The 133,532-nt window shown below is 34.9% G+C and overlaps 6 protein-coding genes across 12 annotated transcripts; 4 read left to right on the top strand and 2 right to left on the bottom strand.

Annotated features, from left to right (window-relative positions):
- The first annotated feature begins 545 nt into the window (after positions 1–545).
- LOC125679105 (sorting nexin-25-like) lies at positions 546–30,936 on the top strand. 4 transcript variants are annotated; one of them, XM_056153919.1, is made up of 24 exons: positions 546–638; positions 1,743–1,800; positions 1,913–2,162; positions 2,823–2,983; positions 3,385–3,516; positions 3,982–4,157; positions 4,909–5,095; positions 6,575–6,645; positions 7,403–7,479; positions 7,661–7,774; positions 9,694–9,785; positions 10,046–10,085; positions 11,202–11,324; positions 12,019–12,169; positions 13,837–14,027; positions 18,410–18,550; positions 21,255–21,410; positions 23,865–23,972; positions 25,888–26,018; positions 27,197–27,265; positions 28,037–28,180; positions 29,195–29,376; positions 29,742–29,842; positions 30,643–30,936. In XM_056153919.1, the coding sequence occupies exons 3-24, from the start codon at positions 1,938–1,940 to the stop codon at positions 30,709–30,711; spliced, it is 2,841 nt and encodes a 946-aa protein (XP_056009894.1). In that variant the 5' UTR covers positions 546–638; positions 1,743–1,800; positions 1,913–1,937; the 3' UTR covers positions 30,712–30,936. The 4 variants fall into 4 exon arrangements, with proteins under 4 accessions (XP_056009894.1, XP_056009895.1, XP_048774014.1 ...); XM_056153920.1 differs by having other exon boundaries at positions 546–596; XM_048918057.2 differs by having other exon boundaries at positions 560–717; positions 1,731–1,800.
- Positions 30,937–33,930: 2,994 nt separating this feature from the next.
- LOC125679115 (uncharacterized) lies at positions 33,931–44,754 on the top strand. Of its 2 annotated transcripts, none has more exons than XM_056153921.1 (5): positions 33,931–35,992; positions 38,470–38,524; positions 41,420–41,811; positions 41,995–42,189; positions 44,056–44,754. In XM_056153921.1, exons 2-5 carry the CDS (start codon positions 38,506–38,508, stop codon positions 44,383–44,385), a joined length of 936 nt encoding a protein of 311 aa, XP_056009896.1. In that variant the 5' UTR covers positions 33,931–35,992; positions 38,470–38,505; the 3' UTR covers positions 44,386–44,754. The 2 variants fall into 2 exon arrangements, with proteins under 2 accessions (XP_056009896.1, XP_048774034.2); XM_048918077.2 differs by having other exon boundaries at positions 33,931–35,830.
- Positions 44,755–46,986: 2,232 nt separating this feature from the next.
- On the bottom strand, positions 46,987–52,618 carry LOC125679117 (60S ribosomal protein L5-like). Of its 2 annotated transcripts, XM_048918081.2 has the most exons (9): positions 52,496–52,618; positions 51,656–51,725; positions 50,906–51,021; positions 49,661–49,795; positions 49,283–49,424; positions 47,948–48,008; positions 47,612–47,789; positions 47,257–47,348; positions 46,987–47,123 (listed from the first exon to the last, which is right to left on the bottom strand). In XM_048918081.2, the coding sequence occupies exons 1-9, from the start codon at positions 52,496–52,498 to the stop codon at positions 47,024–47,026; spliced, it is 897 nt and encodes a 298-aa protein (XP_048774038.1). In that variant the 5' UTR covers positions 52,499–52,618; the 3' UTR covers positions 46,987–47,023. The 2 variants fall into 2 exon arrangements, with proteins under 2 accessions (XP_048774038.1, XP_048774036.1); XM_048918079.2 differs by lacking the exon at positions 52,496–52,618 and having other exon boundaries at positions 51,656–52,134.
- Positions 52,619–53,018: 400 nt separating this feature from the next.
- LOC125679103 (coiled-coil domain-containing protein 18-like) lies at positions 53,019–79,787 on the top strand. 2 transcript variants are annotated; one of them, XM_056153922.1, is made up of 30 exons: positions 53,019–53,495; positions 54,588–54,798; positions 56,131–56,307; positions 57,516–57,754; positions 58,732–58,828; positions 59,088–59,209; positions 60,681–60,784; positions 62,793–62,980; positions 63,363–63,550; positions 64,976–65,112; positions 65,756–65,976; positions 66,739–66,990; positions 67,736–67,870; positions 68,393–68,587; positions 69,015–69,071; positions 69,692–69,859; positions 70,109–70,251; positions 70,484–70,647; positions 71,393–71,490; positions 72,381–72,496; positions 73,034–73,133; positions 73,312–73,428; positions 74,597–74,740; positions 75,304–75,383; positions 75,892–76,009; positions 76,206–76,349; positions 76,662–76,874; positions 77,107–77,686; positions 78,970–79,048; positions 79,213–79,787. In XM_056153922.1, exons 1-30 carry the CDS (start codon positions 53,371–53,373, stop codon positions 79,310–79,312), a joined length of 4,812 nt encoding a protein of 1,603 aa, XP_056009897.1. In that variant the 5' UTR covers positions 53,019–53,370; the 3' UTR covers positions 79,313–79,787. The 2 variants fall into 2 exon arrangements, with proteins under 2 accessions (XP_056009897.1, XP_048774009.2); XM_048918052.2 differs by lacking the exon at positions 69,015–69,071 and having other exon boundaries at positions 53,029–53,495.
- An 18,950-nt stretch (positions 79,788–98,737) lies between these two features.
- Positions 98,738–100,373, bottom strand: LOC125679124 (uncharacterized). Its single transcript, XM_048918090.2, has 5 exons — positions 100,239–100,373; positions 99,486–99,637; positions 99,157–99,321; positions 98,996–99,042; positions 98,738–98,833 (listed from the first exon to the last, which is right to left on the bottom strand). The coding sequence occupies exons 1-5, from the start codon at positions 100,301–100,303 to the stop codon at positions 98,780–98,782; spliced, it is 483 nt and encodes a 160-aa protein (XP_048774047.2). The 5' UTR covers positions 100,304–100,373; the 3' UTR covers positions 98,738–98,779.
- An 11,464-nt stretch (positions 100,374–111,837) lies between these two features.
- LOC125679125 (uncharacterized) lies at positions 111,838–117,749 on the top strand. Its single transcript, XM_048918091.2, has 5 exons — positions 111,838–112,138; positions 114,040–114,161; positions 116,653–116,817; positions 117,185–117,231; positions 117,657–117,749. The coding sequence occupies exons 1-5, from the start codon at positions 112,092–112,094 to the stop codon at positions 117,708–117,710; spliced, it is 435 nt and encodes a 144-aa protein (XP_048774048.1). The 5' UTR covers positions 111,838–112,091; the 3' UTR covers positions 117,711–117,749.
- The last annotated feature ends 15,783 nt before the right edge of the window (positions 117,750–133,532 follow it).

Genomic DNA, 133,532 nt, shown 5'->3' on the forward strand with positions numbered 1-133,532 from the left:
CCACCCCAATTCCATTTCCACTCTTTTCTCACCGATAGACTTTCCTCCTACATTTTTGACAGAAGACATCGCCTAAATGTACATCTTTCATCAGCTATGAAATACACCGATTCTTCAGTACTTCACCAACAACCCCCAGGACGTTCTAGACAGGCAAATAATTCTTGTATGACATGATTTTTTTTTTTCGTCGCACACCTGCTTCCGTTGAGTAACGCAGAATGAATTATTATTGTTCTTGGAGTAAAATCAACCACGGCGAGGATAGTTCCACTTGACTGGGTTTGTTATAATTGCATATTCACAGGGATAAAATTTTAACCCCTTTGGCTTTCCATACACCCCCCCCCCCCCCCCCCCCAAAAAAAACCCGCGCCTGATCGTGCCATAGCATCGGTGACATAGCATGCTAAATAGCATAATAACATAAAAATCAGGGGATGTAAATAATGTTTTCTGATATCCCTCGCGTTTTCACACCAAAGCCAAATAGCGAATATGGAATTATGACTGCAATGGAATACCATACTTCAGTTATAACCATCGGGTTTGGAATCCTGGCTCGTATTGAACTACTGTCAACTGAAAATGAATAGGTCTACCGTCTAGATAATTTCAAGCTTAAACGTAGTTAAAATGTAAATTTAGTTTTCTAATTTTGTTCTAAATTAATTTTTTTTAAATAACAATAATGTTTTGGTTTGGACTGACTGTTACATATTGTGCCGTTACCTATTTTCGATAGTATCCTAATTTCGATAGATTATTATTTTTAACGATCATTCGATATTGTAATGTCATTTTTCGGAACGTTTTTTCCCAAAATCAGCGTCAGTAACAAGAAGTGTCAGATAGCCAAAAAGATCGAGAATTACGCTTTTCAAAGAGGTAAGACTACAATTCTGTATGCATCTTTTCTGAAAACGCCATTTTTCCCAATGCCAAAAAAACCACAATAAAAATCTGATTATTTCCCGTCGAAAACAGCGTCCTATTCACCTATGCTGTCGTCTGATAATAAAACTCAATGTTGTGTTCTAAAAATAGATAAGCCTCTCTTTGGGTGAACTATCGGTTCAAGAGAACAGTATGGAAACGCATTATAGTTATAATACCATACGTTTTTAAAATAAATCTCTGTTTTAAAATTTGTTTTTATTGATTTTTTGTTTATTTCTTTGCAGATATTTTCCATCCAGAGAGGAAATTATAAGAATGATGATCCAGACGCCTTGGCCAATACTTTCCAGTCGGTAAAATGTGGAATGAGTGTCCATGCTGAATTGTTACTGCCAAATGTTTCCAAGTCCCCTAGACAACTTTAAAATATGATAAATGGGCGTAATAACATTGGGGCGTGTGTCTTCAGGACCTTCACCACTTTTTAAAAATTGTTTGAAGTTGCTTTATTTGTTCATTATTAAATGTAATCAATTTGGTCGAAAAAATAAAAATAAAAGAATCATTCTATTTAATGTTGTTTTAACACTAACAGCGCGCCATACTTACTATCGAAAATAGGTGACGTCAGTCAAAACAAATTTGATTATGGCGGATCTAACGAAAGTTGAAATGCTACCTGGATTTTGATAGTTTTAAACAAAAAACAGCATATATTATTTAGATAGAGTTAATTGATTAGAAAAGATAAAATTCAGGTGAGAAATAATTCCTGAATATATTAAATATGTAAAAATAGTACTGCACTATCGAAAACCGGTGACACCAGGATATGTATCCAGGCACTGACTGAGACTTCTCGCCAACATCTAACGTTTGTGTGTTTGTCAGTGTTTGTGGGTAAGTCCCTGTGGAGCAGGTTGGAAAAGGTTGTACATGTAGTTACTTGAAATTTCAAAGTACTTCAATTCAAATTAATTTCTAATCGCATTACAATGGCTGTTCTTTTTAGACTGATGTTGGCGGCCTAAAGAAAAATGATTCCTACAAGATATATCTTTCTTGGATGTGGGATGAGCCTCTTGGCTATCGGCTATCATTATGAAGTCATTGGGACCTTTCTCTCACTGCTTGTCCATTGTGTGTTAGCCGTGCTGGGTGTATACTTTGGTGTGTCATGGTCGCTGGTTCAGGGGAAAATGTACAAACCGACTTCACAGCCCAGGGAGTCAAAGATGGCACAAGAGCTAATCAAATTCATGGTAATTATCCTTGTTTTACAGTGAAATAAGTTGCAGCTACTTTATCATAGTATACACTAATGCATTTATGACCTGGACATTGAGTACTATAATATGCTGATGGTGCCACGTACCATTTGAGCGAGCGCAGCTATATACATATTTTGTAATCAGAGACATATATAACAGAGATTAGCAACTTTTCTAGGTATTTTCTCGCGGTTCCCTGTTTTTCGTTAAAAATGCATTTACTGATTTAAATTGCGTATTACATCTGAAGACATATCAAGGTCAAACCATCCAAATCATATCACGAACATATTTTAAAAGATGTGATATTTTTAGAAGATGTTTCACTTCAAAGTAAAATGAGAGTGAATTAAGTTTCAAAAGGTGATGCATGCATGACTGAAACTCTACTTAAATCGGCAAGATTTCAGCAAATAATTACGATTTGCCTACTTTTTTCTTAATATTATATTTGTTGATCATCAAATCGATCATTTCAAAACTTCTCACGCTCGATTCCAATTTATGATAGGAGTGAAATAAAGTTAAATCAGCATAAGTTTATCAAACCAATAAATAGGAATTACCAATATATAAGTGGGACTGTCACATATTTAAAGCGGTAAACATGCTGTCATTTTGCTTATATTGCAATTACCTTTTTTGTTATAGGAGAAGAGATATGAGAAAAAATTGGAGACAAAAAAAGTTGTGATAACCAGAAATGTAGATGGCGCTTTACAAGAAGTCCTAGACCTCATCATGAGGGACTATATCATGTCATGGTACTCGGATCTCTCAAAAGACCATGACGTTTTCTTAAGTTCTCTAAGGTAAGTAAATGACTTGTAGACCATCTACATGTAGATTTATTTGACATGTTTAAAACATATTTCTTCTGGATAAAAACAATGAAAAAATAAAGGAATTGACCAAGTAAATTTAAATGTTGTTGAAAACAGGTATAGAAATATTTAATATTTATATCTGATATACATGCAATCCTTGGATAATGCTATTTATATAATTTGTTCAAAATCTAAGAATTTAGAAATTCAAATGGAATCTAACTGATCATTCAAGTATTATGTGCAGTATCACCTTAGAAATAGAATACCAGTGTTTGTACATTTATCTAGAGAGATTTACATGTATGTGCAAATTAAAGGAAATGATTTAATTGAACTATGTTGATAAAAGCCTGCATGTAGATTTATTCTCTTGCCTGTTATAGAAGCGACATGTGGATCATGATAGAGTCACTGACAAACCGGTTAAAGAGGATGGATAAGATGAAATTTATTACAGAGGATGTGGTGCTAAAAATTCACAAGCACTTCCAGGAAGTCAGGGAATATAGAAGGAGGTAAGAAAGATCATTTATGCACAATACTAGTATATTCATATTTTCATGAAAAATTAGCTACTTATGAAATAAATTTCATTTTTGAAAATACATGAGGGCATGAACTGTGACGTACTTTACAACAGCATACTCATGAAGCACATCTGAAACATTGCAGTGTTGTAGTTTCAAAAATGATTTTTTTTTATATTTACATTTTACTTTCATTTCTGTTGGAATTCCTAGCTGTTGAAATAGACATGTTATATTTATCAAGATTCATATGCACATTGTTCACCTCTGCATGACATTCATAACGAAATGACTATCATTACAAATGGTAAAGATATAGAAGGCAAGAACATTGAAAATGTGAATATTATGAGATGACACATATTAAGCAAACAAATCCTCATTTTCAAAAATAGATTTACATTTATCAAAGATTAAATTATTTATATTGATATTTTTATGTGCCTCTGGCAGGGAAGATGACAAAATTGCCAAAAAATTCATTCTTCAACCGTGGCTAGAAAACGATGAGACAGAGACCGAATTTTTGAGAAAGGTGTGTGAGTTTCTGCTGATGTCAGTGCTACCAAAAGAGTACACTCACTGCCATACTCTTAGGAGGATGCTCAGAGAAATAATGACATCATCAGGTAAAGAATCGTCACAGTACTGGCTAGAATTAGAATTTCAAAGCTAGGGTGAATGTGTTAAACAGGAAGCAGTACATGTTATATGTTTTTTGGCTGAATTTCCATGTGCATTTTTTTGCATTTAATTTTATTCATGCGCAAATGAATTCAGGAATACTTTGACTTATATTTGTCAATACTTGATTTAGTTGATCGTACTGCATACTTCAATGTGATAGGAAACTGTTGTGAACATTTCTATTTTTTATGAAAAATATGAAGATTAGTATGTGTCAATGTAAAATTTATAAGTAAAAAAAAAACTACATGTCTAGAATAATTATTAATTGACACCAAAAGAGGTCCATTTATAAAAAAAAAAATCTTACTTATCAAACTTGAAATCCGCAAATTGTAATGTCACAACAACCCAAGAATGTAAATGGCTTGGAAGCGATGAAGAACTAAATACCCCAATTTTGCTGTTTTGAGTCGGTCTGCAGTTTAAATATATCAATCAATGAAGATGAAATACTGTTTGAACAATAAATCACATTATTCATCATAACATATCATTTAATTTGGACGCGGGGCCAAATTTGGTCCCAAAGGTACAGTGTCCTTTGATATATGTATACATGTGCATAAAAAATCTACTTCTTGTATTACATGAAAATCTTACTTTTGAATATAACTGAAGATTGTGCAAATTATCTGTTACATGTATTAAACATGTTGAATGGAATTTAATGTTTTCTGTTTATATTTCCAGCTCTAAAACCATCCATAGATATGCTATGCGATCCCGACTACATCAATCAGAAATTGATAAATTATATAGACTACAGGCAGCAGCTGTCAGAGGACACACGGAAAAAGTATACGTACGCTGCTACTTATGAAGAATTCGTCAAACTCATCGACAAGTGTGAAGACATAGAGCATCTTAAACAGATCAGGTTACCTATCTCAACTTTCATATTTGACAGATATATGCCACAGATTTATCAGAGTGTATTGTACTACCAGTACAGCTACCCAGTTCTTGATTGCAAAAAATAACAAGATTGTCCTCTTTCTAAAGTCTTCTTATCAGGTGTAATATCAGCTTTAATGCCTCCAGAGGTTTCAGAATGTAGGATTGTGTGCCAAGCAGTGGTGGTGATGATCCTCCTGAATCTCCTAGAACAGACTCTGATCTCTGCACCTACAGAGATCAATTTTCCAGTTTTATATGTTTTAAAAGAATTTTGGATGCACACCTGTATAGATCTCTACATACTTTACTTTTATTAGGTCACCTGAGTCACTCCGGTGAACTGTTGCTATTGGTCTGTGTCCGTCCTCGTATGTTGTGCATTAATTATTGAATGTTTTTAACATCTTCTTGATGACTGCCCTTCCAATACTTTTCAAATTTGGTATGAAACATCTTCCGAGACAAGGGGGACATAAATTGTAAATTTCAGGACTCTTACACCCTGGGGCTTTAGGGACGGGGCAAAAACTGCCAAAGATTGACCAATTTTTACAAATCTTCTTCTGTGCAACTGCACATCTGTAAGAAAAACTAAATGCATAGTCATATATAGCAGGAAAGCATCTACAAAAATTGTAAATTTTACGATCCCCTAGGTAGAGGTTTTGACTTAAGGGCAGGGCCAAACTTGGCATATAATGTTAATGTGTAAAACATCTAGTAAATTACATCTTTAATGCAGTTAATGCTAAATTGAAACTATAAGTAGATATTTAGAAGGAGCAGGTAGACCTTTACCAAAATGGTAAATTTCATGATCCCAGGGGGTAAGGGTTTTGGTTCCAGATTGGGATCAAAATTATAGTGACTTGTCTTTATCATTTGAGAGACTTCCTCTTTAATTTTGCTGATACTGTGTAACAACTACATTAATTTGTAAATGCATGTGTACCAAAACAGTGAATTTTGAAATCCCATGGGTTCTGTCTTTAGGGCAGGTCCAAAATAGTCATATAGTCTCAATATAACATGCACTATATTACATGTAATTTTAAAGTCTTTGTTTTATACTGCTGCTGAATATTAGTATTTAGCTTAGATTTCCAGAACATGAAAATTGTTATAGATTTTATAGCCCTGATGGGGCTAGTGATACTTTTAACTAAAACTCGGATGACGGATAAAGCCTGTGGACCTCTTTTTAATTTCTTCATTAATATTTTATTATTAATAATATATTAACAGAAATGAATTGAACAGCAGGCATCGTCTATTACCTTTATCTGTGAAAGTTCAATATTTTTCAATCACCAAAAATCTTGGCGGCATTTACTTACCATCAGATGATTTTGGGTGAATGACTGTATTCAAATAGAGAGGAATTTATGTCCCAACAAGAGCAGTACAGCTTGATGTAATCACCTCAATGTGTGTCTGCCATTGTCTTTGTCTTTTCTAGATACAATGTCATGATGGAAATTATACATGCGACAACCATACAGAACATCAAAAAGGAACAAAACATTCCAGGTATTATTTCACGTCTGGGAGCAGAAGTTCAGATTGTGTGGTTTTATGATACAATATTCCAGGTATTATTTCACGTCTGGGAGCAGAAGTTCAGATTGTGTGGTTTTATGATAAAACACTCCAGGTATCATTTCACGTCTGGGAGCAGAAGTTCAAATTGTGTGGTTTTATGATAAAATGAATGAATCTGTCGATACCTTCAGCAGTATAGGGCTTGATAGGTTTTTACAGTAAACTTATCATTTTGTTCTGAGGTTAGAACGTGTACACGGTGAAACTGTTACAGTAAATACATTAGTTCCTAAGTTTGCATAATGGCAGATCAGAGTCAATGTGCAAGAACATACGTAGACTGTGTGATTTGTATATTGAAAGGATGTGTAGATCTGCAAAAATTTAATAGCGATACTATGGATCACTTTTATTTTGTTAGACCTCATTTTTTCTCTGATGTAATAATGTATTTATTCATGAGATGTGGCTTTTGCAAACCATTATTCATTGCTTAAGTCTTCTATGCATAAAAGTTTATTTGTACGAACTAAATTTTTGCAAATTGCTAGTCTTACAAAATTTTGCATATATGATATTCTATCAAAAAATATGATTTACAGTACTGTATCTTAAATAAAAGCAAGACTTTTGAGTTACAGGCATCTCACAAATTTATTAATGTTTAAAAAGAAAAGACACAGATTAAGCCAAATGCCTAAGTTTTAATTCATTTTTGTTTTCAATGAAAATTGTTTGAAATCAGGTGAAAAGGGACCACCTCGAGCCATGGGTAAGGGGGATCTGCTGAAAGCCAGAAATCTGAAACGATACATCAATCAGGTACATATAGTCATTTAGTGTCAAATACATTAAAGTCCAATATCATACGAATATCTAAATGATTAGATATTCAGATAAACATCTACATGTATCTTCAATTTGAAATACACAAATGTGGATCTATTAAGCAATTGATGCAGTTTGTATTGATAAAAAGGGGGAAGAAATCTTTTTCTTGCAGCTGACAATTGCCAAAGCTCACAGTGAGAAGAGAATCCATGGATTAGGGGGACCAGATTACAAAAGCTATGAGACAACTGAAGATTCTGAAAGGACAGTGACCAATAGTACTAAGGTGCTTACAGTATATATACAAGATATATTTACATATACTTCTAAATCAAAAACATAATCCATGAAGTTAAAGTTAGATTCTTCCCAAGCTATGAAAGCTAATAAAGTCAATACGTTTGGGTGGTTTACATGTTGCTATGCAGATGAGAGTCATGGACTCCCTCCTGATAGGACAATAGTCCATTGCATGTTACCCCATCTGAAGTGTCTACTCATTTACAGCAGGATGGACTTGGATGTGATATGTAACATCAAGTAGCCATGCTTGGATTCAAACCAGAAACCTCTCTATTGCCATTGTAACTCAATAAACTACTGAGTCATACTCTCCACATCTTTATCTCTTTTAAAGATTTGAATTATGCCCTCAAGATCTGATAAGGCATGTTGGGTTTTTTTTTTTACTACCATAGTTGTTCAATGAGTCCACAAATTTAACGTCGACTTTGAAGAGATGAAGATTTTGTGAGTCACATGCATGTCACACTAAGGAAGCTAATGTGCAGCATGAATTTAGGGTCATTCTGAGAGGTCAACAGTCAGAGTTGTTATGAACCAGCACAATATACAACAGTTATGTTCTAATTCATCAGTTCATCTGAACTTAAATCATTCCTATCAATATGCAAGCATCCCCAGGTAGTGCAGATTCAAGTTTGTTCAAATTGTTGCACCCTAGAAGTAGGGTGGAGCCATAAAAGGGGATCCAAGTTTTACATGGAAATATTTAGGAAACATTCTTAAGAACAGCAGGGTCATGATAGTCATATTAATATGCAAGCATCCCTCTGTAATGCAGGTTCAAGTGTATTTTGGGACCACAATAGAGGATTAAAGTTTTACATACGACTTTATAGGGAAACATATTTAAAAATCTTCATCTCAACAATAGCAGCGCCATGTTAAGTCATATTAATATGTAAGCATATACAGGTACGGGTAGTTCTAATTCACATTTGTTCACATCAGTGGTAGGGTGGGGCCACAATAGGAGATCAAGGTTCTATATTGGAATGTACATTTACAAGAAATTGATTAAAACAAATACTTTTCATGAGTAGCAGGGACACACTAAAGTCATATCGAAATGTAAATGTTTCCAAGTTGTGTGGATTTTTTTTTTTTAATTCCATTACAACTACAGTCTTGGAGGGGGATGGGGTGTTGTTTTTGTCCTGTCAGTCTGTCTGAAACTTTAACCTTGCTCATAAACTTTTGAATGGTGTGATTGATAGAGATTTCATATATGGGTTCCTTGTGATAAGACTTTTTTATGTCACCAAAGTTTTTAAGCTTTTGACCTTTGAGTTTGAGTGACTTTTAAGAAAATCTAACGTATTCAATATATCCTGAACTATTTAAGGTAGAGTTTTTATATTTCGTATATAGACCTTTCATTTCATATTATGATCTGTGACCTTGAGCTTCTCTTGAACAGCATCGTCATGTTAGTCATATTGGTATTGAGGAAATCCCATGTTGTGTGAATTCAAGTTCAGTTATGTTGTGACGCTTTGGGACTAGGTTGGGGCCTCAATATGGGAGTCAGAATTTTTCATGGGAATAAAGATTAAAAATCACAACAGCTGAAAAACAGCAGGGCTATGGTGATTAGGTAAGTGAAGTGGCCTTTGGGCCTCTTGTGAAATATACAGTAGAGAAATTTCACCACTTGGTTAACTGAAAGGTCATGCAAGATGAAAGCTAGGCCATTCATAAAATTCAAGGTCATAATTGCCCCATTTGAATTTGGCTACACTCGGGCACATACTTTGTTTTATTCAATCCATTGCTTGAGGTTTATACAGGTATGTACATGAATATACACTGTATCAAAGTTGTATGTTGAAATCAGAAAACACTTCAGAATACACAATCTATGTCCATCTAGTATAATCTGTTGATTAATGGTTTCAATAGATCCTCACCTTTGAGGAAGTGATGGAGTCAGCAGACGTCAGGATGGAATTTTTCAAGTACTTAGAAAAAGACGACAACCATTCACTACTAGGGTATATTTAAATTTTCCATAAAGCACAGTTTCAATTTTTGTTCTTTTATAAAACATGAAAAATTGCATCATTCATTACAAAATACATATTTATTCATACCTGTGTCTAATTCTTTAAACATGAAATTGCAATATTAAATTATTTTTCTGTAGCAAATAAATAATGCTACTATTCATTTTAGAATTTGGACACCCAAAATGTGAGATGTATGAACAGTGTTTGGTACTAAAACTGATATCCCAGTTTGTATTTTTGAACAGATTTTGTATTGCTGTAGAGAGACTCCAAACAGCTGAAAAGGTAAGCTTTATAATGTCAACTCACAGCAAAGTATTAAGGTGTTGTGTACAGTATCATTTATAAGGCATCATGAACTAGAAATTGTCATTATACTCCCCACAAATGAAGGTTTTTTATTGGGGGGGGGGGGGCTATACATGTACTGAAATCACCTTGTCCATCTGTCCGTCCATGTGTAGACATGATTTGTCCAAAGTATATCTTTAACACCGATGAACAAATTGGATTAAAACTTTATGTATTCTTAAGAATAATGAAGTTGTGCACCTTTGATGGAGATTTTTTTAACATTTAAGGAAGTTTAATATGGACATTTTTTCTAAATATTGAGGGGCATGTTATGTTGTCATTGTCCAGAGTGTATCTTAAAAATCATTTATTCTTCAATGAGCACATTAAATTCACTATTTCCCACCCTCCAATGTGCTCTGCGGGGGGTATGAGTCCTGATAGGACAGTTCTAGTTAAGGTAACAATACTTTCACCCTGTTATTTGCCTCTAAACATAATGAAAAGTTATCTAAAGCTAAATCACATGATCTTATTGTGCACATTTTTACATGTTTTGTTCATTTTAATTACATGTACATGTATGTATATGGAATTATATTAGGCTTAAAGATACCTGATATATCAAAAGTCAATCGCAACATTTGAAGCAATTCTGACTGAATTTATTCTTAATTGTTTCTTTTATGTAAGCTTCAAGCTCTATAGAACATATAGGTACCATTACATGTACTAGGAATGGAGCCTATCCCCTGATGTTATCTTGGTCATATACAAATATGTAGGTTAATTGTAACATCTGAAGCAAGTCTGTTTACATGTACCCTGTGCAGGTACAGTCCGAGTCCTAGTCCCATGGTTTTTTGGCAGTCATTGGATTGATTTCAAGTCATGAATCGACGTTTATGATATATAAGGAGTAGCTATATGGTGGGCGAGTAAGGATTAGCATTTGATATGTTTCATTTTGCACATAAATGAAAATAGACTACTTGTAGTTAAACCAATAATTCGTACTACTAAGGGAAGATTGCCATTTTGTGTAATGGTTACTGAAGGCATGCTGATATATTTACATTAATTGATTGATTGTTTGTTGTATGTCAGAGAAAACAGTATCAGTTAGGGAAGGAGATATATGACAAATACATAGCCAGCAGCACAAGTGCAGTCAAGCTGGAGAGGGGAACCAAGAAAGAAATGGAGGCTTTCTTACTGGGGAACTCGCCTGTAAGTTCATCATTCTCCTTATTTAAAGGACCAGTTTCTATTTAGAGACAAATCTGCCATCTTTGCATGTGATGAGATATTATTTCGACAAGTGATATCATATTTCTGAATTATTTGTATGCATTAAAATATATCAGCATCATTTTTCAAATGCTTATGATAAATATGCATGTGTATTTGATAAATAAATTTGCTTTGAAAGGAATGGTTATAGAATTGCACTCTATGAATGAAAAGTTCTACACAAAATGAACTTGTTTCTATTTTCCAGTCAAAAGTTGTTACTTCTAATTGGATAAAACTGTTGCATATATTTGCTAGGTACAAAAATGTGGCAAGGTTCTTGTGATTGACTTTGTCTACCATGTACATGTATGTAGTGATTAACAATTTAGACTTGTGTCTTGCTAATAAATCTCACAAAGCAAAATTGTGGAATTAAAGTCTGGTAAATGTGCATCTGGAATTTAAAAAAAAATTGTGGGAGGGAAGGGGGGCACTAATCCATCCGTAATCAAGGCTTGTCCTGATCCATTGTGGGACTTTGCTGGTAGGTACAACTCTGCAACTTTTATTTCCTGATTCTGCAATAGGAATCCTGCCTTCCTCATTGAAAGATCAGCTATTTGCCATAAACCCCTATCTAGATGTACATATATACATGTATAAATATCTACATTTTTGTATGTTCTAGGGTCATGAAGCATTTGAGAGTGGACAGAAAACGGTGCTGGATCTCCTGAAGAAGCAGTATTATCCCTCGTTTCTTGTCAGTGATATTTATCACAGATACTTAAACTCTTTGGAACAGGAGGCTTCTGTAGGCCACACAGAACAAAGGAAAGGTAAACAGATGAAGATCATGTCAAATCAAATGAGTGATAAATGCAGGTGTTTGAAATTTTTCAGAAATCTATGAGTTAGTTTATCCTTGGTTATTATATTGTGTAAATTGATGGAATTCTCATGGGATGTATAATGCAGTATAGTTATAATGATTGTGCTAGTAAGAACTGAGGGTTTCTTTGGTGTTTGATAAAATCATATTGACTGTATCACTATGTGTTTAGTTACATCATCCTGTTACTGTTGAGGAACAATAGATCATGGAGAGGAACTACAGATTCTGGGGACCTTTAGTTAAATACGTTCACTTCATTTGTGGAATGAAAATATGATCTTTTAAAGGGACTGGTTCACGATTTTTGAAAAAAAATGTTTTTCATTTTTTATGTTAAACATTAAAAATATAACTCATTTAATGTTGACAGCCAAAATTTTGACTTTCTGAATGCAAAAATAAAAGCAACATTTTAGCCTTAAATCTGTGTTATGTAAACAAAGACTCGAGTCTTTTAATGTATACAAACAAACCAGTGAAACAATAATTTTGAAATATAAAGCATCTTAATTCTGCAGAGTCACAAATTTTAACTTTTAGATGACACATTTTACCCAAAGAATGGTTGAAATGTGAAAGATATGATAAACTTTGATCAATATCCATTTCTTTTAAAAATTTCGTAAACAATAACATACCACAATCTTTGTTTACAAAACAAATAATAAACTCCATAAAATGAGATTCTGTGATAATGTATAACATTAATTTTTATGTGAAATCTTTTAAACATATTAGACAGTAGCTTTTGATCATTAAAAGTGAAAAACAAAATTTTGGGGGAAATCGTGAATCAGTCCCTTTAAAGAGAGACTTATATACATGTATGTACAGTTAATTCTTGTTCAGCCACGCACCACCTTTAATGATTTGGAAGGTGTGGTGGTATAACAAATTTGGTGATTAATTGACTTTAGAGCATATCAATGGATAGCTTGATTATACATATAAGATGTTCATTAACTGAACACCTTAAAATACATTTATGACATTCATATTCATTATAGGTAAAGTATTTTGCTCTATAATAAAATGCATCTGTTAAGGAATACAAACATCACCATCACAATTCATATAAAACACTTCTTTGGACTATTTTATTCTTGAGGCCTTCAGCCTTCTGACTTTCACAAGAGGTCATACTGGGCACATTATAAAGCATATTCTGCACAATCAAATGGATATCACTCATTCAAGTATTTCATCTAAAATTCAAAGCATCCATGCATCTATCCATGCATAACTGGAATTCAAATTTCTTACGGACTGAAAACAACACTAACCCCTATTAAACAGTGAACTTTGTATGGGTCTTTGAAATTACCTGTAGTATTAGACAAATTAATGACATTTCACTGGTGATCTAAAATGATGTCCAATTAAGCGTTCCACTAGTCATGACTGTTGTGGTATATTCGGACATTTTACACTCTGATGTGGATGTTTGTTTTGAAAACAGAGTGTCATATGGCACAAAGCGAATTAGGTGCTATATCTGTTGTTGTTGATGAATAGAGTGGCAAGAATGAGCTGTCTGTATATGCCTGTATCTTATAGTGGCTGCACAAAGTAGTAAAATGTAGATAAAACTGAGCTTGCCTTGTTTTGTAGATGAATTTTTCTTTCAACCTGACAGTGACGATGAGGATGAGGACATGGATTTTAACAATGAGGACAGCATCATTTTTAAGGACCAGTCTTACTTTGCTCAACAGAAGCTTGAACAATTGGATGGAAAAATTCAAATGAAGACCCATGCACTTAAAGCTCACCAAGAATCACGTAAAATGGATGACTCAAAGGTCTGAGATTGAAAGATACATGATTTGTACATTATCTCAGGTCTACATGTGCTTTGTGTGTCATGAAATTGTAATATTATTGAGGCACATACATATTTGTTGAGAGATGCTGCCATGTTGCAATACTTCTCATTACCAGCTCATTAGAGTTATCGCGCTTTGATGACTCTTGTGCGTCATTGGTAAGAAAATGCACAAGTCTCGCGAGCAAGTGCGAGATTACTGGGACATAAATGAAACGTTCATAGCAACCACCACCCCCACCCCCACCCCCTTTAAATTAAAGTACATGGTGTATTTTAAAATAAAATAGCCATTGGTCAAACTGCATTTTTAAAATGTTCTAACACTAGTTTATCAAGGATGTTACATGTTTTGTTTTTTTAAACTCTACTACACCTATTTCGAAAATTCCAAACAACGATGTTCTCTGTCCAAAGTCAATAAATATTTTGTAATTTTCAAAATAGCTGAGATGCAGTTTGAAACGCATTTGTTGTGTTAATTAGTGTTATAAACGTCCAAAAAAATGCAGTTTGGCAAATATATAACTTATTCTAAAATATTGGAAAATGAGAGAGAGAAAGAGGGAGAGAGAGGGGGGGGGGGGGTACATGAACGATTACAAAGTCCATGTCATATGAATCTGTCCAAATTGTATGATAAAATAGAATGTCTTCATAATCTGACAATAATTTTAATAACACATGAATCCCATTAATTACAAGAAAAGTTATTGTGTCGGATGTGCATATTGGTTTTTCCCTTCACAGTTCTTCTTGCGATTGATGCTTTATATCGGTCAGATTTGGCAGATTTAGCTCCTGCACTCCTTTAATAAGTTCGTCTGTTTTCTTGTAAGAATAATCAATTCCTAGATTTACCTTTAGAATTTTAATCAGTGTCGTGGTTTGCAGTCCGTTATAATATGTATTCGATACCATAATTTATAATACGTATGCCTAAGTATTGTTTACGTATGTTGTCCCGGTAGCACGACTTTACGCGCCTTTAATTTGAAGAGTTCCACTAATGGAAATGATAAGTATTGTGACACAAAGAAGACTTAATTTGTAAATTCCGTTCAAGCATGTCAAAAATAGAAATTAATACACTGACTTAAAGGTCGAATTTGATCCAGTTTAATTTGGCCACAGTCTATGTCATAGTGTTTCACACACACATATCAATTTTTAAATCTGAAGTGATGTGAATTTTATAAACAGACACTACAGCTGGCTTGTTGAGGGAGTAGCTCACTGTAATGACTTTTTGCATTGCTCTCAGTTTTTCTGTACTTGGAGTACCTATCATCATGGCTCAAGACACATGTATGCATACTTTAGGTGTGCGAAAAGGATCTGTAAAAAATGTTCTTCACTCTTCAACATGTAGCATATTCAACATGTAGCATATATGTATTATGATAAGAACAAATGTCTCTCGTGAAATGTTTTAGAATCTTCTCTACTCCTGAACATGTAGCGAACAAGGTGCTTAGCTATCTAGAGAACGAAAGCTACTCTCACAACTGTGAAATTCATTGTCCCTTGGTCAGGGACTCGGACTTCAGGGTGGGGTTATATGAATCATATAGTGAAAATGCAATATAAATTTTATCGCAATTCACCTTTGAATTAGAACGCTTTACCCAATATAGTATTGCGTTGTGTGACGACACAATTGAATGAGACGATTGAACAATTTGAATGACATGTTTGATGTAATACAACAAGAGTTTTCATTGGCCGATTACAGCCCGCCCACTTTCTCGAGCGGATTCAGTGTAGCTGGAGAACTGTACATAGCTCTCTGAAAAGATCCACCTCTTATAAAAACCTTCGATTTACGGGTCACAAAAAGCTGCGGACGTTTGAGGCCTGAAATCGGTGTATTCTTGTGTTGCTGTCTCATAAACTCAATATAAAAAAATTTTAACATATTTTCCTACTATATACTTGCGTCCAAACATACCTTCAAATATTCATTAAAGCCACACACCACCCGAAAACTCGCAGCTTCAAATGATTTCGTTTGTTGACGTAGCCATGTTAGGTAGCCGGTCAATTCGAACTCTTGCTATTGGTATCTATTCATAAAATCGGTTGTAAGTTATGTATTCGCTCTTCATTTATAATAAACACGAATTATTAATAGAAATTAAAACATTTTGTACCAGTTTTTGTAAAGGTAAAATAAGCTCTAGATGAACGAAAATGCTACATTAGGACATTAGATGGAGACCGGCCGGCGCGGCCGCTCATGACTAATGAAAGCCGCACTGCCGTGAGTTTAGCTATTTGAATAATTATCATTTAATAGGACTGGGGCAGTATATTGTTTAAACAATTTAGCTAAAATATTTTTGGGGTATTAGTACACATCTAGACGCTATTGTGCCAATATGGAAATGAACCGAGATTCGAATTGACTGGCTACCTAACATGGCTACGTCTACGAACGAAATCATCAAAAGCTGTGATCGAGTTTTTGGGTCGTATGGGACTTTAATAAATATTTGAAGGTATGTTTGGACACAAGTATAGTAGGAAAATATGTTAGGAATTTTTTTTAATATTAAATTTATGAGACAATAACACAAGAATACAACTTTTTCTCTTTCTTCCTTTGAAGTTTTTTTTTTCCATCTACCATCTGGCCGTCATGTTTTCAAATGCTGACTACTCCCGTATAAGGGAATTTGGGCGGACTTATACATATGGACCAATGAGAGTTTCTGTTGCATTTCGCAATTGTATTACAAACAGATTCAACTGTGTCGTCACACAACGCAATACTATATCGGCCAAAGCGTTCTAATTCAAAGGTGAATTGCGATAATCTACTCCCGAACATCTAGGAAATGAATTTGGTGATAGTTATATTGAGCATGGAGGTTTATAATAAAATTGTGAAATCCATTGCCCTTTGGACAGGGTTCATGCTCCAGGGTGAGGCTATATGGATCATGTGAAAATGCATTAGATATTTTAAAAAATTTCCTTCTCAACTGAGTCTACTCCAGAACATCTAGGAAACAAACTTTGTCAGGTTTACAGGCTTTAAGGCAGGCTGTATGGATCTTGCATTTAATGTTCAAAATCGTCTTTACTCTAGAATACCAATAACTAAAACTGGGTACAAAGTTATATAATAAGCTTCTACTAAAATGTTGAAACTCTTAAAGGGACTGGTTCACGTTTTTCGAAAGAAATAGTTTTCATTTTTGATGTTAAAAATTAAAAAAAATATAACTCATTTAATGTTGACAACCAAACTTTGAACTGTCTGAATGCAAGGATAAGGGCAATATCTTAGCTTTGATTCTGTGTTATGTAAACAAAGACTCGAGTCTTTTTATGTAAACAAACAAACCCATGAAACGTTAATTTTGTTATTCAAAGCATCTTCATTTTGTACAATCACAAATTTTAACTTTTAAATGACACATTTTACCTAAAGTATACTTGAAATGTGATATACATAATAAATTTGGATCAATATCCATTTATTTTGAAAACTTCGTAAACAATAACACACATCAATCTTTGTTTTCAAAACAAATACTAAACTCTCTATAATGAGCTTCTGTCATGATGAATAACCTTATATTTTTTATGAAACCTTCTAAACATATTAAATTATAGATTTTGATCATTTAAAGTGAAAAACAAAATTTGGGGGGAAATCGTGAATCAGTCCCTTTAACCCTGAAGCTTGATTTTTGGTCCCAGGATGAGGCTCTGTGTATAGTATATGATTCATAAACTGAAAATAATGTATTCCAATGATTATGATAATTCATTCCCTTTCCTCCTGAACATTTAGTTTGTTTTTGGCATGAAGGTTGCTGATTATTAGACAATATGCTTAAAAACCTTCAAAAAGGAAAGAAATTAGTTAGATTTATTTGTCTAGGTGATTGCTTTGTAATGGATAGATATTAGAAGTTCAGACTTGACACAAAGGTTGTTTTTATCAAATTTAGTGTTAGTACTTTGAACCAAGGTCATTTGGCAAAGTCAAGGACACTGGTAAAAATATTAGTTTTATTTGTTGCAAACCATAACTTTGTGATGGGAAGACATTGGACCTGGTGTTGTGACCCTCAACCATATTTATTTGTCCAAGATCTAGGTTGACCTCAAAATATTTTAGAAATTTTATCCACATCTTAATTTTGTAATGGAGAAAAATCAGAGAAGTTTGATATCCATTTTAACCACAAAAATAGGATACCCAATTCTCAAAGTTTAAAAGATGCTCTCTTGCACCATCAGGATGTATCACTTCTTCTATAAGTCCTATATTGCACGATACTCGAGTATGACTCTCGCTGAAAGACTTTTAATGGATACATGCTATGTTTTCCCTTCATCCAGGCAAAGAAGGTGGAGAAAGATTTGGAGGTGGAGTTGGATCAATTGATTTTGCAAAGAAGGCAGTTGGAGATCCACATCCTAAGAACACAAAAGTGGTGTGAGAACCAAGGGTCATGGAGGGCTATGGTGTATGAAGCTCAGGTGGCTATTTTGAAACATGTATCTGACTAATTACACTGTATGTGTAGTTGATTTTGTAAAAGTTAATAAATGCATTGTTTATATTACAAAACTTTTCTAGATCCAAATCACAGTTTGAAAAAGAACAGCTGTGACAAATTTTTTTTTTAGAATAATCAAGTTAAAACAAACGATTGAGATTTCATAAATATACAGATATGTATGTTTTTAGCTCACCTGAACCAAAGGCTTAAGTGAGCTATTCTGATCAAAATTTTTCTGTTGTCTGTCGTTGTTGCTGTCGTTGTAAACTTTTCACTCTTTCATATTCTTCTCTAGAACCACTGGGTCAATTTCAACCAAACTTGGCTAAAAGCATCCTTGGGTGAAGGGCTTTCAAGTTTGTTCAAATGAAGTGCCATGCCCCCTTCAAAGGGGAGATAATCACATAAATGCAAAATTAGGGTAGGGTCATTTAAAAATTTTCTTCTTAAGAACTTCTGGGCCAGAGGAGCTGACATTTACATAAAAGCTTCCTGACATAGTGCAGATTCAAGTTTGTTCAAATCATGGCCCCCGGGGGTAGGATGGGGCCACAATAGGGGATCAAAGTTTTACATAGAAATATATAGGAAAATCTTTAAAAATCTTCTTCTACACAACCAATGGCCCAGAAGAGCTGAAATTTACATAAAAGCTTTCTGACATAGTGCAGATTCAAGTTTGTTCAAATCATGGCCTCCGGGGATAGGTTGGGGTTCAAAGTTTTAAATAGAAATATATAGAGAAAATCTTTAAAAATCTTCTTCTTAAGAACCATTGGACCAAAGAAGTTGACATTTACATGAAAGCTTTTTGACATAGTGTAGATTCAAGTTTGTAAAAATCATGGTCTCCAGGGGTAGGTTGGAGCCACAAAAGGGACTAAGGTTTTACATGCAAATATATATATATGAAAAGTCTTCAGATAAGGGCAAAGGTGACTCAGGTGAGCAATGTGGCCCATGGGCCTCTTGTTCTATACTTGTTTCTTGTAATATAAAGGACCAAAACAACTGATGAAAGTATACCTTTAATATTGAAAATGACAGCAGTATACAGTGGAGCCTCGTTAATCCGGACACTTTGGTTCCCAGCAAAATCGTCCGGTTAAATGAAGCGTCCGGATAATTGAATCGCATATTTTCTACCTTTCCATAAGTAACCAATATGTGCCTACTTTATTGATGCATAGTGAATTAAACACATTCTATCATTGGATTTAACCATTTGTATTAGTAAATAAATTGAGATAATGTTAACATTTACATGTATTTCAAAGCACTAAAATTTAATGTACGTGTTCAGTGTATTTGCCTGTGCTTACATTGTACATATGATCCCTACAAATAAATATACAAAACTGTGTACCGTCTGCACAAATAATGAATCACTTTATGTAACTATAAGTAAATAAATCATTAGTAACTAACATAATAATTTACACTTCAAACATTTCATCACACTTTTACTTCTTAAAGAGGCCGGTAATTTCCATCTGTCACGATTCACGGGTTCGGCGGTCTGTTAAAACAATCTTCATCGTCCAAAGTTGGTATAAGAATTTCGTGATTATCATGTCAGTTGACAACATTCTTTAACCAAAATTCAATCTGCCAGAGTATATATTTCTTATTCTATAATTATCCAAGACAATATCGGGAGAACAAAATTATTTAAGCTCGTAATATCAAAACCTACTACTGCTTTGATCTAGTCACGCGCACCTATTCTTTTCATGATGCGATAATAACGAAACAAAACTCGGGTGAAACTAACATTACAGGTACATACAGAATTTAATTGTCATTTTCCTTAAAATGGTAATTTTCTCACTTCTACCCAGAGTTTAAAAATTCGAAAGCAATAAAGCTCTGCAACATCGTAACAAGAATCAATCATACACAGGTACATTCTACATACGTGACATTCTAAACGTTAAAAATTTATACTACATATACATGTGCATGAACATACATGTATATTTCACGCCAATCAACAGTATAAAATCCAGAATCTAGAAGTATAATCTACACTCTTTAGATGTGAATAAGCCGATATCAATTTACGAATCAGTACAACTGATATGTGTAGCAGTTAAAAAATTATCATTACGGCATGATGTTTAATTTATTAATACTATTAGGGTATTGATCAAGACTATAAAATTATTTACAAAATTCAACACTACACGCAATAAAGATCTTATGTGCGAAAATTTGCAATACAATGTCTCGATCGGCACATGCTATCTAACGGACTTATCATCACACACCACCTAATTGGAGGGAGGTGTTGACAGGGTACAGTTAATCGCTTCAATTAGACAGTTTGGCTTGTTTTCTTTATGATTTACGCCTTGCTAAAATAGTCCGACACAGACCTTCCCTAAACAAAATTACCGTCCGGATTAACGGTACAATTTTCAATGCATTATAACGTTTTGTAGTAAAAAGTGACCGTCCGGATCCGGAACGCGAATTTCCGGATTAATGATGCAAAATAACGTATAAAAATTCCGTTCCCTAGAAAAATCGTCCGGAAGGTGAAGCATCCGGATTAATGGCGTCCGGATTACCGAGGCTCCACTGTACATGTAGTCCAGTTTGCTTCCTACATATATTGTATTTGTGGAACCGATGAATACTTACATACATGTATTTATTGTTAAATGTATATTATACAGATTGTAGAAGAAGAAGATAAAAGAATACCCACATTTGTTTTGATTGTGCATCTGGCAGGAAAGGAAAAGTCACATAATCTGCAACACAGTGCAGAGGGGTGGCTGGTGACTCGAAATATCCCAGATTTCAACAGACTTCATGAGAAAATGATTGAGGTTGGTTGATTTCATCAGGTGCTGGGAGTTAATTCTACGGAAGTCATTCTATGCATGCATACCTATTTCTAAAAGGATTATTATAAATAGTTTGAGTTCCAGACAGCTTAAGTCAATCAAATAAACTAGCTATTTTACTTTGAAACAATTTCTCTCTACCCAATATAGTGGATTTTATAACCCTTTCACCAGCTCGTTATGATATTTATTAGCCGGTATAAAGGAGCATCTTCCCCGGGAAAAAACACGGCATGATGATAACAGGAAATGGATTACACAAAATGCGCCATTCAAAATTCTGAAATTTATCAACTTGTCAGGTCATGTCAAAATGATCATGTAAAGATCTGGCTCCAGGATCATGAAACTGTCTTAAAGTCAAGTCAAAAAACAATGATGGGATTTCAGATTACAACTGCTATTTGAAAAGAAAATGTGTCTCATTCAACATGTTTAGATGGGTTGAAAAGTTTGAACTGAAATGCATGTACATGTAGGTCGAATAGCATTGGCTGATTCAAGGGGGTGCTGTCTTTTGTTTTCAATGTGAAGGTCAGGGTCATGTGAAATGGAAAGTAACTATTCATACCTGCTTTCTCTTGATATTATTCACTTCTTGGCCAGTGAGAATGTTATGAACCAGTCAGCAAGGCTGACAAACACTGATGCCACCCTCCTGCTGCATCTTCCAGCTGTAGATTTCAGCCATAGATTTGGAGATGGGGTGGAAAGCACCGGTCACCACAACCAGATATGAGAAGCTGCACCATTGCAGGTAGGGCCAGCGATCTCCTTGTAGGATGGGCTACCATGTTTTCTATCAGACCACAAAGGAAGAAAATGGTTGGTTGTTGGAATCTATACCTCGCCTATAACGCCTCATCTGTATGAACATGTATATCAAGAGCATTGAAGTGATTCCAAAATACTCTCGGTCGGGGCAGACATCTTCGTCATCGAACATCACACCCATTTTTTCTTATTTAACTTAAAAATGCAACCACTATGGCCATTTTGTATGAACTTTAGCAACAAGCTTTAAAAATTAAGACAGCATAATGGCAGTCTTGAAATTTTAGACAAAATACCATTCTTAAGTCTAAGTGATTTTTTTTTGTGATCCACTTTAGTGCAACTTTATTGGTTTTAGTCAATCTTAAATTTCAAGACAGTTTCATGTTCCCGGAGCCTGGGTAATCATTTAAAACCATTTTATTCCTAAATTGAAACACACAAAAATTATGATATTGATGAGAAATTATCTTTATTATTGACACGGTAACCAGGGAGACTGAGGGAATTCAAACGGCTCTATACTCTGTACAAAGTTTGTCGCCCGTAACGCCACAGGTGAGCGAGTGACCCATAATTCTGATCCTTTAAGATTTTGGATCACTCCAAATGCACTTCTAATGTAGATATATCAAAAGTTATATTGGATTAGTTTGTTTTTTTTATAGATGCAATTTTATCAAAGATGGATTATAACTCATCATGGGCATATGAAACCCAAAATAATTTGTCATAGAATTTTGTAAAACTACATGTATCTATGAATGTTTTACAAATCTTTACTCAGAATTTCAAAAGAAAAACATAATCTAATAGTTGAAATCCTTTAAAAATGACTTTTTATTGGTTCATTTCATGTACTGATGACTGATTTACCTTATTGTTTGATCAAATCTTTTGTAAACACAACAAATTCCTGCTTCATTAATGAGGCATCCGAAATCTTTTAAGTATCTGACCTTAATCAAATATTTCAACAAGTTTTTTTATAATGGTCATATTAGTTAGTGATAAACTTCGATTAATATATTTAATCTATGAATGAAATACCTTTTTAAAGATAACAAGTCTAAAATTGTGGCTCATGAGTCTGATCTTGTTAGGTGACTGTTATGATTCAACTGCCTCTGAAAGGTAATATTCACCCTATCCAAAGCATTGTATTCAACTCATAAAAGTCAATAATTGTTTACTGGGAATATTGCTCCTGACTAAATTCACCTTGTCCCATTTTTGCCTGTATAGAGCTTGTCAAGGGAGATAATTATGGTGTAATATTTTTCCCATTTTAAATTTGTCGAGAAAAGAAAGCGAACATAAAACAGGGATGAAAATTTCCCAGAATGCAATTCATGAACACACACAGTATTTGAATCCAAAGTCAATCACAAATCTTGGAAACATAAATCATGGTAGAAAATCCAATTGAGTCATTACATACCTGCATAGCAGTCCATGAAGCATAGAGCTGATTTTGTTTCTCCACTAGGAGTCAAGCACTGAGTGGAACACATCTTTCTAAAGTACAAATAATCAATTATGGTAATAAATGAATTTTTTAACAATTGATTATTGGTACTATATGAATTTTTTAACAATCCACAATTGTTGCTGTTTTGAAGAATTAACTATACCATATTATGTTCCATGATGGCATTACAGATTGGACCTTGGCTGAAGAAGAAGGAGCTTCCTTCTGTGAGACGATTCACGACATTGAATGAGAATTTCCTCAGTGAGTGTAAAAGGATGCTGAATGAGTACCTCAGTGTGAGTGAAACACTTTTCATACAATTGTTGTGTTTTAGTGATTGCCAGAACGTACTCTGTATAATCCAGTAGTAGAGGGGTTTATATATGCAAACGTTGTGTTGATGCATTGTGATGTCATCAGTTTCAGAGGATACCGATACAGAATCAGAAAACCAGTGTGGTGATCCAGAAAGTCGGATCACACTCTGTGAATTTTACAGTATCAAAACACGGATCATTGATGGGTATATAATAATACTCATATCCAACTGTAATTTGGTATATACATGATATATACATATACTTATTTGGATTTGTTTGAATAATTTTTGACAGAGTTATGCCCCATAGACATTAGAATCAGTTTCCACTTAGTATTCCCTTACAAATCATTATGAGAGAGGATACAGTAACAGACTGGTTGGTGTTTGGGTGGATATGTGTGTGTAACACTAAGATTGTAGACACTCAATCGATTTGATACTTCACAGGTAGTTTTGTTATCAAGATAGAAAGAACCCTATTGATTTTGAGGTCAAAGGTCAAGTTTACTACATGACTTCATAGAAAAAAGCTTGTAGACTCTACAGACCAGAATTTTTGCTCTATTGATTTGGTATTTTATAAGTAACTTTGTTATTCAGAGAGGAAGAACCCTATTGATTTTGGGGTTAAAAGTCAAGGTCACTATGGGACTTTATAGAACAAGCTTGTAGTTGCTCATTGCAAGGGGATATGCCCTGCCCTGTGGAGGTCTTGTTATCTTAGTCCTACACTGACATTTTCAATTCAAATGTTGGATATAGATAAGTCATGAGAATACTTTCGTAAAAAAAAATTTTTATAGAGTTATGCCCCTTTGAAAATTTAAAAAAAATTCAGTATCCACTTATTATCTCAGTCATATATGAACATTTTGAATTGAAATTTAGGGTATAGATGTATCATAAGAGTACACAGGTCAAGTTACTATTCTGTTCCAGTCAGATCATTTTTGGCAGAGTTATGCCCTTGGGCTTAGAAAATTTGCAATTATTCACAGTTTGGGACTTTTATATGTCCTGAAATTGTGTATGTCAAGTTCATATTTGGTTCTGGTTGAATAATATTTGGAAGAGTTGAGCCATTTACTTTGAAAAATTTCAAACAATTCACAATTTCCACTCGATATCTTAGTCATACATGGGCATTTTGAAATTTGGAATATAGAGATATCGTTTCGAAACACAGGTCAGGTACATGTACTTGTATGGATCTGGTTAACTTTTGGCAGAGTTGTGGTACTTAGGCAAGGGAATTCATGTCACTCCGACACGTATAATCGGAATTTTATTTTGTAGAAGAACGCACTCAATCTAGACGCGACACTTGATAATTCATTTCAGGAATGAATGTTTGTATTGGGGGGTAACCGTTATATAAACTAGGGAAGCATAGGGTAATTTGTTCAAGCTGAAAGACCACTGCTTTTATCAAGAAATGTTCAGACATTTCAAATGTTTTTGCTGTTTATATCTCTACAAGTTGTAATGATAGCCATTTCCTCATGAACATGCTGCAGTTGTAAACAATGTACATAGGAATTCAGATAAATATGATATGTCTTTCATAACAGCTGGGAATACCAACAGAAATGAAAGTAGAACATAAATGTAAAAAGTAAACTTCATTATTGAAATTACATGAGGGTATGAACTGCAATGCTTCATGCCAGCATACTTTTCATGAAATTATAATGCTTAAAATACATTAGAAAAGCATAGATTTATTACATACAAAACATTGATAATGTAAATATTTGACATTCTATGAGACATGCTTGTGACATTCAGAAAACCGGTTTAAATGCTTTAAGGAGAATCAAATTGTACATCATGATCTGTATTTTGTTATACTGGCATTGTACTGATTCATAATTTCTGTTGTGGAATAGGCCATTATGAAAGATAGCATGATGGCCCAGAGTGAGGCTCTGTATGGCTTCCTGACCCCCACACCCGAGTTTTTCTGGCACAGGAAACCAGAAAAAAAGAAAGAGTTCTTCATTACTTCCATTATCAAAAGGTAAACATTTTTAGCTCACCTGAGCTGTAAGCTCCGACATGAGAGAGTATTATGCAACCATAGAACCACACTACCAACAATGTAATGAAATGAATGAAGCCAAAGGTTAAAAATGTAGCAAGTTTTGTTACACACCTTCATTTTTTTTCATATATAAAACTAATACAATTTAGAACCAACATTTCAACTGTTAAATCAACTCTCACACTCCTGGTCTATTGACCAGTCAACAGTTTACAAACTGTTGACCGGGCACGGTCAGTTTACGAACTGTTGACCGGGCAATAGTCTGCTCTATTTCTATTGGCGACGCAAGTCGCGTGATTCTCGATATGCTGCTTTGTTTACATAATGGAGAGGTTCACGAATCTGACAGATGATGAAATACAGAATTTATTAGATGTGACGAAGAACAGAAACATAAAAAAAATGTAATTATTGATTAATTAGGATATTAGGTATGTTTTCTTTTAAACTAGTGGATACATTGATAAATTTTCGCAATCACTCTGAATTGTTAAAAGTTCAAGTCAACTAAGCATTTGCATCTACTAAAAACCTAAAACTGAAGGTGTACATATCAAAACAGTTATAGACTGTGTCCTCAGACAACAGCTGTTTTGTTTAACTCTCGAACGGATCTGTTGCCCTCAGCCTACAACTTCGGGCGACAGATCCATTCTCGGGTCAAACAAAACAGCTGCTGTCCTCAGACACAGTCAATAACTGTATAATATTCAATTGCTGTAAAAGTATGTGTTTCCAAAGAAGGTTTTGTGTGTTGTCAGTGCACACAGTTTAACAGCATGCACGGCTTCTCTTGTCATGATTTATGTTCTATTACATTTACAGGTTTTGTCTTTTTCTTTTTTTGTCTTATTTTTTTTTTTTTTTTGGTCTACCTTGCATTTTTAATGGGTAAAGATTAGTTTCTTGTAATTATCCAAAGAAAGGCTCTCTAAATTTTTACACAATATAATATTGTATAAATGCATGTGCACTTAAATATGGATTATGTTAATTCATTTTAAATAATTAGGAGTCTTATCAAACCAATCTGTACTTCTTTGTACAGTATCTCTGCAGGTTGGTTTTTTTTTTTATTATTATTATTATAATTCACTACATACATGATTTTATATAGTATGTAATGTATATGCCTTTTGATTGTGCTTTAGCTTGCCCATTGGCCAGTACAAGCAAGAGAGTGCAGATGAACTCAAACTTGTGGAGGAAGAGGATGATGGGTAATTTTCTGTGTTATTTGTGAAAAATACATGTAGTGGAAACTCTTGACATTGGGAAAATGTTATCAAAAATGTAGAGCCTTTTATGCAACTATCTTGGCACTATATATTTAAATGTGTAATATTATGTAGTGTGTACATGTACTTTCATCTGCACCAATGTCCACTGAAGCCTAACTCATTCCTCATTGGTAACCTTTGGAAATTCCATGATGGCATAGCAACAGAAATTGTAATGGATGAAAAATAAATGTGTACCTGCATTAATTTTTATACACACACACACACCCCCAGCAAAAGTTTGGGGGATGTTAGAATCACCCCCCACCCCCGTCCATCCTTCTGTTTTTGTATTGCACCAGAGATATTCTCTGATTCTATTCATCTATTCATTTAATTTCCCCCAGATTGTGTTGTAATGTTGTATACCATGTAAACAAGTCCACTTGATATTTTCAGATTGATTTACTCAATATTGTTAAAGTTGGTGTAATTGTCAGACCACATTTTACATTTACAAGCTGTCAACTTTGGAGGTTTATAGAGAGAATACTTTTTAAAAGTACCTGTTTACAGGGTTTAATTGACAAAGAAACGTTTTAATCATATTTGACCATAAATGGGATTACCTGCTTTTAGAAAATATTTCAGACTGCTATCTTACTGATAAATGAAGTTCATAGCTACACTATTTTAATTTACAACTCTTTGATCCACTTTTGATTTTAATCTAGAATTAATTTTGCAAATGCTATGATTTGTTGACTGCAGTTCAAAGTTGGACAGGAAAGATTCCATCGCTGAACCATTCTACAGATTGGTGGATGAGGTTTTTGAATGTCATGGTATGTTTAAATGGTTGAGACGGAGTTTCATCATGTTTGTGGAGGTGACTTTTGGAAGGTCTATTAATAGGTGCGTAAATGATTAGAGCACTCCTCAAGGTTTGTATGCAAAAGCCATTTCTGTAACTTATAAATGCCTTAGTGAATTGTCATTAAATGAGTTTGTAATTTCTTCTACAGTATTTTGTGATATGAATGTGAACTTAAAGGGCAAGATCAAAAGACTGATGTCGGATAAAAATATATACATGTATTCAAATAGTTAGGGGGAGGGAGGGTAAAAACTCCCATAAGTGTCTGTCATCCGACATTGATTACACGTTTGTGGAAAAAGACAAAAGATAAATGACTGTTGAAAACCACATGATATTACATTTCAATAGTTTTAATGTACACTTTCATTTGTGAATAAACAGTAGAAAAGGTATAAAGAGTGTTATTTATACTTGTATGTTTTTACTTGTTCTTGCGATTAGTTTCAACATTCGTCATATTTAGTTTTAATGGGGGGGTTGGGGGGGGTTGTCTTGATGAAAACTATGTGAATTTAGTTTTTTGTCAGACATTGAACTTTTGATCTTGCTCCTAAATGAGTTTTTTAAGTTAAATGTAAACAATTTCAAATGATGTGATATAACTTACCTGATACTTAAGCTTTGGCAGTTTTTCAAACTATAGCGAATCTAGGTTGTTGTGCAAGAATGTGGTATCAAAGTAAACCCAGGTAACTAAAGCACTTGGCATTAAGTGCTTATTTGTTGCAAAGTTACAACTTGCACATATGGTCAAACATGCAGTAATTCCTGTATACCCTCTTTCCTAAAACTTGTTAACGTGTGTTTGTGGAGGGGGGATATGATTAGCCCAAATACTTAAGCCACATTAATTATCATGAAATTCTGGTGTGACTTGTGGATTAAGTTTACTGACTTGGCAGGTAGCTGTTCTGGTATTTCTCTGGACAATGTTGATAATTTGCACATTCTAATCTCAATCACCTTGAAATATATATTTGTAATCTGCCATTTTTAGGGAAGTATGGACAAAACAGACACATGCATAATCGTATTGTTTTATTTTGTAGACAACTGAGGGAAACGGTGGATTGGGTGTTTTCAGAGAGTATGATCATTTACTACGTTACCCTGTTTAAGAACTCCATGTGGCCTAATGGCAAACTAGCCGAGTCTCCGCCCCCAAAGACAGACATACAGAAATTACAGACAAGGCTTGAAGCCAAAGAAAAGTTTTTAAATAACATACCAGGTATTTCTTTAACAGTTGATAAATAGCACAGATCATACTCCAGATCTAGTAGATCTCATAGCATTGATTTGAAATATCTGATGTGATAATTATTAATGATAGTTATATACCTTTTTAATTGTACAGTAGGCTATGATATAGACTGTCATCCACTAATGTGTGTACAAATGTTGATTACAAAAATTAATTAATGCTGGCATTTTTAATGAATTTACTCTCTAGATTGGTTTCATGACTAGCAACCAGATAGTGATATGATTGATGAATTGGAGACCTTTCATCATGGGGTCCCCAGTTTGTAACTTAACACATGAACATTGAGGGATAAGCAGTTTCTAAAAGTTCATGATATAAAATGTTTTCAGATGCAGTGAGAACACTTCTAGGGGAGGAGAATGGCAGAAGAGGGGCAATTAAAATGTTTGAGGTTTTACAAGATCCAAGACTGAATAAACATCTGTTTTATGTAAGTATAAATTTCACATAGTACTTATCAATTTTTATGTAATTTGTTAAATTAGATTGACAAATTCTATCTGTACATGGTTAGAGAAGGATTTTCTGTGTCATGGTTCACCACAGAAATAGAGAGTATTAGTGTGTAAACTCGTACCTTGTTAATCCAGATACCTTGCATGGTTTCAGACAAAACAGTCACAATATACAAAGTATCTGGATTATTGAATCCCATTTCTTAAAATGCCAAGAAACATTTTCCAGAATCTGAAGCATCCATTGTTAGTGCATGTCAGAATAAATGAAGCCTGGTTGGGCCCATTTTAATATAAACTCAATTACACAGTTTGAAAACTTGGTAACCACATGAATACAATGTACAAAGACGTACTGTATGTATGTGTAACAGTATGTTTATTAGTTTGACTTTTTACATTGTTTTGACCCAGGGATCTAATATTTTCCTACAATTTACAGTGGATGAAAGAGGGAGGGGGAATTATAGCTTTTTTCATACAAGCATATATATAACTACATGTATGTATGTTCAATTTCTTACTGGTACTACAGCATAACAGTCATTATATGTGCATTATATACAACAATGGCATTGGTCAAATCGATTTTGAATCTTTTCTCCTCTTTTTCCTCAATGCACCAGGTGCACTTCATAATGTCTATGTTCCTCCCTGTTGCTTTCTCCTCCATACCATGTAGTACATTAAGAGGATGGGGGTGTAATTTGGAGCACTTTCAATTTGGAAAACTGGGGAGACATTTGTATTTAACGAAAACAAATTATAATTTTAGGGTCTGTTGGAGGTTTTCTTGTTGGAACTCTACCCAGAACTTAAGGAAAGCCCAGAATCCAGAGATTGATGGACAATAGAAAACTATCTACAGAGACTCGTGGTTGAGATTTTTCACCATGTAAAATAATGGAATAGACAGGGTTAAAGTATGGGGTTGTGCAATTTAAAATAAAAGATTATGATTTTATTACATCTATGTATTTCTATGTGCAATATTAGTTGGTTATTCTATGTGCCTGGTAATTTAAACTGCACACATGATTTTGGAATAAACAGAAATATAATTCTTGAATTATGATTGTTATTTTGAAGAATATCTGAATGGTTGAAAAACAATGAATGTGAAGTAAGCCATTGTTGTAATATTTGAATATTTTATTGATAAAATTTCCAGAAATATTTTATATTCATTCAATACAGTATTTGTTAAGGAATCCTGATGCACTCAACACTAGGCACCCATTTCACAAAAAGGTGTAAATTTAGGGCGTAACTTTGGCTGAGTATTTCATTTACGCCAAAATTTAGGCCGGCCTAAATCGCATTCCACAAAGGAATGTAATACTGGGCATAAATCCGAGATAAGTACACTTGCCTAAGACCAGACTTTGAACATGCACAATTGCTATCATCGTGGGAAACGTTAATTACGCTTTGTTCCTCACTCCATCATGATGGAGAGAGGAACGAAGCGTAATCAACTGTGGGTTTCCAACATGAATTGCTATATGTTTTTGGTTTTGAGACTATTTTAAAACATTGAGATGGATCAGCTTTAAAGAAATCACAAACAAATTTTGCTGAGAAATTAACGAAATATACTTACAAATGTAATGCAATTGATAAATAAGTAAATATTTCATGATTATTTAAAGCAAATACATATTATTAGAGACATGTTATGTGCGTAATATCACAGGAATGGGTAATTCTGTCTGTGATAATGATATTAGGAGCTTATACTATTTCATCCCCTATTCAATGAAGAAAAAATCTTAATTTTAATAGGGGTGGTATAGTATAGACCCCTAATATCATTATTACAGACAAAATTTTGGTAACAAATAAATTGAAATTAAAGAAACACATATTTTAACATCAACTTTAAATTATTTTTGAAACAGAAATTTAAATTCTATTTTTTTAATTACATCAGTAAATGACCACCCACCGTAAAGAAGAATTGAATTCTATCGTTTATTCTTCTGAAGAATACTGCACATTTCAATAAACTATAATACATGTTTGTAGACTCAGCCCCATTGAGTTTCTATTGAGATCTGAATAAATTTATTAAGCTGTAGTTATGTAAATGAGGTTTTTAAAGCGTGAATACATGAAATGTCAAACTATAATTTTATTTACTGTTTGGGAAAAAGCCATGTATTTACACCACCTACATTGTTCTCTTATTAAAGTTTAAAATAATTTATGTATTGAACTATGTTATTATAATCAGACCATTGGCGGATTTAAGGGCGGTGCAGCCCCCTACAAATTTCGAATTGTAGGTAAACCTGGTCTCTTGCTTAGAAAAATGTGAATGATAAAAGAAGCAAAAATTTCTTTCACTCTTGGAGACTTTTTATTGGGAGAACTTGCATTTGTTCCAAAACCCATAAAATTTGCGTCATTTTATTAATTTCATCTTATCAAAAATGACTACATAGGAGACATATTTCAAGCCGTATAAAATCTGTTAAATCCAGGAGCTTCCGGGGGCTCAAGGCGGCTCCCAGACCCCCTACCTCATTAAGTTGCCCCCCCCCCCTCCCCCGCTAACTGCAATTCCTGGGTCCGCTTCTGCACTAAGCAAAAGGTAGGTCCACATGTACATGTATTACATATTTTTTTCAACATGTATAACTTCTAGATTTCAACAGTGTATAGCAGAGAAGCATGTACATTGTATTTTCATGCATTACTACTGTCATCTGATTCAATATTCAAGACAATAGCATATTCACAGAGTAAAACTCACAGGTGCTTTGGTACATACAAATCAAACCTTATATATGTATGTATAAGGTTAGATGTTTATTCATATATTATGACGAAAGCACCTGTAAGCAAAATCGGTAAATGAAAACCTAATTGGACGGCTAATGAAATACAAGTGCTAGCATCATCAATTCGCGAAAATGGTGATATTCTGTTTGCAAAAGTTTCTAGTGATATCAGGGAATCTGGAACGAAATTGCCAAATAGTAAGTAGTTTAGTCTTTCAAAAGATGAAATATACCAGAAGTTCATATGATTATTAAAAGGAAAGAATGCTAGAACATTCATTATTGGAATTTAACACACACACACTTCCCCCGAAATTTAAAATAAGGACTCGATATGCAGTCGTTACCCTCTTTCATATATTATTATCATAACTTGGAGGATATAAAAATTGTAGGTCAGTAGATACAATTTCTTTTTTTAACTTGGTTGATTAGAAGGAATAAATCTCTAGATGGTCAATATTCATGATCCTTGCTTGTAAAATAAAATTATTCTAAAATATGCGTGTAACATTACGATCCATGATTTTTGTATTTGAATGAAAGTCAAATTAAAACATTTCAAAAATGAAAGCTTCCAATATTATCATCAGATATACATGTACAGTAGTAGCTGCAATAATGTAGCCCTCTCTGATTTTTTTTTTTTTTTTTAACGTCAGAATAAAAAAAAATTGGATAGGGCTACATTATTGCAGCTAGTACAGTAGTTGTCCATAAGTTTGTTCTCAGAAACATTTTTCATTATATATTTCATACAAAACAACAATTTTTCTATTTATTCATAATTTGATTCAGAGTCAATTTGACCGGTCTCTGAAAACCATTTCTCTGCCGCTGTGTTGCTTCAAAATCAACACCGTCTCTATTATTCGTTCAGTAGTTTACAGACTAAGAGTTACACCTAGTCGTGAGCAGATCTAAATTTAAGGTGGCTCACTACACCCTGAAATAATTTCTCAAATCAGTACGAATTGATTTAATTGTATAACAAGATATATAGTATGTATAAATGCCCTTAAAAAGGACAGAAAATATGCAGATTTGGATAAAAACATTTTGAAAAATTTATTTCAACACATGAACAAAAGACTGACGGATTTGAACTCGAGATATGCGGTTCACCAGCCCAATCCTTTAACCACTTAGCTACGAGTCGATGATAGACATTCACAAACAAATCGATCAGTACAAATATTTAAATCGCCACCATGTGACGTAGTGTCATAAAGAGTATAAGCTTTAGTGTAGTGAGCCACCTTAAGCCATAAATTTAGTCGAGTGCAAACGTAGTCTGTTCTATGAAACGCAACTTAGTCCGGCTTTATGATTTAGTCCTGTTTTTACGCCGACTACCCTTACGTCTGGTCGTAGGCCTCTTTGTGAAACGGCAGATTCAAGTTTTAAAATCATAAACCCCGGAGGTAGGATGGGACCACGATAGGGGATCAAAGTTTTACATGCAAATATATAGAGAAAATCTTTAAAAATCTTCTTCACTTGCAAGAACCATTCGGCCAGAAAAATTTACATTTACAGGAAAGCTTCTTGACATAGTGTAGATTCAAGTTTATTAAAATCATGCCCTCTGGGGTAGGATGGGGCCACAATATGGGATCAAAGTTTACATACAGATGCATAGAGAAAATCTTTAAAAATCGTCTTCTCAAGAACCACTGGGCCAAAGAACTCTACATGAACATGAAAGCTTCCTTATATAGTGCAGATTCAAATTTGTAAAAATCATGGTCCTTAGGAGTAGGTTGGGACCACAATAGGGATCAAAGTTTTAGATGCGAATATATAAGGAGAATTTTTAAATATGGGCCAAGGTGACCCAGGTGAGTGATGTGGCCCATGGGCCTCTTGGGGTTTTTTTTGTATTGTTTTTTGTATTTTTTTTTTTTTTTTTTTTTTTTTTTTACTATTATTTTGTAGCTATAGTCTCTCTGAAATGCGCGGATTCTCTGACCATCCCAATTTCGATATCTGTAAATGTTTCACGTTTTTTGTAAGCTCTAGAGATTGGCCTTCTACTGGTATAATAAATACCAGCCAGAGAGAGTGGGTTCAGATTCTTTTGAAAACTTTACACTTCTTTTATCTTCTGTACTTTGCAAATTCTGAATTTTCAAGATTTGTTCTTCTTGAAACCAGCATTAATAGGCTACCTATCTTTAGTTTGGTTGTGACATTTCGTTATTACTTACATGTATAATAGAAATTCATTTTGATGTTATAAAAACTATATACTTTATGTAATTCATAACCTTAGGAGAGAGAGTCCCCTAACATTTGGTGCAGAAGTATCGTAAGAGTTTATAGCCAGATCCTATGCATGCAATATATTCTTTTTATGTCACTTGAGTCGCGTGGGTGACCTATTCCTATAATTGCCTGTTCATCATCATCATCATCGTCCTTCATGCATTGTTAACTTTTGAATATTTTTTTTTTTTTTACTAATTCTCAGAAACTGCATGGCCAATGTTCACCAAAATATGCTATGGCTCATCATTTGGAGTAGGGGAACAAAAACTTAATCCCATTGGTCCCTGGCCTTTTAGGGCTTCAAGGATAGGGCTGAAACCTTCAGAAATAGTACACAACCTTTTTTAAAAAATGTTTTATACTACTCACAAGAGCATCTCAATCTAATTAAAATTAGACTTGTGTATCCGCTCCTCTACGATACGCTTCAATTCTCAATCTAATTAAAATTAGACTTGTACATATCCGCTCCTCTACGATACGCTTCAATTCTCAATCTAATTAAAATTAGACTTGTACATATCCGCTCCTCTACGATACGCTTCAATTCTCAATCTAATTAAAATTAGACTTGTACATATCCGCTCCTCTACGATACGCTTCAATTGAAGCGTATCGTAGAGGAGCGGATATACAAGTCTAATTTTAATTAGATTGAGGAGCATCTTATCCGTTCTGTTCTCTATCACACATGTATTTATATATGTGTGATAGAGAACAGAGCGGATAAGATGCTCATGTGACCGAATGTTGAGATTTCCGCATGCTAATACTCTCGCCACACTTTGTATTTATACCCGATGAAACATCAATACGTATTGTGATGTAACAGTAGCTAACTCCAAAGTCCAGTTCTTTGATATAGACCTACACATATAGATACTGAAATCCAATACACCATAGATCGTAAGTGTTGCGAACTTAATTATCGTGCAGCTTTGGTAAACATCTGTCTCCTATTCTGCAAAATGAAGAATTTTTATCGGTAAACAAACTGAATATAATTAATTTAGTGCTGTGCGGCTTGTAAGTACGCGCTCAAAATCAGAAGAGGCAGAGTTCGCTCAGGTTTGTAACACTTGATGTTGAGGAAATTCGAACTATGAATAATTTTTTCCCACTTAATTTTTATAAGGCAATTTTTCGTACGTTTCTATACTGAAGTAACGTGCATTGGTATAAAAAAAAGAAGAAGCTACGTTTCCGAATCATTCCTATATCTCTATTATTATGTGCATGAAATTGGAAGAAAAAATGATTAAGAATCGATTTATGATTCTTCGTTCGAATTTTCTCAATTGTTTACATTGGATACATCCATACATGGTGCATACATAGTCCTCTACACTACTGGGGTGCGTCTTAATTGTTCTCTTTAGAGAAGTCGAGAGGCATAGCCTTCATGAAGGTTATGCCTCTCGACTTCTCTAAAGAGAATAGGGTGTGTCTAAGATCGTAGCGGCTAGCCTAGCTGCTATGCTAGATATCTAGGTGTATGTGTATTGAACGCACTGTATTAAATCAACGCGTAGGGCTAGTTCAGATGTATGTTCAATTTCGTAACTGGATCCATGGAAGCGTAGGTACACTGTACCTTCCAAAATGCTGGAGGTGGGATTCATTTCCTGGAAATCGTTATCGACATTGTGTAGAAGATGAATTCCATTTTGTATTTGACTGCATAGCATACCAACACTTAAGAAAACCATTCATAGAGTCCATGAACATTTTGTGCAAGAATTTTATAAACCTGTGTAATAGACAAAAATTTATCTGGCTTATGAGCAACGAATGTAACAATATTATTGAAAAGTTTGCCAATTACATATAGCTGTTCATTACTAAGAAAAGTTGATTTATCATGAACTTGTAAATTTTATTTTTCATCTATCTTTTGGATAATCACTCTTTTATGATTTATGTATATGAACTCTGTATTCTTTGTATGCCCTCTGGGCCCAAAATTGGAAATAAATTACTTACTTACTTACTTTGAAGCAATTAAATATCCATCTTCAACTCCAACTCGAGAAGAACAAAATAAAGTTATCTAAAGGTCTATATATACTCCATGAAGCGCGCATCATAATGCTGACGTGAAGCGTTGCTGTTCATACCCTCGTGCATTATTTTCAAAAATAAAATTTATTTTATATCAGTTTTCAATTCTGTCGGAATCCCAATCCGTTAAATAGTCGAAATATATTTATCAAGATTCATACATTGTTTTCATGAGGAAATGGCTATCATTTTGTTATTGGTAAAGATATTGAAAGCAAAACCATTCTTGATTGGAAATGTAAATATTTTAGGTAAATCGTGGTCTCTTGTTTAGAAAAATGTAAACGATAAAAGAAGCAATAATTTCTTCCATTCTCAGAGCAATAAATGACAAAATCTTTTTTATTCATTGAATTACTTTTATTGAGAGAACTTAACATTCTTTCCAAAAGCCCTAAAAATTTGCGTCATTTTATTGATTTTCCTGTATCAAAATGACAGAAAAAAAGTAAAAATTACTACATAGTTCTAAGACATATTTGAAGCCCTATAAAATTTGTAAAATCCAGGAGTTTCTGGGGGCTTGGCCTTATGGGCTCCACTAGGGCTTCGCCCTGGACCCATTGGGTACCTCAAGGCGGTCCCCAGACCCCCTGCCTCATACAGTTGCGCCCCCACCGCAATTCCTAGATCCGTCCTTGCATGTAGTCCTGTATATATACTAATTAATCCCTGTCACTAATTCGATCATTTTGTTGGTTTAAAAGCTTGAAGTACATTCAGAACAATTTTCTGTAATGGGGAATTCCCCTTACCAAAATATAAGCCCTGTGCCATATAAATAATTAATCAATCGAGAATAGTTTGAATTCATTTCCCAAAATTGTTCAAGAACATATTATAAAAAAAAATATGGTGTAATCGATATATCTAACATACTGGAGGAAGTAAAGAAAAAGTTGTGAATTTTTTTACACTGTTTTAATTCTAAAATTTCAAGAAAAAGTAGTTGTGAACTTCTAGCACACTGTGTACCGCAAGTGGCATTAGCTAACAGCTCCGGCACACTGATTTGTTTGCTGCAAACTTGCGGCATATTTGCAGCAAACTTTGGAAAGGGTCATCGTTGTGTATCTAATCCTCACAATCAAAATAGCGATGAAATATGGCATTTTTTTTTTTACCATATCTTGATAGGGGATCCAAGAAATGATATTTACATTGCCAATGTTATCTTACAAATTGTAATGCTAGCCATTTCTTCATGTATGCGTTGCAGTTGTACATTCTAAACAATGTGTGTTTGAATCTTCATAAATATAGTAAGTCTATTTTAGTGACTGGGAATTCCGACAGAAGTGAAAGTAGAACGTAAATATAAGAAATAAATTTTATTTTTGAAGACACGTGAGGGTATGAACGCGCTTCATGAAGTATGCCGGTGTGAGAAGTCGCAGTTTATATGTACCCTCATGTATTTTCAAATCAGATGCGTGTCATTGATCCCTATAGTAATTTTGTAATGCTCACGCATTTATTTTCAGGGGATTGTATTTTGACAAGTCAGTGTCCTGATAAACATGAAGTCTGGACTCTGTGGTAAGTCCACATACGCTAATTGTGTAGTTTTAATTATTTTAAAGATGCGTAGCGATAACATCAATGAAATATATTATATATAAAAACAATGTTTAATCACACCTGCGCTTTATCATTTCTACAGCTAAATTTAGATTAAATATTAAACTTTTGACTGTATTTTAAAGAAATTTTTTAAAGATGTTATAGAAACAGTCACACGCAAACAATGTTATTGCCACCTGCTTATAAATTTTTGATGTTTTACATATTCTCCATACATTAGTATGTACCGAATGTCGTCCTTTAACCATTTTTTTTTTTATACCCTTCGCAAACGAGCTTTATGGGGTTTGCATGGTGCCGTCCGTTAACAGACATTTTTTGTGAGAAATTATTTGGACAATTTTGATTTATATTTTTAATTGTTACCCCCAAATTTTGTGGAGATGTTGTAAACCCTGGTACCTGCGCACCTGCTATTGTTTAAATTTGAGAATGATGTTCTAATTCTTTCAATACTACACAAATGTAACTGCCGGCTGCCACTTAAGACCGGCCGCCACCATGGTCACTTATTATCTAGCGGCCGCCATCTATTTAACAACCGGTCGTCTCTCTCTCTCTCTCTCTCTCTCTCTCTCTCTCTCTCCATTCACTATTAAAGGGGGATCGGCCAATACATGTATATGCAATCAGACTGCATGTATATCGTACTTTGCAAGTGAAAATAACCACAAGCTCTCCACGTTTTAAAGATATGTAATTTTAAAAAAAAAAAAAAAAGGTATTCCTGTAAGCAGTTGTTTGAGAGCCTGTGAAAATAACCAACTTTGCATGTTAAAATAACAGAAAATCAACGTTGTCAAGAAAAGTGGGGATGGTTTAAGGCATATCTCTCCTGGTTCTACATGCCTGACACTTTGGTATATTTAGTAGCATTAATATTTTCTCATGCTTACATCCTAATCTCGGTTGAAATTCGGCTCGGTGAAATGTTTGGACTGACGACTTCACCAGGCATCATTCAGTCACGCCGAATCTCAACCGAGATTTATGGAGCGCTAAATTAACATAAACTCAAATAGTTGAAGGTATCTTCAATTATTTAAAGACATCATCAATACAATTAATGCTCTCTTTAATTGAATTAATGCGCGCATTAAATCAATTATTGCTCTCATCAAATGAATTAATGCGCGCATTAAATCAATTATTCCTCTCATCCATTGAATTTGTGCGCGCATCAATTGAATTAATGAAAGCAATAATTGATTTAATTCGCGCATTAATTCAATTATTGCTCTCTTCAATTCAATTGATGAGAGCATCAATTTCGTAGAAATGTTGCTCGAAATAATTACTTTAAAGCTCATTATAAATAATTTGATTATCTCTTTAATTCAATTGAAGATATCTTTAATTATTTACAATGCTTTTGTATAAGGAAGTAATGCGCGCATCAATTATTTTAAAGAGAGCAACAATTCAATTAAAGAGATCATTAATTTAATTGTGGATATGTTGAATTGAAGATATCTTTAATTATATATTGCTCTCTCTCTAAAAGAATTATTGCTCTCATCAAATGAATTAATGCGCGCATCAATTCAATTATTGCTCTATTCAATTGAATTGCGCATCAATTCAATTGTTGATATCAATTTATTTGAAGAGATCATTAATTCAATTAAAGCGCACATCAATTCAACTGAAAAATTAATGCTATCATCAATTCAATTAATGCGCGCAATAATTCAGAATTGAATAGATCATTAATTATTCGAAGATATCTTTAATTAAATTTTTGCGCGCATCAAATGAATTGATGATATCTTCAAATAATTGAAGATATCTTCAAATGATATCTTAAATTATTTGAGTTTATGTTAATTTAGCGCTCCATAGAGATTAGCTCACATCCATCTTTCATTTTGAAAAAAAGGAGAGAGAGGGAAAAAATGTCTTGGTAATATTAATTTAACTGGTGGTCGCCAGTTACAATCCTGCCAGATGAATTAATTGGCGGCCCGCTCCGGTTGAATAAGAGACGGCCGCCAGAAAATGAATGGTTGCCAGCCACAGACAAATGTGACAGTCGCCAAATTAATTTAGATACTAATTCGCTACCCTGGCACCTACGGCTTCCAATCAACATGTAACATATATTTGCAATATCGGTATATGTAACTGTAAAATTGTCAAATGTCAAGATCATCTGGAAAAACACAGATTAATGTGGTAGTCAGACGGGTTCGATGGCTATATATATAGCTCAGGTGGTAGAGCAACTGACTAGGTTCAGGGGACCGAGCAGATGCATCCCCCTTTTCTGTTACAAATGGACTCAAAGGTGGTTTATGACTATATGATGTGTCCTGATCCTGACACAATGTCATTTTGACAATGTCAAGGTTACGAGGAGAAAAGAAGAACATTCTTGTCTAAACCATACCTTTGGAACAGAAAACTTTACATGTGACATCATTATATTTGGCACTAATGGACTGCTGTTTCATAATCATGTTTCAAGGTTATATGTACGATGTCTTACTTTTGACAAGTTCAGTTGTCAATGATATACAACACAATAAAACACACTGTTCTTTTCATATGTTGAGGTGAAAACACCTGATATCAAAGAAAGCTCGTGTTGTCGTCTCATTAAATGTGTAATTATATCCTTGTTCCTCTCTTATCATGGCATTGTCCAAGTGTCCCTTGGTCAACATCCAGTTCCAGTTATAATTAAATGTTGTAAGCTTTTGATACACAATTCCCTCGCATGATTTTGATGGTATATTTATCATAGAAAACTAATTAGTTGTGTGTGCTTCTGAATTAAGACAACTCTGTCGTTTATGCACTTCGGAATATACTGCTGTATTATGCATAGGCCTTTTGTGTATATTTCAGATGAATCTTTTGCCAAAAAGTGCAAAGTTCAGTACATTGGATTCTTGACGGCTTTTCTCTCCACCATTTTCTTCTTCACGTCATACAGGATAGAAATGGTACATAAGGAAACCTGGACAGTCCCTTTGATGAAAGAGAACTCCCACGATAAACACTCATTTATTCCAAGCAACAAAGGAAACGAAACACTCCTAATGGTTGTTGACTACAGGGAAGAAACGGCTAGAATCAGCCATAATGGAACAAGAGCCAATGACCCATATCTGATAGAGTTGATTCGTAAATACTGGATCAGACCTCCTCCCACTGGACCCTATAAATTCAAGTCGACAAGGACAGACTACTCCACCCATGGCCAGTCACTTGTTATTGACAGCACACTAAAGAATAAAGTAAGTTATGATGGGAGAAATGATTGTGCTGCTAGGACAGACTGCTATTTGTATGCAGCTCAAAGTTCACAAACGATCTTGGTGCTGTAATTATCACATAGTGAGTATGGCTTTATGATCAGATTTTGTCCCTCTTGAGTTTAATGTATAATTCAGTTAACAATGAGATTTTTCTTTATAAAGGAAGGTGGATTTTATGTGGAATGCGGAGCTTGTGATGGAGAATTTCAATCAAACACTCTCTACTTAGAGTTGAGGAGAAAGTGGACAGGTTTACTGATAGAGCCCAATAGAAACAACTACAGGGAACTTCTGAAGACCAATCGAAGGGCATATTACATCAATGCTTGTCTCAGCCCTTATAACCACCCCGCTGTGGTAAATATGTTCATGTAACTGGTTTTTATGTATCCTGTCTATATTTAATACACTGCAGTACATATTCTCATTTCTAAAAATATCTTTTTCTATATGCCTTAGATTTTTAATGTTTGAAATAGACTATGTTTTATGCAAAGGGGGCATATTGTTTTGCAGGTGTTGGTATACAATATGTTGTGTGCTCAATATCTTAAGAGCCCTTTGCTTGGAGGACATCATACTTGTTATTTTAGTTTCTCCCAATGAGCAGATGACCCCTATTGATTTTGAGTCAAAGTCTGGGTATATGAAGATATTTTCCACTCTATTTTGAAAACCATTTGCTCGACAGGCATCAAATTTGGTATAATGGGTCTAGGAGTAGATAATCCCTATTGGTTTTGAGATCCAAAGGTCAAGGGTCAAATTGGATATGGTAAGATATTCATGATATTGTCTGCTCAATATCATGAGAGTCCTTTCCTTCACATGCATCAAACTTGATACAGATTCCCCTAAGAAGTAGATGTCCCCATATACATTTTGAGGTCAAGGGTCAAACTGGACAAAGAAAAATATTGTTTGTTCAATATCTTGAAAACCTTTTGTTTGACATTCATTAAACTTGGTATACTGGTACTCCTAAAGAGTAGATAACCCCTATTGGTTTTTAAGTAACAAGGTTAAAGATCAATAGTCATACTACTCTGGACATATTAAGATATTGTCTGCTCAAGTTTTTGAGAACCCTTTGCATGTAAAACTTATACGGTACCAATTTTGATGCGCCAGATGCGCATTTCGACAAATAATGTCTCTTCAGTGATGCTCAACCGAAATGTTTGAAATCCGAAATAACTATGAAATTTTAAAGCTAAATATAGCCAAAAACAGCGTGCCAAAAAAGTGGAGCCAAATTCGTCCAAGGATAAGAGCTATGCATGAGGGAGATAATCCTTCATTTTGAAATAAATTTCTAAATTTTATAACAGCAATTAAATATACATCCGTATTTTCAAGCTAGTAACGAAGTACTTAGCTACTGGGCTGTAGAGACCCTCGGGGACTAACAGTCCACCAGCAGAGGCCTCGACCCAGGGGTCATAATGTAAAACTTATACGGTACCAATTTTGATGCGCCAGATGCGCATTTCGACAAATAATGTCTCTTCAGTGATGCTCAACCGAAATGTTTGCATGGCAGACATCAAATTTTGTACACTGGTTCTATCTAAGGAGTACAGTAAGAACATACTTATAACAAACACACCCATGCTTATTAGGAAGTGATATTTATTCTCCTAAGAGAGGAAAATAATGAAAATTGTATCGGTTGTAGCGAAGTTTGGTTATGACGAACGGTTTCATGCTGGCCCTGGAGGATCGTTATAACCGTGTTTTACTGTAGATGACTCGTATTGATTTTGAGGTCACAAAGGTCAATGATCAAACTACGTGTACTATTATCAACTCAATATCTTGACAACAGGGCCAGAGTAGGAATTTTGCGAGAAGCATCAATCGCGAAATAAAGTTACTCGCTTTTAATTTTCTTTTGCTAAAATACATGCAAGATTCACAAACGGCTCGCGAATCCATGTTCACGCGATTTGACGTATACGAGTCATTTTGTCATATTAAGTACTCGTGTAATATACAGTAATTTATTGGAATATGTAAGAAATATCCTTATCAAGAATTATAAGAGTACAGTTTGTTACATTTATGTCATTCCAACACATCTAGTCTGCAAACCTTGAACCCAGAACAAAGTCACAGTTGGTGTAAAGTTTACAATATTATTGTTACAAACTTGTGAGTCTTTATGAATACAGTAACTCAGGTGGGCATTGTGGTGTAATGTCCTTCTGTTTTATGTTGTAGATGAAGTTCAAAGAGGATTGGGCAGTTGGACATCTAGAAGAAAAACCAGGGTCTAAAACAGTTGATGTTCAGTGTTTTCCATTCTATTCTATTCTTTTGGCCTTAGAGATCAGTCATATAGATGCTTTTAGTTTAGATGTTGAAGGGGCAGAGGTGTTGATTTTGGACACAGTGCCATTCGATAAAGTGGACATAAGCATGATGAATGTTGAATATCAGCATGTCAAAGGTGGACCCGGTTTTCTACAGCAATACTTGGAAGGCAAAGGCTATGTCACTGTCAAGAAAGTGTTCAGGGATCTCATTGTGAAGAGGAAAGGGTTGAACTAAACAGTTTGCTTTTAGCTCACCTTGACAACACTTTGTTTGCTGCATGTAACCCGTATTTTATGATAAAGTTATCACTCAAATTTTGGGCCCCATATAACTAAAAAATAAAAAGAAACAAGATGAGATTGTGAAACACTGATGCCCTCGGATGGCATCGTTGCAAACCACGAGATGATTGTTTCATTCCATTCCACCATCGCAAATCACGGGTTAATGAACAATAACCCGTGGTTTGCAACGATGCCGGCCAGCAGCAAGTAGTTTTGTGGTTGTTTGGGGTATATATTATGTTGTGTCTCCTATAAATGATTTCTGATTGTATATCTACATTTTCCAAAATGATGCCAGTAATAAATCTTTGATGTTTCATTGCTTATAATTCTCGATAAAACTGACATTCAAGGGACCTAAGTTCAAATTGAAATGACAAAAACAACTTATTCAATTGGCGTTATGGGAGCAATCATCAGTGCTGATGTCAAAGACATGGTTGATTCTACCAAATCGACGCGGATACTGTTATATGTCTCTGATACTATGGAGAAGCTTTCCTTAGTAGAGAAGCTCTTGTATCTCTTGGAATCATCCACACATGGTTCCCAGGTACTCCCTTAGTACCCCATGACAATAACGCATCTGTAAAAGACTGTTATGGCCTCTTGCAGTTGTCCAAGGCGTCAACGGGAACCACCTCCACAGCCGAGCAGGTTACCCCAGTGTTGCAGGCTACTGTGAAGCATGTAGAGGCGATGAAGGAGTAGCTTCTTGACTATTACGGAGCTAGTGTTTAATGTGTGGGAGCATCAACCACTGTCACTTATGGAGTGCGAGCCTCTCCAAATGCCACACCCGTGGTTGTCCATAAGCCAGCACTAGTTCCAGTTCACTGCCAGAAAGTTTTGGTGTCCTCAAGCGGGTCAGTCCCAATACACCCACCACATGGTGCTCAAGTATGGTTGTCGCTGACAAGGCTGATGGTACCTTCAGAAAGACAGCTGACTTGCAACCACAAAATCGATGTTCCGTTCGCCAAACTCACCATGTTCCAAGCCCTTTCCACCTTGCAGATCGTGTTCCTCAGGGCACATAGAAACAGTGCCAGATGCCTGGAATGGATACCATTCTGTGCCGATACGTGAAAAAGACAAACATTTCACAACGTTTATTACCCTATGTGAACGCTATATGTACACGGTGACTCCACGGCGATCTTTGGCAAGCGGTGATGCGTACAGTGCTTTGATGCCATCATTGCTGACTACCAAACAAGGTCAAATGTGTAGACGTGTCGACACATGTGGGCAAATTCCATTGAAGCTGCATTTTTTCAGACCTGTAAATGGTTTGATCTTAGTGTACGTAACGGCATTACACTGAATCCAAAGAAGGTTCAATTTGCGCAGGATGTTGATTTTGCAGGACTTGCAATCATTTCTACCAATATACGACCCAGTGCAAAGTTCCTAGATGCCATCAGGGACTTCCCCACTTCCACTGACATTACCGGTGCGAAAGCCTAGTACTTTTTTGATTATTTAGCCATTTCATTGTTATGGCATGCTGTCATCATATACATGTGAATTTGTCGTGATGGAAAAGAATTTCATCCTCAAGATCAATAGAGAAGATATGTTTATTTACTCCAACAGGATGACTTCATATTCTTCTGGCATCGTCAACTTACCATATTTATGTAGCAATATTCCACTTTCACCTGCATATCTTTTGTCTCTCAAGCAATGATAAACAAGAGCATGTTCTGTGTATGATCAATTTAAATCTAGGCAGGCAATTGTTTAAAGTCAGCATTTCACAAATTCTATGGTCAGGAGTATGATCTAATCAGCAAATACAACCCGTCAATCATTTCATCGAATGTTGACGTATTACAGTCCAATTGTTGGACCATTTTTTAAATACTCATTTCGACTAGATTACATGATCAAGATGTAGGGCCCGCAGGAAGTGTCAACAGGAAATGCATATGGTGTCCATTACAACTTTTTTGATCAGGGAAGATGTTTTCCAATATTCAGTAACATAGACCTTCCCAACACTGGAAAAAGCACTGTTCTGGTGACAAACAGCGTCCCATAATCACTAGATTTGTTTGGGAATTTATTTCAGTTAGAAACTTTATACCCTCCCAAAGATCTTATAGTCAATAGCATGAAACTTCTCTACTCCAGTTCAATTTGAGGTCGAGGGTTGAACTGTACATAGCAAGATAGTCTGCTCAATATCTAGAGAACTTCATACTAAACAGATATCAATACACTGGTTATACCCAAGAAGTCAAACTACTCTGTATGCAAGAAAATATTGTCCACTCAATATCTTGTAAACCCTTTGATGAGAGACATCAAACTTTTGGCAAATGCCATTTTTTAATACAATTCAGACATTAATATGCCAGCCATCGGTTGATTCAACCGAACAATGACATTTTATGTCATTTATGCAGAGTGTATATGTAGAATAGCCCAAACTTAATGTGGATGCTTCGAAAAAGTTGATTAAATCACCCAACAGCTGCACTTGTACTACGTCGCGTACACACCATCAATTGCTACTGATTTACTAGTGTATCAAAACAGAACGCACAGCTTGCAGATTTTATTTAGGCAAGTCCATGAGTCTATTCATCGTCCTCTGCTTCTAACTGTTTCAGATATGATGCCTTCTTCTGTTTGACACGGTCTTTCTTCTGTTTCAGCGAGATCTTTGCACGGTTCCATCTGTAAAAGAAATGCACATCAATAGTCTCAATAACATAAATTCTGCAAGTGTTGAAAAACAGCAATTACTATAGGGTTCTTGTACATCTATATTTTCAATGCAACATATTTCACTGAAGAATCTGATACTCACCTCTTGACCTTGACATCCTTCGCGTCCTTCTTCTGTTTACGTGATGGGTCAGCTCGAATAGCAGCATGGCACTTCTTGTACATACCCTCCACCTAAAATTCACAAGGTCCAATCAACAGAAATAACTCAAATATTTACAATGTGTGCTCTATTCTCAGCCCTTGTGTATTCATACTCTCAGACAAACAAATCTGCTGAAAATGGATTGACTTGTATTCAAATACAATCGATATTCTTTAAAACTTCTGATTTTTTTCAATACATGTACATATCTCTGCCTGTTGTTGATATACTATATACCGTCTTGAATAAATGTTTTGAAACTGCCATCTTTCAAAAAAAACCATCATCTTACACTGTCTGCAGTGACTCCATTCTTGATGAATTGGGAGAACTGTCGCTTGTATGCATCGTCATCCTCTTCTTGCAGACTCCTCATGTAGTTAGCCACATGCTGGCCAAAGATGTGATTCCTGTGAACCTCTGCACTGAATTCTCCACTCTCACCATCGTAACCAGGGAATCTCTTGGTACTAAGGCAGAAAACATATACAAGTTTATTAACAAGATAACTCCGTCAGTCTAAGTACTACGTAAAACATGTGATGTCATCACATGCTGCACAAATAGCAACAGAAACACACACAAAGAATTCTTGTTATAAAGAAGACAACTACTGTATGTCTCATACCTGTGTGGGATGTCTAAACCACCATCAGCAGCACCTTTCATAGCTCCAAACACACGGGCACCTGTAAATAAAGGAAAGGATGCAATACTACCATTTCTACTAAAAATATTGACAATCTACATGTGACCACAGTGGCACCCTTATTCGAGGCAGTAAAATGGAAAGCTCTTAGAGCAATCCCTGTTCATCAATCATAACCTAGTGGTAAAGATGCTATTTCATAACCAGGAAGCCTGGGTTCCATTCTCAATCCCAGCACCGTGTTGAACCTAAGGACGTGAATGTTTCTTGAAGTGCCCAGCCAGAATAACAAGAGAAATTTACAAGTCTGTCAAATATGACCTTAACAGAGATCCCTCATTAACAGTAGTTGTTGACACAATATTGAACCCTTGCTGCTTCAACAAAAAGCACAATACATAGGTTATAATTATTAGCACTTCATCTGAAGCTGGTTATATCTCTACATGAGCAAAATCTTCTTCATTGGGAATGTGACATAATACACACAAATAATAAAATAAAATGAAAACGATCAAATCATATTTGAGTAAAAACTTAAGTGTTCTAAAGAAAACAGATTATTTCCGAATTTATCAAAATGTGCCTAGTTAATAACATACTAGATATTGAACCTAAATAGTAATTTAAGTGTGAAAATAAAACATTTTCACATATACAAATGTATCTATAGCTCAGTAATCAGTCAGGGCCATAATGCAAAGACGTTATTAGAAAAATAACGTAAATGAGATATTTACACAAACAATTAGTTTTCAAAAATAATGCATTATCGTTACTTTTTCAATCTTCCGTGGTCATTGACTTTGTCTAAAATCTTCTTTATTTTGTATTTTCCACCAATATATATTGCATTCTGGGATTCCAGGATGTAAGATGAAGTGCACAGACTCCGATCAACAATTCTTAATGGCGGCATATAGCAGACAGAGCTTAGTAAAATTTTACTTGTTATCATGAAGTGTTCACATTTTGGGGTGAAATTTTTATCAAAAAAATTAACAATTTTCCCATCTTTTTCGAAAACTTTGAATACTTTTCCTGAATTAAGCATGGTTTTGAATAAAAGAAATGTGTGTTTGTGCGAGTGAAAATCTGTGGTGCACATGGTGTGAAGCGTTGACATAAAATAACATTAACGAGTTAACTGGAAATAACCTGTTTGAGTTATCAAGAGTACCACGCGGTATTTGATAAACAGGAGCAAAGAGAGGTAACTCATTGTGATAAAAAGATAACTTGCATGCATTATATTTTTAAACAACATGTTTGAAAATACTGCAAAAAGTAAACAAAATAGCAGCAGTTTGGTACCTGTAGTTGTGCGGACGAGACCAACATCCAAGTAGCACCTAAATGCACCTGGTTTTTCATCAACATCTTCAACATTGAACTGTTCTCCATCAATTTCCTTCTGACCTTCATAGATATCATCTAACTTCAGTTTTTGCAATAGCTAAAAAAAAAAAAGGAGAGAAAAAATTACGAATAATACAGCAGCAGTTAGATCAAAATAAATTTCACCATCATGTTAACAAATGCCAGAATCGCTCAAATTAAGCAGAACAAATTTCAATATTCCACTGTAATTAAAACACTGGATATCATCATGAAATCGCACACATTTCCTGAATTTCATTAACAAACATCAGTTTAAAGAATTGAACAAGTAATTGACCAGTTTTTACCTACCCTTCTTGCCAGCAGGAGTCCAGTGCAGTAGGCAGCTGCGTAATTAGTAAGCCCGACCTTGACGCCGTATCTGGGAAGCTCATGTGCGTAGGCAGCACAGATTATTATATCCCCTTCAATACGAGCGTACGCTATCTAAACATTTGCAAAAAAACATATTTAAAAATCAACTTGCAACTTATCTTAACATGTGTTTAAAGTATATGCAGTGAATGCAAGACAATTTGCTTAACTAAATGAGGTACCTTGCCAAATTAAACCCTAATGCCTTGTACAAATCAACATTTTTGTAAATTAGGATTAGTTATCCATGTTCATAATGAAGTGCAAGTATGTGCATTGAACTGCTAGTGAAAATTAGTGGCATCAGAATCCCCCCTCTTCAGTTGAAGACTCACTAACTAGAATGTGTCATACTTAATGGACTTTACATTAAATAGGGTGCATGAACCATTTTAAAAATGTAATAAGACTCTCATGATTTACATGTGGAGTTAAAAGTTGTGGTTGTAACTCAGGAGGTATCATTCAAAATCCACCTATGACGTCATTCTTTTGTTTGAACACTCCATTATTTTTCAGGAATGGAGTGTTCGGAAAGTAGGTCAACCTTTATACAAGTAGATATAAATGCACAAAGTTTAGTTTTTATTAATGTTTACAGTGGATTTTAAGTGGGTCAATGTACGAGTATCACTCCATTCCTTAAAAGCAATGGACCTTGGCCCATTACTTTTAAGGAATGGAGCGATACTCGTACATTAACCCTTACGTACTTGTTGTCTTTGGAGACTTTTATGTGTATTCAGCTTTCCCCTATATACCTGTTACCCATAAATGGTACCATTCTCCCTGTCAAATACTATTGATTTTCCCCCAATTTTGAAGCTAAAAATGCAGAGGAACAAATCGCTAAGTCTTCATTATTCAAGGCTTGTAATTCCTTCTTAAATAGAGAGCAGAAGTCAATAAAATGGCTCTTGTTTGTAAAATTGTAAACAATCCTTCAAGATAAGGTTTATTCAGTGTTAATTTTTAAACAAATGCCATTTGTTGACACATGAAAGAAAATTCCCCATCTCTTCCACTTTGATGCTATATTTCCCAAATGAATGGGTAGTGGTACAATTCCTATAAGATAGGAAAAACCGCTGGTATAGCGAGGCTCTATCAAACTGAACAACTTCTGCTAGTCAAGTCCCACAGCCCAATCTCTTATGAACAGACTGAAAATAGGGTACAAACCTGACAAATGATGTCTTTGTTAGTAAATCTGACAATCATTCTGTACTTTGGAGTGTTGTACTTATTCTTTTCTTGAATAACGAGGCGTTTTCTTGCAAAAAAATCTGTCTTGCCCTCTGGAAAACAAATGCGACTAGTTTAGTTAGTATTTCATTTGATGATAGGAACATAAACTTTCATTTGCATATTCAGTCTCAACCTCTTAACAGAGTTCCATTCCATAATTTTACAAAGCACCAAAAATACTTTAGTAATCCAAAGGTTTTTTTTTCAACATTTAACTTTACAGGATCACAGACAGAAATCAAGAAATTTCATTGATAGAAAACCATATCATGGAGGTAAATATTCATTTGAAGTAGTCAAACATCATAAGCTGAAAGCATAATCTACCCAAATGCACTTTATACCCCCATCAATAACTCATTTTAACAATTTACTACCTATTTAATCATTTCTCAGTCAAAATTTCACTGGAAACATTTTAAAACAAACTTAAATAACCACCCCCTTTTTTCCACTTTCCTAAGCACTCGGAATGCTCAATAGGATGAATACAGTAGTATTCTAAATCAATCAAGATCTGCTTTCCATCCGAAATCAAATTTTGCACAACAGTGATTTCAGAGACCAAAGTAATTTTTATAAAGGATATGTACAGCATATCTAACGAAAAATGAAGTCTTAATATGTCATTATCATCTATTTATTATCATCAATATTCATTTTCCTAGTGCAGAAATTGCTTACCTCTCCTCCTCCTGAATTTCACTTGAAAACGCTTGAAGTAAGCTTTGTTCTTCACAACTTTCACAAAACCCTGAAATGACATCATATTCCAATTTTATCAAAGATAGCTCCAGAAAATTACTCTTACCACCCCACCCCCCTTAGGCCTTATTGAAAAGTGGGTGTTGCAATTTTGCCTACCTTTTAAACTTAAATTTTGTTGATCTAACTTCTATTGACATGAGGATTCAAATAAAAAGATTTATTTTAGAAATTAATTATGACCAATAAGACACTACTGCCCGACATTATAACTTTTTGGTGCATGATTTCAGCACACAAAATTCCAATTGAGGTCAACAGAAAGCAGTCAAATTGTTTAATATTTATAGTTGAAGTTTACCAACTGACAATAATAGTTACATAACATTTCGTGCTCGAAATCAGCAAAAGGATAGACATCACTTTCATCAGTAGTCTAACATGTGTATAAACATCATCTTCGAGCACAAATTCAAAACAAAAGCTAAATAATGCGAGGATGACACCCCCCCCCCCCCCCCCCCCCCCCCCCACCTTTTCCAGTAATCCGAAGTTTGAACATACAAGCCATGGCAACCGTCTATTCAGTTAGTGCTTACAAGTCTGTAGCATATTTATCAAAGTATATGTCTTATCAATTTACAGATCATACCAGTACAACTGGGTTTATGTGTGTGTAAAGGGAGAAAATGTGTTTCACGTGCAGTACAATCGAGATAAATCTGAAGTCATCCAAATGTTAATGTTCCAATCGTACAGAATATAAATGTATGGATCCATAAACATATAATTCAAATACTTTAACTTGCATAAACTGACCATTTTTAGGTAGTTTTGAAGTCCGAAACTTCACTACCAACGATAGCTTCGGCTTTGGGGCTCACTTGTAGCCGGAAAAAGGAAGTGAAAGAAAATATCTCATAGGTCGTACTATGAATGGGTTTACATATTTGAAGAAAATAGATGTAGTACATGTATATTACCCATAGAAATGACTGTATATATAGTTAAACACATTTTGGTGTGAATTCGAGATGAATTTTAAATTTCTCATGACAACGTATCAATGTTTTGGTCACCTGAGTCACTCAAGTGACTTTAAATTTGTCTCCGTTTCGGGAAATATTTATAACACGTGTGTATAAAAATCCTAGTTTGATAGTCATCTACAATTTAAAAAATACGTTAAAATGGAGGAAAATTTTCAAGGATAACACGTGTGAATAAGTCTAATCTACGGAAAACGTTTAAACGTTTTGCAGACTTGCACCCCCCCCCCCCCCCCCCCAATCCTCATAGTGTAAGACCACCGAATTAGTTGACGTAAGAACTACCTTATACCGGTTAACCGTAAATTCATCCAATAAGAAGAGACGGCGGCTAGCAGAATATATATTTTGGGTACTTGTAATATTCACATTTGACACAACAAAGATGACTGATAATTAGTTCCTTATCTTTAATACTTTGTGTTTTGCTAACGTGGGTTTTATGTAGTCAGAAGAATTTCAGGTAACTCTCTTTTTGCAATGTTGCTGTCAAAAGAAAATTGTGCGAGCCCAATCATGTCTCAGTTACATGGGTTATGCAGTACGGGTATTTTGAATATAAACAATAGCCCTTGCTTCCTGCCAAAATGATAGTTCATGATTTGATAGATTTCCAAATAGACAATATTATTTCATTCTGTGACCATGGAGGACTGTGAACCACAGGAATTATTAATGCAAAATGTTCAGGACCTTAGGAAACGATTGGCAGACACGGAGAGAAATTTGAAGAAGCTGTCAAAGATTGAAAAACAGGGGAATTATGATGAGTAAGTTCATTTTGTACATCCAGGTCGTTAAGAATGTGGGGAATGTTTGGAATGTGCTGATAGTGGTTGAAATTTATGCTGAAGAATGGAGATTTCCATTTGGGTGATTCTCTGAATAATTCTATAAAAACAAAAATTGTTATTCAAAAATATATATACCTGGAAGCTAAACCGAAAACTGGGTATAGGACATATGTCTTCAGAGATATAAGCAAAGATATTTAGCCCCTTATCAATATAAGTGATCTTTGGCTCTTGTTGAATCTCACAATGTGCTTTATCAGTGGTGTGATTTATGTAGTTGGTATTAATGACTTTGTTGATCAAAGACAAGGACTCCATTTTCTAGATTGAAAGAAAAATATATGCTTACATGGTATTAGATGTTTTCATGTTCAATATTTTACTTTAAAAAGTACTAATTTGACATGCAAATGTCTATAATGTTTTATATCTTGTGTTGTTTTCATAAATATATACTTCCGAATCATCTGATTTAATACTTGCAATAGTTAATAGGCGCAATGTCAGAAAGAAAATGAAGTGTATGCAAAGTATGGCAAGGGGTCTGGAAGCCGCCTTTAGGCCCCCAGTGGGTCCAGCCCCTGTAAACTTCTATTTTTTGTGCATATAAACAGAGTTTCTTGTCACCCCCTACCCCCCAAAAGAAATCACAATCTTTTTCCTTTGTTTTAGTAAATTTTACTGATAACAAAAGACATTTTAATTGGTTTAATACATTTACATATATATACATGATGTACATTGAAGTGATATTCGATATGATGTTAATGAATCGAAATTATAAAAGGACTTTAATTTGATTGAATGGACATTATCATGATGCTGATTAAATTATAAACCTGGACTACATAATGCATAAATTTATTTTTGATTCACAAATATTTAAACGGCAAATATCTCTCTCTTTCAAATGATGTGTACACAGTTGTGTACTTGCACATAGGCAGCTATGCGCCTGGTTAAAGATATAAATCAAGCCTTTTACAGAAAGGTTATCTCATTTTTGTTTAGTTAGATGCTTGTTATGTCATACAATACAATTAGTGAAATACAAATTATTTACTTCAGCTCTGATGTTGAGTCCATTTCCACACTAAATAGTGTACCTGTTACTGAAAGGTTTGTCATGACAATGGATGATTTGATAAGGAACCCCCTTCATCATGATGTATCGTGCGACAGAGACAGCATTAGGTCTGGGTTGGCCACATTACCAGAATCATCATACGCTGGATTTGAAAGAATACAGCATGCATCCAGCACTCCTAACAAACCTCAGGCATGTATTTTGTGATTACTTTTGTTTGTTGACAAACATATTGTTTTCAGAATATTTCACCCATATGTAGATTCACCAGGTGTAGTAGAACAACCTTGGGACTTTCATTTCTAGTGATGAAAACTCAGTAAAGAATACTGCTTGGGTCCAATGCCTCAAGTAGTCAAACCCGTGAAAATAAAAAAATAGTCAAACCCGTGAAGTACAGCCCCCAACTAAGCTAGTCTGCAAGTAATGTATTAAAACGTGGTTATTTACGCGTTGGGGAAATTTACACTAATTATGCGATCACGTAATAATTGTGTAAATTTTCCCCACGTGTATAGTTATAAATACTTGATATGGTATATACAATTACCGCATATTTTTCCCCCACGCATAATGTTGGACATCGAAAAACGCCTACTTAACCCCCCACGTAAATAACCACTTTTACAGTAACTACTAAGTTTGTTGCATAGTAGGTAATTAAATGTCCCAGTCAATTAAACTGTCAAAGCAAATTTATAATAAAAATATTTTATGATAGAATTATCATTTCTGAATGATGGTCAGTTTAGAAACTCTTTCTCTCAATGACATTGACTTTGTGCAGTTGCAATACACGAACTGGAATTAGCAGTTTCTGCTGTTGGTCAGAGATGAACCATACATGTCAATTATACACAATACGGAACTTTCGGGATGTGCCGGAACGACCGATTATATTTGACTTTTATACACCACGGTCACGTGATAATAACCAATTGTAGGGGAAAGTTGACATCGATACAAATGGTGTTTTGCTAGCAGACGGCCCGTAAAGAGCTATGCATAGTCCCACGATGACGATCCAAATCACTGTTGGTGCTTAGTACCTGGGTGTAAATTAGATGGAAGGGAAAAGTTGCATTTAGATGCGTATCAAGCGATGCAAGGCGTGAAGTTTTACTGATATCCTCAAGATATTCCCTAAATGTATTTCCCTCGCCAACTGGCATATTTTAAATTAAATGCATTTTCCTATAATAATGGTTGTAGTGATTCCTTTTTTTCAAACATAGCATATAAATGCAGGAATTTGATAGCAATTGAAGAATTCCATGCTTGTTTACTTAGTTGTTAATGTAATCTGGAAGTGACATGCCCTACAAATTACGTTCAACGCGCGATAAAAGTCAGAGTGGATCCGTATCTCGAAAGTCCCGTATTGCACATACATATTGGATTTTGGTGCTATTCCCAAAAAGTAGAGAAAGAACGCTGCATATATTATTTAAATGAAGTGATGAGTAGTTTACCAAATTATATGAATCTTTAGAATAACATCATTACATTATCTTTGGTCGACAGGCCCCGAGTCGCCTAGACAGATATAACAGGGTTCAGTTGATGGAAAGGGGCTCTCAGCAGGAGTCTGGAGAAATCCGCTACATGAAGGAGGCCAACAAAAAACTGCTTCAACAAAACCACAAACTGCTGGAAGAGATGGAGAGATATAGCCAGGAGTTAAATGCTGCCAAATCAAAGGTATGGCTATCTCTGCATGTACAATGTATAGTGATTTATAATCAAATCTCAAGTGTCTGTCTGTCCGTAAACATTTTACATTTTCATCTTCTCCAGGGCCACTTTGCCAATTTCAATCAAAATAGGTATAAATCATCCTTGAGTGAAGGGCCACGCCCCTTTCAAAGTGGAGATAATCATGAAAATGTAAAAATAGGATGGGGTCATTTAAAATTTTTCTCAAGAACCACTGGGTCAGAAAAGTTTACATTTACATGAAAGCTTCCTGTCATAGTGCAGATTCAACTTTGTAAAAATCATGACCCTTAGGGGTAGGTTGGTGCCACAATAGGGATCAAACTTTTACATACACATATATAGGGAAAATCTTCTCAAGAACCACTGGGCCAGAAAAGTTACTTGAAAACGTTTTGATATAGAGTAGATTCAAGTTTGAGCAAATCATGGTCCCTGGGGGTATGGTGAGGCTACAAAAGACATAGCCATCTTGTTTAACTCTGAAAGTAATATACATGATCGTAAATGCACTTGTAAAATTCTTGCAAAAGGGAATTAGAAAAAGTTTATGTAACTTGGGCCATTCTCCCCAGAGAATGGATGTAGGGTGTAAATGCCATTCAAATGAAATGAAATATGAAGAATTACATGGAAAGTTTCAAGTATTAGAAATTTGTTTTGATCAAAGACTCAAGGTTAAAATTGGCAGATTGTTAGTCTACCTTCTTCTCTATGCTTTCTTGCAGACAATAATGGAATGAATTTCCATTAAAATCTTTCATTTCAGGGGGTGTGTGTGTGTACTTTTCCTTTGTCTTGATAGTCAATGTCATAATCATTTGCAAACAATAATAAATTGATACACCATTGCAAATCAATTACTAACAGGATTGTCAACTTTTTACAAAGAGTTGCCCAAATTCTCACCACATCTGGGTCTCACAAGATTTTAAATGTACAAAATAGACATTAGAACCAAGCTGGAATGGACGTGTACAGATTCCGACTTGTATATTTATTTTTTCATTGTATACATTTTCCAATGAATATGATAAATTATTGCCTTCAATATACATGTACATGTAAGTGTAATTCAAAAACTGTATAAGTGATGCATTTCATGACTATTTACATTATCTATAATACAAACTGATCTCAAACAGATGTAGACAGAAGGGTGTGATAGTTCATTGAATTTGCTTTTTGAATAGGTACAGGAATTAAGTTTGGAATTGGATGACTACCGTCAGAGTCTGCCAGATTTGGAGGATAAAATTGTTGGTCTGCAAGGAGAGACTGACTCACAGGACAAAGCCCTGAGAGAAGCAGAAGAAAGATATGAGAAGCTACAGAGACAAAATGCAGACTATCAGCTGCAGATTAAACAGACTGAACAAGAAATCGAGGAACTCCGCACAGATTTAAGTGATGAAAAGAAGAAGAGAAAGGGGTAAGGGGTTTATATTGAGGAGATTGTGTACTGTTGATGTTTAAATTGAGGAGATTGTGTACTATTGATGTTTATATTGAGGAGATTGTGTACTATTGATGTTTATATTGAGGAGATTGTGTACTATTGATGTTTATATTGAGGAGATGGTGTACTATTGATGTTTATATTAAGGAGATTGTGTACTATTGACGTTTATATTGAGGAGATATGAGTGGTATTGATGTTTATATTAAGGAGATTGTGTACTACTGGTTTTAAGGTTTAGGAAATTTGTGTATTATTGGTTTGTGAATTCACATTTTTTGAAAGCTATCAGAACTCTGGAACTGATGGACATTTTTTTCATAGGGACCACCAAAGTTTTTATCATTGTGGGTCTTGGGGTTCGCACAAATAGTTTTTGATCATATTTTGTTTATTCCAGGAATTTTTATTTGAAGGCCACTTTAAGGCACCCAATTAGTTTATCGCATAGTCCTTGTGTGGGAGGGGTAAAGCCTCTGGAGGTTTTGATTTTTGTGTTAGAGAAATTTGAGGACTATTGATTCTTGTTTTTGGGAGGTTTTGATTTCTGTGTTAGGGAGATTAGAGGAGGACTATTGATTCTTGTTTTAGGGAGGTTTTGATTTTTGTGTTGGAGAAATTTGAGGACTATTGATTTTTTATTTCTGTGTTAGGGAGATTTGAGGAGGACTATTGATTCTTGTTTTCGGGAGGTTTTGATTTCTGTGTTAGGGAGATTTGTTTACTATTGAATTCTGAGTTGTGGGTTTTCAGTCGACTCGTTTGCTGAGGACTTTTCTAATGTCAGTCTGATTGTGTTAAACTATTGCAAAAATTGTCATTTGTAAACTATATACATGTATGTTTATTGTATGCCACAAAGTTTGTAATATGTGAAGTACTGTAAATATTGCATTATTTAACGGTAATGGAGATTGACACAGAATGAAGGTTGAAATTGACTCTCACAGGGCAGAAGTACAGCGAGATGAGGCTTTGCAGAATTTCATTGAAGCTCAAGAGACTTTAGAGGATTATCAAAAGAAAGCTAAAGATAAGACCAGAAAGGTAAAATTACTAAACAACTGGTATTAACCAATGGAAAAAAGTATCATATCATCATACATTGATTATCTTAGATATTGAAATACTAATACATAAATACCTAGTATGTCAAACATTATAGGTAAAACAAGCTTGATACATGTACAATATGTGTGTGTACATATTTTTGATTTACAATGTATGTAACATTCCATTGCAATATGTACACTTGCATATATTTAAATGTAGATCAAGTACGTGAACAAGCTTTACCTGTTTTCAGTTAGAGAACAATGAGGACTACCTACGAGACAGCTTGGGGGAGGCTAACCAGGAACGTGAGGATCTGTTAGAAAGGATCTCACTTCTTCAGGCCAAAATCAAAAGTCAAAATGAGGAAATCAGGTCAGGAAGATGTTTTAGTGAATGGAAATCAGTTAAAATGAGGTTTAAAAACTTTTTATTATATATTTGTGGTTTTTTTCATATGGAATTTTTGCATCTCTGACATGAACACGGGCATACATCTTTTATTATACACCGGTATTATCATCCTTTATTTTACCATTCTGGAGCATCTCTGTAGTTTTCATTCGGAGTACCTTGGATTTTTTCCACTTGGAAGCAGTTTTATTGGTTTTTTAATGTAATGATGAGCAACAGATATTCAACAAAAATATATGTTCAATGATTAAAAATGCATATATGTAGTTGCATTTGAATTGTGGATGTTCTTTTCAAATGTATACTAAAAACAGCAATACATGGCAAAATCTGTATCACACCCCATATCAACCTGAGATGCCAATATCAGCCCAAGGGCTGTAGGCATTGGAGTATTGGGTTGATATGGGGTGTGTCATTTTGCCTTATATTATTCTCAATTTATTTTCAAGTAAGCTTACAGATAAATTTTGTTTTTTATATCGTGTCTACTATGTTACCTATATGACAGACACATTGGAATCGCTGACACAAATAGTCAGAACTTTCTGAGATTAGTGACACATCTCATGATACATCTGGGAAATTCGTTACAATGTGATACAACTCCTGGTGAAATTCAAGGTCATGACAAGTGACTGATTCCTTACAGCTATAGCAAATACTAGTAAATTATAGTTTACTGTAATTCTTCTATAACAACCACATGAAGACCAGCATCAACTGAAAGTACTTTTTTATAACTATGACTCGGTATATTTGAATTGCAGTTTCTTAGTTTGTTCTTTTCTGTAAGCAAGGATATCCACTGATAAAATCAAGCATTAAACAGCATTAGTCAAATCAAAGGATCAGGATGTGATTGTATCAAATATATTATTAGACTTAATGAGTTATTAAGCCTTGTGTGCCATTGAATTCTTAATGGATCATAAGTTATTAGGTATATTAAAGTTAGTTGTATCAAACCATTAGTGAATCTACATATAATAGTAAACAAATGATGAGAGAAATTAATTAAAACATTATTTACACTCCCTGAGCATCTGCCTTTTTCTTCTAATATGTTGTCCAATATCAAAATACTTTTGAATATGAGGGGGCATGACCTCCAGGAAATATTGAATTTTGTTAAGAATCAAAATGAAAATGAACTGAAAAATTTGTTTTCTTGTTGAAATGAGATGAAGTATATAGATAGAAATCTTTAAACTTAATAAGAGGCTTGACAGCTACAGCTTGATAAATTTATATCACTAAGAGTGTTGCTTGATGTTAGGGAAATGAGGGTTTTTCATCTAAAAGGACTACAATATTATACATGTATGCGTCTTCCAGATGACCAATTACGTGTATGGATATAAGTTGAGATGATGTAAATTTTAGATTTGATCAACTTTTTACTAAAAGATGGCCATGATTTTACTTTCAGGAGATTACAACTTCTAGAAGAGGTTGAATTAGACAGTCGAAGAGACTTAGAAAAACAGAACACAGAATTAAAATCATCATTAAGCAAAAACTCCTCAAAACTTAGTAAGTTATTTATAGGTGTTAAAGTTACTGTTTACTTTTTATGGGTACCATATATACTCGCCTATAAGTCGGATTTTTGGGAGTCAATTTTTGGTCCAAAACTCTATGTCCGACTTGTAGGCGTGCCATAAGAAGATTGGTATTTTTCTGGGCAGCGTAATGTAGTGTTTTTTAAACAACTCCGATGATTATCATGGACTACCACCAGTGCTCCCACTGGACCAAAATTCCCTTTCGCCACTTTTTCGGGGTGTTGGCGCGGCGCAAATAATATCATGCTTTACAATTATTTCCATCATATTATTTTATTCATTACACTGATTTTAGCATTTGGAATCAGTTACATTACTTAATCATATCCAGCTACCATACCTAAACACTTCTTTCTGAAATAATAAGAAGTTAATTTGTTTGATAATTAAATTCTATTGTGGAAATCAAAAATCAGGTAATAAATCATATAAATATAAACTTCATGATGCTACACCCCTCATTGAAAGCATTGTCTACATTGCCCGAAATGCAGATGTCACAAAACATCAAGCCCAATTTAGAGTCGTATCTCAACCAATCCCTATTAAATTTCCGTTTTGGTATGGTAGATTTTGCAATTTGGACAGAATCAGATGTTTGAGCCGGTGGGGTGACTGTAAAGCCAAACATAGATATTTTTTTAATTTTAGACTGACTAGGGTCAGAAGCTACAAGTTTAGTGTCAAAATAGAATGGGGTGCATAGTCTTATGAAATTAGCATTTTTATACTGTTGCGCACCGAACTTCAAAGAAAATTATTTATCAAAATTGCTATGTCCATATCAATGGTGACCGACCAATGCGGTACAATGCGTTTATGAAATATTCTAACTAAAATCAAAGAAATCAAAATCTTGTAATCAACGAACTTGGTCGCAAAAACAAACAATTGATGTATATACCTTATACACAATAATACGGTCAATTTAATTACTGGTCGGTTCTGTAGTTAAGAATTGACATTAATGTGGAGATGATAACACGATAATGAATGAGATTTTAAATGTTAAACAATTGACCACAGCAGGGTACACAGCTGTCCGATGTACTTTATTTCATAATCACCGACTTTTTTGCAGCCATAGATTACCTGAGGCTATTATCTGGCTTCGTGACCAGCTCTGTGTGCACTGGAGCGACGCGAGATTTCCGGTCGCATGCGTTGACTGAGTAAACAGATTTTGACTGCATAAACAAACAGGCAATAATGTGTCACTGACAAAGGAAAACACAAGACAGATTTTAAAATACAAATTATTGCAAAAAGGGATTTTCGCCACTTTAATTCTTTTTTCGCCATTTTTGAAAAAAATTCGCCATTGGCGAAAATGACGAAGCCCAGCTCGAGCACTGACTACCACACAAATGATTATTGTTCACAAATATCTAGACATAGTGTATTGTTTATGTGTTTTAAAATTATGTATAAAGTACAAGTATTTACATATTTTTATTTAGTTAAAAAAAAATTTACATACCGGTAACTAATACTTTCAATTCAACTAATCTATCGTTTATCGCGACCCTTGACCTCAGCAATTATGGAGGTGCCACTAAGTAAACACGGTGTCAGGTACTGGTAATTAGGAGACCATAATTGCTGAGGTAAACAAGGGATCATTGCCCATAATAGATCAAGGGTTGTGTTTAAACCCCAAACATATATGGCTTGGATATTGAGCACCTCATAATTATTAATTTCTCAAAATATTTTTTGAAACATAGGTAAAAACACTAGAGCATTGACTTGAAATTGTCAACCGATTCTGACAAAAATTTGTACCGACTTATATGCGGGTCAATGGCAAATTCCTACAAAATAACCATAAAAAATGCAACCGACTTATAGGCGGACCGACTTATAGGCGAGTATATATGGTACTTGTTCTACATCTCAGTTTTTATCAGAAAGAGCATTTTTTGGTGTTGGACAGAGTACATGTGTATATTGTGAGAATTTTCTTGAAAATATAGGCAGGCTAGAGACAGACTCTTTGCAAATGGAGAGTCTTAAGAAAGAGAATTCTAGACTTCAGAGTCAGGTTGACCACCAGAGGGAGCAGCTATCAGTGTGTCAACAGGAGATAGAAGAGAGCAGGACCATGTTGTCACAACTGGAGCAGCTGGCTCAGCAAGTCCAAAATCAGAACAAGTCTCAGAGTGTAAGTTCAGATTCAGAGTAAGTCAGAACAAGTCTCAGAGTGTAAGTTCAGAATCAGAGTAAGTCAAAACAAGTCTCAGAGTGTAAGTTCAGATTCAGAGTAAGTCAGAACAAGTCTCAGAGTGTAAGTTCAGAATCAGAGTAAGTCAAAACAAGTCTCAGAGTGTAAGTTCAGAATCAGTGTAAGTCAGAACAAGTCTCAGAGTGTAAGTTCAGATTCAGAGTAAGTCCAAACAGGAAGTCAAGAATGTTCAAAGTTGCCTATTTAAGCATATGTCACTATTTATGCACTGTAAATGCACTTTAGCCGCTTGGAAACACAAGTATGACAGTGTAAAGCATCAATTTGTCAATATTTGAATGTACAGTATTTCATGTTTTAGAGAGGAGCAAGCTTCAATGACAGTGGAGTGTATAGTGTTAGTGTTCGAGCTGTTGCAGACTCTTCCAGAGGTCAGTCCCATGACATGGGGTTACCCACGTTCTATAAATCAGGAGGGGCAGAGTATGGAGCAAGTGAACAAGTTTCGACAGCCCCTGGAGGGGCCAGGGCCATTCTGCAGGATCTCAGGTATCAACAAAATGGGAATAGTCTATTTTAAAAATCACCTAAGAAAGATTTCGTACATTTTCCCATGTCTGGCTTTGTATTCCATTTCGTAGTGAAATACTTGCCAAAAAACAACTGTCCAGTTTGTATGAATTATTTGGAATAAATGCAATGGAAGCATAGGTGCTTGTGATAAATTCTAATTCAAGGACTCACAGGTCAAATAAAATGGTATTCATTGGAAATATTCATTGTTGTACATGTATTTTGATCTGTGTTATTTTAAAATAAGTTAATGATAAACAAAACATGAATGTTTGATGACCAAAGTTCCAATTTATTTTATCATTAATTGTTTATATTATATCATTTTGGTAATTTTGTGTTAAGCAAAACATGACAGCAATTAAAGGAATTTGTAGATAAACCATTTTCTGTGTATATCACATAGTACTTGTGATGGCAATTAATTTTTAGTCTAAAAGTTTTGCTAAAGGGACGCAACTATTGAAGAATTTGGAAAGTCTATATTTTCCTTTGTTTCTAATGCATTTAATCTCCTCATAAAATCAAACAAGCCAGACAGTTATACATTGTGTATGTATCTTTATTTCAAGAGTATTATCTATAAACTTGTTTTGTGCATAATTATCAATTTTTGTGTTCTAGATAGGACTTGGGAGGGGTAGGGGGGGTCCATGGCTTACCAACAAAAGCTGCCACATTGCAATAGTTTACCTTTAATCCTCAGTTTATGAGTTTCCAATAACATTTGTGCTCCATCTGTAAAAGTGTGTGTTGAAACACATGTTACATGTGTGTGTATTTAACAACCGTCTTTCAGTTTTGGAATGTATAATGAGATGATACATGTGTAACTCAAGCCTCTTTCCTCTTCACACCGGCACATAGAGCACATTAACGCTAGCATAAAGAATAAGCCGGTGAGAAGAGGCTAGAGGTCCATCATCTGATAGACTTTCAAAAACTGGTAGATATTTCTTATATTTCCATTTTAATAATGTTAGGTCATTGTATTCATACGCAGTGATTAGCCCATTTCAAAAGTAGTAAGTTTATGATATGTTAACCTTCAGTTTCAGTTAGTGAGAATGCTCAAGAAAAAAACAAGAGTGAATGTGTATAGGAGACAGAAAATGGTGTCCTGATATTGTCAGATACGTAATGTGTTTGAAATTTCTCTCTTTAGCTGAAAACCAAATTGACTAAAACTGGTTTGAGAGCAGTCAAACAAAACATCACATTGATATCGATATTGTTATACATGCCTACAATATGTGATGTGTGTACTGCTGTGTCAAATTCTATGATAAGCAGAATTTGAAGGTCTATTTCTATCAAAATAATTGTGAAAGTAAGAGTGTATGTGTATATTGGGATCAATGAAATAACACTGATGTGTACGAGTTATCCTCTGATGAACAGGATGCAGTTAGCGATGAAGGATGCAGAGATACAGCGTCTCCAGTCCTGCTTACAGTCACAGGAGGCCAGTAGTCAGACTGTGCTGATAGAGAGTCTCCGACAGGAACTTACAAGCATGCTGGAGAATAAACATCAAGGTCAGTGACCAATGACTGGGAACTGAATCACCCAGTGTTTACCAGACTTAAGCAGTACTAGAAGGTGCTTCACAAGAATTTAGATGATAAAGTACATGTACATTATTTACTCGGAATAAGGTACAAATGCATGAACTGTTGAGTACTGATACCTTGTTTGATTAAAAATGCTTTTTAAAATGAATTTTAATGTTTTTAAAGCTTAGCATTACAAATTCTAAGAATATATTTCCATGTTTCTTACAGGGACAGAAAAGATTGAAGGTTTTGTGTTTCAGTTTAAATACTTTTATGTCCTCACTACCGGGTTTTTGTTTTTTACTTTTTTCTTTTCTTTTGCATTTTCAGACTCCTTTAGTTTGATACCAAACAGTATTCTTGTATTATTATGTTTTACCAAAACTTCTTTTCCCCCCAGAATCCTTGTGATGGGTCTTACTTGTATTTAGAAATATAATTTGACATATTTAAAATATGACAATTTTTTTTTTTTTTTTGGAATTTCTCTGTTAAGTATGTATAATAATGTATATATCAGTTTTATTGCTATTGAATTTGAATAAGTTTCATTGCATTAGAAATTTACATGTGTGTATTTACATGTATGTTGATGTATATACCAATATCTTTTTGTTTGGAACAGGTGCTCACAGGGTCCAAGAATTGGAGATGCTTGTGTCTCAGTATGAGGCTGACAAGTCTAGGCTGGTAGGGGAGATTACTGAGTTAAAAAGAGAGATAGGGGACAGAGAAGCTCAGAACTCATCCTTTGAGACTAGGATCACTCAAAGGAACTCACAGCTGATTGAGCTTCAAGAACAAATCAACCACAAATGTTCTGAGATAAGCAATCTGGAACGGGAAGTAAGTTTATTTGTTAGGACGTAAAACATGTTCTATTGTACGTATGCAATATACAGTCAATCAAATTATTTTTGCTTCAGATGAATTTATAGCAATTTTGTGGATCAATTAAAATCACAAAAAGTTTGATTCTTTGGGGGAGAAAACTTGTAATGAAGCCTAGTAACAAACAATGTTTTCGTAAAATAATGATGCACGATAATTAACAGCATTGTATTTTCTATATGTAACTTGTACTGATAAATAATACCATAGTCAATGTCAAATTTTTCCAAATTTTCAGTCTAAAAAATGCCCAGTAACCAGCTGCAAGTCTTTGTAATTTGAAGCTTGTAATTTGCTTTCTATGATACACTGTACATCGAACAAGTTTACTAATTTTTTCACTTCCTCTTAGGTAGAAAGTAGAGGTCAATAAAATGGCACTAGTCTGTAAAATTGTAAACAAAGAATACTTATTTATTCTTTAAAATATAGTTTATTTAATGTTTATGTGAAAATAAATCTCATTTGTTGACATGAAGGGAAATTCCCAATTTTTATCAACTGAATGGATACACTGAATTAATCAATAGCAATTTGATTCAATTTGAATTTCAAAAGTAAACTGGGTTTTTTTTTGGGGGGGGGATATACAGTTTTGATTTCCATCAAATGAAATAGCAATGCATACACACATGTCAATTTCAGATGACATATCTACCAGAAGTAGTTGTCATAGAAAAGTATGTTTACCAAATTGTACATGTATGTCTTCAATAGGTAAGGAAGAAATCATCTCAGATCCACCAGTTAGAAGAACAACTGGATGAAAAGTCTGCCGAGTTTTCAAATTGTGTATCCAGGATCAAACAGCTGGAGCATGATGTCACTTTCAGAGATGAAGAGATCACAAGGACTCAGGTAGAACTGAAGGAAAAACAACAGAGTCTCCATCAACTCAAGAGCACGGGTGACAAGAACCAGCAGCTACACCAGGAGCAGTGCAGAGATTACGAGAAACAGATAGACATGGTAAGGGCATTGGAAATGTGTGATTAGGATTATTAAATCTGGTATATATGCTCCAAACAGCCTGTGTAATGTGTAATTTTTTTGTTAGACATAAAACAAGATAGAAACTGCTAATATGGTTAGAAGAACCAAACTTGATACACATATTTAACCATTGTATACAGGTTGTGTAATGGTGCAGTTTTTCTGTGTTTGGTTGTATGTCTGTTTACTCATCAGCAACTTGTGAGAAGGATAAAAAGAATACTAATAAGGCGAGGATAATCAAGCCTACTACATATGTTTCCCCATTGTGAAAGGAAGATGCCTATGATTTTTCAAGGTTAAAGGTCAATAATTTCATGGGTAATCATGAAGGGAAAAATACTAATAAGGCTAGGATGATCAGATTTTGTGTTGTTTCCAATGGTATTGGTGCCAAGTATATATGAAATGTAACGATTTTACTTCTCAAGTTAAACTTTAATAAGAAATCTTTATTCAATTTGATGTTCAACAAAGCCATCTTTAGAATAACATTTTATTCACACTCTTCAGTATTATTAAAAGTGTCTCGAGAAACTATCAGACTCTTCTCTTTATCAAAGACTGGTTTACTTAATCCTTTCTTTGATTACTTCTGCATTAGTGAATAAATTGGACAGGTGTATTTTGCAGTATGAGCATAGCTCTTGTTTTTTCAATGTTTATATCAATGCAGATTCTTTATTATCTAAACATCAGATTATGAACAACTATTTTTCAGATCCAGAAGGAGATGGAAAATAAATCATCAGTATTTGAGGAAAACTCAACCCAACTGACTCACTATAAAAGAGAGCTTGAAGGGAGGAACTCGCAAGTGAAGAAATTACAGAAAGAACTTGATAAAACTAAGGAGGTAATTCATATTTTCAACATGCAGTAAATGAATTGTATTAACAGTGAGGTCAATATTTAGCAGAAAATGGGTTTCTCCAATTTAGAGTGGATTTGATGTAGTGTTTTTCTCTTATTTTGAAAGTGCTGCAATGTACAGTACTTTTAAAATATTAGAAGCGTTTAGTTATGTATTAAATTAACGGAAACTTTATTTAGCTAAAGATACTTAAAAAGAATACAAAGCCAAATGTAGTGTATCTACAGTAGTTTAATGTAGGACATGAATTAAAAAGTTGGAAGCTGAAAATCGATCTATTTTTAAATCAACTGGCTATTCTGAAATTTGTGCAACTATTAAATACTCATAAAGAGCTAATTAAATAATGGAAAGTCAGATATATACACGGAAGTCAATATGATATCTTGGCAATGTGTCCATGTAATGTTTTCATAATATGGGTCTCTGGTCTCAATTTTATTTGTTGTACACTTTCATTTCTTTAAGTCTACACTGACTGTAATTATCATACTTCACATCTAGAAATTAGAAGTTCAAACACAACAAAGTCATTTTGCCCTCCGACAGTTAGAATCTCAGGCTAATGAGGGAACCTCACAAATGAAACAGCTGGAGGCAGCTCTGTTTCAGTGCAAGGAGGAAGTCAAGACGTATCTCGGAGCTTTGGAAGAATCTCGAGACAAGTACGACCGAGACATCAGGCACAAAGAAGAAATGGTAATTATAAGCACTCTGCTCGTAGCTGCTGATTTTAACATGGCATAAACTTGCACATGTACATGTATTTACACAAACTGACTCATTTTAGTGTGGCAAAGTTGTTAGAAAGTACATGAACACAGTATATGTTAATAAGACAAGAGTGTTTCAGATTGACCATTCAGTATTAGTGCACAATGGCTTAGGAAATACATATTGATTATAGTTTTACTCAGGATGCAGATTTTTTTTCTCTTAAGGTAAAAAAAAAAACTTCTCATTAAGTACATGTACAAGGCAATCTAAATCCTTTCAACAAAATTTCAAGTGATGGTTTATTAATAAATCTTTTAAACAATGAAAATATGCTTTTTCAAGTGCTGATTACTTGGATAAACATAAAATCCAAACAACTGGAAAGCTTTAAGATAGAGGTGTTTTGTAGGTAATAATTGAGGACTCCCCTGACCTTTATACAACTTCTACCTGGCGTATATATCATGTAGGTCTCTGTCCGCTGTACTAACTGTACCAGCATCAGGCTTCAGTGTGGTTGTTTTTAGTCGGAAACTGTAGATTTTTAACAGAATAATCATATATTCCTTGAAAGTGTAGGACGACTATTGTGTTTTAATTCAGTTGTATATTTTTTTTCAAATCGTATGTGCTAGTTTTGTGGTGATCTTTACTCTTTAAAAAAAATGTGTGGTCCATTCAATAAACCTCATGCCCATCACTTCGTCATATCACAACTCAACACTTTAATAGTTTCCATAGTTCACCCACATTTTCATTTTACTGACCAATTCATGTTTTTCATTGAAAGATGTTAATGAGTGAATTTCATATATGATGTTAATTAATGGTATACCATTTTGCCAAATACAGTTGTATAATGAACTTTATATTTATTCTGAAGAAGAGTACTGTGGCAGACATTTAAAAACTTCTAAAAGATTTAAGGATAGTTGTTAGTTCCTACCATACATTTATGCAATTTAGATGAAGAATGCAACAATACATGTGTGGGTATTTAAAAGAATTGAAAACTAAAGCATGATCTTTGATTCATGTTAAAATATGTTGAATGATGATCAGAAAGACATATTGTTTTTTTGCAAGGTAAATAAAATGGAAAGGCATATAAAACAAATCCAGAAAGCATTGGAAGACAAGTACCAAGAAAACATTAACTTGGAGAAAACTGTTTTTGAACACCAAACCATGCTTCAACAGAGTACGACCAGAATCGCTGAACTGGAAGACATCCAATCAGAACTGGGGAAACAGGTCAGAGAATACAGATAAGTCAAAGAATATTGTTATGACAAAATTGCTTTAATATTGAAAAGTAAATGATGAAATATATTGTGTGTTTAATTAAACTTTGCGTATATAGGTTTAAGAATTAAAATTTCTGAAGGTATTTTATTCTTAGAATATTTAGATGAAACAATTTTCAGTGTACTAATTTTACCTTGTATAGCATGCTTCATTAGGCTAGCTCTGGCTCATTCATGAATCTTTTCATCATTGAAGGTGTCCCAGCTGGAACATCAGCTATTGACTCAGAAAGCTCAGGCCATGACAGAATCTCAGATGACGGAAAAGAAGCTCAAACAAGCCTGTGAAGACCTCGAGCACAGAACAGTGACCATTAATAAACTCACAGATGCTCTCAGGTATGCTGTCTGACAATGCCACCATCCCAAAATCAAAATTACAATGGATGACAAAATTATTTCCTTTGTTATGAAATCCATTTTGCTTTATAATTGTAAAAGTTAGGATATTGATATGAAATTTATTTCCCAGCAAAAAGTTGAAGCAGAAACCATATTTTATTTTGTTTTCATTGGTTTCTTGCAAAACTGTTTTGATTTCTGAGTCAAAGTTAGCATATTGATTTTACAGGGAGTTAGAGGTGGAGAAGAAAAATATGAATGAAGAAATCAATATGTTGGAGCAGCAGCTTCAGGATGAACAGGAGGGAAATGATGACAAGGTCAAGCGGATGTCTAAACTAGAGAAGGACATAAGGGACCTCAGGGTACAGCTAGAGCAGAAAATAGAAATAGGTTAGTGGATTGTCTAAACTAGAGAAGGACATAAGGGACCTCAGGGTACAGCTGGAGCAGAAAATAGAAATAGGTTAGTGGATTGTCTAAACTAGAGAAGGACATAAGGGACTTCAGGGTACAGCTGGAGCAGAAAATAGAAATAGGTTAGTGGATTGTCTAAACTAGAGAAGGACATAAGGGACCTCAGGGTACAGCTGGAGCAGAAAATAGAAATAGGTTTATAGTGGATTGCTGGATGTGAGAGGATTCGGGATGGTGATAAGGAGATTTATACCTTATATTGTATATTATATAGAAGCCATAGTGTAAAACAGTATTTCATTCATGTAAAGATTGAATTTGGTAATGAGCAATACCTATTCATAATTCTCAATAGATGAAGTCATATAGAATTCACAGAGTCCTTTTCATTGTACCCAAAATACAGTGTCTTCACCAAATAAAGCAGAAAAAAATGAAAATAGATGATAGATATTTTGATGAATTAAAAAAAAAGAATGAAAATTTACTGAATATGTCAATAGACAGTACCCATCATTACTCTTTTCTTAGATTGAACCATGTGAGATTCACGGAGGTCTTTTCAGAATACTTTACCCATAATACAAATCTTTCACCCCTTACAGCAGAAAAAATGAATATGAATCTTTCGGTAAATGAAAAGCATGAATGAAAATCTGCATGTATAAATTATGTGAACTTAATCATTGTGCACTCTGAACTACATGTACTGTATTTTCAGTGAATGATTATGAAGACCAGATTCAAAAGAAAACAGAAGATATGGATCAGCAAACACAGTTGGTCAGTGACCTTGACAGTGAGGTTAAGAGGTTACAGGTTAGTTTGAGATATTACATGTATTGCTAATTTTCTTGATCATTTGGACTACAATGATTGCCTTTTTGCAGTCAAGCCTCATTATCTCAAATATGATGGGGCAGAGAAAAAACTTTGAGATATCCTAGGGGGTTAAGATATTGAGGTTAAAATACATAAAGAAAATGTACCGTAGTTGGGACTTCCAACTCAGTTCAACATATCCATGGTACTCAAGATACCAAGGTTCAACTGTACATGTTTATTTCAATATTTGAATTTAGAACATTAAGGAGGTATACTACATCATCATAATGGCTGACTTCCTTTTAAAACATGAATAAAACTATAAATGTTAGCAATACTTGTGCATTCCTTTAAAATTTGATTGCCTAGCTGGGTAGCTCATTTGGTTGACATGTTGACTGCAGATTTGTAGATTGTGGGTTGGAGTCCTGCAGGGGTTATAAATTTTTTCAGATTACTTTATACTAAAACTGCATTTTTTTTAAAGCAAATTTTAAAGTTTACAATTTCAAAATATTGTTGTACATATCCTCCACTTTTCATCAATGTCAAATTTTTTTGGGCATGTTATTCCTCCTTATTGAACAACAATTTATTACCATTTAAAGTCAGTTGGATGCAGGTACATGTATCCATTTAGGTGTGAGAAAATGAAATGATCAAAACTGAAATTATTTTTCTTAAAGTTCTGTCATAATGCATATTAAGAAATAGAATGAGTTGCAATCTAGCCATTACATGTGTACAAAGGTTAGATCAGAGGAAGGTGTTGAAAAGAATCTCTATTTTAAATCGGTGATTCTCTAACATTCAAACTACAAAGCATGATGATGACACCCTGACCATGCAAACTGCTGTTATGTATGTGAATGGTTACTTTGTAGGTATCTCAAAAGCAAGCCATAGAGCAAAGCGAGGATACATCAGACAAACTTCAGAAGGTCGTCCGCGAGAACCAAGCCAAGGAGGAGATGATTGAAGACATGAAGGACACTCTCAGGTAAAGGGGAAAAAAGTACTTTGTTTTAGGGTAGAGGATTACATAATCAGGAGCATTCTCTGTATCCAGACTGGCTCATTAATTTTTGTACCACTTACAGTGGGAAATGACATGTGAATGCATACGTACCTTTAAACTTTTTTTGTTGTGTATTTTGAAAGCCTATGAAATGTTAAGAGTATAGTTTTAAATGTATGTGCATGTTTGCCAAAAATATTGTAATACTTACCTGTATGTAATGTTAATCATATTTTTATATTGCAATACCTTTTTAGTTTTGCATGAATTTTCTAGGTCAACTTGGCTTGTAATAAAGTTCTCTTTTAAAATAATTTTACACATATAGAATACTTGGTAATAAACAGACTGAACATTTAGAAAAATTATGCTCTACTGATAAAATCCACCAAGGCAGGATTGCAGCAATAAAAATTTTCAATATGTGAATGATTTACAGTACTAAATGAATATACAAAGATAAAGCACTATAGTAAAGACCTATTGTCAAAACTGTTCAATTATTTCTCAATGATGAAGGAAAACTCAGGAAGAGCTGAATGAAAAGAGACATGAGGTGCATGAGCTCTCAGAAGCTATAGAGGACAGACAGAGAGAGCTTCAACAGAGGACGTCCCAGGTAAAACATGAAGATGTCAAGGAAAAGTTCATTCTGTTGTAAATATAGTGAGCCTATGATTTTATTTCATGACCCATATTTAGCTTGTGAATCCAAAACAAGGTCCAGTAATAAAAGTGTACTTATTGTTCAAGGAGTTGAAACATTTATTATAAAGATAATGGTTTACTGTCCAAAGGTGAATGAGCTGAGTGCGACTGTTAAAGAACAGCATACCGAGATGAAGCAGAGAATTATGACATTGGAAAGTTCCCTGCAAAAGTATGAGCTGGAAATTCAGGAGAGGACCAAGCAGGTGGGGTGTCATGATTACGATTCACTTCATTAGTTTGATGTACCAGTATACATGTCACTTAGAGTCCATTTTATGCTTTTTGAATATAAGAGTTGTGAGCCTGTCTGTCTCTGACCAAAAAACTTTAACATGGGTGAAAGCTTTTTGGACTGTAAGAGAGAGAGGGCTTCAATACTCAGACGGTGAGAGATGTGTGACAAGGTGACTCCAACTGTGTCACATTTTACAACTTATAACTATTTATCAAAATCACCTAGGACTTCTGAGCGATAAGCAACAGGGCTTTGATATGTTGTAGGTTTTACCCTTGTGACAAGGCTACCAAGCTACACATGTAAATAAAGTCAAACCTTGTTTTCTCAAACTCAGTAGTGCAGAGGAAAAATTTGAGATATCTGATGGTTTGAGATACTGAGGTTAAAATATTTAAAGAAAATGAATTTTGGATTTTAATTCACTTTCGCATATCCATGGCATTCGAGATACCGAAGTTTAACTGTAATATTGCTACCATAGGCCTGCTATTACTGAGTGCATGTGCACTTTAAAAACTTATCTTATTCTTTTTTAATTAATTAGTTTCAATCAAACAAATTATTTCTATTTTTTTTTTTTTTGCGTTTGATGTTGTCAAAGTTGTGCTATGCAATCCAATTTTTAAAAAAAGAACTGATTCATGTACATGTAATCCTTTTATTTGTATGCGTGTTTAAAATCACTGTAATTGAACAAACAGTAGGCCAAAATCACTGGGGGTGTGTATTGTGGCATTTAATTGAAGGATGATATGGCTACTAGGGTTGAAGGTGAACAAGAGTGTGTAAAAACTGCTATTGTAATGGTAAATATTTTCTTTAACAGTTGGTATTATTGCATGTTTTTAACAAATTTTCTTTTTTCCAAAGTTTAAATTTTGGGTTTGCATTGAATTTTCTATTGAATAATTTTTCCATAATTTTAGCAAAATCATTGTTTGAATTGTTTCAAAGATTGGACACAAGTAGACTATAGGGGAAATGTTAACACAGTTAAAGAAATATACAAAAACTTCAACAGTTCACTAATTGAATGTACAAAATATTGCAAAGCCCAAATGAATGGAAAATATGTGTTCAATTGACTGATGTTCTCAATTGTGTATAATGTCATTGTCTTGAATTCCCTTCAGATAGCGGAGCTGGATGACAAACTACAGCAGACCCAGTCCCAGCTGGGTGAGATGACCCTCCAATACAGACATGCTGACCAGCAGTGTAAGAAACAGAGCTTAGAGCTCCAGTCCAAGACAGCCAAACTACAAGAGCTGGAAAAGGTGGGATTATACAGATACAGTTAAGCCTGCAATATATCTATCCAACAGAAATGTAGTTCATTTCAATGCAAATTTCATTCATGATATTTCCTTGTGTTCTTTGCACTGTGTAATCCGACAGCCTGCCTAATCTGACATAAGATGTACATGTATGTCTCCCAGTGCAGGAATAGTCTTAACATTCGTGTAAATTAGATTTTGTGCAGCTTTCATTCAATTTCAAATGCTTATGCAAGGATGCTACTTTTGGTTCCTACTGGTTTCAAGGTCGTCTGAGTATATAAGATCAAGGTCACTGGAATAGGTGTTCTAAAGTTCCTTGTGCTCTTACTTCAATAGCCTTTGCAGGAATGCTATAAGATTGTATGCCATGTTGTTCGGGGACGTCCATCTTGCTTAGCTCTTATTAATAAACACTTGTCAAATTAGCATTTTTCGGTTGTATTGTTGGGGAAGAGATTTTACAGGTGTCATGTCATTAAAATTTAAGGCTTATTACAACTATATATTGCATACAATTTGTGTAATTGACTGTTTACATTTCGGATGCTTGATTTCTCCAGACAGTTGAAAGACATCACTTTAAATTGGAAGAGCAAAAAGATGAAAATGTTGAAGTTACCCAAGAGCTGAGGTTGACGAGGTATTTGAAAAAAACTCACCATAGAATGATAAATAGGGACCATTCATTTCCTAGATAAGTTTTCTTTTTTGTGTAATGGCCCTAACAAATTTTCATTCAGAGGAGAGTGCCCTTAATCATGCTCTTTCTAGAACCGGAAACTTCTATGATGTTTGTAGATGAAATTTATTTTTGTCTCCAATTTACGTGTAATATACATGTATGCCTTTTGCTTCATCACATTGACATTCACTTTCTATATCCTTCTTAATGGATATTTGCAGTTGCCATTTGGCTCAATCATCCCTATATTAGAGAAATTAACCAAACTAAACATTTATTCCCCATACGTATATTTTGTAATTAAATTTTTTTTATGCATATAAACTTTGATACTCACAATAGTATTAGTTATCAGATTGATATTTCCCACTTGCAAAATACAGGCATGAAATATTTTTATTTAAGAATCATAATGACATTTCTGACAAAGTATGAGTAAATGAAAATCTTCCTCAACATTTGACAGAGAGCAGTTGCAGCAACAGCATAAAGAGTTCCTGTCAACTAGACGACAGCTAGCTCAGGTGAACCGAGAAAATGAACGCCTGACGAGAGAAATGGAGGAAATTAACATTGTGCGACAAGTAAGCTGAGTTATCGACCAGTGACACAGTTCAATTTAAAACAGAATCTAAGCAAAGAAAATGCAGACTTTCTGAAAGGAGAATATATACAGAATATGTAAACGGTTGTACTGTAAACAGTTTCAGTATAGAAATTTTAATGTGTTTTTGTGAGACAATGTTTGCTGGATTTCATGATATTTATCCCACAAAATAGACCAGAGAAACGGACACAGCTCGTCTGGAAGAGGAACTTGGGGCCACAAAAGCTCGTGAAATACAGGCCGAGACCAGACTGAATGCTGAGATTCGCCTCAGGAGTGAAGAAATGGAGAGAGCCAGGGAGGAGCACCAAGTCCTGGTGAGGGGAAAATGACACGTACATATTTATTGGTCTGATTCTGTTTTCATTTTTGTATTCCTTACAATGAGGATGGGGGATGTTACTGGAATCACCACGTGCATTCATCAGTCTGTCTGTATATGTGGGTGTAGACACAAGGTTAAAACAATGTTTAAGTCTTTTCACCTTACCAGAAGTGGAATTCAAATGTAACATACTCATATTATACATCATTGGCTTCTAACTCCGTTTTTCTTGGCACGTGTAGCATGCAGTATATACTAGCTTGTTGTGTTGATTTTTTACGGATTAACATGTTCTGCGCTCCAGGTGGATGAGCTGCAGCGCTCCATTAGTCACCTGAGTGAGGATAAGGAGAAGATTGAGCGAGAGCTGGAGAAGAAGATGATACAGATCAAGGAACTAGAGATCCACTACCAGGCTCAGTTTGACATTCTACAGAAGGAACTTGAAAACATACAGGACGAGATGATAGCCAAAAAGGAGCTGGCCTCGGTGGCCAATGAATCTCTTATCATAAAGGTAACCACGATAAGGAGAAAGAGGTGCATTGTATGAGAGGCTATCGTTCATATTAAAAGTATTTTCTCTGTGAAATACCATTAGGAATGGCTGAGAATAAAAAAAAATTGGAATATCAAAAAGAGGATTGCTAGAACTAGCTTCTTTTTTTTAAGAATTAGTTGATGAAAATTAGTGTATGTGTTGAACTAGTTAGTAATTTCACAATATCATATACTTATTTTTATCACAGGATTCTGAAATAGCCAGATTAAGAGCGAAAATCTCCGGAATGGAAAGAACAATGGCTTCCCTGAACATGTCTAACAACAACAATTCTGAATCTGTGTATCAGAGTTCAATGATTGGAGCAGAAGTTGTTAAACGTAGACAAGGGTCAGAAAATCAAAGTGAGGTGGATTCTCAGGAATCTCGAAGTGCCCCAGTATCCCCTGCGGCGAGGCGGAGAATTCTGAAGGAGCCATATTCCACAGCCGGGAAATTGCATGGAGAATTTCATGAGCCAGAAGATGATACTGCCCTTTACATGCTGCCAGTGCCAAGAGATGTTAAATCTGGTGAATCAAAACGGACTCAACAGGTCCATTTTAAAGATGGAGACACTGATGAATTCGATGAAGTGTTAAATGAAGAGGAGGTTAAATGGGTAAAATCAAATTTAGGGAGGAACAATGCTGTGAGTAAAACTCCTTTGAGAAGTAAAGGGGTGCCTCGGGCTAGTGATAGAATTAACAACAAAGACTTTCGTAATTTGGCTGCCCAGAAAGGAAAGGGAAGGAAATCTGATCACCTGCCAGGAGAGTTTGAAATAGGTAAGATATGTACTATACATGTATGCTTTACAAAATCCGTGAAATTTGATTGGATGATGTGGTTTGAAATGTACATTAATGCACAGACGTATATATGTGTACTGCAACAGGCATATTAGCATGCGTGTAAGAAATGATTTAGAGATGGAGGTCCCTTAAAGTTTTCTGTGTTATCAATGTGTATTATCAGTGACTACACATGAAGAACAGAGTCTCCATACCCACACCTACAAACTGCATGCTACATAATGTACAGTGTACACACTGATGAACAGAAATAAGTACACACCAATCCATTGAGATCCAAAAAATGTACATGTACACATGGACAGCAGTCCATTTAAATCCAAGAAAGTATATGTACACATGGATACCCGATAGTTAGTTATCCATTGAGATCCAAAAAAGTACATGAAATTCACACAAAGTACATCTGTACTTAGACAGTTAATCCATTTGAATCTGTACAATACACAACTTCTGAGATATCAACTCTTCTGTGATAGAGGTGCGTTTAGTGTTCTGTTGAAGGCTTGGGTGGGTACAAGATGTATACATATACTATAGAGTAGCTATGTAAATATGGATAAAACTAATGAAAGTGTAAATTTTGTTTATATCAGCTGTTGGTATACATTAAACTGATCATATTAAGAATAATATTTGATTGAATTAGGCCATTAGATTAAATATGAAATTATTTTTATATCCTCTTCTGCACGGTTGATATTCTAATCAAAGAAAAATGGTGATTATCAATTTTTGTTTGAGCTGTTTTATTAAATACAAATAAACTTACTAATATTGTGTTCCCCTGCAGTTTGGGTGGTTGCATGATGTCTGCTAATCGGCCTTTAGGCAATATATGAAGGCAGCGATAAGCATTTATACCCACCTCGTGTGGACGATAGTATGTTTTGTGTCTCACTGTGCGTAAGAGTTCCACAAAGGGAAAGAACGGAAATTGCGTATTACATGTACACATGGAGAGTTATCCATATAAATCCAAACGAAGTACATGTACACATGGACAGTTATCCATTTAAATCCAAACAAAGTTCATGTACACATGAACAATTAGTAAATCCAAACAAAGTACACGTACACATGGACAGTTATCCATTTAAATCCGAAGAATGTACATCTACACATGGAGAGCTTTAATATATCAATTTAAATCCAGACCAAGTACATGTACACATAGACAGTTACTGGTATCCAAATCTTTCTAAAGGTAATGTTAGTCTGTGGTGTTGTAAAAATTCAGCCATTTTTGTCGACAGAGCCCATGACAGCAGTGAGGATGTACAAGAGTCCACACTACACTGAGCAGGGAAAAGTTGATACAGATTCTGCACATGGGTCAGTAATTCCAGAAAGTCTTTCAAGTAATGCATCATCCTAATCATCATAGACTCGAAAACATTTCTATCAACATCTATTTTTAGCAAGAATTATTGGTATATATGTGTAATATAGTGATACAGTTCTTCAACATTTAAGTTTTTTTTATGTCTGTTTTGCAGGATCTATGAACTTCAGGAGAAATTAAGAGCTAATGAAATGAGACAGAAGCTAATTGATCAACAGTTAAAACATCTTGATGATGGTGCTATCCATTCCTAGTAGAAATTAGATCTTAGACATTTCTGGTACCAAAGATATTTTATCATGACCACAACATATTTTCATGCATTTATCTGTGGCCTTTAGTTTTGAAATAAGATCTACTTTAAACAAAAAAGTGAAAGTAAGCCTCTATTACAACATATGCAATGAAATCCAGTTTATGTACAGCGTATCATACCAACAAAGTTTGAAGATGAACTGTTCACATTAACACTGGAGTAATGTCACTCTTCCATAATCAATATTGTGAACACTGGACAGTGAAATCATGTGATTGTAGGTGATAGTTTTGGCACACCCTTTCATTTAGCACCTCTGCATTGTGAGCTGATGACCAAACCAGAGCATTTATTTATTTATAATTTGTTAGGAATCTTGTTTGTACTATAGTGTTTATCTTGTTGATACATGTAACATATATAATATTGATTTTTACATGTACAATAAAATACGGGAGAATTTTACAAATATCGATGTCAGCTTTGATTCTTTTTTCGAATCATTCAAATATATTTAACTATGGAGGCTTGTATTCAGTGGTTGATATCAAATCTTACTGGAGTAAATTTCATTGTAAATTCTCTTCAGTTAACTAGTACATGCAAGTGATCAGTCCATCAACTATCAAGTTTAATTTTCTGACAGGAAGTTGGCTTTTTCATAATTATTTTCTGCTCACTAGCAGGCCTTGAGTGATGTTGACTATAGGACAAAATAGATGGAAGCCCTATGATAATCAGCCTGTGCATGCATTGACAGTTTTCCAGAATTTCTTTTGGGGGGGGGGGGGGGGGGGAATTTCATTGTAAATTCTCTTCAGTTAACTAGTACATGCAAGTGATCAGTCCATCAACTATCAAGTTTAATTTTCTGACAGGAAGTTGGCTTTTTCATAATTATTTTCTGCTCACTAGCAGGCCTTGAGTGATGTTGACTATAGGACAAAATAGATGGAAGCCCTATGATAATCAGCCTGTGCATGCATTGACAGTTTTCCAGAATTTCTTGGGGGGGGGGAGTATCTCTGCAGCTATTGAATGAAAATTTTATAAATAGACTTAGATCACAGATCAAATTTGAATTTGGGCTTTGTTGACCAATATTTGAAAGAGTTGGGAGCCTTGAACTTGGCAAAATTCAGGGATTTGACAGGTTTTTTTTAAGAACATTTTGTTGCTATCCCTGCAATTATTGAATTGAAAATATATACATGTATATGAACTATCAATGGGCTGCATATTAAATTTAAGTTTGGACTTTCTTGACCTATTTTTGAAAGAGTTGTAGACCTTGAACTTAGCAAATTTCAGGAATTTGATAGTTTGTTGGCTATCCCCGCATCTATTGAATTGAACATTTGTATAAGAACTTGTATCAATATGCATATCAAGTTTGAGTTTTCTGACCTATTTTTAAAAGAGTTATGATCCTCAAACTTGGCAAATTTCAAGGATTTGACCGGTATTGTGTTATGGCGCTGTCTGGTAGGCTGGCTGGTCGTCCGTCCCGGGTCATGTTTTCTGGACTTTTTTCGATAACGGATGCATGTACAACTTTGAAATTTGGTCACAATATATCCCTCAAGAATTGTAAGAGTGAGTTTGCATTTCAGCTGGATTGGTCCATCCTTGACCTACTTTTTGGAAAAAATAGGTCAAATGGTTTTCCAGGCTTTTTTTTCATTACGGATACAGATGTTGCCTAATATTTAGTCAAAGGTTTCCTCTCAGAGGAATACAAGTTCAGTTTGCATTTCAGCAGGATTGGTCCATCCTTAACCTACTTTTGGACTAAAAATAGGTCTGACAGTTTTCTGAGCCTTTTTTCATTACGGATACAGATATTGACCTGATATTTTGTCAAAGGCTTCCTATCGGAGGAAGACAAGTGCAGTTAACATTTCAACTGGATTGGTGCACTACGACCTACAGTACTCTAGGGGTAGAAGTAGGTCAAACAGGTTGAATTTCACTGTCCGACAGGCATATATTGTACCGTTTGCGGTACTCTTGTTGATGTTTTGTGGCTATTCCTGCAGCTATTGATTTGAAAATTTATACTTGAACTTTCATCAATGAGTGATAGATCAAAGAGCTAGGTACGTTAGTAATCAAAATTGGCCCAGTATTCAAAAATCAAAATAACTAGCTGAAATGTAGCCAATACTAAGCTGTAAAACAAAACAACTTTACTTTAACAGATAACGATCTATAGTTCCTTAAAGTAACGATATATATACGAGGGCGAGTCAATAAATAACCAACCTAACTTACTTCTGATTGAGATCCACCTCTTCTTTTTCATTGTAATTGCCCTCTAGTGTGATGCACTTAGACCAACGGTGTTCAAGTGTCATCAGCCCAGAACTGAAAAAGTCGGGGTCCTTTCCATTGACCTACTCCTCAACTGCCGTCACGACTTCGTCAGACCGGAATTGACGTCCACGGATATCCTTTTTCAAGTTTGGGAATAGGAAGAAGTCGCTAGGAGCTAGATCAAGCGAATAGGCAGGATGTGGTATTAATTCTTACCCGTTTCGCTCTACAGCATCCATTGCGACTTTGCGAGTGTGGACTCTCGCGTTGTGTCTTGTTGCAGCAAAACACTAGAGAGTTTACCTAGGCGTTTTTCACGGATGGCGGTTCTCAGCTGGTCTAGCATGTTTGCATAGTGCACTCCAGTTATTGTACATACACACAATCGAAAGGCTTAGAATGGGCTACTGAAGTGTAGTTTTACATATGTTTTGACCTTTTTATATTAAAACTGTTAATTCCTTTACATTTACTTTTTATATACTAAGTACATGTAGCAATAATCATAATAACAACGGCAACAATTTCGAAAATGAATTTTCTTTGATTTTCTAATCGATTAGAAATATAAGCCGATAATATACATCGTGAATGGAACTTCTATTTCTCCTGTAAATGGGAATGATAACAAATGTTACAACATTATTTCAAAGAAATGTGAATTAACTATTAAAACGTAATTTACATCATATGAACTTGCATTGTAGATCATGAAATAACTAATCGTACTATGACTGAAGTCCGCATGAATAATAACTTTCAAAATCATATGCAACATTGAATACAAATAAACATAAAAAACAACAACAGTACATTGTATGTACCAAATACGCCATTCATCAGGAAATGTGAGGCGTACATATGAAATAAACCATTAAGAAAATACTTTTGATTATGGAAGCAGACGACTGATGAGTATATATATATATATATATATATATATATATATATATATACATGTATATATATAAACCTGATATTGGCCACAGCCAAGGACCAGAACGACGAAACGTGCATAAATCGATTCTTTTGAAGATAATCTATTTCTAGTTTAATGCTATTTGGTGTTCTACTAAAACATGTTGAGGGAAGATAATAAATTAGTTCGAAACAAAGGTGACTTTTTTTCAAAACGCTCCATTCTAGATAAATAATGGATCGTTCAACAGAATGATGTCAGGTGGATTTTAATTCAATAGTCTATTTTTAGCACTTGAAAATACCCAGGCAAAATAATTGCCGTCAAATGTCCAGTGTAGGAGTAAATCTGCATTATGAAATATGGATAAAGGGAATAATAAAGACTTTCTTTTTATTTTAAACGGAATTGAAGAGTATTTAGGATACAGCAATCGGAAAGAAATAGACGAATTATGGTACGATATACTATGCATGACAAAGCCGTACAGGCGTGAACCTATCGGAAGTGCTGGTGACAATATACCTGGCGTTACAGACGAAGCTTTCCTTCTTGAAAACACAACAGTTTTGCAAACTGAACAAACTTACGTCCCTAGAATAGTGAATTTTCTCGCTGATCAACGTTTTAGTTCTCCAGGATTCTGTCGTCTGCGAATTCTTCCTGGTTTAAAATTTCAGAATGATGTGTACATCGAAGAAAACGGCGACATATTTTTGTCGAGTGAAAAATTTATCAAAATGTGCCTTCAGCTGTCACGGAGAAACTCGAGCATAGAAAGACCATTCATAAGGACAGCAGGGCCGTAACTGCCGATGAGGCAGACGAGGCAACTGCCTCGTCTGATTTTTTGGCAAAAAAGAAAATAAAATTATATAAATGTTATATTATAGGATATATGTTTAAAATGAAGACAAGCACCTTTGTCTTTGACACCATATTACGATTCTTTACATAGTACAAATGAAACACAAACATGATAAATTGGGATTTAAAAAGTGTCATTTTCAGTCGTAAAGTCAATCGGCGGCCCCCAATCCCCTGCCTCCCCTGATTTAGAACCCTACTTACGGCCCTGGACAGGTGCTCTTCAATTAGCGTACGTCATACCATTCAATTCATGGCCCGTGTGTGCAGAGGCATGGCTGCATAGAGCGAGACCACGGTGTTGGCCTTCTCAGGATTTAATATCGGAAATAAAGCAAACAACTTGCTTCTGTGAACCTATAGCTAACGGTTTATCCCAACATCCAGGATTGGAATGGAGAATTTCATTTGCAGTCGCAGAAAAAAGGTTAATGGGATCATTGAACAGTGTAATTTTCAAGATGTACCAAATCTTAAAGATTCTTGCCAGAGAAAAGATCGACTCGCAGTCTGGAAGTAACCATATAATTTCTCCCTATGTGATCCGAACTACACTCTACTGGGTTTGTGAAAACGGTCTTCCAAACATTGTCAGCGGAAGCAATTTTGAATCATGTCTCTTAATCTTTATCAACCAGCTTGAAAAGTGCATCAAGAAAGAGTTTTGCCCCCACTTTTTCGTGCCTGAAAGAAACATTTTTGAAAATGGCATTTCGCCACTGAGCAAAGCCTGTCTGTTACAATGTTTTGGCGACATCAAAGTCGACCTCTTTTCCTCTATTTTGAACTTGCCTTCATTTGAAAGCATGAATGTGGTTTACAAAGCAGGCAATAGTATATCCATACCTACATCTGAGAACATCAAATTACATCAGGAACTTGGAATATTCACGTATTCCTCAGGAACTTCATACTGTGTACTTCACAGTGGCTATGCCTTCGATATTTTAGAAAATATTGAAACGATGTTTGAAAACTCAACCGAACTCTCTGAAACGCAAAGATCATTTTTGAAAGTTATGTTTTATCCCCTTGCCAAAGCTACCGGGATCATCCTCTTCCACAATGCCGCATTAAAACCGTCTCGGAACAAATCCTCGTATTGCGGAATAAGATTGAGTACACGTCTTTCCTTACTTGGAACTAAAAGTGACGTCATTTCCGGACGTTTGTCGTTAGCAACACTTTACTATATTTGTGGACAATACAGATCATGCATTCAACTAACGGATTCTATCTTGCAAGATATCAAACCTTTCACTATATACAACAACAGTGAATATGGTATAACACAAGATGATGCTTGCGTGAATCTTTATTCGGATGTTATGTTACATGCACCGATTCCTCTTGAGAAGAAAATGCAAATGGCTTATATGAGTGACTATGAGGTTTTTAAAGAGAGACCAGTTATTCCATCTTACCTTCATCTCGAGGCAGAATTTTTCCAAAGTCCTCCGGTTGTTTCTTCACTCCCTGCTCTAGTTTACCTTCATTTCTTGCGTTTCCTATCATTTTTAGAAATGAAGAGAGAAAGTGAAAGACATGCTGCACTTGTAGATTTGCAGACGATCTCTTACGATGAAGTGCATGGAGGGAATACATACATCTCTTCCAACATGATTGGTATATGTGAAATGATAAGTGGTAACATCCCCATGGCTATCAAATATTTTGGGCAAGCTGCAATGGCTTTACGACGGGACAATATTCCTTGCCACGAAAATGTTGGGTTAATAAGAATCGCCCTCCTACTGAACTCAAGAGTGAATATGTGATGATTAAAGTTTCGGAAAATATCTTGTATCGATACCATATGACGCATGTGTCTGACTGGGACTACATAGGATTTATGAAATGCATGTCTACTTATCGAGTGTCGTACCCTTAAATAGTAGAACAATCAAGGAACTAAAAGTATGCTATATGATTTATTACTATCAAAAAGTCTGGTTTTAACCAAACAGGTGTTGTCCATGAAGATGAGCAAGTGCGTGTAGAATCAGCAAGTAGAGAGCGCTGTAACATAGTATTGAATTCATGTGATGTGATATAATAGAATTTAATTCAGTTTTTAAAATCTTTACTGTTTGAACATGTTGCTGAACAGTCTATCTCTAAGAAGCATTTCTTTGTCTTATAAGGTTACCTTCAGGTCCATCACAACAAACATAACGTGAATATTTTTACAAACCTGATTCCATATTGTAAAGAAATTGACCCGTTTTGCTTGATAGCACATCATCTAATAAAGATGTATTGTTTTTTAAAAAATCAACATGCGTGTAAGATTACATTATACAAAATTCGAAATCAAAAAGCCTTGTATCAATGTAGGTGGTAAAAGGATTTTACCATACACTTCAATTTTTTTAGTATAAAGCATCTAAATCTTTTAACCCAAGATGATCGTCGCCATTGGCATTGTAAATAGTTTAAAGTGAATACGGAAAATGCACCATATCAGGTACCCAAGAGCTTTTGAAAATTGTCCACTTAACGATTTTAATGAGGGGTGATTGACATTAGTGTTCTGTGGACAAATGAAAAAACGAACAGTGATCAATCTCATAAATACAAAATTAAGAGAAGGACAAACACGAGATCTTGACATATCAGAGGTGGGATCAGGTGCCTAGGTGGTGTAAGCATCCCCTTTCGACTGGTCACACCAGCCGTAAGCCCTATATCTTGAGTAGGTAGACGGAATAATTCGTAATCAAAATCAGAATGTAAAGAACTGTTTTAAAACAATTGTTCAATGCGAAGCATATTTGACACAGTGATAGCTTGTATTTGCAAATTAAATCTTTATAATGACCATAGAATTATCGAAATGTTGACTTTAAACAACATTGTTGAATCCCCATTACCATCAACTTATTTATCAGAAGCCTACTTCGATTTAGAAATTGATCATACGTAGTACATGCTATCGCATATTGAATCCGGCAAATATGGAACGCCATAACTAGTTTGTGTGGGTGTGTTTCATAAGTTGGTACATTCTTATTATATGTCGTGGTTCGTTCATGATAAGATGGTGCTTTTTTATTATATGTGATGTGGTTCTTTCATGATAAGGTGGTGCCTTTTTATTGCATGTTGTGGTTCTTTCATGATATGGTGGTATTGTTTTATTATTATGCTGTGGTTCTTTCATGATAAGGTGGTGCCCCTTCGTTATATCCTGTCAAAATGGTTCTTGATATGGTTGTTTTTTTTACTTCCATGCTTCTTCATTATATGCTGTCGTTGTTTTATGTTAAGGTGGTGACACTTTTTACACACGGTGGTTTTATTATGATAAGATGTTGATTTTAGCTCACCTGAGCGCAAAGCTCAAGTGCATGAGCTTTCCTGATCAACTGTTGTCTGTCCGTATGTCTGTAAACTTTTCACATTTTCGACTTCTTCTCCAGAACCATTGGGCCAATTTCAACCAAACATTTCAACCAAAAATCTACTGAAGAAACATTTGGCCAGAAAAGCTGAAATTTACATGAAAGCTTCCTGATATAGTGCAGATTTAGGTGGGTTTTTTTTAAATCATGGTCCCAGGGGGTAGGATGGGGCCACAATAGAGTATCAAGGATTTACATACAAATATATAGAGAAAATCTTTAAAAATCTTCTTCTTAAGAACCATTGGGCAAATAAAGTTTACATTTATATGAAAGCTTCCTGACATAGTGCAGATTCAATTATGTTAAAATCATGGACCTCGGGGGTAGGTTAGGGCCACAATAGGGATCAAGGTTTTGCATGCAAATATACAGGGAAAATCTTTAAATATGTGCCAAGGTGACTCAGGTGAGCGATGTGGTCCATGGGCCTATTGTTTATATTCATTCTGGATTTTTTTCTCAAAAGATTGCTTCACGTTCCAATCGAGAATTTTTCGCCCATATTGTCGGTGAAGAGCTTCAAAATTTAGACCGATGCTCGGCGCTTACGGCCTTTGAGCAGGGTGGGATATCTATCGTACCATACCTGCTTTGACACGGAACCTCGGTTTTTGCGATGCGGTCTTATCCGAATTACCGTTCCATTTAGTCGCCTCTTACGACAAACAAGGGGTACTGAGAACCTTTTCAAATCCGGATCTTTTTCGATAAATGCTGGTATTATTCGTTATGATGAAGTGATCACTCAGAACCCCCCATATATCCAATAGCTCATTTTGCGAAATTGCGATAGAGGGGTACCGAGTAAGCAATATCCATAGCACAATATCAGAAATATCCATTTGTTATAAATACCACCATCTTATGAAGAAATAACACCAGCATTTACTGAGAAAGCTCAATCTTTTGAAAAAACACCAGAATGAAGGTAAAAAGTATCACCTTATCATGATAAAAACACAGCATGTCATAAAATTTCACCATCTTAACATAAAACTATTCCAGCATATAATGAAAAAGCACGACATTATCCGAAAGAACCACAGTTCATTATGAAAAAATACGCCATCTAAACATAAAAACCCCCACAGCATATATCAAAAAGCACCACCTTGTCTTGTAAGAACCACAGCATTTTTAATAAACAAAATTTAAAAGCACTAACTTGTGTGTATCATTAAAGAACCACAACATATGATAAAAAACCCACCTCCTTTCAATGAACGAACCACAGCATGTAATAAAAAAGCACCATCTTATCATGAAACACACCCACATAAAGCAGTTTTGGCGTTCCATAGTCAAGAGACATAATCACCATATGTAGGTGATAATCCACAAATATGGGAAGTTGACGTCTTCTAGTTTGTCATAAACGGGTGTTGTTAGTTCGCCGTTGATATTTATGTTCAATAAGATATCCAAATATGAAGCAATCGGTCGTAGTAGTTCAGTGGTAGAGCATTCGCTTCGTCGTGAGTTCGAGCCCCGCTCGTGCCATGGACTCGCGAAACCTAGGACACACATGTAAACAAAGGTTTGTTCCTTTGCCAAACGCTCAAGATTTGGGTTCAAAATTCAAAGTGTTAGAATGAGTTAGACCAAGCTCCGCGGCCATAGAATTAGACTTAGATCAAACGTTACCAGATCTCAGTCTTCTGGCCTGTCCAAAAAGCTGCCATACTCATGTCAAAGAGTACAAATATGCCATGGAGTTCGATCAGGGAGAATACGTTATTGCCATCAGAGTTGCCGGATGTCCGGAGTTCCTATATGTTGTTTTTGTATTGGCAACCTGCTTTATCTATGATGGCCACGATTCTGACTAAACATACATTAGGTGATCTTTAATTATATTCACCACAACATCGTGCTAACTGTAGATTGAAATAAAGTCATGTTGGCCGATTATAACAATAAAAATCAGACATATTAAGATATCTACACCCTGTAACCTGATGTTCTTCTTCATTTGCACATACAGAAACAAACATTATTGTATGAAAATTAATTAATTTATCACAGAGAAGTGTTAGATAATTTTCATTAGTTCGATTAAAGGTCGAATTTCCATCCAACTTTCATTTAAATCTTTATTTCCTTTTCATGGAGATTTCATGCTACATGCATTACATATTGTAACAGTACAAAAAGTAAATCATGTAAGCATAAAATACGTACTAGGTGAAAGGAAACAAATACAATAAAAAATATATAATTTATAAAATATACATGCTCTGCCGTAACAGGTAGTTGCACCACAAAAACTCCACACAAATAAATTTCTTAATATCATTTTATCTACTATATAGTTGTTGGTTCCACCCCTCCTACAGTAATGTCATGTATACTGAATCATCATTTAGATCAGAGAACCCTACATACAAATGAACATCAAATTATCAACCAAGATATCAAAACATTGATTCTTTATGTGGATTGTGAATGGGCACCACAATACAGCAGGTTGATATTAATTATTGTACGCAGATTGGCATCAAGTGCGACTTTGTTCAGAAAACGATGGAGGAATAGTCTAAAGTTTGGTGAGAAACTTCCAAATGTTGATAGAGATGATCCTGGAAACATACTGAATTTTTAGTCTTTTTCCGTATGATTGTTCAATGTTTCCGGAAGTTAGCGATGAATGGTCTGCTTCACTAAGACCATCCATACCAACTCTTTGAGGAACTGTAAATGCGGTAGTAAATTGCATTTAATCAATATTTCATATATATCCTTGAAGATTTCTTGTCTTTCTGTATGAAGTTGTATAACCTTGATAGAAATACTTCTTGTTAAACGAAGTAAACGAATGTTCGCTTTGCATATTTTTCCGAAAAATTATAATTTCCTTCTGTCAATTTCTGAGATGTATCCCAAGCACGCTCTTACACGTGTCGGTGGTGGCTGATATTTTAAAGCCTTGGACATCTTTAAGAGACAAATGCTGAAATTTATTTTAGATTTGTAAAATTATTTCACAGTCCGCATCTATATAAGACCACAGGTATAACTATTTTCCGGTAAAGACTGACAAGAGTCAAGGGTTGACATCATTGGACAGTACGTACATCATTCCATGTTTAGAAGGAAAACGAGGTCTGTTGTGCGATCAATAGATTTATAAAGAGATTGCTGAATTATATCCAGATGTGTTGTAGCTGTCAATGGATAAAATAGTATCGCCACCCTACTTCCAAGCTTACTGTGTTTAGGGTTTACCCTTACGGACCTTAACAATACAGGGTTTTGACGCATAAATGAAAAATTCCTTTAAAACATATCTAAAAGCGACGTTTTATAAACATCTTTTATAAAGCTATTGGGCTTGTTCTCATGCAAGCTATGTAATGCTGGATTTGCGGATTTCACATTATAAGCTGATTAGTTTTTATCCACACATTCTAGTGAATTCAATAAATCATTAATACAAACACAGTATAAGAAACCAGACAGTACACATCCCTGTCCTACACCTTGTTTGATTTCGAACCATGCAAATATATAACCATTTACAGCTATTGTAATTTCATTATCAATAACGTCAATTGTTTCCCAAATTTTACCCCTTAATCCCATTTCAAGAAGTTAAAATATAAGACCTTTTCACCAAGCTGTATCGTACGCATTTTACAATAAACGTACTACATAAACAGGGCTGTCGTGATCACTGTGGTTAAAAATGAATTGTTTCTTGTAGATTGAGTCCTGCATTACGTAGTGCAAATTAACAACAGAACTATAGCTCTCTGAGAAAATATTGGGTCAGATCAGAGAGATACATTTCCATCCATTATAAAACCCTTCGATTAACGGCGCTCAAAAATACGCACGGTTGAGGCCTCATATCGTTGTATTCTTGTATTACCGTCTTATAAATCTAATATTAGAAAAAATGTGAACATGTTTTCCTACTATGTATACGGTACCAATTTTGATGTACCAGATGCGCATTTCGACAAATAATGTCTCTTCAGTGATGCTCAACCGAAATGTTTGAAATCCGAAATAACAATGAAGTTTTAGAGCTATTCAAAAACAGCGTGCCAAAAAAGTGGAGTCAAATTCGTCTAAGGATAAGAGCTACGCATGAGGGAGATAATCCTTAATTTTGAAATGAATTTCTAAATTTTATAACAGCAATTAAATATCCATCCGTATTTTCAAGCTAGTAACGAAGTACTATACTTGTGTCCAAATATACCTTCAAATATTCATTAAAACCCCATATGACCCGAAAACTCACAGGTTCAAATGATTTGGTTTGTTGACGGATCATAATCATTTAATGGATAAACATAACCTAGAAATTGAAACCCTTCACAAACATCGTTTTATTGTGCATTTCATGTATTAAAGAGATAGTAAAGCTCATTTTGGGGGTACATTTTTCTTTCCAATATAATCTAAAAATTGATTGCTCTGTTTCTGGTTTCTGTAATCTCAATCTTTTCTACAGTGTTGGATGATTGGCCCGACGTCCAACCTCTTACCTATGTTAACGAACCCCAATTGTCCGTGTTTATGTTCGAAGTTTTCCTCTTCTAGAAAACAGCTGCCTTACGGGGCTGGTGACCCCCTCTGACCATCTATTTGACCCATAGTTGGGGTTAGGTTTGCAGGCATCAAGGTGTTTCCATTCGCCGGTGAACCATGAATACCATGTATCTGGCAGTCTAGTCTCCTGCGAGACCCTGTTATTTAGTCTGGGGCCGTCAGGTACCCAGCTTCCATCTGCCACTTCGAGAAGGATTCCATATCCGGGCCACGTGGGTCTTTCTATGGAGAGGCTATGCCTGGGAAAGAAGACTTGTAATATAAAATACTTAATCTGATCCTGTTTCACAGTCTAGACTGCTAGCCAGGGGTGATAATGAAAGCGACAAAGTGATAAAGCCACAGACAGCACACACTGTACGCATCTTACAAGTTTATTGTTATTTCGGATTTCCAATGTTTCAGCTTGAGCATCACTGAAGAGACATTATTTGTCGAAATGCGTATCTGGTGCATCAAAATAGGAACCGTATAAGTTTTGCATAGACATTTGACAGAAGTAAAAAAAAAAAAAAATACTATCAAAACCCTGAAAAAAGGAAAGGTACCAGAAAGAGAGGTAAGAAATGTGAGAATTGGAGAGGGATAACTTTACTCCCTATAGTGAGCGAAGTCCAAGGAAAAATCATAAATGATAGGATCAGAGAAAGAAATGATTCACTGCTAGGAAAAGAACAAATTGGCTTACGAAAGGGAAGAAGTACAACTGAACAGATTTTTATATTGAGAAATATCATAGAAGAAACAAATGAATGGCAAAGCAAATTATAAATACATGTAAATTTCATTGACTTCCAAAAAGCATTGGATTCCATCCATAGAAAATCATGAAGACATGGAATCCAAGAAAAGTTGACCAGAATCATCAAAGTGTTTTATACAGACTTCAAATGTTCTGTGATATATGTAGGAGAAACATCAGAGTAAAGGGCAAAGAAAGCGTGGACGACCAAATACAACATGGCGCCGCACAATAGAAAGAGAGAGGATGGATGCTGGATGGAAGTCATGGAACGAATCAAGTACAGCAGCAGCCAACAGGAATGGATGGAGATGCTTTGTTCTGTAGAGGCCCAATGTGCCATCAGGCACGAGGAGGGTAGGTGAAGAATAATTTTAAAAAGACATATGAATGGTAATTTTCAACTTTGAAAGGACTGTATGTTAGTCAAAAGTTACACTAGAAGCCAACTTGCATAGCAGATTGAATTTTTGTCCAAAAAGCAAAATTTCAGAGGGCATAATTTGATAATTGTAATTGATTTAAATCTGGAAATAAATACAGATAAGTGCTTGTAAAAGTCATTTCGAATCATTTTTAATCTTTCAAAAACAAATAAACAAAAAGACCTTCACTATCCCCTTATTGACCGATCTACATTGTTATTTGAGGAATTGATAGAAAATTTCATGTAAAACCAGCAAAATCCTACAACACTCGATGCATCCAAAATCTTAGGTATACCATCACGTAAAAGTCACTTGCTATTACAAATAATTATGAAAATCCTGTAATATTGACAATTCGTCCTTATACCTCTCAATAAAATTTTCCGCTGGAAGATATCCATCCACAATATATATTTTCTCATTGTTCTTATCCTTATATTCTATAGCAATAATCTTTGACGATTCGATTGCTCTTTCTTTTGTGCTATTTCTTTAATTCTAAATAAATTTTTAGCACTCTTGAAATCACAAATTTAAACTTTCCTCAAATCAACAACATCAAAACGTATGACTTTTCAACTCTTTACACGACCATTCCTCATGATAAATTAAAGACTAGACTTTTTGACATCATAGACAGTTGCTTCTTCGACAAAAATGGAAAACGCAAATATTTCTATCTAGTGATCAGTTATCCAAAAAATTACTTTCTTAAACGCCACTCTGATTCCACGCACAAGTACTCTAAAGTTGAAATAAAAAATATGCTGGAGTTCCTCATTGACAATATCTTCGTGGTCTTTAGTGATCAGGTCTCCCAAAAGTCTGTTGGAATACCCATGGGCACGAATTGTGCTCCTTTGTTGGCTTTGTTAGCTGACCTGTTTTGTTTTTATAATCCTATGAAGCAGAATGTATTCAAAAATTTCTACGTAAGAAGAAAAAACTCTCTTGCTGTGGTTTTCATTTTGGCATTTAGATATATCGAGGATGCATTATCTATTAACAATAATAATTTTTCATCCATATGTCTATTCAATATATCCCAGTGAACTCGAAATAAAAGACACCACAGAGTCGTCCACTTCTGCTTCATACTTAGATATTTTATTGAAAGTAGATATTAACGGCAAACTAACAACTCAACTTTATGACAAACGGGATGATTTCAACTTCTTCGTCATCAACTTCCCATATTTATGTAGCAATATTCCATTATCACCGGTATATGGTGTTTACATCTCTCAACTTAGGCAAGCGTTTGTTCTTATAGGCGTTATGAGATTGATCCCTGTTCGTTATCTTCACCTTTCATGCAAAACATACAACACTTCTTTTAAAATCTGCTTTTCGATGTAACTTCACATTTGCTAAAGACACAGTACCTATTATCGTAGACTTGCTCAAGTCTATATGTAAAATCTTTTGAAGGAATTAAATTGTGTCCAAATGACTCGTACAAGTCATATACTGTTAAAAATAACAATTGTATGCATTTATCAGCATTTCTTTTCAAATTTAAAACGATTATAATCTTCAAATTACATCCCTTTAATTTTTGCTTCCTGGACAAAAAATTCAATCTACTATACAGGTTGGCTCCTAGCGTAACTTTTGACAAACATGCAGTCATTTCAAAGTTGCAAAATATAATTATTCATCATTAGAAAGGAATAAGATGATTTGGGGTGAGGAAATTTTTCCCACCAAAATAAGCTGTACTATCTCTTTAAAGTATTGTTGACTGCTTTATGCAATAGTTTACTTCTAAAACAAAACTATAGTTTGACTCTAAACACTTTCAAATTATGTAATAATAGTCACCGACTTCATTTTATTTAAGCCAAATATAATGATGGCTGTTTGACAACCAAAATTATGTTGACGATGCAAATCATTACTTAATTGAATGTTCTGCTTATAATAATTATATATTCATTTTTTAATACATTGGTGGTCACTTGTGTCCAGTTAAGATGTCTCATCACAGCCACTAATACGTGATGAACTAAGCACACATTGGAGGACATTAGCCCTCGCGTATTCTACAATAGTGTTAGTTGTATAAAAAACAAATCAATACATACAAGCACATCTCATTAAGGTCCATCGTATTGTGTTCATCGAATCTAACATGCAATAATGCTTATTCGTACTCATCATCATTATCATCATGCAATTCATTATACTTTTTGAATGTCCTGTTTATAATAATTATAGATATGAACTTCTTTACACCGTAATATAAATGTAATGATGTCAGATACTTATAAATGCATATCCAACAATCTATTATTATTTGGAAATCCTTATATTGATTTTGACACATATAAGAAACTTTTTGAACTTGTGCATAAATTTATTGTACTTACTAAAAGATTTAGGTAATCTTCAAATATATCAAATGCATATTATATTAAGAATGGACATAACCGGTACCATCTGATCAATACTATATTTATACTTGTATAGTACACTGAATTGTACTATGTACAAATAATATACAGTTGTTAATCTTTTTTTATATACGTGTACACTCAAATTAATTACATGTTATACAATTTCGTACATGTACATATCCTGTTTGATCATTAGGGAGAGAGCTCATATAGGCTAAACCTGCTGCCCAATCTTATCAATTTATTCAATGAATATTGCTTAAAATAAAAAAAACAATCATCATTCTGGTCTTCCTCCTCTCTTTTCAGGTTCTCGCTTTCGACCTTGTCCCCACACGCCCGTTGGCTCAATTACTTCCTGTAACTCGCCCTTCTGTAAAGTAAATCTACTTCTGTAACTTACCCCGTCTGGCCAGTCTACTTCCTATAACTCGCCCCTTCTACTCAGTCTACTTCCTATAACTCACCCCGTCTGGCAAGTCTACTTCCTGCAACTCACCCTGTCTGGCCAGTCCATCCTGCAACTGGCAAGGCCACAAACCTGTGATCCCAGAACATCTACGTCCTTCGTCAACACATTAATTTTGGCTGTCAAACGGCCACCGATATATTTGGGCTTCAATGAAGTTGGAGACTTTTGCTTCCCCCTCCTTCTTTCCAACATAATTTATATCGATCACCAAGTTAACAAATATTGAAATATCCATGCCTATCTTCAAATCAATTGTACCTACAGTGTATCATTAAATCAATTGTAGCTATATAGGTTTAATTCTATTATATATATATTAATTGATTTGAAGATAGATGATATGTACATGTACGTGTACAAATATCAAGAATTAAAGATAGGCGTCATTGATTTAAAGATAGGTGCAATTGAACACTAAACTTTCCATACGTCATATATTGTTTCAGGTACGTTAACTCGAGCGAAAGTTGATAAACTTCATTCTCAGTAAGTTGGATTACATCTTACTCTTACTTACGGTCGTGTAGGCATTTTCATTAAGATATCCAAAGTTAGATATACATATCTTAAATGTCTGCTTTTAGTCTGCTTGTCGTTGCTCTGTCCGTTTCCCTTCATTTTCAAGCCACTTCATCTCAAGCATCAAAACGAACTAAACCTAGGTAAAATTGAATTGTTCCTATCTTTTCCGATAAGTAGTAAAGAGCTTTACATTTGTGGGTGACATCTTTGAAAATATCAAGTTCTGACTCGTCCCCTGTTTATAATCGCGCTTATTGCGGGTTAGATCACGTTCTACTTTAATGTGGCAGTGTATGCTGTGATACAAGCAAAACTAGGTCATACAAGGAAACACTGGAATATTTTGTTTGGAATACCGAGCAAAACTAAAATTTGAGTCAAATATGTACATGTATTACATTCACCTTGTACGGAGCCCTGGAGGGCCGCAAAAAAAAAAAACAACAACAAAAAAAACAAAACAAAAAAACAAAAAACAACAACAACAAAAAACCACCCCAAGTTGTCAGTAGTAATGAATAAATTGGCCCTCCAGGGACTCCGTAACCGTGTATTATTTCCAGTTCATCAAAAATTTTAATTCTATTTATAGCACTCGAAAATACCCAAGTAGATATGTCTGCAGTTTGTATGAAATATGGGTGAAGGGAGTTATAAGAAGTTTCTTTTCATTTTAAACGGAACTGAAGAATTATTTGAATACAGGGGAGTGATTGATGTACGAAAGGAAATAAACGAATTATGGTACGATACACTATGCATGACAAAGCCGTACAGACGTGAACCTATCGGAAGTGCTAGTGACGGTATACTGAGGTTTAATATCGGCTTTACAGACGAAGCTATCCTTCTTGAAAACACAACAGTTCTTCAAAATGAAGAAACTAATGTCCCTAGAATAGTGAATTTTCTCGCTGATCAACGTTTTAGTTCTCCAGGATTCTGTCGTCTGCGAATTCTTCCTGGTTTAAAATTTCAGAATGATGTGTACATCGAAGAAAACGGCGACATATTTTTGTCGAGTGAAAAATTTATCAAAATGTGCCTTCAGCTGTCACGGAGAAATTCGAGCATAGAAAGACCATTCATAAGGACAAGTGGTCTTCAGTTGGAATATGTTATACCATTCAATTCATGGCCCGTGTGTGCAGAGGCATGGCTGTATAGAGCGAGACCACGATGTTGGCCTTCTCAGGATTTAATATCGGAAATAAAGCAAACAACTTGCTTCTGTGAACCTATAGCTAACGGTTTATCCCAACATCCAGGATTGGAATGGAGAATTTCATTTGCAGTCGCAGAAAAAAGATTAATGGGATCATTGGACAGTACAATTTTCAAGATGTACCAAATCTTAAAGATTCTTGCCAGAGAAAAGATCGACTCGCAGTCTGGAAGTAACAATATAATCTCTCCCTATGTGATCCGAACTACACTCTACTGGGTTTGTGAAAACGGGCTTCCAAACATTGTCAGCGGAAGCAATTTTGAATCATGTCTCTTAATTTTTATCAACCAACTTGAAAAGTGGATCAAGAAAGAGTTTTGCCCTCACTTTTTTGTGCCTGAAAGAAACATTCTCGAAAATGGCATTTCACCTCTAAGCAAAGCCTGTCTGTTACAATGTTTTGGCGACATCAAAGTCGACCTCTTTTCCTCTATTTTGAACTTGCCTTCATTTGAAAGTATGAAAGTGGTTTACAAAGCAGGTAATAGTATAACCATACCTACATCTGAGAACATCAAATTACATCAGGAACTTATAATATTCATGTATTCCTCAGGAATTTCATACAGTGTACTTCACAGTGGCTATGCCTTCGAAATTTTAGAAAATATTGAAACGATGTTTGAAAACTCAACCGAACTCTCTGAAACGCAAAGATCATTTTTGAAAGTTATGTTTTATCCCCTTGCCAAAGCTACCGGGATCATCCTCTTCCACAATGCCGCATTAAAACCGTCTCGGAACAAATCCTCGTATGGCGGAATAAGATTGAGTACACGTCTTTCCTTACTTGGAACTAAAAGTGACGTCATTTCCGGACGTTTGTCGTTAGCAACACTTTACTATATTTGTGGACAATACAGATCATGCATTCATCTAACGGATTCTATCTTGCAAGATATCAAACCTTTCACTATTTACAACAGTAAATATGGTATAACACAAGATGATGCTTGCGTGAATCTTTATTCGGATGTTATGTTACATGCACCGATTCCTCTTGAGAAGAAAATGCAAATGGCTTATATGAGTGACTTTGAGGTTTTTAAAGAGAGACCAGTTATTCCATCTTACCTTCATCTCGAGGCAGAATTTTTCCAAAGTCCTCCGGTTGTTTCTTCACTCCCTAGTCTAGTTTACCTTCATTTCTTGCGTTTCCTATCATTTTTAGAATTGAATAGAGAAAGTGAAAGACATGCTGCACTTGTAGATTTGCAGACGATCTCTTACGATGAAGTGCATGGAGGGAATACATACATCTCTTCCAACATGATTGGTATATGTGAAATGATAAGTGGTAACATTCCCATGGCTATCAAATATTTTGGACAAGCTGCAATCGCTTTACGACGGGAGAATATTCCTTGCCACAAAAATGTTGGGTTAATAAGAATTGCCCTCCTACTGAACTCAAGAGTGAATATGTGATGATTAAAGTTTTGAAAAATAACCTATATCAATAACATTGATAACATGACGCACGTGTCCGATTGGATTTATGAAATGTATGTCTTCTTATTGAGTGTCATACCCGTAAATAGTAAAACAATCAAAGAACCGAAAGTATGCTGTATTATTTATTACTATCAAAATTAAAGTCTGGATTTAACCAAACAGGTGTTGTACATGTCCATGAAGATGAGCAAGTGCGTGAAGAGTCTGGAAAAAAGCGTTGTAAAATATAGCATTCATGTAATGTAATACAATAGCTTGTGATTCAGTTTTAAAACTCTGCACTGTTTGAACATGTTGCTCTATGAATCATTTCTAGTTACCTTCCGATTCATCACAGCAAACATAACATAAATATTTTTTACAAACCTTGTTCCAAAATGTAAAGAAATCAGTCTTGCTTACAGTGCCATCACCTATTCAAGATGAATGGTTTCAAAGAAATTAACTTGCAAGTAAGATAAGATTATACACAAAGGAAAATTTCAAATCAAAGTCTTGTATAAATATATGCAGTAAAAGGAGTTTACCATCGACATCAATTTTTGAGTGGAGAGCATTTAAATCTGTCAATCCAAGATGATGGTCGCCATTGGCATCGTAAATATCATAAAGCCCATGTGCGAACTGCAGCAGATCAGGCGCCTGCGAGCTTATAAAATGTGTATACTCATGGCGAGTTATCGTTCCATCCTCTAGAACATAACGAGGTAACTTAATTAGACATCATTGACATTGGTGTACCGTTTTACTGAATTTTTTCCTATCGGGAAGATTGGTTTCAAAATTCAAAATTAAAATGAGTAAAAACAGGCTATGTGGCCATATACTTAGACTAAAGTTCAGAAGCTCCACATACTGTTAGTGTCATAGTGTACAAATATGTCGTGGAGTTCGACATTGGTGAATACGTCATTGCCGTCAGTATTTCCGGATGTCCAGAGTTCCTCTATGTATTGCTGGTATTGGGCTTCCGTCAAGTCGCCATGCCCATGGTGACCATGGTTCTGACTAAACAGACATAACATGATCTTTAGTAATATTCATTTTAAAGTGATGGTTACTTCTAATTCAAATAGTCGTGTTTGCCTATGTAAACACAACGACTATTTAAGCAGACATGATTTACATACACCCTGCAACCTAATGTAGTCATGCATTTGTACAAACAGAAGCAAACATTATTGTATAGAGGTGTATACTTTATTTCAAAGTTTTCATCAAAATCGATTAGAGTTCATTTTTATTCATCCGAGAAATATTTTTCATAATTTTGAATACATCTTAACCATGATTCAGAGTTTTAGAAATTTTACTCCCTAGTTCAGCCAAGGGCATGAAGAAAAACAGCAGAGTTTATCATGTTTCGTGCATGACATGAAGTATTCTGGAATTGTATCGGTAAGTTACAAACGTTCAATGCGAAGCTGAGACATACTTGAATCTGATAGTTGGGTTGGTATAAACATTATCTTATCAGCTGGCCTTGTGGGAGTTAGTGGATGGAATGGTTACAAGTTCACCGACATATTTAGTTTCAGTGGAGGAAAAAACTTTGAAGGATTGCCTCCATAGCTGAGTTGGAAGCGAGAAAGAAATGTGATCAACTTACCTGTAAACTATTGTCGTCGTCGCAAGACAAAATGCTACGAAAGCAATCATGGTCATACGTGGCATCTCTCACGGAAATCGTGATATGATAAGAGCATACGATGAAACGTTCGAGTTCATTCTATGCACTAACCTTAAAAAGAAAACGTTTCGAACAACCAGGCCCTCGGACCACGAACGTCTCGAGTCAAACTTAAGGGATGTAATTTACTCAAATGTGAGAATGTTTCTCAAACCTGAGTTGAACTCAATAAAGTGTGCCACGAATCTTGAGTTTACTCAATCAGAGTTTTTTCTTGGGTTTTACAGGGCCATATCTATCTTTTAAGTTATGTATAGTTATCCATAGTACTTTCTGTGACTAGAGAAATTTGATGTTAATACTAATCGTGTATTGCATTTATTAAACAATTAAATCAGAAGAGTACTCTGTAGCAAACTTCAAAGACTTTTTTGTGGGATTATTCAAGGGCAGATCACTCTGGGCACAAAATGCATGAAGCGTATATTCCATTTCACTTTACTTTTGTGAGAATATTTCTAATTGATAGGAATATAAGAACTTGTTAATGTCATTGCCTACTTATCACTCAGTGACGTGGCCTACAAATCATTGAAATTAACAACATAATATTTCTGAATTATTCTTACCATTTCAACACTTAAATGTTTGAAAAATAGATACGTAATATTTACCTAAATGTCCATTGATAACTGGAATTGTATTTAATTTTGTTTTCCACTAATTAAACTTTTTGGTCTAAAATTGAATTGGGGAAATTGCAGAATTTTTTTGTTTCAAAATCCCAAATTTCATTTAACACATTTTCCCACCAGCAGAAAAGACGACCCTCTTCTGTCACTCTCTCCTGCTCGTGCGCCTCGGATATTTCTGGTAATCTTCTTCAATGAATTACATGTTACTTAAGTAATATATCGAATAAATTCAAAAAGTACTTTTTTAAACACCACCGTCATAGTACGCACAAGTACTCTGAAGTTGATATAAAAATATGCTGGGGTTCCTCATTGGCAATATCTTCGTAGTCTTTGGTGATCATTTCGTCCAACAGTATGTTGGAAATTCCCATGGACACGAATTATGCTCCTTTGTTGGTTGTTATTTTGTATTGTATTTTGTTGGAATGGGGGGTCAGCTCACATATTATGATGCCAAATTGATATGTCCAATGTTTACTAGTCTCCTCTACCACCCTAAATATACTTTTCTGTACAAAGGTCTCCTTGGTTGGGTTATAAAATTTGGGAACATGGTTGTGACCTTCAACTGGAAATTTAGATATATCGACGACGTTTTATCTATTAACAATAATTATTTTCATTTATATGTCCATTCGATAGACACAAGTCTTCCACATCTGCTTCGTATTTAGATAATTCATTGAACATAGATGCTAACGGCAAATCAACAACTTATCATTTATGACAAACGGGATGATTTCAGCTTCTCCATCGTCAACTTCCCATTTCTATGTATCAACATTCCATTATCATTCGCATGTGGTGTTTATATCTCTCAACTGATTCGATACGCAACAGCTTATTCTGCGTATGATAAGTTTTTAAATCGAGGCGGGATACTGACAAAATGTTAATGTTACACGGGTTTCAGCAGTCTCGTTTAAAGTCGGCATTTCGCAAAACCTATGGTTGTTGTAATGACCTAGCCTGCTAATACAAGCTGTCATTATGTCAAATGCTGTATGCCTGTTTCATACCAATTGCAAGGTCGTTCTTTACACACTGATTTTGACTGCATATAACTCGGTTTACCTGATTAAGATATAGGATTGGGGTATGACCATTATTGCTTATGGGAGTTATGAGATTGATGACTGTTCGTTACCTTTATCTATTCATCACAAAACGTCACGTATAAAAATTTGTTATCTTCAAACCATAATACATTTTGTATACTTTGTATACATCCAGGTGTGCCTCAAGGCTTGGTCTTAGAACCTCTTTTGATTTGAATAATGTTGATTAAGTTGCAGATACTATCAATGTTTTGATTGTTTGCTGATGACCATTCTCTATAACATGCCTCATTATGATATACAAACATGTATTAAATTTGGGTTACAAATTAAGTTGATGACCAATACCGATATATATGAGAAAATTCCAATAAATGCCTTCTAGAATTCAATTCATCAAGAATAATGTTGTATATTTAGTTTGTTGAAATAATTTCTTTTCCTAAATCGTTTTTCCTCAAGGTAATAGATTACAATTTGTGTGTGTCCATCGTAATTGGGGTCTTTTTTTATTTGGTCACAAAACACCGGTTGGTCGGAATATATTTACATTTCAAATGTTTTGCTTATGATATCTCTACAAATAGTAATGATTCAAAATAGTGAGTTGAGTATACATGAACCCTTGGACATACCAGAGGTGAGATCGGGCGTCTAGGAGGAGTAAGCATTCCCTGTTCACCGGTCACACCCACCATGAGCCCTATATCTTGATCAAGTAAACGGAGTAATCCGTAGTCAAAACCAGAGTACCAGGAACGGCCTAACAATCGGTATGAAACACGTCAGACAGCATTTGACCCAATGATAGGTTGTATTGACGAATTAGATTGTTCTAACAACCATAGAATTTATGAAATGCCGACTTAAAATGAAACTGTTGAAACCCCTGCATCATCAACTTGTTTGTCAGTAGCCCGCCTCGATTTTGAAACTGATTATACACAGAACAAGCTCTTGCGTATCGAATCAGTTAAGATATATAAACACCATATGCAGGTGATAATGGAATATTGCTACATAAATATGGGAAGTTGACGATGGAGAATCTGAAATCATTTGACATAAAGTTGAGTTGTCAGTTTGCCGTTAATATCTATTTTCAATAAAATATCTAAGTATGAAGCAGAAGTGGACGACTCTATGGTGTCCTTTATTCCGAGTTCACAGGGATATATCAAATCGACATATGAATGAAAATTATTATTGTTAATAGATATCACGTCGTCGATATATCTAAATGTCGAATTGAAGGCCAAAGCAAAATATTTTTTCTTCTCACGTAGAAGTTTTTGAATATATTCTGCTTCATAAGAATATAAAAACAGGTCAGCTAACAAAGAAAACAATTCGTTCCCATGGGAAATCCAACAGACTGTTGGAAGACCTGATCACCAAAGACTACGAAGATATTGTCAATGAGAAACTTCAGCCTATTTTTAATTTCAACTTCAGAGTACTTGTGCGTGGAATCAGAGTGGTGTTTAACAAAGTAATTTTTGGGGTTACTGATCACTATTTTTGAATATGTTATAGTGTGGGTTGTAGAGGTATAAAGAACACAACACCAATGGTAGGGTTCAACATAAGAGTTTATATTATTTTCTAATTAGCTCTATGTGTGACACAGAGCCAAATTTCTGATCAGGTCCAGAGTATTCTATATGCTGGTAATAAATAGTCAAAATGTACTGGGAAAAAAATCTTCTAGAAAACACATCTATACCCTTAGATGCCAATTCCAAATATGAACAATAGAACAAATAGAGGGAGCTTAGACAATTAATGAAATTGGAGAGTTCTATGTTCTATAAATATTTACATGGTGCTATTACTGACCATAATGATCTCATAATCTATAAATAACTTTAGAGATATTTGCATATACTATTAATTTGTACATAAAATAAAGTAATAGTAAAGACAACTTTCGTCATATACAAATCTTCATCATCTAAATAATGAAATAATATATTTACTTTAGAAAAAGATCACACTGTCACACAATGGCGTAGCTTCCATTGAGGCAACCGAGGCAGCTGCCTCGGTAAAAAAAAACAACAACACCTTTTACGTTGTTAAAATGTCGATAGCTTCTGGGGGGCTGCGCCCCCCAGACCCCCTGCCTCGGTAATATTCGAACCCAAGCTACGCCTATGTCACATATATATCTTTTTCCATTTTTCTTGAAGAAGCAACTGTCTATGATGTCAAAAAGTATCGTGAGGAATGGTCGTGTAAAATGTTGAAGTGTTGATGTCATACATTTTGATGTTGTTGATTTGAGAAAAGCTTCTGGCATATGTAGTGACACAGTACGTTTGAGGCTGAAGGCTACTCTCCACCTTTGGTAACCACAGGTTGCAGAGTTTTGGTGAACTGGTACATACATAATTATACTCAGACCTGTGAGCAGTTTCCCCACTTTCATTTTGCAAACTTGTATCATGAATATGTCTTCCTTCTCTTACTCTTGGTATTAACCTCTCCCTTTTTCACGCATTGACGTGACCATCCATTGGTTAAAGTGATCTGGATAAAATCATGGCCTACAGGTCACTGAGAGAAAATTTTACGTGATTCTTATCCGGACCATATATTAAAGTTACATGCATAAACCTGACACGAAGATTATTTGTGACCTGAGGTTTATCATGAATCTGGATCGAAGTTATTTCGTGAAGGATAAAGTCTGAAGTCCTGAGCACTGGTCAGTCTGATCACCCCCTCCAACTTTCTCCTTACTCTCATCAGGACGAGTGTACGGAGAAAGGACTTTGTTGGTTTTCAAAAATCAAAACTGACTGACCACAGAACTTTAAAATCAAACCATTATATCTTTTCCATGTGCTTTCGAGAAAAAACAATTCTATGTACTATTGCATTAAGGTAGTACTCTACATCGTCATAATGGCTGACTTCCTTTAAAAACATAGATGAAAATATCGATATCAGCAATATTTGGCTTTTCCTTTTCCATTTAAATACCTAGCCGAGTAGCTCAGTAGGTTAGAAAAACAACAGAAAGATGTTTTTAAAAAAGTTTTTGAGGAACAATCCGCTATTGAAAGAAACAGATGGGATATTACTGTTTATCTTTTAACATGATTTTATTGTATAATGTTAAACCAGATCTGAAACTGTGATATTTATTGTGATGACTGCTGTGGTGTAAATTGTATGTTGATCAATAAAAGATTAACAAACAAAAAAAGAATACCGACTGCTGACATGTTGGTCGGAGGTTCGAGTCCAGCAGGGGTTTTAATTTTTTTTTTTCAGATTACCTTCCACTAAAACTGTATTTTTTGACAAAATAAAGTAAACTTCAAAATTTTCAACTTCAAAATATTGTTGTACATATCCTCCACTTTTCATCTACGTCAAATTTAATTCACGTTATATGAAATAATCCAAAGGTCTTGTTGAGTAAACTCCTTTATTTTCGTTTTAAGTGCATTTTTGTTCTATAATTTTATAAATTTACATAGACATGACACATAATGCAGAATATTTTCATAAATCGGGGAATTAAACTGGATATCACGTCTCGTATGGACCATAAGTAGAATGAAAGCACTTAGTATTGTCTTTTATTTTAAATTTAAGGACCAGTTGGAAAAGAACTGAAAATCTTTGACAAGCAAATAATAAAGTAAACTGAGTAGTTTTCAATCTACAAAATCTTAAATGGGGAGCATAGGGTTCATCCCTCAGTTCATGGGTTTATTTCATTGGTGAAGCTCTTACATTTCCACTACTACTATAAAAAGGTGGGAAGGCCAATTCCTTTTTAGCTCGGATTTTGCATGTGCAAAAAGTAGGGGCAGCCCCGCCCCTGTTTGCTAAGTGCCTGTTATTAAGGTTGTTTACAGCCTGACTAAATGTCACGGTCACATCAGAAAGTCATTGGGAAAATTTCATGGTCACTGACATTTTTATACATAATACACTCTGTACTAATGTTTGACTGCATTTGGTTTGTTTCGAGCCTTCCTCGTAATGTAGAGATTGTGGAAGCTTACGAATATAGCATTCAAATAGGGTTACAAGTTACATTTATTTCTTTACGTTTTAGATTTCGTCATTTTTCGTTATTTTCCGTAAATACATTTCGCGGGTTTTTGAGCTCATGCACGAGCGCTTAGTATATATACATATGTACTACTACTGGTCAGTTTTCGGGCAAGTTACAAGCAACAAAGGTCGCTTTTGTACTTCTGTGTCTTAGCCTTCCCTCCCACCTAGCCTATTTGCAGTTTTGAATTCATTTGCTTTCATTAGTGATTTTTCAGTTGGTCGATATTAAAAGCGATCTTATAACGAACGCAGTCAACCTATTCACTTTTCTGTTTTGTTTTATTATGAAATAGTCAAGAAAATATTTATGTTCGGACAAGGACACTGAGGGAGAAAATAAATGCATTTAAAGCAGAGGTAAATTCGTCCTGTAAGGATACTAGTGGATGTACCAACTCTTTCCTGACCACAGGTTGGTGTGAAGCAAATCTAGCAGCGCATTAGAGTGCTTGACCATCTTGGCATGTTTTATACGAGTATGTGTACTAATATGTATGTGTACTATAGCTAGTATCTGCCTCAGACAGACGTGTGTAATATATACAGTGCACACCATGGACGAGGTAACCACATTGGTCCTGTAGATTAACCTTGCTACACCAAGAGATAGAGTCAGTGTCAAATGTCCTTGTAAAATCTCGTTTATCATGAGAATTTAGAAAACTGGAATGGCTTCTACAGAAATTCAGTAACATAGGACTGTTCATATTCAGAGTACAGGAGATACTAACCTTTATATGAAGTAGACCTTCATTCTAGTCATTGTTTATATTTCATTTGTATCTCTTGACAGAGTGACACCCACATGTCGATATCTTATATAATGCTGCAATTGTGTAGCTGCATGCAGTGTAGAATATTTGTGATTTAGTACTCCTAGTTCTGTACGTCTAACGGGACAATCAGTGCTGTTTTCTTTGGACGCAATCGGTTATTGTGGTTATGGAATGTCGTATTGACATATACATGTACTTAGATAATTAGAATAAAAAATCTTCAAATTAAATACAAACCTCAATTAATTGAGACGAATGATGAAATAATGCTGAGGTGTGTAGACATTGTCCAATATAATTATGTCATGCTGAAAATCTATTGACTATTGACTATTGGATGATACAATTCAGCTGATCATTATATGCTTATAACCAAAATGTAAAAGTGAAGACAGCAAACAGCGATCAATCTCATACATTCCATATTGTAATGAATGTACCCCCCCCCCCCTCCTTCTTTTTAGTTCATTACAGTAATGTTATATGACGCAGTGTAACTTATTGTTTCATCCATAACAGTGGTAGATAAACCTTACTGAATCAATGACTGTAATATTTCACTATTTTTGTATATACTTGGAGCGGGTTGATTTTTCTATTGAATAGAGTCAATGACTGTAATATGTTATTGTACATTGTGGTGATCTGGAGCGGGTTGATGCAGTTTTCATACATCCAGTATTTATGATTAACTAGATTAGATGTTAACAATCTATTTTACTTAATATTTTTGAGTTACGATATGGCGTAGAACCCTAGAAAGCTAGTGGTAGAATATAAGTATGTATGTAAACAATGTCGAGGAAATTCGGACTGTGCACGAATACATGTTCATTTTTTTTTTTATTACGTCTTGATTAATGATATGAATGGTATTATTTAGTTGTAGTTGATGTATAAGCATGTTTGATCCAAGTATTAATGTGTTACCTGAGTGATACGGCCGGAGAAACTGTATGTTGAAGTCTGTATCACGTATGTAACCACATGTTTTTCTGTCTGCTCGTTTCCGGTTTAGCACGCGACTGATGTGTAATCGATAAATTTATTATTAAATATTGGTGATTTGGTGTCGGTAATACTTGAATTAACATGGTGTATTGTTGAAATGATTGAGTGAAAGCTGTTTAGTATTTAGACATTGAATGTTTTGACTGTAAATTTATTCTATTTTATGTTACTTATTATGAACGAAAAAGTGATGTAAATGATAAATTTATCGGTTATCGATTGATGTCTTTATATCATCCGATAGGCCACCTAAGCAAAAGCGATTTTTTAAATAGTGATCCTATCAGGTATCGTGATTTAGTCACATGATCGATAATCGATATTTCCCGCTGATCTTTTGATCGTTTGGTAATTAGAATAAATACCGCAGCTTTGGTGAGAGACTTTACCTTTTCACCTTTGGTCTATTGAGAATAGTTGGTACGTTTCGTTGTTCCAAATTAATTTTTTTTTTTTTTTTTTTTTTTTTTAAATTTATTTATCTATTTTATCTTTAGGATTAGATTTTATTTATTTAAATGATCGGAATATAACGACTGATGCGGTGATTTAACTGCAAGTTGTTATTTCCGTGAGTAGTTATTCATTTAGTAAATTTTTCGCAAGTTTATGAATTTTGGAAATGATTGGAAATTTAAGCATTTTTGATTGAGAATTATTTTTGGATAAGTTAAATGTCAATTCATATATTTTTACTAAATTTTTAGTTATATTTTAATGATATTTTTCCTTCTGGAATTTATTAATAAATAAGTTAGGAATCAACCATATGTATATCAAGACAGTCAATAAACTGTGATATGCACGAGTGGTTTAGTTTTTATCAGGGCCGTAACTGCCGATGAGGCAGACGAGGCAACTGCCTCGTCTGATTTTTTGGCAAAAAAGAAAATAAAATTATATAAATGTTATATTATAGGATATATGTTTAAAATGAAGACAAGCACCTTTGTCTTTGACACCATATTACGATTCTTTACATAGTACAAATGAAACACAAACATGATAAATTGGGATTTAAAAAGTGTCATTTTCAGTCGTAAAGTCAATCGGCGGCCCCCAATCCCCTGCCTCCCCTGATTTAGAACCCTACTTACGGCCCTGTTTATTTACATATGGAAATAGGTTAACCATAGTGGACTATGCAGTAATTGAACTGTACGTCCACATGTTGGTGATTTGAACTTAATAAATATTTAAGTGTATCATAGGTTAACCATAGTGAACAAGTGAGTAATTTAACTCAGTTCACAACATGGTCTTCAATCCTGTTTACATTCAATAAAATGTTCTCATAACGGGATTATTAACTTAATTAGAGTTACTCCCCTTTACCCAGCCCTATTACATTTGGGTGGTTTTAGGTTTAAGTTCTGGTGATACTTTGATTATATTTTTAATTACTTAAATGTATTGTTAATGTATGAATGAATTGTGTGAGTGAAGATATAACTATAAATGTTATGTAATCGAATAAACTTAATATAATCTTTGATTAATCTTGATTGTTCATTGAAATGAAATGGTGAATTTATGAGTTCTGCACAAGTCCGTCTGATAATGATATTGTTTAATTTATTTGCGCATCGTTTAAATATCTTACAATTACTGTTGCGGTACATGAGAGCTTATTAGGTTAGCGATGATTTTCAGCTACCCGTGAGGATTTCACATATCAAAAGAATACAGAACTGAAAGTAGGACAAACACAGTCGTACTTTGGAAACAAAAGAACTGGGATCGGGTGCCTTGTGAAAAGCAGTGTGTAATGTTAAGAACTGCCTAGCAATTGGTATGAAACACGTCAGACAAGTTGTACGTACAAACAAGATCATTATATCGGCCATGAATTGCAAAATACTGACTGTAAATTAACTGTTGAAAGTCCTATAACATCAACTTATTTGATAGCAGCCTTTCTCGGTTTGAAAATTAATCATAAGCAAAACTTACTCTCGCGTATCGAATCAGTTTGTCATACAATTAAGCTGTTAGTTTGCCGACAACGTCTCTGTTCATTAAAATATCCAAATATAAAGCAGATGTAAATGACTCTGCAGTGTCTTCTAATTCGAGTTCACTGGGATATATTGAATCTATGAATGGAAGTGAACATTGTAAATAGAAAAGATGTCATTGTAGTATTTAAATGTCGAGTTAAAGGCCGCTGCTCACACTTTTTTATTCTCATAATAGAAATAAATTCTGCTTCATAAGAAAGCAAAAATTGAAAAAAGGTCAGCTAATCAACTAATAAAGGAACACTATTCATGCCCACTGGAATTCCAATAGCCCGTTGAAACAACTGATCTCCAAAGACTACGAAAATATTGTCACTGAGGCACTCTAGCATATTTCTAATAATAAACTTCAGATTACATGTCGTAGAAATGAAACGAGAGGCTCACAGGCTCTATCGGTCACCTGATCATTAGTTAAAAGTATCACTAGTCCTAATGACTATGAAATCCTATTCTGCATATCTAAGATAAATTCTAATATTTATCAACAGCATAGCACAAAAACTTAAATCTCCTTTAAAGTACCTATACTGATGAAAGACATGTATGTAACATTAACACGATATGACTAATTTGGACCTGTCCTAGAGTCAAACCCTAAGGTTGCAAAATTCATAATTTTGTGTATCATTTCCTGCTTTTCCTAAATCTGCAGATAGTTTTTATACCTATCAGCAAACATAGAGAAGCCTTTCAAATGATAAAGACAATAATCACAATAACCACCCTGGAACCCAAACTGTTACCCCCTGGGATCATAAAATTTACAATTTTGGTAAAGGTCGACCTACTTCTATATGCATATGTATCTATTTAGTTTCAATTTAGTATCAATAGCATTAAAGAATATTACCTTAAATGTTTTACACATTTTTATCATATAATACTATGTTTTGGCTATACCCCGGGGTCAGAACCATTACCCCGGGGATCATGAAATTTACAATTTTGGTAGAGGCCTCCCCGCTCTTCACCATTCAGTATGCATTTAGTTTCTCCTACACATGTGTGGTTGTAGAGAAGTTTTTTGTAAATTGATCAATCTTTGCCGTTTCTGTCCTAGGCCCCAGGGGCGCAGGAGTTCTGAAATTATCCCCCCCCCCCTTGTTCCAAGGATATTTCATACCAAAACTGAAAAGAATTGGAATGGTACTTATCAAGAAGTTAAAAATATTTTATTGTTCACACATTTGATATTTTATCATTTTGGCCTCACACAGATACCATATCCCCTACGCCTGGCACCATCAAAATAACAATTTCGGAAAAGTATTACCTTCTTTTTCAAAATATCTGTTTAGTTCCAGTTTAGTATCAATAGCACTAAAGCAGATGTTGCTTAAGTGTTGTGTTGTTGGTTTTTTTTTTTTTTTTTTGGTTTTTTTTTGGGTTTTTTTTTACACATGTGCGGTTGTAGAGAAGATGTTTGAAAATTTGTCAATTTTTGGCAATTTTGCCCCACCCCTAAGGTCCAAGGGGTGTAAGAGTCCTGAAATTTACAATTTATGTTCCCTTGTCCCAGAGATGCTTCATGCCAAATTCAAAAAGAATTGGAGTAGTAGTTATCAAGAAGAAATAATAATAATAATAAAAAAAAAAGATGCTCAATTGTTAACGCATGACGACAACCGATTGCAATTTTAAAAAATTATTATTTACTAATATGTTATTAATTATGATGTAAATATTGTGTCATTTTAGATAAATATGAAGAACATTCCAGGCATTGTCCATAGGTTATTTATCATAGCTTGGACGCGGAACATTTTTATCTTGAATATTTTTAGTGTGTTATTCATTTATACCATGAACATCCCTCTTAAATTTGCGTCAAATAAATATATCTCATTTCGTTTCTCAAAGACCACGCGCAGACCGTGTGACGGCATTTTGAAAAGTGCATTGTTATTGAAAGTGACTTTTCTTAACTTTCATGGAATGGTCTAGCGTTTTAGCGCGCTGGAGGGTTTGGTTTTTCAGGACGTGAATTTAACCAGGGGCTGATTGGTGCGGAAGGGAATGTTCATATTTAGTGGATCTCTCATAAAATATGAAATGTTTCATAATATAATACACTAGAAACAAATTTAACCAGAGATATAAATAGAAATGTTTATCTACTGCCTACTGCATAAAAGGACGTGACCCAAAATTTTTATGACACTCTTCATATCTAATTCTATTTAGAATGTGGCAGATTGCGGTCGTCTTATTCGGAGTGGCTAATGCCGTCCAGTAAGTTTTTTTTTTTTGGCATTTTTAAATATTGCAGACGATGCAGGATTTATTTTCGCAAAAATAAGGCATGTCTGTGACTTCTTTTGTTACTGAATTTGACTGGTACGATAAATTTCTTCACGTGTATGAATCGACAAAAATTTTTGCAAAAAGCCTTCCAAAACATTCTAGAGGGTACCTGGTTCTTTCCGGGGGTTCACCGCCTTAGATATTTCCATAGGTAAACTACGTTATTTATAAAACAAATAGGTCGAATGGATTAAAATTACTTGTAACATTTGTGTTTACATTGTACACGCGTACACATATCTCAGAATATATATATATATATATATATATATATATATATATATATATATAATTTCAATGTTATTTGTTACAACTGTTTTGATTGGACAAAAATAAAGCTGAACAATAGTTTACACATCAATAAATCCAAAAACGCGATGTATTCATACACGCCTGAAAACAAATAACGTAGTGCGGGGAAACTATTTAATTTTTTGCAATTGTTAATAAGTAAATGAATTGGAATTATAAGAATCAAACATTCTTTTTGAAGAATTCATCGATGTGTAAACTCCGGACATTTTCTCACAAACTTAACATAAAGGTTTTGTTTGATTTGTTGATTTTCTTCTTGTTGGAGGGATGGATATGATTAAATATGCGTTATTTTTTGTACGTGTACAATGAAATAAAATAATCAAAGTTAATAACCTTAATAACAAAATTTTGCATCCCATCTGTTTTTGTATTAGTACCAACCGTTTAGCACCTGAATATGAATGAATTTCACACTTATATTTACTGCCTAGCTACTGAAATTTATATTGTCTTCTGTTGTCTTTTATACCTATTAGAAGAGTGTTTATCGAGATAAAAAACAAACTGCAAATGGAATTTAAGGCTGAAATTTATTTAAAGCTTACCTAAACTTTTTAGAATTATCTAATTATAATTGGACCCTTTAATTATTTTTAATCATCAGTTTTTTTTACTTAATCCATATAATTCCCGGTATTGTTCTTATCTTATATCGTTTATGATGAAAAATAAATTACATATAGAAAACATATGAAATGAACATTGCATTGCAATTTCTAAAAAAAAAATAAAAAAAAAAATAAAAAAAATCTGAAAACCATTCGTCGCAAAGTATAGTCCCCTGCAAATATTGTACATGTATTTAGTTTTTCGGATTTGAAATAATGCAGTTAAGAACATAGAATTTATTTATGCTGTTAAAACAAAATTAACAGTAAAATTCATAACACTCGCAACAGATGCACGAATTTCAGGAGGGGTCATCTTTTCAAGCTGATATACAGAAGTGACCCGAATGAACTAACGTAATCCCGGTAATTTTCGCTTTCAAAATTCCGTGATAACGATTTGTCTTATCATTTCACTCCACAATGGGGTCGAGGCCGTGTTTTCATGTCGTGTCCAAACATCATACACATTTGAAAAAAGTGTAGTCTGACCGACACGTATAAGCCGCGTAAGGGTAAATTTTCAACACTATGAAATACTGTAAAAATGGTTATTTACGCGTGAGAGAAATTTACATTACTTACACGGTCACGTAACTGATAAGCGCGCGTGGGTATGTTGGATGTGGGTAAAACGCGTACTTAAATAACCAACAACGTAAATAAGCATTTTTACAGTACTAGAATACTATCAACAATGAGATTTGTTAAGGTTACTTGCGTTAATATAAATTTGGGCACATGTATTTTCCATTGTCGTGGTTATAAAACACAGAGGTGGGCTCAAATTTAACGTTTTCAAGACAATTTTAAAAAGAAAAGGTAAATATCAAATAAAATCAACAGTTCGGCGATGGTGTAGCGATGATGTGGTGACAATTTATGTCTTTATTTGTTTAACAGGGTTGACTTTCGTCCATACGACCACTCCGCTGAACTTCTCTTCAATGGTTCCGACTTCAACCACGATCACATTTTCTCACGCCAGGAGTTAGAACAGGAGTTTCAAAAATACGATGCCGATGGTAAAATCACCGAATTATTCATTCTCTGGTTCATGATTGATTGAATATTGTTTAATGTCCCTCTCAAAAATAGTTCACTCATATGGAGATGTCACCATTGCCGGTGAAGGGCTGCAAAATTTTGGCCTATGCTCGGCGCTTACGGCCTTTGATCAGCGAGGGATTTTTATCGTGCCACACCTACTTTGACGTGGGACCTCGGTTTTTGCAGTATCATCCGAAGGACCGTCCAATTTAGTCGCCTCTTACGACAAGCAAGGGGTACTAAGGACCTGTTCTAACCCGCCCCCCCCCCCCCCGGGGGGGGGGGGGTGACTGAGGACCTATTCTAACCCGGATCCCCCGGGGGATTGAGGACCTATTCTAACCCGAATCCGGGAGGGGGGGGCACTGAAGACCTATTCTAACCCGGATACCCACGGGATCATTCTCTGGTTCAAAGAAAGCAATTGCAAAAGTTTTGTGGGGAGGGTTGTTGCTGAATAATTTACTTCAGACGACCCAGAGCTGTGGAGAACACTGCCGAAGTGACGTACCTCTGGAATACATAACATTTTTATCTTTATAATTATGCTCGGAATAAAAATGAAAGGGCACTATCACCGCGTCCAACGGAACATTTGGGGTGTTAACTATGCAAAGACCGGGGTGTTGATTTTTCACCGCTTCGGCAGCGGACAAGACGAGTTCATTTCCAATATTTTACAAAAAAGATTCATTGTCTGATTAAATCTATTACTGCACGGAAGGAAGACATGGCAAGGGTTTCTTAAAACTTAATTTGAAAATTTTCTGTTCAAATCGTGTCCATGTCCCTTTAAACTAATGACAAAGTAGATGTATGCCTCGGAGTTTTCGCAAACAGCTCCGCCCAATTTGAGCAATTCGACAACAACAAAAAAAAAAAACAACAAAAAAACCAAAACCAAAAAAAAAAAACCCCCCAAAAAAACCCGATATGCGTCGAGATCTTGCAATAGAAGCTGAAGTCCAAACAACTAATGGTCCTAAACTTTAACATGTTACGAAAACACGTTCTTCATCATCCAAGGTCTCGACGCAAATCAGGTGACTTTTTGTTGTTGTTTTTTTTTAGCCAGATTCTCAAATTGGGCGGGCGGGGGTGTTCGCAAAAACTGCAAGGCATACATCTACTTTGTTGTTAGTTTAAAGGGACATGGACACGATTTGAGTGGAAAATTTTCAAATTTTATGTTTTCATTTTTAATGTTTAGAATGCTTACCTATAAGGTATTTCTAATGGTCAAGAAAAATTTGCGTGTCAGTTGTCAAGGTACGTGGGAGATACAGAGCTCACAATTCTTTGTTATGTAAACAAGGCTCGTGCCATGCTTTTGTTTACATAGGTTAAATATACTGGTAAAAGTTTCGTTTACAGAAGACTTTTTTCAATTCATAAGTTAATTTCTGAACACAATCAAATAGTTCTAGTGTTTGACACATCTCATTTTGGTTTAAACATGCTATTTGCTATTAAGCAATCTATATGTAAACAAAAACATGGCACGAGCCTTGTTTACATAACAAAGAATTGTGAGTGCTGTATCTCACTTGTAACTCAACAATTGGTATTCAAATTTTGGTTGACCTTTAGAAATACTTTAGTTAAGTATTGTAAACAGTAAAAAAGGGGAAAATAAAATTTGAAAATTTTCAGCTCAAATTGTGTCCCTGCCCCTTTAAGAAACTCTTATTATGCCTTCCTAGATTTAATCAGACAATGGAACCTTTTTGTAAAAAATAAAAAAACCAACTGGAAATGAACTCGCCTTGCCCGCTGTCGAAGCGGTGAAAAAAATCAATACCCCTGTCGTTGCATAGTTAACATCCAAAATGTTCCGCTGAACGCGGTTACTATATCATAGTTAGCGAGAATCATCCAAAATTTCAAAATATCCGAGGGGTTAACCTCCAATATCACTCCGCTTCCATATTTCCGGACCGTTTTACGAGTACATGTTTAACACACACGCGCGAGCGCGCGCGCAATTGTGTGTACATGTGTGGATATCTGTCAATGCGTACAAAACATAATGGATATACATGTATAATGAATAAATGATGGAAATGATATCATGAGTTACATTTTTACCAAGGTAATACGAATAAAAAGGTTTACTATCTTACCATGTAATATTTTTATAAATATAATGATTTGATTTGATTTGATGTTTTCCGCCACACTCAACAATTTTTCAGTTATATAAATATAATTAAGAAAGAGAGAGAGAGGGAGAATTAAAAAAAAAATGAAGAGAATTGTTTTAGATAAAAATAATGAAGAGATAAAGGTTTTTAAAAATGAAAATAAGGAAGAGAAATAATCAAGAGAAAGAATACAGTATCCCAGCGCCGAATGCAAAATGGTGTTGTTTATATAGCCATTATACATGTAGGACGACGAAAATTACATATTATAAAAGTCGTGCATAAATGTGCCTTTTACTGCTTCATTCACACTATAAAATAGGTGATGGACGTGTTTCCCGCCATGAATATACCACGTATGTGACAACTTCAGTTCCTGAACTCCATGATTTTGCACATGCGCTCTACGATGACTACGATGTGTCTGGTGACCACCATTTAGATCATCATGATTATGATATGTACTACGCTAAACTGGACGCTGACTGTAAGTTCACGACCTTCATCTTTTAGAATTAGAAATCTACGGAAGCCGATAGGTGCCAGGGTATAGAATTAATATTCATTTAAATGGCGGATGTTTTTGGGCCTTGATTTGTTGTTGCTACCCACCCTTTTTTGTGGGCAGGCAATATTTTATGCTAGTCTTTTTTTTTTTTTACACATGTGTATGCAATAGGGGTCGACCACACTATTGGATGATTTATTTTGTGTATATATGTTATCTTTCTTAATGTTATTTTTATGTATGTAACAGGAGATCATCTAGTCATCTAGTCATTTGCATTAGAAGTCCACATTACTTAGCATTTTATCTTACGATTTTCACAGTTTTTAAATATTTAACTTTCTAGCGGATGGATCTGTCACGCGCCAAGAATTTGTGGACTATTGGGTGAAGGTGAGTGCCTTACATTATCTTCAAATTATAAGACTTATCACATACGATTTCCTATCTTATATTCTACTTCCATTTCCGTCAAAATTCTCAGTCGTTGAAACAGACATACAAAACTTCTCAAGATTCATACGCACATTGTTCACAACTACACAGCGTATTGATGAGGAAATGGCCATCATTACAAATTTGTACAGATATCAAAGTCAAAAACATTGGAAATGTAAAAATCTCTTTCTAAGCATAAACTTTTGTGACTACCTATAATTTTCGTTGTTTTTGTACAAATCGCCCATGAACAGGAAAAACTTCAATCTAATAAAAATGTGTTATTCTCGAGCGACGTAATTTTGCCGCACGAAAATAAGCTATTTTACAGAATTCAGAAGAAAAACTTAATCTACATGTTCCTTTTCTTTTTTCGACAGTTGTTTCAAGCTACAGAGCACCTTCACGGTCACGGTCATAGCGGTCACGGCTGAGTGAACATAGTTACGAAAATAAAAACATGCACAAATCTGTTTTAGAAATATTTTTTGTTTTTGTTTTATTCGTTATGATCTTGGAACACATATATATGGTGTTTTCATGAACTACAGTCTGGGATGTTTAATTAGACCTTTAAGCAAAATAAAGCAAATGATCTATTCAGGGTGACAAAAGGAAATCAAAGTACTGAAAGTACTGATGGGAGTTGATTTTATGTAGATTTGCACCAGATGCTTCTAGGATTGAAAATTATTTTTCAAAAACTACAGAAGTACACTAAATATTAAAAAACTTATGCATAAACGTATATTGTGTCTCTATAACAATCAATGCGCAATAATTCATGTCTACATACGTATGAAAAGTGAAGATAACGAATAGTCATCAATCTCATAACTCCTAAATAGACACTGGTAAGTTAACACATTGCCTGGATTGTATTTTTCTATTCGAACATATTATATACTGTACTCTTAAAATCGATCATTTTTGTCAAAATATGACACTACATTAACATTCTAGCAGAAGAACATATTTGAAAAACTCCACACATAACTTGATAATTCTAGGGTTTATGCCATTTTCCCCCTACAACTCCGCTTACAAATTGACATGACTTACACAACTAAACAATTTTTCATAGCTTAAAGTGCAAGAACTTGTATTTAAACCTCAGACAATTACTTATCCTTTATCTTTTAAATTATCTAGGATCTCTAAGTACATAACTTCGTAAGCATCGATAAAATAATGACAGTAAAATAGCTACAATTCATTCAAGTTACAAAAAATAGCCACGTGGTCTCAATTTTGCATTTACGAAAAGGTGAAGATAATGATCAATGATCAATTTCATAACTCTTAAAAGGAATACAAAATTAAGAGTTTGGAAAACACGGAGTCCTGTGCATATCAGAGGTTGAATCAGCCGCCTAGGAGGAGTAAGCATCCTCTGTTGACCGGTCACACCCGACATGAGCCTTATATCTTGATCAATTAGACGCACAGGTCCCATTCCCCCTCTTTGTATTTTAATGATATTTCATGTGTTGTTGTTTTTTTTATAATTTAAAAAAATTAACCTTCAGTATTTTTATTTACATGGAATACACAAATCTCGCTTAGAAACCGTGATATGATAAAAATAACTAAATTTATATAACGCATTATATAAAACAAATTACTCTAAGGCGCTTTACAAGAGTAAGAAAATGGATGCAACCAGAAAACAATTAAATGACAGTATGACATAAAATCTTATATCTGTAAAATCATTATAATTAAAGACCCAACTTTAAGTTAACGCCCCCAAATTTTACCTGTGTCGTGATCAATGATAAGCCGCTGGTCAATCAAACTTTTAACAATAGAGCTTAGGTTGATTGACGTTTGCAGAGACCGTGGTCTACAGCTACCTGAGAAAGATGTTTTGATAACAATCATGGCTAATGATGACCGGCAGTCTTCAGATCTCGAGGAAAGCCACAGTATACATGAGTTTTAATAGTTATATTGCCCATGCGTAAAACTGTTACAGTAGTTTAAAAAATGCTTCTGTTTGAGATACCACATGGATTATAAATTACACAATCAGAAATCAAAAAATAGTAAAAAAGCATAAATAAGTTATTGAGATATTTCTATTTATAATTTATCACGGCTTTATATTTAGAGAGAGAGAGAGAGTTACTGAGATATTTATAATTTATCAGGGTTTTATATTTATAAAGAGAGAGAGAGAGAGAAATGTGTAAAACTGTAGCAGTAATATAGATGAAATAATATGGCATGGCAATAGTGTTGCATACGTATGACAATAATTACTCATTTAGTCAATGATTGAGAGTAAGGGAGAGAGAGAAAGGGGGGGGGGTAGACTAGCTATGTGTCAGCTTCTGTTTGGGATACCATCGTTACACAAACACTACGTCCACAGAAACCCTAAAGAGAGAGAGAGAGAGAGGAGGGGTGTCTACTTCGTGTCAGCTTCTGTTTGGGATGCCATCGTTACACAAACACTACGTCCACAGAAACCCTAAAGAGAGAGAGAGAGGAGGGGGGGACTTCGTGTCAGCTTCTGTTTGGGATACCACCATTACGCAAACACTACAGCTACAGAAACCCTACAGACGGCCCATATTGAGGGATATCTTGATCATTCTTCATTTGGTTGTACATGTACACAGATCTACTTGGATTTATTCATTCTCTCGAAACATGGATAGTTTACCTACTACACCCACGACACCGCGAACTCCCAGGACACCAGGAAGTGCCCGGAAACGCCGGGTAATATTATATTTCGGAAATTATTTATATACGATATATAAGAATTTAATTAGAAGTTTTAAAAAGCAAAGGTTTAGAAATGGGCTAAACCTGTCATTTGCAATACATAAATATGACCAAGTTTGAAGGTTTACGGGAAATAGAAATGCGGTATGCATGTAGGTAGACATTTTAATTATTTTTTTTTTTGCACAAATCAAGACACTAAGCATAATTTGTAATAACCTGAGAAATTTTCTGTGTATATCATTAAAATATACACAACAACTGATCTCTTGGCCAGGTAAATTCCAGGTAAATAACATTGACCATGGATAAGCTCCGCCCACATTCAGTGATCCGTGGAGCAACCGTACGGTGTGGGTTTTTTTTTTTTGGGGGGGGGGGGGGGTCTTTAAGATCGATAGCTAAAATGGGCTGGGGGTGAGGTTGATAATTAAAAATACAGTTTATACATGTTAGAATCTAAAAAAAAAATAGTTTTAAGACGTGTTTTGAAACTTTCAAGAGATGTTGATTTCTTGATGTCATCTGGAAGGTCATTCCAGAGATGTGCTGTTGAAAAACAAATGTTATTTGGAGCATTGTCAGTTTTACGTTCATGGTTTTGGATTTCCATGAAAAATTACCTACCAAACCGTGGAACGCTCTGGGGATTTTTAATCATATTTGTAAGTATTTCCACAACTAGCATGACCAGTTATAATGAAAATGGTAGTCGGACGTTTCGGCCCAAAGACACTTCGGCCCAAACGTTTCGGTCCAAAAAATTGGACACTTCGGCCCACATTTTTGAGACACTTCGGCCCAAAGAAATTTCGGCCCAAGACACTTCGGCCCTCATTTTTTTGGTATGAGACACTTCGGCCCATATTTTTCATTTTGCTAACATCACCCATTATTATTGCGTGTCCACAACACTTCGGCCCAACGACACTTCGGCCCAAATGTTAAATAATGACATTTATGGGTCAATTCCTTTGGATTTTATATAATTTGTTTTTAATTCTTCATTATATTGGTTACAGTTCCAAATTTTACATAGAATATTTCTCACAAATTCATATCTATATAAACTTAAGATTAAAGAATCCCCAACATGTTGTTTCTGCAATAATGAAATTGAATCAATTGAACATCTATTTGTCGAGTGTTATTTAGTAAAGGAGATTTGGAATGATATTGAAGAGTGGCTTTTATACAAGTTTAGAATATCTTTATCTTTTGACAGAACAACAATATTATTTGGTATATATGAAGAAATAATGTAGTAACCATTAATGATACAATATCCACTAATGATATAAAGTTGCAATATAGTGGTCAGGATCCTAACAACTAATGACATAATGTTATCATTATATACTACAAAATACTTTTTTTTTTTAAAAATGAATAAATCCATAAGGGAACAAAGGAACGAAATGAAGGGGAAAATTGATCAATTAAAAAGCTATAATCCAAGAGATTTTGGAAATTAATCAATGGTAATCAGAAGACAAAGTGTAGGAATAAATAAATTTAAATACTCTTTTTAAATACTTTAGAGATCTGAATGAAGCCGATTATGGTGGAGGGGAGTTCCCGCATGTTGATGTAAAGGAACGTGAACATGTTGATGATATTATAAATGCAAAAATTACTGACGACGAAGTCAAGAAAGCTATTGAAAATTGATAAACTAGTAAGTTCATATGTGAAAATATTCAATATTATATTATATTTACCAAACGAGTGATTAATGGGAAAGATTATTTTGTATCCGTTTCTTTTTGTCATTTATTTGAACGATTTAGGAAAGTTTTTCATTGACAAAAATATTACAGGACTGTCTGTAATAGGTCAAGAACTCGAAGACAAGTTATTTATATACCTAAAAATATTCAAAATCAGAATGTTGGCTTACTGGGCAAAACTATTATTACAGAGAGATGACAAACTGTCAAAGGTTTTATATAACTTTATAAATTTGACAAGGGAGATTACTTCCCTGGATGATGTCTTATGATATATATTAGTTTTGTAAACGAGTGTCATTCAGTATGTATGTATGTATTTATGAATGGATAAAATAAAGATTGGGAACAACGACGGCTTCAAATAATGCCCAAGTCCCAGAGAGAAAATAATAAAATATAGGACACCCCAGCAAATAGCGAGGTATCCAATGAGTGTGTTGTTAGCAGTGAATCGTTTGTTAAAAGGGCGTGGACACGATTTGAGCTGAAAATTTTCAAACCCTATTTTTCCATTTCTACAGTTTACAATGCTTAACTAAAGTATTTTTAATGGTCAGCCAAAGTAAGAATTTAATGTAGCTGTTGAGTTACAAGCAAGATACCATACTCAAAATTCATCATTGCGTAAACAAGGCCCTTGTCTTGTTTTTGTTTACATATAGATGGCTTATGCCAAACACTAGAAACTATTTAATTATGTGTCAGTGATCGTCTTTTTAAAAAATGGGCCGAAGTGTTAATATACTATGATGTTGTTTTAAAAAGAAATGTGTGATATATAAAGCAGAATAATAAAACGTATAATGGGCCGACGTGTCTCAGTTTTAAAAAAAAAATGGGCCGAAGTGTCTCAAAAATTTGGGCCGAAATGTCTGGACCGAAGTTACCAAAGGAATAGACCCATGAATGTCATTATTAAACATTTGGGCCGAAATGTCATTGGGCCGAAGTATCGTTGGGCCGAAATGTCACTGGGCCGAAGTGTCAATTTACTATAATGTTGTGGAAACGCAATAATATGGGTGATGTTAGCAAAATGAAAAATATGGGCCGAAGTGTCTCATACCAAAAAAATGAGGGCCGAGGTGTCTTGGGCCGAAAGGTCTTTGGGCCGAAGTGTCCAATTTTTTTGGGCCGAAACGGTTGGGCCGAAGTGTCAATGGGCCGAAATGCCAATGGTCCGAAATGTCTTACATTCATGAAAATATGGTCTCTTTGGCCGCGTTCAATGCCTTTTCCTGGTCTTCATCCATGTTTATGATTAGCGATATTCTCTAACCTTTTTCATGAAGCAAATTGTTGATGGTATTTGCATGAAAGTCCTCGTCTCGGGATAGTTGGCTGCGATAATATATTTTCATCTATTTAATTCGTAGAAATAACTAATTTTGTATTTTAAGATGTGATAAATTAATAATTTTATATCAGTAAACGATGTACACAGCTATGAAGCCTTTTCATATCATTCAGCATGATGAACAGAATATCAAGAAATTCACTTTTTAATTCCCTACTTTTTTATTGAGCAATATTTAGTATTTTTATTTTTAAAAAATAATGGTTCAATTTTGTGTGATTAATTCTACACAATGAGTAATGTAAAAGTCTAATTGAAATAATATGATATCTTTCACCAATATTTCATCTAAAAGGCAATGAAATCATGTAATCTATCTCACAGGCACCTGAAGTATGGATATTACTAACCCCCCCCCCCCCTTTTTCATAATTTTTTTTTTGGTGGCAATAATTTCTCTGAAATGTATGAATTCCCAGTCTATCTCATCCCTCTTTCGATTCATGTAATCGTTTCACGCTTTTTGTAAGCTTTAAAGATTGGCCATCTACCGGTATAATAAAATACACAAGGTAAGAAACAAAAATTTGTAAACAAACAGGGGGTCCCCGTTTCCGGGCACATTTTCCAAGTAATTACAGCGTTACCTAAGGAATTTTGACGAGCGGCAGGTCGGGGAGATGTCATACTACAAGTCTCTTCAACTCAAAACCCATCTCATCTCTTTTATTTGACGCAATCTTGCGTGCATTGATCGGACAGGGCTTCATCTCTTCCACTGGCAGCCAAAAAGGAGGTCACAGAGTACGAATTTGTTGTACGCGCCGTGTGATTGGTTTGCAAAGACATTAATTAGTCTCGGGATCATCCGAAGGGTCTCGGGATTATTCGCGGACCAATCACACGACACGTTATAAATTCGTACTCTGTGACCTCCTTTTTGGCTGCCAGTGGAAGAGATGAAGCCCTGTCCGATCAATGCACGCAAGATTGTGTCAAATAAAAGAGATGAGATGGGTTTTGAGTTGAAGAGACTTGTAGTATGACATCTCCCCGACCTGCCGCTCGTCAAAATGCCTTAGGTAACGCTGTAATTACTTGGAAAATGTGCCCGGAAACGGGGACCCCCTGTTTGTTTACAAATTTTTGTTTCTTACCTTGTGTATTTTATTATACCGGTAGAAGGCCAATCTTTAAAGCTTACAAAAAGCGTGAAACGCTTACATGAATCGAAAGAGGGATGAGATAGACTGGGAATTCATACATTTCAGAGAAATTATTGCCACCAAAAAAAAAATTATGAAAAAAAGGGGGGGGGGTAGTAATATCCATACTTCAGGTGCCTGTGATCTATCTATTTAGCAAAGGAAAACTAAATTGACATTTTATTCACTACATGTACCTATTTTCTAACTTCTATTGTTACACACGAGGTACACGTGCTCTATCTGTCATTCAGCTGACGCTTGCTTGGTCGCTGCCTACGGCAAAATTTGTATTAAAAAGGTGTATGCAAAAGACCTGAAATTCTATGATAATAATATTTGATTTCGTGTAAAACTGAGGGTTTGGAAAAGCTTCAACTGCTATACAGGTTGTTTCATATTAAAATGATTAAAATGTCGAGCTCAGAAGTTAAGGTTGAGTAAAGGTAAAAATTTAGCCTCATGCTCGGCGCTTACGGCCTTTGAGCAGGGAGGGATCTTTATCGTACCACACCCGCGATGACAAGGGGCCTCGGTTTTTGCAGTTTCATCCAAAGGACCGTCCCATTTAGTCGCCTCTTATGACAAGCAAGTGGTACTGGGAACCTCTTCTAACCCGGATCTCCACGGGATTCAAGCAAAATAAGCAAGATAATTCATTTATTGACCAATGGAGCCGTATGGTATTTAAAAATATACAATACAGTACACTTAATTTGCAACACCTCGGCGATGGAATATTGACAAAGGATTAAAACATAGTTTGAACTTTATACACTTGTGACAACTACTTTTTAATTTTGCAATGAAACATGGATTTCAACTCATTTCGTAGTTGCGTGATGTGAGAACAGTATATGATTGGGTTCAAGAACGAGTTGAAATTGACCGCAACAAAAGTGCTTACTATAACAGAATGAGGAGTTTCATCAAACATAAGGGAGATAATCATGGGTCCAGTGAACAGGTACAGAGCCACAATTATCATGGTCACCAATTTCATCGACTTTATAAACCGCTTCCGCTTCCGATCCTCCATCTGTCCACCATTGGAGATGCTTGACGCGTTCATGTATCGTCTCGGTATTTGGTAAATGGCAAGTGAATAAAAGATCAAAGTTAACAACAGTAGAATGAAACTGAACACACATATTATTCGCCCGACTGTATAGATATTTGGACCAAAGATGGTCTTGTAGGAACACCTGCTTTGGTCTCCGTCCGGGGAAATCAACAAAGAGAAAAGGGTGATTATTATCGTCCATCCGGCAATGTACAAGTAATACTTTCCGTTATCAAAAAGGCGTGCCCTGGCACTTTCTGATAGGACAAGGTATCGATGAAGGCTGATGTAGAAAGTTTGTAAAAGTGACATCAATACACTAGTTACTGTAGAAAGATTGACCGCAACACACCACCCCAACATTCGAATTAAACTGGGAAAATTTAACCGAAAACCAGCGAGAAACATGCTGAATCCCAACAGAAAGTCGCTTAGAGACAATCCCATGACGAGGTTGTAATTTGTGTTTTGACGAAGTTCACGGTTTCTGATGGAAGCTACCATCACTATAATGTTCAATGTCATAACGATAAATCCTACAAAGATGGAAGTAACAGGAATCACGCGCGGTAAAGAATTCACGGAAGAGAAGACAGAATTTGTGTTATCTGATTGGTTATTTGAGTAGATTTCAGTTATGTTGAGAGGTTCCTCGGGCATTGTAGGCTGGTGAAACTCAATAGTTGCGTTGTCTGGTTTATCATTTTTAATCGTAACATTGGTCCATTCTTTGGTTGAGTCGGGGGTATATACAGGCGTCGTAAGTTTAGTCCACTCGGTGGTAGAGTCTGAGGCGTCTACAGGTGTGGTGGATTTGGGAATTGAGTCGGAGGCGTTTATAGACGTTATATCTTTCATCCTTCCTTTAGTTGAGTCGGAGGCGTCTATTGCTGTCGTAACCTTGATTAACTTGTTGATTGAATCGAAGGTGACTTCGGGCGTCGTTACTTCGGTCAATTCGTTGGTTGGGTCGAAAGTGTCTATAGGCGTTGTCTCTTTGGTCCATTCATTGGTTGAGTCGGACCACTCATTGGTTGAGTCGGGCCACTCGTGGGTTGAGTCAGAGTCCTCTTCAGTTGTCGTAAATCTAGTAGTTGAGTCGGATGCATTTATAGGTGTCATGACTTTGGTCTTTTCGTTGATTGAGTCGTAGGCGTTTATAGGTATCGTAACTCTGGTACCCTCGTTAGTTGAGTTGTATGCTTTGGTCCACTCTTTGGTCGAGTCTATAGGCATCGTCTCTTTTCTCCCCTCATTGGTTGAGCTGTAGGCGTTTACTGGTGTGGTAACTGTGATCCACTTGTTAGCTGAATCGGAGGTGTCTATAGGCGTTGTAAATTTATTCCATTTGTTGGTTGAATCGGAGGCGCCTATACGCGTTGTGATTTTTGTCATCTCGTTAGTTGAATCGAAGGTCCTCTCGTTCGTATCCATAGAGACGAAGGCTTTAATAGCTGTTCTAATTCTGATCGACTCGTTGCTTGGATCGGAGGCAACTGTAGACATCGTAACATTGCCATGAACAACAGTTGCAATGCTCACCGCAAGTGTAGCATATACCAAACACTCAACTCGTGCCATGATGATGATGCATGTAGATGCCACACTTTTGATGATCAATAAAACCAATTAGTCTCGTGCCGATCTAATATTTTGTGATGGTCTTATTATTTTGATCTGTAAATATAATTACAATATAATGCAGCATAATTTCTAAGTAACATCTAATGTCATCTGAATTTTTTTTTTTTATCTTTTATTTTCTCATGCAAGCACATACAAATATTATCCAAATGCACGTACTGTACAAATTTGAAATCTATTCATACTAAAAATAATTAAAACAAAGAAAAATGTACAAGTCTGGGAGTGATATGTGAACATGTGTACACCTCTTTTAAAAAAAATAATGAAAAGAAGGATGTGGCATTAATAGCTGCAGATCTGTAGCTTTCTGGGGAAATATTGGGACAGACGAAAGACTGGTGTGTCCCAATATTTTCCCATAACGCTACAGATCTGCAGCTAGGGCAGTAAGTGTAATGTAATTGTAAACGAACAAACGATTTTGCGAAAAAAGGAAGTAAAATGATCAACCTCATGCTATATTTATCACACATTTGTTGCCAATGTCTCTGAAACTCTATGAATCTACCTTTATTCAAAAGCAGCAGTTTTCCGGTTACGATTTCATCTATAGTACTGCTTAGCAATCTTTTTTAAAGTATGTATGTTTAATTTTGGAACATACCGGTATTTATTTTTGTATGCAAAGATGTATTTTGAAATGTAAATGATTTTTAAATTAAATTTTCCAAACAGAATATATTGCCTTTTCAATCGAAGTGTAAAATAAACCACAATTCAGTTTTATAACATATTTTTCTCAGTTTAGTTAAGAAAAGTCGTTCAGTTTTTGAAAGTATACGAGAAGATATAGTTCGAGCCTCTCCACACGGCGTATTGGGTGGATTGCGTGCGCTCTCCGTAAAATGTACACCGATGTCAGGAGGCTCGCGGTATCACTGTCATGATCAACAGTGCAGGATTGGACAAAACAAGATGGCAGACGGCAGTTCCAAACAAAGGTAGGCTCTTAGAAAGTATCTTTCTTAAAATGCATGAAAACATGATTAGAAACATCTTCGCCCGCTTCGAATTCTATCGCGGCAACATCGTCAACTTCGATCAATGAATTTACAGTTGTACGTGTACATGAGTAAGAATTCCAACAACCAATCAATTTAATGATGCCTCCCTGGCCAGGTAGTGTTTTAAATTCATAAATTCGTCGTCTAATAAGTCGGTGAAATAAAGATTTCTAAGAGTCTACCTTTGTTTGGAACTGCCGTCTGCCATCTTGTTTTGTCCAATCCTGCACACGATCATGACCGTGGGTATACCGGTATCAAAAACTGAGCGATTTATTGCTATGTCACTCCTTTAGTAACTACAAGTTGGAGATGCTATACCCTTAAGTTGAGAAAGATATTCATTTCTTCATAAAACGCTCATTTTTTAATGCTATACAATGTTTACATTCACTCAGTTTCCCCCTAAACATTTTAACCTACTGATGCTGAAGGTTAACATCTCATAAACTTTCTATTTTTGAAATAGGCTAATTACTGCATGCGTATGAATACACTGATCTAATCTACATGTAGGCTAACCACCGCGTGTAAATGCAATGAAATGTTCTCCAGTTTTGGAAAACAGCGCTGTTCTGTATAGCGGTTTGTAACACGCACATAATTGCACTGATGCCTAGAGTACCTAAGGTACCAAATGGCACTGCATATATGCTCACAACATCCAACAGTACGTGTCAGTGGTGGGTTTAGAGGGGGGCGCAGTCGGCGCTCAATGGTCGTAAGCGCCGAGCATAGGCATGAGCATAGCATACAATCAACCAATGAATGAGAAACCTCACGTCTCGTAGTGTAAATCAAATGTGAAATAGCGTTTTCTGTATAGTGCAGTATTAATGCTTTGATTTGGATTAAGCTTTTCCCCTACTAATTTACACCTTACTGGTACTACTATACCAAATATAATTAAGGCAACAGTTCTCGCCTCTTTTGGTACAACTCTGATGCCGGTTTTACAGTTACAGAACGCCATTTGCTATGATTTCCCAGCAAATACAAATGGGACAGAAACAGACAATAGATTTGCTTTTGTTTTTGTACTAAACTGTAGTTCACTGTGTCTTTTAGACAGTCTGCACTGGTTGCATATTTAGTTTTTGTCATGATCTCTTCAAGTAACTTCTTAAACATTGTTGAAGTTGTTCTTTTTAAATTTCCTTTAAGTTGTCGTTTTCATAAACAACATCCATATTTCACAGGAGGCCCCATACTTGTTCACATTTATTCACTAGCCGCATGTTGGAATCCATTACTTGTGATCGTCATTAAACTGCATGCTATGAATAAAACTTAGCATAAAATACCAGACACAAATAATTATGGGAAGTCTAATAATTCATAAGAAAAAATAATGGGTAGGAAAAATTGATATTCGAACAACAGATATGCAATCTGGGCCTGTCCAAAACTTCAACGAGGCTTCCGATATACCACCTCGGCTACACAAGAAGTAAGGGTTTTTCTTCATAGAGTGGGTCAAGTCTCCACACTTTTATTTACAAAAGATTTACACCTGAACATGTACTAACATATTTTACTCAGTTCACAGAGGAGACTTGGCCCACTCCAAATGAAAATCTGCTTGAAAAAGTCAAATTTACTGTTATTTTGTGCGTTTTTCGCGTATACGTGATTTTGAATAGAATTTTTTCAATGTTCCTTTGAAATGAGCACATCTAAAAGTCGTTTTTGGAAACTATGGATTGATTGGTGTAACTAGAATGCAAATTTTTCTTTTTCTGGTGAGTTTCAATTTTAAACGTTGGTATTTGGTACATTCTCCACTAAAGTGTAAAATTCCATTTTGAAAATAATGAAAAATAAAGTTTTGGTTACAGCGTTCTTTCATAATTTTTTCAAAACATGAATATCTAGAGATCATTTCGGTACGAATGGGAAATTTTTACTGCTACTCTTTGCCGAGATAAGTTATGTCAAATAACCAAGTCCAGACAATAAAAACAACAGAAACGTGATGGGGGTAGGGTTTTAATCTGTCCAGACATTCAATATCTATTAAGGCCAATGGAAAAGTTATTAATTTTTCAAGTATGTGCATAAACATAGATTTGCTTACATATGCATGTCAATACCTAAGCATCATATTTCACCTGAAAATACAAATATCAAATATGAGGGGGAAATTGGCAAGCTATTTTTTCTTGATGCATCATATTCCAATTACGATAGTTCAAAATAAGTGACCTCCAGAAACCTAAAATGTATTTCAAATCATGACGTAGATAGTACACTGTCAGTATAACATTTGAATGGGAAAGATATTTGGCCACCAAGTTCTCAAATATTCATTATACATAAGTGTGTAACGGTAACGTATCTGTTTCAGAAGGATATATAATAAAAGGAAGGAGATCCTGTGTACTTTAAATTCAAACAATGCATCATTTCTTACAGAAATTTATGAGCAAAGTTTGAATTTGCTTTTATTTTATTTTTTCCGTTCATTTATTTTGATATCAAATATAGTGTACACTGTATCTTGATTCTAAAAAGTAATCTACTTTATATTTGAACGATATCTCCCATCTAACGTTAAATAAATGACAGAAGATGTACAACCATTGAAATGAGAGTTTATTTACATATTTTCAATCATGAATAATAACATGAACCTGAACACAAATAAAAATTAACGAACAAAGAGGAGAAAAGTCAGTATCGCATCAATTATGAATATCATGGTTTTCTGTCTGTATTTTTACAGTACATTTTGGGGTTTTTTCCCGACGAGCTATCAGTTTCCGCTCCGTCAAAAGTTGAGCAGGAACCCTACTTTCCCTGTCCCTTTTCCTTTCATTCTCAAGAAATGATGGATCATATTAAGCTTCTTTCTTTCCTGGTACGCCTTCTGGATTTCTGCCCGAGTTTTCCCCATTTCTTACTATTCTGAAAAGTTCGAGTGAATCATTCAATTTCAAGCGTATTTTTCTCTTTATGCGTTAGAAATGAATTATAATTATTAAAAACAACAAATAATGTTGAGGAATTAACCAAGTGTTTGATAATAATAGCACTAAATCCAACAAGAAACTAAATTTAAATATCTAAACAGATACGTTACCACTACGAACAGATACGATACTATCAATAATAGATGCTTGCAATGCACAGGTGCTTGTGGACAGGACTTCCGGTACCCCCTTCTTGTATTTTTAAATGTTCAATTCCTTGGGTATTTCGGACGTATTTTTGATAAAATATGTGACTTCAGAGTTTATACCGAGCGAAGCTCGGACGGGCAGAAGGCCCGTCCGCGAAGCAAGGCTCTAAAGGTAACACGTATGTAAAAGAAAAAAAGTCAAAATCAGCAAAAGAAAAAGAGACAATCTCTATATACGTTCACTGAAATTTTCGTGATCCATATGGGCGCCGCCATTTATTTTTTTCATTACCTGCTTCAACAGTTATTCGTGTTTTATTTTGAATGCCAATAATAGAAGACTCTGACGTGCAATTCGTAATTTAAACACTCAGTTTGTTCAAAGTGAATAGTATAATTATCATTGTAACAGGTTTTAGCAAATAATTACATATAAAACCGTAATACGACTAAATAGATGAACGAGTTCATGAGTTTCTTTAAATAATATGTATACGGTGTGACCGTTGGACCGAGCGAAGCATGTATTGTAATGTCCATTGGAGTGTCCCAAGTGGTAATCATAATTCCGTTAAGTATGGTAGGTTATAATTCATTTAAAATATATATTTTTAATGAAATTTTCCTTGCGCTAAAAACCCAGTAACATCTCAATATTAAAGGGGTTTATATGGGGACAACAGTTTTACAGGATCCGCCTATTCATTGAACGCGGGAAATAAAACACAAGGCGACGTAAACTGTGTATTGTGACGTCACATTTAGCCTCAACCTATTTCTCCAAACTCCCCGTCGAGGCCTCATTACGTCACCTACGAATAGCAAACGAACTCTGGTGGAAGTTTGCCTATTTCTCTTTTTCAAAGCAAACAATTATAAACAACAATAAAACATTCCGTATGCAATGAAAAAGGCCGTTATAAAACTAAACAAAATTAACCAATACATTCAAAATGGTAAAAAAGTAACCGTAATTTTATCGTATATTCTTATTTAAAGAAACTCATGAACTCGTTCATCTATTTAGTCGTATTACGGTTTTATATGTAATTATTTGCTAAAACCTGTTACAATGATAATTATACTATTCACTTTGCATAAATTGAGTGTTTAAATTACGAATTGCACGTCAGAGTCTTCTATTATTGGCATTCAAAATAAAACACGAATAACTGTTGAAGCAGGTAATGAAAAAATAAATGGCGGCGCCCATATGGATCACGAAAATTTCAGTGAACGTATATAGAGATTGTCTCTTTTTCTTTTGTTGATTTTGACTTTTTTCTTTTACATACGTGTTACCTTTAAAGCCTTGCTTCGCGGACGGGCCTTCGGCCCGTCCGAGCTTCGCTCGGTATAAGAATATACGATAAAATTACGGTTACATTTGTACCATTTTGAATTTATTGGTTAAGTTTGTTTAGTTTTATAACGGCCTTTTTCATTGCATACGGAATGTATTATTGTTGTTTATAATTGTTTGCTTTGAAAAAGAGAAAAAAGGTTGAGGCTAAATGTGACGTCACAATACACAGTTTACGTCGCCTTGTGTTTTATTTCCCGCGTTCAATGAATAGGCGGACCCTGTAAAACTGTTGTCCCCATATAAACACCTTTAATATTGAGATGTTACTGGGTTTTTAGCGCAAGGAAAATTTCATTAAAAATATATATTTTTAAATGAATCATAACCTACCATATACTTAACGGAATTATGATTACCACTTGGGACACTACAATGACCATTACATGCTTCGCTCGGTCCAACGGTCACACCGTATACATATTATATTTCAATGGAATACACAAATCTCGCATAGAAATCGTTTTTAAAATTGTCATATCACCGATCATAATATTAAAAATGTCATATCACCGATCATAATATTATGATCGGTGATATGACATTTTTAAAAACGATTTCTATGCGAGATTTGTGTATTCCATTGAAATATATAAACTCTGAAGTTACATATTTTATCAAAAATACGTCCGAAATACCCAAGGAATTGAACATTTAAAAATACAAGAAGGGGGGTACCCGAAGTCCTGTCCACAAGCACCTGTGTTGCAATGTACCAAATGACAGTCTACCATCTTAATTCTTTATAGCGAGCGCAGCGACTGCGAGCTCTAATGACTAGAGCGCGGGAAATAATCCGAGCTAAATCTCAACCTCTAACAAGAATTTTTTTTTTGACGCCAATCCCAGAAGTCCCTCGTACAAAATGGCGGATGGTTCGATTCGTAAAATAATAATAAAAAAAATCTTTGAAGTATTACAAACCTTTCTTATTTGAAAGGAAAGGATGACAATCATATTCTTCCCCCTTTCTTTTTCTTTTTAAAATATTGTCTAAAGAAATGTAAACAGTCACGTCACAACTACCAGGCTACGTCACAACAAGCTCGTTGCATTTCCCGATAAACTGGTTCCTACATTGGCGAGA

This window comes from Ostrea edulis, chromosome 2, assembly GCF_947568905.1.
Source record: "Ostrea edulis chromosome 2, xbOstEdul1.1, whole genome shotgun sequence".
Lineage (NCBI taxonomy): Eukaryota > Metazoa > Mollusca > Bivalvia > Ostreida > Ostreidae > Ostrea > Ostrea edulis.

Bases quoted from the DNA above. Each gene is read 5' to 3' on its own strand.
- LOC125679115 (XM_056153921.1), top strand. The intron at 41,812-41,994 runs GTAAGTTATGAT...TTCTTTATAAAG, and splicing joins ACAGCACACTAAAGAATAAA to GAAGGTGGATTTTATGTGGA. The intron at 42,190-44,055 runs GTAAATATGTTC...TTTATGTTGTAG, and splicing joins CTTATAACCACCCCGCTGTG to ATGAAGTTCAAAGAGGATTG.
- LOC125679124 (XM_048918090.2), bottom strand. From the start codon at position 100,303: ATGCCACGTATGACCATGATTGCTTTCGTAGCATTTTGTCTTGCGACG. The intron at 99,043-99,156 runs GTAAACTCCTTT...CATCTTGAATAG, and splicing joins CTCAAAAATTGATGTCGATG to GTGATGGCACTGTAAGCAAG. The intron at 98,834-98,995 runs GTTTGTAAAAAA...GCTTTTTTCCAG, and splicing joins TCTTTACATTTTGGAACAAG to ACTCTTCACGCACTTGCTCA.
- LOC125679117 (XM_048918079.2), bottom strand. From the start codon at position 51,740: ATGATGTCATTTCAGGGTTTTGTGAAAGTTGTGAAGAACAAAGCTTAC. The intron at 49,796-50,905 runs GTTTGTACCCTA...GCAAATGTTTAG, and splicing joins ACAAAGACATCATTTGTCAG to ATAGCGTACGCTCGTATTGA. The intron at 47,790-47,947 runs GTATGAGACATA...TTTCTGCCTTAG, and splicing joins GGTTTAGACATCCCACACAG to TACCAAGAGATTCCCTGGTT.
- LOC125679125 (XM_048918091.2), top strand. From the start codon at position 112,092: ATGTGGCAGATTGCGGTCGTCTTATTCGGAGTGGCTAATGCCGTCCA. The intron at 114,162-116,652 runs GTAAAATCACCG...ACTATAAAATAG, and splicing joins TCAAAAATACGATGCCGATG to GTGATGGACGTGTTTCCCGC. The intron at 116,818-117,184 runs GTAAGTTCACGA...TTAACTTTCTAG, and splicing joins CGCTAAACTGGACGCTGACT to CGGATGGATCTGTCACGCGC.
- LOC125679103 (XM_056153922.1), top strand. From the start codon at position 53,371: ATGGAGGACTGTGAACCACAGGAATTATTAATGCAAAATGTTCAGGAC. The intron at 59,210-60,680 runs GTCAGGAAGATG...TTTTACTTTCAG, and splicing joins AGTCAAAATGAGGAAATCAG to GAGATTACAACTTCTAGAAG. The intron at 68,588-69,014 runs GTAATTATAAGC...GGTGTTTTGTAG, and splicing joins TCAGGCACAAAGAAGAAATG to GTAATAATTGAGGACTCCCC.
- LOC125679105 (XM_056153919.1), top strand. From the start codon at position 1,938: ATGATTCCTACAAGATATATCTTTCTTGGATGTGGGATGAGCCTCTTG. The intron at 11,325-12,018 runs GTAAGTTCATCA...TGTATGTTCTAG, and splicing joins TCTTACTGGGGAACTCGCCT to GGTCATGAAGCATTTGAGAG. The intron at 21,411-23,864 runs GTTGGTTGATTT...ATGGCATTACAG, and splicing joins TTCATGAGAAAATGATTGAG to ATTGGACCTTGGCTGAAGAA.